The sequence below is a fragment of the Helianthus annuus genome, chromosome 17 (assembly GCF_002127325.2).
Source record: "Helianthus annuus cultivar XRQ/B chromosome 17, HanXRQr2.0-SUNRISE, whole genome shotgun sequence".
NCBI lineage: Eukaryota > Viridiplantae > Streptophyta > Magnoliopsida > Asterales > Asteraceae > Helianthus > Helianthus annuus.
In genome coordinates, this window is record NC_035449.2 from 82,066,420 (window position 1) to 82,210,598 (window position 144,179).

The 144,179-nt window shown below is 38.0% G+C and overlaps 6 protein-coding genes and 3 long non-coding RNA genes across 11 annotated transcripts in view; 1 reads left to right on the forward strand and 8 right to left on the reverse strand.

Annotated features, from left to right (window-relative positions):
* Positions 1 to 2,887, reverse strand: part of LOC110924368 — a 42,309-nt gene extending 39,422 nt beyond the window's left edge. Inside the window, exons 1-3 of the mRNA XM_035986262.1 lie at positions 1,939 to 2,887; positions 1,422 to 1,856; positions 484 to 1,333 (exon numbers count right to left, since the gene is read on the reverse strand). Coding sequence (XP_035842155.1) covers positions 484 to 1,333; positions 1,422 to 1,856; positions 1,939 to 2,887 — 2,234 coding nt within the window. The remainder of the gene's footprint in view (positions 1 to 483; positions 1,334 to 1,421; positions 1,857 to 1,938) is intronic.
* A 33,039-nt stretch (positions 2,888 to 35,926) lies between these two features.
* LOC110922614 (G-type lectin S-receptor-like serine/threonine-protein kinase At4g03230) lies at positions 35,927 to 71,944 on the reverse strand. Of its 2 annotated transcripts, none has more exons than XM_022166881.2 (8): positions 71,521 to 71,944; positions 38,152 to 39,093; positions 37,747 to 37,905; positions 37,390 to 37,583; positions 37,086 to 37,296; positions 36,751 to 36,988; positions 36,441 to 36,591; positions 35,927 to 36,364 (listed from the first exon to the last, which is right to left on the reverse strand). In XM_022166881.2, exons 1-8 carry the CDS (start codon positions 71,762 to 71,764, stop codon positions 36,062 to 36,064), a joined length of 2,442 nt encoding a protein of 813 aa, XP_022022573.1. In that variant the 5' UTR covers positions 71,765 to 71,944; the 3' UTR covers positions 35,927 to 36,061. The 2 variants fall into 2 exon arrangements, with proteins under 2 accessions (XP_022022573.1, XP_035842777.1); XM_035986884.1 differs by lacking the exon at positions 71,521 to 71,944 and adding an exon at positions 39,177 to 39,371.
* A 14,417-nt stretch (positions 71,945 to 86,361) lies between these two features.
* LOC110922661 lies at positions 86,362 to 87,017 on the reverse strand. The gene is made up of 2 exons (XR_002583349.2): positions 86,872 to 87,017; positions 86,362 to 86,574 (listed from the first exon to the last, which is right to left on the reverse strand). It is a non-coding gene; the product is annotated as an uncharacterized LOC110922661 (long non-coding RNA).
* A 16-nt stretch (positions 87,018 to 87,033) lies between these two features.
* LOC110924981 lies at positions 87,034 to 91,044 on the reverse strand. The gene is made up of 12 exons (XM_022168954.2): positions 90,826 to 91,044; positions 90,543 to 90,737; positions 90,170 to 90,418; positions 89,973 to 90,093; positions 89,700 to 89,848; positions 89,377 to 89,634; positions 89,164 to 89,301; positions 88,199 to 88,270; positions 87,730 to 88,031; positions 87,473 to 87,634; positions 87,251 to 87,401; positions 87,034 to 87,174 (listed from the first exon to the last, which is right to left on the reverse strand). Exons 1-12 carry the CDS (start codon positions 91,042 to 91,044, stop codon positions 87,034 to 87,036), a joined length of 2,157 nt encoding a protein of 718 aa, XP_022024646.1.
* Positions 91,045 to 98,617: 7,573 nt separating this feature from the next.
* LOC118488858 lies at positions 98,618 to 99,370 on the reverse strand. The gene is made up of 2 exons (XM_035986263.1): positions 98,877 to 99,370; positions 98,618 to 98,758 (listed from the first exon to the last, which is right to left on the reverse strand). The coding sequence occupies exons 1-2, from the start codon at positions 99,360 to 99,362 to the stop codon at positions 98,618 to 98,620; spliced, it is 627 nt and encodes a 208-aa protein (XP_035842156.1). The 5' UTR covers positions 99,363 to 99,370.
* A 16-nt stretch (positions 99,371 to 99,386) lies between these two features.
* LOC118488859 lies at positions 99,387 to 100,533 on the reverse strand. Its single transcript, XM_035986264.1, has 2 exons — positions 99,438 to 100,533; positions 99,387 to 99,400 (listed from the first exon to the last, which is right to left on the reverse strand). Exons 1-2 carry the CDS (start codon positions 100,531 to 100,533, stop codon positions 99,387 to 99,389), a joined length of 1,110 nt encoding a protein of 369 aa, XP_035842157.1.
* Positions 100,534 to 100,571: 38 nt separating this feature from the next.
* Positions 100,572 to 105,016, reverse strand: LOC110925707. Of its 2 annotated transcripts, XR_002584681.2 has the most exons (5): positions 104,678 to 105,016; positions 103,707 to 103,710; positions 101,366 to 101,466; positions 101,213 to 101,268; positions 100,572 to 100,764 (listed from the first exon to the last, which is right to left on the reverse strand). It is a non-coding gene; the product is annotated as an uncharacterized LOC110925707 (long non-coding RNA). The 2 variants fall into 2 exon arrangements; XR_002584679.2 differs by lacking the exon at positions 103,707 to 103,710 and having other exon boundaries at positions 104,678 to 105,013.
* An 8,150-nt stretch (positions 105,017 to 113,166) lies between these two features.
* Positions 113,167 to 114,554, forward strand: LOC110922334 (zinc finger protein CONSTANS-LIKE 2). The gene is made up of 2 exons (XM_022166654.2): positions 113,167 to 113,727; positions 114,228 to 114,554. Exons 1-2 carry the CDS (start codon positions 113,272 to 113,274, stop codon positions 114,417 to 114,419), a joined length of 648 nt encoding a protein of 215 aa, XP_022022346.1. The 5' UTR covers positions 113,167 to 113,271; the 3' UTR covers positions 114,420 to 114,554.
* Positions 114,555 to 126,291: 11,737 nt separating this feature from the next.
* Positions 126,292 to 128,017, reverse strand: LOC110923205. The gene is made up of 3 exons (XR_002583832.2): positions 127,884 to 128,017; positions 127,303 to 127,369; positions 126,292 to 126,497 (listed from the first exon to the last, which is right to left on the reverse strand). It is a non-coding gene; the product is annotated as an uncharacterized LOC110923205 (long non-coding RNA).
* Positions 128,018 to 144,179: the final 16,162 nt, after the last annotated feature.

Below are 144,179 nucleotides of genomic sequence, written 5' to 3' on the forward strand. Positions count from 1 at the left end.
ATTTTAGCTTCTCAAAGCTTCGGGTCTGCCAAAAGTTCACTCAGAGGTATAAATTAAACATGTTGACACTTTTGGCCCCTATAGTTTGCAATTCCTCACTTTTGTGCAATTTCCGCGTTGTATGATCCATGAAGCACCCGTTTAAGGTTATAAACATTATGTAGGGTTATCATAGAGTCTATTTATCCATTGTTGACACTTTGGACCCTTACGTTCCATGGTTTTCACTGTTTGTCACTTTTAGTCCCTCTAAAGTATGTTTTTACATAACGGAACCTTATGACACGTGTCAAGACATTATTGGACGTAAATTTTCGAGATGTTACAATGGGGTAGTCTCCTTCCAACTTAGCATGTATGAAGTGTCCCCCGTGAACATGTACAAGCGTTATCGCTTGAGGTCGTGGATCTAGTGGGGCATCCGTTAATGGGAAGATGGTAGAGCTCCATTCAATGCTTAGCACGTGGAGGACAATATTATACCTTTGCGCTACGAGAAGCCCTACCTGGGGCATTTCCATCCAGTGACTTTCATCGCACCCTTTCACTGAATGCCATTCGATGCTCTTACGTATTCGTTTAAAGTCTCCTTCGTTATATGTTTCGAATACATGCTTCCAACGCGGTTTGTTATGGTCAATCTCCAGTAGTAAATCTCTTCGAATATTGGGCCATGCGTGTTCCGTAAAACCTAACCCGACAGCCACAGACCTGTACCCACAATGACCGTATGGGGTCACATCTTGTATACGCGATATGTAAGAGCGAAACTCTGATGGAATTTGATTCTTAAACCTCTTAATGCATAACAAGTGCTCGTCCCCCTTTATTAATGGAAAAACCTTATCATCCCGCGTCTCCTTCTTTTTAGAACTTGTTGAACTGTTTGGTTGCATTTTAGGTTTTTCAGACTTCACAAACGAACCAGTTCCACGAGAGCCCTCTGACGGTACGTATGAGCTGTGTCGGGGTAAATCGTACCTATGTTTGGGGGAAGCGGTAATTATGTTGCTGTCCTCGCCATAGGAGCTGTATCTCGCAGCTTCGTCTAACCTCGCAGCTTCATCTAGCCTTTCTTGTACTTTCTTTGATGTAGGCCGACCGCGAGTATTTTGCTGGACGATCGGTGGTTTCTTGGTTGACGATTTCGGGGTGAAGACCGCTTTTATCTTTGAAAGCATACTCTTTTGCTGAACGGGGGACTGCGCCTCTAAATGTTGCCGCACATTATTGAGCTCTGCTACAATATCGACCTCCTCGTCTACCAGTTTACACGGGAGCAAGTCAAGCTTACGCCAGAATACATCTATCTCGTCGAGTTGTATTATACGCCCTGCACAGTTAAGTTAATACGGTGTGAGAAACAGCTAAATCGTACAAAATAACAAAAGGTTTGTGGTTTTAATATTTTTTACATGTACGTTGGTAGTTTTCCAGCCTACAAGCACACGACAATCCTTTGCTAAGCCACATATGGCAACCACATGATGCGTTAAGTTTCTGCAACACATCCATCTTCCTCAGTAGCTCTTTTTCCAGCAAATCAAGTGCTTCATGGGAAACCTTTCCACGTAGGTTGTCCAACATTCGGTGTCTGTGGTGGTTCATCGTTTTTTCGATGCTCTCAGTGAAACTTTTTTGTATTTCATCGTACTGAGTTTCAACTATATCAATGATGCATCTTGCTATTCGCTCCAATGAACTCCCACGCGTAATGTATCTTTTTAAATTTGCGTGCTGGCTCTCAACTCTGTTGGTGGTGCGCTGACCAAAGTTGCGACACTTATCGGTCCACGCATAAACGAACATTTCTTTATAGTCTTTGAGCCGGTTTTCGTAGACGTAACCATAGACACCTGTAAAAATAAAATAATGAAATGTAAAAGCGTGTGTGAAATATAATAGATTGGGTGAGTCGTTTGTTGAAGGAACACTTACTTTCTCGGTTGGCAACCACGAGTCGGTTATACATTTTCTCCAAGTTGTACTTGTACATGGACTCTGATGAAGATTCGCACAATGTCCGCCAGTACGACATAAATTTCCCCCAATCTTCTTTATCGAACCCTGACTTGCACTTTCTAGCTATATTTTGTTGGATGTGAAAGTGGCATAGAAGCCTTTTTGCGTTCGGGAATACTTTAGAACACGCGTTTATTAGGGCAAGCTCCCTATCCGTGACTATCACACGCGGCATCATACATTCATGCAATATTGACTTGATCCGCTCAAGCACCCACACGTAGTTACCCCTTCGTTCTTTACAAATAATGGCATGTGCGATACAAAAAGACTTCCCAGTCGACGTCATACCCACAACGTGGACAAATGGCATGTTGTAGAGGTTTGTTTTGTAGGTCGCGTCGATCAACATCACGTGCGGGAATGCACGCCACATAGTGATTGAATAAGGATGAACAAAGAAAATCTCTATTACGACATCTGTTTTGGGATCTTGTCGGGTGTCGTAAATGAATCGGCGGTCATGCAGCAGGTTTTCCAGTGCCTGAATAGGATTCTTTCCGTCCATTATTGTCGCTCTAATTTTTTGTACCGCATTTTGCACGTCTTTCTGAACGTGCAGGCTGTCGGGGAACTGCTTTCTTAGGGTTTGAAATATGATACGTGGCTCCATGTTTTGAGCAGTTAGCTGCTCCACTAGCTTGTATTCGGCTTTAGTAAATCTTCGCACAAAAGCGTGGCCCAACAGACTCGTCGTAGGTTCGTGGTTATGGTTCGCACAGTCCACTTTTAACTCCCACTTGTCATTCGTCACGTCCCGGATGGCGAGTAATGAAAATGGGCAGCCGATTTTTTTGCTACCAGCTTTCCTAACTGTTGCTTTACTACGGTGTTCACCACTACGGTCGCGCACAAGCCATACCATCCCAGTAGTACCGCCAATATTTTTTGATCGGCGGGTAACAATTACGTAACCATACTCCTTTCCCGTTTCTTGTACCCAATTCTTCAAATCAGTTAGAGACATGAAACGCTAAAAAAAGTTACGTTAATAATAATAATAATAATAATAATAATAATAATAATAATAATAACAATAATAATAATAATAATAATAATAATAACAATAATAAAAATAATAATAATAATATAATTGAAACTCATACTTCAGGTACTAATATGGTCATTATTGAAACTATTTTAACAGAATGGTTTAACAAGGTTAACTTTCATATAAAGATTTCTTCTTTAAACACTAACTCAGTTAGCATACTTAACTGAACAGTACAGGGACCATTTGTGGCAATTTTCGAAACTTCAGGGACTATTTTTGTCAATTTTCGAAACTTGAGGGACCATTTTTGTCATTCTTGGAAACTTTAGGGACCATTTTTGTCAATTTTCGAAACTTCAGGGACTATTTTTGTCAATTTTCGAAACTTTAGGGACCATTTTTGTCAATTTTCGAAACTTCAGGGACCATTTTTGTCAATTTTCGAAACTTCAGGGACCATTTTTGTCAATTTTCAAAACTTCAGGGACTATTTTTGTCAATTTTCGAAAATTCAGGGACTATTTTTGTTAATTTGCGAAACTTCAGGGACTATTTTTGTAAAATTTGAAACTGCAGGGACCAAAGTGTAATAATAATTATAGAAAGGATGCGAAATCGAGCATAAATAGTAATTGTTTCCATGAATAAACGGATGTGGCATTCCCGGCCGAGTGGTTAGTGCGTTGCTTTGTGTACGAGAGGTCGTGAGTTCGAATCCGGTTAGGGGCCGGTTCCTTAAAGAGGAACCCCCCTTTTTATTGTTTTTGGCACTTAACTGGACTAACTGAGTTTTCTAACTCAGTTAGTGGTCCCTTGTATTAAATGCTAACCTAGTTAGGATATAACTATGATTTAACTAACTAAGTTAGGTTTAAACTAACCATTTTAACTAAAAATCAATTTCATGATTCTTTTATTTATTTACAATACTAATTTATTTAAAATATTTTTTATTAATTTATTTATTTAGAAAAGAAAAATAAATAGTTTATTAACTTAACTTTCTTAACTTGTTTATTTACTAAATCTTATAATTATTTGTGTTAACTAGACTAACTAGATTATTATTATAGGGGATGGATCATGAGAAAACTAGTTTAAATGAGAAAACCAAAAAACTAACTAAAAAAACCTAAAAAAAACCAAAAAAAATACCAAAAATTTTTTTTTTTTTTACAATTTTTTAATAAAAAATCGCTACTTTATATGTATGGAAAAAAATTTAAAAAAAAAAAAAAAAAAAAAATTTTGTTGTACTGCACATGTGCACTAATACGGAAAGACTAAACCACTTAACCCACCACCCACCGACACCCCCCAAAAACCTAAACCCCCCCCACCCCCACCCCCCAAAACCTAAATTCACCCTCCCACCAAAAGCCTAACCCCCCCACCCCCCACCCCCCAAAAACCTAAACCCCCCCACCCCCCACCCCCCAAAAACCTAAAACTAAACCCTAAACATAAACCCGAAAAAAACCTAAACCCCCCACCCCCCCCCCCCCAAAAAAAAACCTAAACCCCCCTCCCCCACCCCCCACCCCCCAAAAACCTAAACCCCCCCACCCCCCACCCCCCAAAAACCTAAACCCCCCACCCCCAAAAACCTAAAACTAAACACTAAACATAAACCCGAAAAAAAACCTAAACCCCCCACCCCCCCCCACCCCCAAAAAAAAACCTAAACCCCCCTCCCCCCACACCCAAAAACCTAATCCTAATCCTAAACCTCCAAAAAAACTAACCCTAAAAGCTAAACTAGACTCAAAAAGCTAATTTTAAGCATGTAATGCAATTGTAGTACATGTTACATTGCACATGTGCACTACTATAATAATAGTGGAGAAAACAAGACGACACCATAAATCTTTTTTTATGTCATAAAAAATATGCTCGAATATACTTGAATGAAAGATAAGAAAATTTGTGATCTTATGGTGCCATTTTTGTTTTAAAATGATAACGTATGGAGAAATGGGAAATGTTTGAAAATTTATATATTTTTTGTTCCAATTTTACCCCTCCTTCATTAAAAGTCCCCCCTCCTTCATTAAAAGTCTCCCTCCCTCTCCCTTTTAGTGGATTTTAGTTAGTTTTCTAGTTTTCTCATTTATATCTAGTTTTCTCATGATCCTCTCCCTATTATTATAAAAAGAATAAAATTTTAAATAATAATAATAATAATAATAATAATAATAATAATTATAATTATAATATTTTTAACAACAATAATAATAATAATAATAATAATAATAATAATAATAATAACAATAATAACAATAATAATAATTATTATAATTATATTATTTTTAACAATAATAATAATAATAACAACTATAATTATAATAATAATAACAATAATTATTTTAATGTGATACCTCATTTACTTGAAATGGATTGCCCGGGGTAGATGGTTCATAAAGTGATGTGTTACGGGGCTCATAACCATATCCACCATGTCCTTCGTATCCACCGTATCCACCTTCATCCCCAGATCTATCGTATGCACTGTATCCAACGTAGCCTCCGTATCCACTGTAACCACCGTCACCCCCATATCTATCGTATCCACTGTATCCACCGTAGCCCCCATATCCACTGTAACCACTTTCACCCCCGTATCCACCTTCACCACCGTATCCACTGTAACTTCCGTATCCACCTTCATCCCCGTATACCCCATAACCCGGATACGATTGCTGCGTCGGGTAATATGGTTCATCAACAGGTGCATTCTCACCACCGTATCCACTTTGTTGCACGTACGGAGATTCATACCCGTATCCGTAATCTGGACACACTTGATGCGCCGGGTAATTTGGTTCATCAACAGGTGGAGTGGGAGTCTTGTTCAAGTCTGGCAACTGTATTTTTTGATCAACAGGGACTCCAGACACAACCTCCTCCTCCTCATTGGCCGCATTTGATCCCCATGTGTCGTTAGAATAGCGATTACCGAAATAATTATCCTTCCAAAATGATGACATTTTAACAAGATTGAACCAAAAACTAACAATTTTTTAGTGAAGAAGAAGATGAAAAGGAAAGCAGAGTATATTGAATTGTCGGGTGATGGGTAACAGATATGAATGGAGGGATATATGGACTTTCATCTGACATGTCAATACGCAGCGTATTGGTCTCTACTCACCGTATTACTTTATTCACGTGCCCTGGACAACATCGTATCAGGGTCAAATCAGTCTGTCAAATACGCTGCGTATTGATCAATACGCACCCTATGATAGGCTGATTTGACATGGTACTAGGTTTGACTGCCTGGTCGTGTACCTACCACTTATATACGCTACGTATTGGTCAATACGCAGCGTATTTAGGTAACCCTATACGCTGCGTATTGACCAATACACAGCGTATGTAAACCCTAATTGTGCAGATAGCCTGCCTTGGTGTGCAAATAGTGAGAGCCTTCTAAAATTGTAATTTTTAATTTTAAATCAGTTGTATAACATCACACTAAGATCATGAGAAAACTACAAATAAATAATAAAATTAGAAAACTAACTAAAAAATTCAAAAAAAATCTAAAAAACATACCAATCTTTTTTACAAATTTCTATAAAAAAATTGCTATATTTTATATATAAAAAAATTTCAAAAAAAAAAAAAAAACTTGTACTACACATGTGCTTAATATGTGTACTACATATGTGCATTACATGCTTAAAATTAGCTTTAAAAGTTTAGCTTTTAGGGTTAGGTTTTTTGGAGGTTTAGAATTAGGATTAGGTTTTTGGGTGTGGGGGGAGGGGGTTTAGGTTTTTGGAGGGTGAGGTTTAGGTTTTTTTCGGGTTTATGTTTAGGTTTTCGGGAGGAGGGGATGGGGGGTTTAGGTTTTTGGGGGGTGGAGGGTTAGGCTTTTGGTGGGAGGGTGAATTAAGATTTTTGGATGGTGGGGGTGGGGGGTTTAGGATTTTGGGAGGTGTCGGTGGGGGTTGGTTAAGTGGTTTAGGCTTTCCGTATTAGTGTACATGTGCAATTTTTTTTTAATTTTTTTTCATACATAAAAATAGCGATTTTTTATAAAAAAATTGTAAAAAAAAAAGAAAAATTGTAAGTTTTTAGGCTTTTTTAAATAGTTTTTTGGTTTTCTTATTTAAACTAGTTTTCTTATGATCCATCCCCTAAAATTATATAGCATCATTGTTATTACTTATCAGGTATAACATACTATTTATTCACACACTAGTTTAAGTACCAGTGTTTCATACAGATTACTAAAAGTAAATTATATTACTTAACACTGTTGACATAAACTTTATAATTAAATTAACTTTTCATTACTTATGTGAATATTAATTACAATAAACTGAAAAAAAAATAAATAAAAAAATAACAAGTCGTTAAAGACGAATAAACTAACAAACAAATAAGGAGAATATATCGGTCGTAAACATAATAATCTAAAGATTAAATTACTTTTTAAGTCTTTGTGTTTTAAGGGTGTTAACCACTTGAGTACAAAATCAAAATGTTTAACGCCCTGAGTCGCTAAACGCTGTTTTTATGACCCTTCGAGTCCAAATTTTTAACTTTGTGTATCAAGTCTATTAGCCATAAAGGTATTTTAGTCATTTACAAACAAAGTACAAATTTTTAATGCAAAGTATAAGGTATAACTTCTAATGCACAAGGTATTACAACCCACAAAAACAAAACCCTAATCCCCAACTTTTATACACACACATTCAAACATTCATCTTCCCTAATACCTGTCAAGACTCCATATCAATGGCTTCCATAAATGACACTATTCAAATATACACACACATTCAGTTTCCCTAATACCTATCAAGCCTCCACATGATGATCCATACCAGAATTCAGGGCTTCAACAAACCTTTAACATCTGATCTACCTTCAATTGAACCAAAACTATATACGGATGACAGACTTTGAACAGTAAACGTAGTAGGAAACTGAAACAATCTCAATCTCGCCGGTTTCGGTGATGCTCTGTTCAACCGATCGTAGTCGTTCATCATGTTGTTGGCGTAAGGGTTTCGGAGGCAGAGGTGAAGTGGTGATGGTGGTGGTGCGGCGTTGTTGGGGCCGAGTTAGGGCAGAGTTGGTGATGGCATTGTTGACAGCCAAAGTTGTTGGGGCAGAGTTTATAACAACCCTCCTAGAACCCTTAAACGTGACCTTAAACGTTCCTAATATACCCTGTATGAGAGAAACGAGCCCGAAATACCTTTATATTTATAAAAATCAAGAAAAACAAAATCTGCGAGCCGCTCGCGAGGCGCGACCCCCTTAGCCTTATGAGTCGCGGGCCGCGACTGACTTTGCTTGCTCGACACTGCACTGTGCCACGTGTCTAGTGACACGACAAACCTATACCTTGACTCGACCAAGCTATACTCGACACGTGTGTTCTCGCGGGCTGCGAGAGAGTTAAAGATGGGTTTCGCGGGCCGCGAGCCGCCTTCAAATCAGCCTATAAATAGGGTGGTCGAGCTCATTTGCTAACCGTTCAAAATTCATATTCTCTTTCAACTTTCTGTTAGCTATTATTATACTCGTGATATAATACCCCTATAAAGCGAAGCTCTGCCTCGTTATAAGTACTATAACCCTGCTTGTTACCCTACACGATCGATTTAGGGCTCCGTAACGCATGTCAAGGCTCTGCCTGACTTAGTCGGAGTTCTGTCTCGTGTTACACCCGATTGATTTAGGACTCCGTAATGCATGTCAAGGCTTTGCCTGACTCAGTCATTGGAGTTCTGTCTCGAGTTGTACGGTTAATGTGATTTGGGTTATTTTACTAACACATGTGCATTGTTTAATTTCAATAGATAACAACTAGGAGAATCACAAGGAAGCTATAGTAGTATCACCTAATTCAACAATGTGAGTACATTCTCTTTTATAAACACTTTTTGTGAGTCAACTTGTTTTACCAAACCCTCATGTGTTTTCCAATACAATTACAGTGATTAAGTCTTTGTAATTCTACAATTGCTGCCAGTATTATGGGGTTTGTATACAGTACTTGATAACCTTCACAATTGGGCACGGCTATCCAATGTGTGATATGACCATAGTCACAGATCCGTCGAGTGACACGTACTGAACGAGTATTGTGTAGATATAAACATTGTAATCGCCCTTAATACCGTAATGTGTAACAACTGATGCTTTACAAAATGGAATGTACTTGCCAGTATTTATTGCTGATAAAATGTTTTTAAAATGCGTTTCAGGTAACTTAATGTGAAGCCAATAGAAGCCAGCTGGAGAGCACTGAAGGCTTAAAGTTGTGGCTATAAAAGTTACCAAACAAGAAATGAAGTTTATATTTTCAATAATTAGGGTTTTTCCCTATAAATGTATTGTCAAATGAAACTCGGGTTTTATCCATATTATTATTATAAAAGTGTGGTGTTTAACTCTGATAAAAATATTTCCTAACTACGATCCTGATGTATTCCGCTGCCAAATTAATAAACACCGATACCATCGATCTGATCTCGCGGCACCCGCTCCCGGGCAGGGGTCGGGGGTTTCGGAAGGAGGTGGTATTAGAGCTACAGCCACTGGTTTAAGCCAAAGAAGTGTTCTGCTGACACTTATCTTTCTGTGTTAGGAAATAACTTATGTGATTACGTGTAAATATTGTTTTGTGTTATTTGACTATTTGTTAGTTTACAGTATGAGTGAGCAAGGTACATCGGACGCTTATCGTCATATAGCTAGTTCACCAAAAGATGAAGGAACAGCATCTATACCTAGTCCCTCAGGATACTCAGCTGATACTGAGGAAGGGATATTTATTTTTAAGGCACAGTCTGAGGAACCCTTCACTTCTAAAGAGAGAGGTTGGTTTAATAGAGGAGCACATGAGAGAAGAAAAAGAATGAAGAAATTACAATAACAGAGAGCGATAGTCAGAGCTAATATGGAAAGTAATGCACAGACTCAGGAAACAGTCGATAGGCCACCTTGGGCAGAGGAACTAGATAGACAGTTGGCAGATTTCCATATGCTAGCCACTACAGTAGTAGACGCTAACTTAAACCAAATAGCTGAACTGTCACTGTTACCTTTATTCCCAGACCAACAAATGCTAGAACCCGACCAGGAAGACCAGTTTCCAATTCCAGATGTAGATCCCTATGAGATTCCCAGAATTCCCCCACCAAACCCCATAGCTCAGTACACTAACCTTTACCCTTTAGACCTATTTTGGAATAGCGACTGTTGGAAGCAGAGTATGATACACAATCCATACCCATATGGACACCCTATTCCTCGACACCCTAATCCAATACCAGCACCCATGCCACCTATGAGCCAAGAAAATTTGGAAGAACTTCGCTCATATGGTGACGAATTAGTAGAAGAAGGGAATAGAATTCGTCAAATAGGAGAGAAGCTTATGTGGAAGCATGTCGAACGCGATATACATGATTGGATACATAATACTTAGAAAATGCCCTAAATATATTGTAATTTTGTATTTTGATAAAAAAAAACCTAAACTAGATAGACTAAAATAAATACGGATGCATAACTACTAGTATATTTTATTTCCACTTGTAGTATGTAACCGATACATATATATATAGAAAGAGTAAAAGTCACAATGTTCGACGTTTTTGATCAATTTGTTTGTGTGATTGTATATAAGTATTTGTACTAAATTTATTCTGTAATAATTAATACCTGATAAATGTTCACAATTCAGATGGACAACGAAGTAAATCAGGAAAACCAGAATAATGAGAATAACGGAAACCAAATAGATAACAATGCCATCCAACATATAGTAGCACAAGGAATTATAGATGCTATGCCTTATATTATCAAGACTGTTAAAGAAGTAGAAAATAATAAATCTGCAAATGTAAGTAAACGCCAACACACTGAGCCAAGTCACAATGTAAACGATAATAACGGACCTATAATCCAAGCTCCAATTCCTAAAAGAAGAAGAACCGCTTCGTACGGTTGTTCTTATAAAGAATTCTTGGCATGCAAACCAATAGAATTCTCAGGCAATGAAGGAGCCATTGCAACATTATGTTGGATAGAAAATACCAAAGCAGTCATAAAAATAAGTAAATGTGCAGACGTAGATAAAATTATGTTTGCTTCTAATCTTTTCAAAAATGCAGCCTTAGAATGGTGGAATACTGTTCTCCATTCTAGAGGAAGTGACAGAGTTTATAATATGGAATGGACTAACTTTAAGGAGATAGTCGAAACAAAATTATGTCCTCCTAATGAAAAGGAGCAAATCGCCAATAAGTTCCTAAATCTTAAAATGACTGGAATAGACTGCAAAGGTTACATTACCATATTCTTCGAATGTGTTAGGATAGTGCCAACCTTAGCCTCACCTGAACTAGTGTTAATCCCGTTATGTTTGGGGATTAATTAATGAGATTAGACCCGTAGTCAAGGCAGCTAGACCACAAACCATAGAAGAAGCAGTAGAACTAGCCAATACCCTGACTGATGAACTGGTACACACCCAAGAGGAAAACTAGAGAAAAAACTTAGCTCAAAAGTTTACACAGGAATTTCGTTTTGGTAATTCCTACCGTGGAAAAGGAACAGGTTCTTCTGCCCCCTACTGCAAGTTTTGCAGAAAGAAGCACTTAGGAAAGTGTGATGTGTCCTGTAACTTTTGCAATTACCCAGGACACAAGGAAGAAAACTGTAGGAAGAAACCTAGCAATAGGTGATGTGTGTAAAATGCAGCATATAAATTACATCAAATGAGGCATAAAACTAACCTTTTTTTAGTACTAATGTTGGAAAAAGTGTGTTTTTGTCTTCCTTTTGTATTTTCAAGATTAAATGAGCGTAAATGAACAAAAAAGCAAAAATGCAGCCAAATCTAACATAAATACAAGAAAAGGAATAAACGTCGCATGCCCGACCCCTCGACAGCATCTTCCCAAGTAAAAACAAGAGATCAGAAGGATCAACACGGCCACGTGTCCAGCGGAAAAAGTGTGTTTTTGTCTTCCTTTTGTAGAAGCTTCTATTTCCCAACACGGGGTTGTGCCCAGCTCAACACGACCGTGGTAAACACTAAGATTCGTAGAATCCAAGCAAATCTTGATAGTACAGATACGCCTCTGCACATGGGGCCTTGCCCAGCGGACACGGGGCCGTGTGGAGCTAATACAAACAAACTGCAATTATTGAAGAAAGAGAAAGTGGATGGACACGGGGCCGTGCCCAATGGACATGGGCCCGTGTCCGGGCTTCTGTGCAGGCTATAAATAAAGGTGCTTGGTTCACTTCAAAGGTATCCCTTGGCAAACCACCTCTCTCCCACTTCACCCACACTCCACCACCATCACAAACCACATCCACCACCATCATCTATCATCCATCTTAGAGTGTGTGTAGTAGTCTCGGGATCCAATATTGATTGTAAAAGTTCTTGACAATCAAAGGCCATGTTTGGCTAAGTCTCTTACATCACTTGGTGAAGACAAACATTTAGTGTAATACTTTTGATTTTTAATCTTTTCGCACTTTTTATTTGGTTTTGTATTAATGACTTTAATAACTAGTTTCTTATGTTGAAGGTGAAACTTCCTTATCATTTGTCAGTGGTGTCTTGGTGTTATTTTACTGTCTATATAAAATAAAAGATTTACACCATTCATATCTCTACGGTCTATATAGAGATATGTTGGCTACCTGGTCGGGGGGTTAAAGTAATGGTTTGGTAAGGTTCTTGCCTTGTTTAGTGTATAGATCCAGCAAGGACATGGGTCAAGCTTACTAGGACCTCCTTTAATACCCACTGGTATTGGATGGTGGCGGAGAGAATGGCTTGACCCCTCATATGTAAACTACTATTAATAAATTAACTCGGCTATTTGGGATTGTATTGACTCAAACCACTTAGTCGAGGGTAACGTCACATTCAAAAGAGGGGCCTACCACGTTTCGCATTAATAACTTAATTAATTATCTTTCAATATTCCGACCCTTTAGGATTGTATCCTTGCTGACTCAAACTACTGGGTTGAGGATAACGTCACCTTCAAAAGAGGGGCCTACTAATATAACTAAGATAATCTCTTAAAAAGTGCAAAAGTGCGGAAATCATCAAAGGTTACACTAAAGGCGAGTCGGATCCAAGTGATTCATCTTGTCTATCTGTTTTATTTTATTTTTATTTTCAGCATTTTTAGTTTTTTATTTTCATGTTAAAACCTTTTTCTAAAATTTTGATTTGATTAGACGTTGAGGATAAACCGGTATTAAAAGCTCTTGTGTCCTTGGACGACCTCGGTATCTTACCAACGCTATACTACGCTCACGATGGGTGCACTTGCCCATATGTGTGTTTAGTGTTAGTAGAATATCGTGTTTTATAAATTTAAAACTTGATTAAAGTGTTAAAAAAGGGCTAAAAATATAATTAAAATTATATAACACACCGCACACATCAAGTTTTTGGCGCCGCTGCCGGGGATACAAGAATTTTAAGAAAGTTAGGTATCAACGGCCTCATCGTTTTTCTTATTTTTCTGTTTTTTTAAGGATTTTTCTTAAATTTTCAACTTCTGCAGAGCTCAGCACGGGGTCGTGCCCGCTGAACACGCCCCGTGCCTAATCTTTGGTACTGGCAATCCTATTTTAAGTCAGACAGTAGCTGAACACGGGGCCATGCTCAACAAACACGCCCCGTGCCCAAGTTTCAGATACTTAAAACAGAACCGTAAGATCCCGACGGTTGGTAATTTCTGACGCAAACATGAGATATACTGATATTTTTTACTTTCGTTCCTCTTATGGTATGTGGTGTCATGTGGTGGAAATTATGAAGATTTAAAATGTTATTTTTTAAATTACACTCCCCACTATATAGACCCGTCGTTTTCCTATAACCTTAAGATAGGCGAAAGTTAAAATAATCCATATCTCTCACTCGAATGCTCTCAATCGTCCCTTCTAAATGAAATGCTTCTTGAAGAATTATATCAAATGGAAGAACGAATTCTCCGATGGATATAAGAACTTGAGATGGATATAACTAATTCATCTTAAGACGACGATCAAGAAGAATTAGTGATATCGCATTCGGATAAAAACAACCTCGTTGTTCCCGAAATCACCTCTAACTCTCGTGAAGACTTGAGCAATAGTCGTCCCTGTGTCGATTGGGCCGTGAAGGACTCCCCATCGACTTCCGTCGATGCATACATAGACCTGAGCGATTCGACATACACCTTCTTTAACGAGAGCCCGGAAAAGGGTTAGACTTGTCCACCTACATTTAGCATAGGAATCACCCTTTCCGATAACCTCTTGCGTTCTCGTCTAAAACTAGGGCAACTTAGGTATCTCAGGCACTTCTGTGTTGTTCCGTCCAGTAAGGAACCGCCCGATCCGGATAAATTCCTTAAAAATAGACAAAACTTCATAAACATCTTCTAGGCACGGGGCCGTGTCCAGGTCAGCACGCCCCCGTGTCCACCAAAAGATTCCCGTCTGACTTTCGGTCAGATTACGTACAAAAAGTGTCAGAATCTCGCCTGCACACGGGGCCGTGTCCAGCCGACACGGGGCCGTGTCCAGCGTGCTGTCGTTTTCTATAAATGCAGCAAGATTACTACATACTTGGACTCATTCCAAAGACAGAGATCTGGTGGGATCTTCACACATACTGTACTAGGTATATTCTAAAGAAGGTTCTCAACCACCATCTTGTTTTTTCTACTTTTGTCCATTACCTTCTTCTTCATCTTCTCCTCAAAACCTCCATTAAAGCTTAAAACTTCATTGTTTTCAAGCTTTAATGTCATGTTTTTTGGGTTTTTATTCAAGGAATCTTGTCAAAAATAAGTTTTACAACATTGTTTTAAGTTATTTATGCTCAGAAATGCTTCAAAAGTCAGAAAAAAATTTTAAAACTTCAAGAATCCTTGTTTCAAAAACCTGCAGAGAGGTGAACACGGGGTCGTGCTCAGCGAGCACGGGGCCGTGGTCGGGATACTGTTTCATTAATTTGAACTTTTCAACTTGTTTTTTTAGAATGTCAAGCCAGAATAGTGGGACCTCCTCAGCACATTCAAGAAACAGTCATAGGGAACGAAGGCCTTCCATTGAAGCAACTCTTGTACGCTATGTAATGGCACTACGAGAAGCTCTCGAAGAAATGACATCCGTAGAAGAAGTCCTAATCGACCGTATTAATTATCTCACGGTGGGGCTGGAAAATAGTTTTCAAGAAATCAACCTCTTGCACCAGAGGTTGAACATTCTTGTAACACCTCCCATGGAACCAATCCTTCCCCATGAGGATTGGAACTTAGCACTTGGAGTAATTAACCCCACCGGATGGGATGACGTCCCCGCGGAACCTCCTCTTGAAAACCTACAAGAGGATCCGGTGGAAGTCACACCCCCTCAAAACGATGATGCCAATGAGCCCGCCTTTCTTCTCCCTCGGGAGATAGAAGAATGGCTCAACGACGTGTGAGGGGCCATACCCGTAAAAGAAGTTCTTCAAGCCGCATTCAACCGAGAAAATTATCTTTTTCAGAAATTTTGCTCTTAAAATAAACTATAGGCTAGGACTTCTTTGTGGTGTCAAATTTCTTGTGTTTCTTGACCTACCTAAGTTTTTAGTTTTTGCTTTTATTTTCTAGGAGCTTTTGTAATTCTCTCTTAAATGAATGATGGTTTTTAATTATTTGGAGTTTGGATGATGTTGTAATGGATAAAACACACTCGGGATGGTGAAGGATACTAAGGGAAGCTTGAACCCACACCTCATGGACAAAAACAGAGCCACCCGACATTTTTTCTTCATTACAGCAAGTTCAGCACGGGGCCGTGCTTAGCCAACACGGCCCGTGCCCAAGGGTCTACAGAAAAATGCCCAGTTCAAGTACCTGGACACGGGGCGTGTTCCGTGCCCAGCCTTCTATTACATTTTGATACTGGCGATCTGAACATGGGGTCGTGCTCGGTCAACACGGGCCCGTGTCCAGACGCCCAGTAGCATAATTTTTTTGTTTTTAAATACCTTCTTACGCATTCAATCAACCTGAAAATTTATTTTTGGGACACATTGAGGACAATGTGTAATTTAAGTGTGGGGGGATGCTAAAACCCTGAATCTTGCAAGTTCTAATTACAAGCCTTACACAAAACTCTATTAGAACCGCTAATCACCCCAATTTTTTTTTTCAAAAATTTTTCATTTTTTTACTTGTCTTGGTTTAAATTGGGAATAACAAGTTCTAAAAAGGTTATATTTTTACAACTTTACAACCGATAGCGACATGATAAAAAGAACCAACATAAGAAAATTATGAAACGGCATGACAAATCTAGTTAAAATTTGATTATATATACTTGATCACATTAATAAACCCATTCCCACAAAAAGTGAGTTTTGAGCCTTTATTGAGCATACAAATACACATCTTTAAACTAAATGCCCATTTTTCGTTTCTTGTGTGAATAGCCGCTTGGTTTCTTACGACTCTAGAACTTGCCATGACGATACATTCCCGGTCCTTACCAACTTAAACCCAAGTAAGTAAGGACTAACCCTTTTTCTTTTCAACACCATTATTTTTCATTTTTTACCACCTACCGAAAATCCCCCTAGTTAACCCCTTTGATTCTAAAACTTTTCATTTCTAAACCCACAAAACAAACACCCCTTTACCCACCAAAACCCCTTTTTCATTTTAAACCCTTTATTTTAGTAAAAAGCTCGGTCTTCATGTGACATTCCTTATAAAAAAAAGTCTAGCAATAAACAAACAAGTTCCTCAAAGAAACTTTGTTTAAAAATGCTTCGTTTGCATAAAAAGTCACAAAAACAAAAAGTTTTACGATGACCGGCGCTTTTTATGCCTTTCGCGCTTTTCTACTAACCACTAACCCAAAACCACCTACCTTTAACCTAAGCCTAACCCTTCCCCAAGTCCTCTTGATATTTACAAAGGTTTAAAGTTAAAAAGTATGAGGATTGATTGTTTGGCAAGCATATGGTAGAAGTAAGTTCCATGCCGGTCTCGAGTGTTTCACAAAAATACATCTTCAGCCGAGTGTTGAGTGATCTCCCGTGAGGTATGTGAACTTGTATATAAATAGAATTTTTAAAGAGGCATGTTATGCACAAATAAGTAATTTCTCTTATGAAACGTTCTAAATAAATCATAATGAATAGGATTGTAAATAGCATAAAAAATAAAGCCTAATAAAGATCTTGGAATCCCGACACTCAAGTCAAGCCCAAAACTTCTCTTCTACCCATTCCATTTGGGTGTGTAAGTCACATTAAGAAGAGTTTTGCTTGAGGACAAGAAAAGATTCAAGTGTGAGGGTATTTGATTTGTGTAAAATGCAACATATAAATTACATCAAATGAGGCATAAAACTAACCCTTTTTTGGTACTAATGTTGGAAAAAGTGTGCTTTTGTCTTCCTTTTGTATTTTCAGGATTAAATAAGCGTAAATGAACAAAAGAAGCAAAAATGCAGCCAAATCTAACATAAATACAAGAAAAGGAATAAACGTGGCATGCCCGACCCCTCGACAACATCTTCCCAAGTAAAAACAAGAGATCAGAAGGATGAACACGACCCCGTGTCCAGCGGACACCGGGGCATGCTCAAGTGTCTGTAGAAAGTACAAAGTTGTACATGCTTCGATTTGCCAACACGGGGGCGTGCCCAGCTCAACATGGCCGTGGTCAACGCTAAGATTCGCAGAATCCAAGCAAATCTTGATAGTACAGATACGCTTCTGCACACGGGGCCGTGCCCAGCGGACACGGGGGCATGTGGAGCTAATACAGACAAACTGCAATTAATGAAGAAAGAGAAAGTGGATGGACACGGGGCCGTGCCCAATGGACACGGGGCAGTGTCCGAGCTTCTGTGCATGCTATAAATAGAGGTGCTTGGTTCACTTCAAAGGCATCCCTTGGCAAACCACCTCTCTCCCACTTCACCCAAACTCCACCACCATCACAACCCACATCCACCACCATCATCCATCATCCATCTTTGAGTGTGTGTAGTAGTCTCGGGATCCAAGATTGATAGTAAGAGTTCTTGTCAATCAAAGGCCATGTTTGCCTAAGTCTCTTACATCACTTGGTGAAGACAAGTGTAACACCTCGAAAATTTACGTCCAATAATGCATTGACACGTGTCATAGATTTCCGGTATGTGAAAACATACTTTAGAGGGACTAAAGTTGACAAACGGTGAAAACTATGGAACGTAAGGGTCCAAAGTGTCAACAATGGATAAATAGACTCTATAATAACCCTACATAATGTTTATAACCTTAAACGGATGGATCATGGATCATACGAAGCAGAAATTGCACGAAAGTGAGGAATTACAAACTGCAGGGGCCAAAAGTGTCAACATGTTGAATTTATACCTCTGAGTGATCTTTTGGCAGACCCGAAGCTTTCTAATGCTAAAATATACTCACTAGAATATGTGGTAAAAATTTCATGAAGTTTCGTTATCGTATGAGAAAGTTATGGCCAAAACCGTACTTGAGGGGTTAAAAGCGTCAACGTCGAAATTCATGACTTTTCGGGTGAGCGCAAAGTTATCCGAGGACATTACCATGTTGGTAAATGTCCCAAGCTTCTTAAAAACCAAGTTTGAGGGTTTACGAGTCAAAATAAATAGCCGAAATCTTGCGTGCTAAGACAGGGACCAAAACTGCAACATTTGAAAACTGTTTGGACCTGCAGAACCCCAGGCGGCCCGCCTGGGCTACCTTACGCGGGCCGCGTGCCCCTACCAGCTCCAGAAAATCGCGAAAATTGGTTTTTGGGTCTGTTTTGTGAGTGCTTAACAGCTATCATCACCTCCCATTTGCACCAATTGAAAGACATGCAACATTGGACACCTGGAAGCCTCTCCAAACACCTGAATTCCCATTTATATCAGATCAAAGCTTCACATTTTGAGGGTCTTGGGTAGTAAACAAGAACACAAGCAAACTTTCATAACTCACAAGGCTTTCCAGGAGCAATCTGATCGACAAGGCAACTTCCAAGTGTTATCTAGGCTGCATTAGGACCTTTGTAAGCATTCATATCATCCTCTAATTCGTTCTAGCTTTGATTATTAGCAAAATGTCAATCCGTTGTTCATATGGTTTGACTTTTCGATTAAACGAGTTTGGCTCTGTCATTTCTCAAATTGAAACCACTTATAAGTTGGTATTTATGTGGGAAACAAACCCTCAAAAAAGGTATTCTCTGATTCCCACTCTAAGCATGCTATTTGTCGAGTCAAAGTTGTTCTTAAAAAGTTAACAGGAATCGTTTTTGCGAAATATAGCATAAATGGTAATATAGATGACATGCAATCAGTTTGATCATCAAAATAACTTTAAAATAAATGTAAGAATATGTTTTATCATGATCAACTCGACAATCCTTAGTATAAACTCGGATCGGAACCGAAAGTCTTATAAAACGGCTTTTTCGTTGACTCTCGATTCGGATCCTTGCATGCATGTTTGAGATCTGCATTAGAGTTTATTTTTGACCATTTTTATTTAAGTTTAACTCTCTGGAATTTTTACAACTTGAGTCTATGCTTAACCGGTTCATATGCATGTTTCCGATTTATGCTTAAAGTTGACTATTTTGCCCTTTTTGATATAAAACGTGATGTTTGGAAAAGTGAAAGAGTTGAAATCTTTATTTCTGATTTATAAACGTGCACCGAAAATTTGAGATCAGTTGGTGGTCCAGATTTTGAGTTATGGCCGATATCGTAAAACTATAGTCTTATGTTAAATAAACGGCACATTTAGCGTATAACCTATTTAAGGCCACTTTTTGATATAAAACTTTTTACCCACTGATGTTATATAATATTTTGAGGTTTTTGAAGATTTTTATTTAAATTTTGGCTGATCGTATCATAGGTCGCTAAGTTGATTCGGTTAATGCCGGTTTTGACCGTTTAAGCCATAAAATGAGTTTTATAAATCCTTTTGACCCCAAACCTTTTTCTACTGATTTTATTTGTTAAATAAATTATTTTGAGCATTCTGGAAATATAAAAATCTCAGCTTTCCTTTAAAAACCCGGAAACGGCTCTAAATCGCATTTTTAAGCATTTTTAGCGCATAGTAAGCGTTATACTCATATTAAACATATAAGATTCATACCTACTGATGTATTTAGTATATTTTCATATAATAACAGTAAGTATAATATTTTGAACTCAGATTTCCAGTTTTGACATTTTTAGCCCTTGTGAAATTACTAAAATACCCCTACGGTGCATAGTTTGATTTTAAGCGATAAGTTTCATAAACGGGTCATACCCTACTGTTATAATATGTCAAATTAAGTATATATACTGTATAAATCAGACCTGTAACTCAGATTTCCAATTTAACTCTTTTATAATCTCTTAAATGACCAAAATGCCCTTATAAGGCATAAATTGAATTTAAATTCATCCGGGGCATAATAGAACATAACTTGCTGATATTATATCATATTTAAAGCATATTATCTCAGGGAACTTGCATATGACTCTTTTGGCTACCCGTAACGCTCTTTTAGCGTTCGGTTCGGTTTATGTAACTAGTTTGCATAAATTGACCGAAACGGGTCAAACGTTATCATTTTTGTCTCAAAATCCAGAATGTATTTAGTATACCCATATTATACAAGTATTCAAACTTGTCGGGTCTAAATCACATTCTATCCAGTCTTCGCTTAATCGTGCGCTTGAACCGTATCATCCTTAAAACTAACCGGTCTAAGTTTAGGCTTAATTAAAGACCCGTTAGTATTCTAATTGGTTATTTATACCATCGTTCCAGACTAGAGCCTTCCGGTAAATTGTACCTACGCTTACTTAAGTGAATACGGCTGAGTTATTATAATTCTTGCTATTTAAGACAGGAGCTAGCTCAGGTAAATACTCTTAACTTATTTTCCCTATTACGGGCTTGGGATACGGTAATATAAATACCGCATGGTCAGGTATGGGATTCGAAGACCAATGAGTCGGGAAATCCAAATAACCTGTTTTAATTCGTATTGGGATACGGTAATATAAATACCGTATCATCCTTAAAACTAACCGGTCTAAGTTTAGGCTTAATTAAAGACCCGTTAGTATTCTAATTGGTTATTTATACCATCGTTCCAGACTAGAGCCTTCCGGTAAATTGTACCTACGCTTACTTAAGTGAATACGGCTGAGTTATTATAATTCTTGCTATTTAAGACAGGAGCTAGCTCAGGTAAATACTCTTAACTTATTTTCCCTATTACGGGCTTGGGATACGGTAATATAAATACCGCATGGTCAGGTATGGGATTCGAAGACCAATGAGTCGGGAAATCCAAATAACCTGTTTTAATTCGTATTGCTTGACTGAAACATTGGGGGTTAATGCGACCGTGTCCTGGATATCCTTGACTCATTAATTGCAATGGCCACGACCTAAGCACGGGGTGTAGGCATACACCTGACAGATGCTATATGCTTATTAGTTGATTATACCCAATAAGGGATTCCCAATAAGGGAATAGTGGTGTGTCGGTTAATCTTGAACCGGCATAGAACCGGGCCCCGTATGTAGAGCAAGTTATGTAAAACTGATAACATGAGATATAGTTTGTCCCAAGTATAAAAGATTAATCTTGCCTTGTGCATCTTAATCAAGTGTCAAAATAGTTTTGTGCCTTGTGCGCCTAAACCAATTTTCATAAACTCTTTTCAAATGAGTCAGTTGAGTGTATTTACTAGTGAAAACTGACGTATTTTCCAAAGTCTAAGTGACAGGTACAAGTACGTAATAGGCTGGAAGCTGCTCAGGGCGTTAATAAGGAATCTTGCAAGTTCTAGGCGCCTAAAGTCTGTTGAACAACATTATCTTATTTTTAAGATCCGCCTGTGGATCCTCTACTTTCCGTTGTAATACTTGATATTACTTTATATTCGGATTGTAGTATATTTATCGCTTGCTTCCGCTGTGCATTTATAATTTGTGTTGTTTGACTATGATGTTATCAACTACGTCACGATACTCCCCACCGGGCCCACCGGTGACACGTGGAAATTCGGGGTGTGACAGGTTGGTATCAGAGCCAACATTGAGTGAATTAAACACTAGCCTTTTGTGTTTAATCTCAATGACACAATAGCACATTCCTTAAAAACTTCTGAGTCTAGACTTAACATAGGAATGCCCTCATCTCTATTCGGAGAATTTTTGTTTTCAATTCTATATATTCTTGATATGTCGTCAAGCAAAGAAGCTACAATGGAAATTCTCCCCATTAGAAGCCTAGGGAAGGCTGAGCTTCGTACTGAGACCAGGATTAACGTACGACCAAGGAGAGGACATTCAGAACAAGAAAATGAAGGAGAGACTCCTTTTACTGAAGATCGTTTCCTTAAAAGTCTTTATAACGATATTTATCTTTTGGTCCCTTTGAGGACAACATCATCTCTTTTAAGTCCCTTTTTGGGCAATTCAGTATTTTTAGAATCATTGGAATACTTTATCAAAATTTCATTTATTTAATATATAAGAATATAATATATGAAATAAATTAAAGTAACATTCCTTTTTGCAAAGATCTACCATTATATTAAGATGACAAAATCTAAAAAGGGACAAGACCTAGCTCAGGTGTCATTTAAGACAGAGCCAAGATGGTATCTCCATAATTAGATTCAGATCCATAATTAACGTCTCAACTTAGGATTGATCTGCGTTATGTTAAAAGAGAATCTTAGGGATGAAACCTAGCCACGTGTCGTCGCAGACATGGCCAAGATGGTAGAACCTGTCAAAAAGATTCCAAATTTATGTTAACATCTGAAAGTATGTTAACATGCTGGGCAAATTGTGATGCAGCATAAATCACACAGGCCAAATTTGAAAATTGGGATTTATTTAAAATTCCCTGTAAGTAAAATAGCCATCCATTAAGGATGAAGTGCCTACGGGTAATAAATTTGAAAATTGGGATTTATTTAAAATTCCCTGTAAGTAAAATAGCCATCCATTAAGGATGAAGTGCCTACGGGTAATAAATTTGAAAATTGGGATTTATTTAAAATTCCCTGTAAGTAAAATAGTCATCCCTTAAGGATGAAGTGCCACGGGCTATAATACACTGTCCAATTGCGACACCGACAGTTGTGATCTTTGAGATTCCCTGTCCTAAGGGGGTGAGCTATGCTCAAAACCCTCTAGTCGATAATCTGGTCGTCATGTCATTATTATGACCACCGAACGACAGTTGATTAAATTAATGGCACTGATCATGGCGTCATGTCATTACTGTGACCGCTGAACGTCTCATCAGTGCAATGACTATATGTCTTAACATCTTACGAGATGTTAATTGATAGGCCCACGGGCCAAAAATTTTAATAAAGACAGTCGTAACCTATGACTCCCTGTCAGAAAAAGGTAATGAACTAGGTTCAAACCTCAAGGCTTTGATTCTCTGAAATCCTAGCTTCTAATTGATAAATGTCCTTGTGACTAGGCCTTGGTGCCACCCCAATATCCGTAATGTTTTATAACTAGGATAAATTGTAATGCCTTGATTCTCAGAAATCATGACTTATAAATTAAACTTGTCTACTCGACTAGGCCATTTGTGCCATTACTATCTTATAAATTAGATTCATGATAAAAATCCTGAATAAAATAAATATTATTCCTTTTCCGTTCAGTGTATGTATTAAGGAGAATCTTAAAAGATTTGACCTAGCTTGAATGTCATTGAAGACCTTGCTAAGATGGTAAAACCTGTTTAGAAGAGATTCAGATCCTGATTAACACTTGAAAACGTGTTAACACTCCCGACAACAGTGATGCGGTAAAATCACGCTTGTCATCTCTATGTTAGGAACTTCCAAACCCCTTAATTAGCCTATATAATCGATAGGAATCGTGGCTAATAAACGTCGAACATGATGTACACATCTAAACATCCACTTGGGATGTATACCTACGGGCGAAGACGCATACATGAAAAAGATAGTTCTATTTCATAACTTCTTGTCAAAACAATGAGTTAGGAAATTTTCCTATCCAAAGGAATCATTGATTATGTTTTAAAAAAATTTCCCTAGTGACAAGGCGTCTGTGCCATCAAAAAGTCCTTTGGAACAAGCCCTTATGCTATATAAAGTGTCGGTACGACATTGACAGTCGTGACGTGTGTCCCCTGTCTATTAAATATGAAGGATTATATTCCGTTCAAACTCCAAAGATGGTTTAACTAAAAACCTAGGCTAAGCATAATCAAATAAATTTAATACTATCTAGTGGTCCATATGGTTGAGTTACACCATAACTATTTAAGCGCCGCGTTCGACAATTCGCTGTATAATTAATCAATTATTATTACATGGTTAGTTAGCCTTCAAAGCTTTACCACGGCTGACTCCTCTGGGGCTCACAATCATCTAGTTAGTCAGAATGATGTACATTGACTAGCCTTTGTCGCAAAATAAATTACCTTCCAAAAGATGACGGTTGTAGTCTTTGACTCTCTGTCCAAAGGTGAAGAACTATGTTCGAACCTTAAGATCTCTGATCCAATAAAATTGCAGCTTATATATTAATGCCTTAAGTGCCATATTTTGTATGTCCTTGTGACAAGGCCTTCGGGCCTATGATTATTAACGTCCTTCAAGGCAAGCCTTCTAACTATCTAAAGATTGACGTTATGACAAGGACAGTTGTGACATTGTGACCCCCAGTCGAAAGGTAATGGACTCGGTCCAAACCATAAACGAAACTGATGGTCATTTTTGACCTAGGCTAAATATAATTGACATACTTTCTAGTAGCATACTATAAGGGAGTTATAAACCTAGCAGCCATTATGGTTTAGTAATACCATGACTTTATAAATCATCCGTTACGATGATTCCATAATAACTTGCATCTAAGCATATGTTATTTTGGTGTTAGTACCAAAGCTCCAGAATGGAGGTTTCCGACGAAGCACACAGCAATACAGCGGCTAAAAACAAGGATGCAAATATAAATATAAATGTTAATGGCACTACTCTTCAGGCCTTGTTTAGCACAGCAATTAGTGAAGTTGTGGATAAGGTCCTTGAGAACAAAAAGGAACCGAGTGTCACTCACTCAAAGATCCATACGGAAACGCATACATCAGCTCGTAAGGAGAGCTCCGTTCACTCTTCAGATGAAAAGAGCGAACCTCAGGAGATAGTACTCTATGATAAGCCCCGTTCAACTGAGGGCGGGTGCACCTACAAATATTTCGTCTCATGCAAACCCAGAGATTTCAATGGCGAAAAAGGAGCAATTGATGCTATGGAATGGCTTGAGGAAATGGAAACGGTTGTGGACATCAGCGATTGTGCTGATAAGGACGTAGTAAAATTTGTTTCACAATCTTTTAAGGGAGAGGCTCTTGTATGGTGGAAGGCCATGATGCAATCCACGGGGAAAATTCCCCTATACCTTATGGGGTGGTCCAAGTTTGTGGACCTTATCAAAGAGAACTACTGTCCACAACACGAAGTGGAAAAGGTGGAGACAGATTTTCTGAATCTCACAATGAAAAACCTAAATTGTCAGCAATATGTTACCGACTTCAACTCCCTATCTAGACTAGTACCCTACTTAATTACCCCGGAACCAAAACGCATTGCGCGTTTCATCGGTGGTTTAGCACCAGAAATAAAAGGGGATGTTAAGGCTTCAAGGCCAATCAGCTACAGATCAGCTGTAGATCTATCCTTGTCTCTCACTCTAGATGTAGTGAGACAAAAGTCGTTCATGAATGAAACTAATGACAAAAGACAAAGGGAGGAGGATAACTCTCAGAGTCCTAAGAGGAGCAAATCCAATCTCTACAATAACCAACAGGATTCCAACAAAAAGCCTACATGCAAAACCTGCAAAAGAAGACATTGGGGGCAGTGTCGATTAAACCAAAAGATAAAGCAATGTGGCATCTGTAAAAGAGCTGGCCATCAGTCCCACGAATGTAGGGACATGAAGGATGCAAACTGTTTCAGTTGCGGTGAAAAGGGGCACATCAGTACTAATTGCCCTAAGGCTGCCAAGAAAGGAGCAGCTAGGCCTGGAAAGGATAAGAAAGGAACCGCCTGGACTACCGGTTGAGTACCTGAGACAGTGCACATCGATAATAGCATTAGGTACGTCCTATACCATTTAGCATTGATAATGACTGCCAAGTATTTTTGCATTGATGCAAGGGATAATAAACCTTTAGCAAACCATAAGCTTAGCAAACTCTGGATTACACTCATAAGGACTCCATATATTAAATATGAGGTATAATTTACCAATAGAATCTTTAATGACCTCTCTTCCATCCTCGGAGATAATCCTTTCATAAGAATCTGGAGTACTCTTCCCCAGAAAGAGTACGACAATATATATTATTTATTTTATTTTATTATTTTTTTCTCATTGTTTTCTATCGTCTGCGAATGCCAAACTATGTTTGATAAGAGTAGCATATGAGGATTTGCGTATCCTAGTGTGTCCCATAGATTGCTTCCATGCCTGATCAGTATGGAGGTTTAATGCATGGGATCCCCGAAGATATCCCAATGATCATATTGTACTAAAGTCGACTAGTAGTATTCAAAGAAGATATCCAATATAAAAATGTCCTTATAAGTATCTCTACTTAGGGCATCTTTGCAATGGTAAAGGGAATGTGTCATTTATCTGACACCGACAGCGATAGATGGGCCAAAGCCTGAGAATACGGAAATCTCTGACATCTCTATGTGTCATAATTAGCTTCTTTATAAGAATTACCATGTTTACCTTCTGAGAGGCAAGAGGATGTTAGGACAAACATCCCGCTTAGGGCTGCAGTTATTGTAAGAATCTTATATCTGTTATTACCAACGAAATAGGAAGAACTAAGAGCCAAATCAATAAGTTTAGATAAGGTTTCGTAAAGCCAAAATTCAAGGTTCTAAGAACTCCGATTTTTTTTTGTAAATAAGAAAGAAGGTTCATCTTGCTTGTGCATTGATTACCGCAACCCTATTTAGGCAATAACTAGGAATCCCCAATTTCTGCCAGGATCGTCAATTTATTCGACTAGCTGTGAGGAACAACTATTCTTTGAGATTAGTCAAGCAGCGGTTGGAATGACCAAATCGTCTTAAGATAAGCTTTTCGGTAATGGTTGTTATATAAGTATCAATGCTGCTCCGTTGGGAGACCTTGTATAGATAAGATGTTAAACATCTATTGCTAGGCAGAGAATTGGTAAGTCCAATTATCAGGATCTAAAAGTTGCCTTGGAAACAACGAATAAGATCGAGAAAATCCATAACCATCTATAAGTTGCCAGTATTCGGCAGAGAATCAAGGATTCATGGAAATAGCAAACCTCCTAAGTTCTTGTTAAGAAATAAGGTTCAACAAAAGATATCACCCTGGAAAGGTGTGCCAATCTGTTAATTGTCAGGCTAGTAAGCTCTGAATATATGAAATCATTCGAAGTAATCGAATATATCAAGATCAAATAACTTATGAGCTAAAACCTAATTAAGGAGCTTGGTGGAGCTCGCAATGTATTACACCCTAAGGATTAAAGGATATGTTTCGCCAATAAGTCAAGAAGCACTATCACATAACGGTTGGCAGACAGACGGACAGAGTGACCGTATCATCCAAACATTGGAAGACATGCTTCGAGCATGTGTGATTGATTTAGGTGGCAGTTGGGATAACCACCTACCCTTGATAGAGTTCTCCTATAAAAATAGCTACCATACTAGTATTAGGGCTGCGCCTTTTGAGGCCTTATACGGTAAGAAGTGTAGATCGCCTATATGTTGGGCAGAAGTTGGAGATGTCCAACTATCAGGAACAGAAATCGTTTTGGAGACGACGGACAAGATCGTTCAGATTCGCGATCATTTGAAAGCTGCCAGGGATAGGCAGAAAAGTTATGCGGATCCAAAGCGCAAAGATTTTCACTTCGATGTAGGTGATAAAGTGTTACTTAAGGTATCGCCCTGGGAGGGGGTGATGCGATTTGGTAAGAAAGGCAAGCTAAGCCCGAGGTACATAGGACCCTTCGAGACTGTTGAGCATATCGGGTCAGTTGCTTATAAGTTAAACTTGCCTGAAGAACTTGGCGCTATACATAATTTGTTCCGCATCTGTAATCTGAAGAAGTGTTTCGCTGACGAATCACTGGTTATACCGCATACAGATACACATAGATGAAAGTTTGAAGTCCGTGGAAAAACCATTGTCGATCGAGGATCGACAGGTAAAGAAGCTTCGAAGGAAGCATGTACCTATTGTCAAGGTCAAGTGGGATGCCCGTAGAGGTCCCGAATATACGTGGGAAGTGGAATCCACGATGAAAGAGAAATACCCTCATTTATTCCAGTAAATCTCGAGGTCGAGATTTCTTTTAAGGGGGTGAGGATGTAACACCTCGAAAATTTACGTCCAATAATGCATTGACACGTGTCATAGACTTCCGGTATGTGAAAACATACTTTAGAGGGACTAAAGTTGACAAACGGTGAAAACTATGGAACGTAAGGGTCCAAAGTGTCAGCAATGGATAAATAGACTCTATAATAACCCTACATAATGTTTATAACCTTAAACGGATGGATCATGGATCATACGAAGCGGAAATTGCACGAAAGTGAGGAATTACAAACTGCAGGGGCCAAAAGTGTCAACATGTTGAATTTATACCTCTGAGTGATCTTTTGGCAGACCCGAAGCTTTGTAATGCTAAAATATACTCACTAGAATATGTGGTAAAAATTTCATGAAGTTTCGTTATCGTATGAGAAAGTTATGGCCAAAACCGTACTTGAGGGGTTAAAAGCGTCAACGTCGAAATTCATGACTTTTCGGGTGAGCGCAAAGTTATCCGAGGACATTACCATGTTGGTAAATGTCCCAAGGTTCTTAAAAACCAAGTTTGAGGGTTTACGAGTCAAAATAAATAGCCGAAACCTCGCGTGCTAAGACAGGGACCAAAACTGCAACATTTGAAAACTGTTTGGACCTGCAGAACCCCAGGCGGCCCGCCTGGGCTACCTTAAGCGGGTCGCGTGCCCCTACCAGCTCCAGAAAATCGCGAAAATTGGTTTTTGGGTCTGTTTTGTGAGTGCTTAACAGCTATCATCACCTCCCATTTGCACCAATTGAAAGACATGCAACATTGGACACCTGGAAGCCTCTCCAAACACCTGAATTCCCATTTATATCAGATCAAAGCTTCACATTTTGAGGGTCTTGGGTAGTAAACAAGAACACAAGCAAACTTTCATAACTCACAAGGCTTTCCAGGAGCAATCTGATCGACAAGGCAACTTCCAAGTGTTATCTAGGCTGCATTAGGACCTTTGTAAGCATTCATATCATCCTCTAATTCCTTCTAGCTTTGATTATTAGCAAAAAGTCAATCCGTTGTTCATATGGTTTGACTTTTCGATTAAACGAGTTTGGCTCTGTCATTTCTCAAATTGAAACCACTTATAAGTTGGTATTTATGTGGGAAACAAACCCTCAAAAGGGTATTCTCTGATTCCCACTCTAAGCATGCTATTTGTCGAGTCAAAGTTGTTCTTAAAAAGTCAACAGGAATCGTTTTTGCGAAATATAGCATAAATGGTAATATAGATGACATGCAATCTGTTTGATCATCAAAATAACTTTAAAATAAATGTAAGAATATGTTTTATCATGATCAACTCGACAATCCTTAGTATAAACTCGGATCGGAACCGAAAGTCTTATAAAACGGCTTTTTCGTTGACTCTCGATTCGGATCCTTGCATGCATGTTTGAGATCTGCATTAGAGTTTATTTTTGACCATTTTTATTTAAGTTTAACTCTCTGGAATTTTTACAACTTGAGTCTATGCTTAACCGGTTCATATGCATGTTTCCGATTTATGCTTAAAGTTGACTATTTTGCCCTTTTTGATATAAAACGTGATGTTTGGAAAAGTGAAAGAGTTGAAATCTTTATTTCTGATTTATAAACGTGCACCGAAAATTTGAGATCAGTTGGTGGTCCAGATTTTGAGTTATGGCCGATATCGTAAAACTATAGTCTTATGTTAAATAAACGGCGCATTTAGCGTATAACCTATTTAAGGCCACTTTTTGATATAAAACTTTTTACCCACTGATGTTATATAATATTTTGAGGTTTTTGAAGATTTTTATTTAAATTTTGGGTGATCGTATCATAGGTCGCTAAGTTGATTCGGTTAATGCCGGTTTTGACCGTTTAAGCCATAAAACGAGTTTTATAAATCCTTTTGACCCCAAACCTTTTTCTACTGATTTTTTTTGTTAAATAAATTATTTTGAGCATTCTGGAAATATAAAAATCTCAGCTTTCCTTTAAAAACCCGGAAACGGCTCTAAATCGCATTTTTAAGCATTTTTAGCGCATAGTAAGCGTTATACTCATATTAAACATATAAGATTCATACCTACTGATGTATTTAGTATATTTTCATATAATAACAGTAAGTATAATATTTTGAACTCAGATTTCCAGTTTTGACATTTTTAGCCCTTGTGAAATTACTAAAATACCCCTACGGTGCATAGTTTGATTTTAAGCGATAAGTTTCATAAACGGGTCATACCCTACTGTTATAATATGTCAAATTAAGTATATATACTGTATAAATCAGACCTGTAACTCAGATTTCCAATTTAACTCTTTTATGATCTCTTAAATGACCAAAATGCCCTTATAAGGCATAAATTGAATTTAAATTCATCCGGGGCATAATAGAACATAACTTGCTGATATTATATCATATTTAAAGCATATTATCTCAGGGAACTTGCATATGACTCTTTTGGCTACCCGTAACGCTCTTTTAGCGTTCGGTTCGGTTTATGTAACTAGTTTGCATAAATTGACCGAAACGGGTCAAACGTTATCATTTTTGTCTCAAAATCCAGAATGTATTTAGTATACCCATATTATACAAGTATTCAAACTTGTCGGGTCTAAATCACATTCTATCCGGTCTTCGCTTAATCGTGCGCTTGAACCGTATCATCCTTAAAACTAACCGGTCTAAGTTTAGGCTTAATTAAAGACCCGTTAGTATTCTAATTGGTTATTTATACCATCGTTCCAGACTAGAGCCTTCCGGTAAATTGTACCTACGCTTACTTAAGTGAATATGGCTGAGTTATTATAATTCTTGCTATTTAAGACAGGAGCTAGCTCAGGTAAATACTCTTAACTTATTTTCCCTATTACGGGCTTGGGATACGGTAATATAAATACCGCATGGTCAGGTATGGGATTCGAAGACCAATGAGTCGGGAAATCCAAATAACCTGTTTTAATTCGTATTGCTTGACTGAAACATTGGGGGTTAATGCGACCGTGTCCTGGATATCCTTGACTCATTAATTGCAATGGCCACGACCTAAGCACGGGGTGTAGGCATACACCTGACAGATGCTATATGCTTATTAATTGATTATACCCAATAAGGGATTCCCAATAAGGGAATAGTGGTGTGTCGGTTAATCTTGAACCGGCATAGAACCGGGCCCCGTATGTAGAGCAAGTTATGTAAAACTGATAACATGAGATATAGTTTGTCCCAAGTATAAAAGATTAATCTTGCCTTGTGCATCTTAATCAAGTGTCAAAATAGTTTTGTGCCTTGTGCGCCTAAACCAATTTTCATAAACTCTTTTCAAATGAGTCAGTTGAGTGTATTTACCAGTGAAAACTAACGTATTTTCCAAAGTCTAAGTGACAGGTACAAGTACGTAATAGGCTGGAAGCTGCTCAGGGCGTTAATAAGGAATCTTGCAAGTTCTAGGCGCCTAAAGTCTGTTGAACAACATTATCTTATTTTTAAGATCCGCCTGTGGATCCTCTACTTTCCGTTGTAATACTTGATATTACTTTATATTCGGATTGTAGTATATTTATCGCTTGCTTCCGCTGTGCATTTATAATTTGTGTTGTTTGACTATGATGTTATCAACTACGTCACGATACTCCCCACCGGGCCCACCGGTGACACGTGGAAATTCGGGGTGTGACAACAAGCATTTAGTGTAATACTTTTGATTTTTAATCTTTTCGCACTTTTTATTTGGTTTTGTATTAATGACTTTAATAACTAGTTTCTTATGTTGAAGGTGAAACTTCCTTATCATTTGTCTGTGGTGTCTTGGCGTTATTTTACTTTCTATATAAAATAAAAGATTTACACCATTCATATCTCTACGGTCTATATAAAGATATGTTGGCTACCTGGTCGGGGGTTAAGGGAATGGTCTGGTAAGGTTCTTGCCTTGTTCAGTGTATAGATCCTGCAAGGACCTGGGTCAAGCTTACTAGGACCTCCTTCAATACCCACTAGTATTGGATGGCGGGGGTGCGAATGGCTTGATCCCCTCATATGTAAACTACTATTAATACATTAACCCGACTATTTGGGATTGTATACATGTTGACTCAAACCACTTAGCCGAGGATAACGTCACCTTCAAAAGAGGGGCCTACCACATTTCGCATTAATAACTTAATTAATTATCTTTCAATATCCCGACCCTTTAGGATTGTATCCTTGCTGACTCAAACTACTGGGTTGTGGGTAACGTCACCTTCAAAAGTGGTGTCTACTACTATAACTAAGATAATCTCTTAAAAAGTGCAAAAGTGCGGAAATCATCAAAGGTTACACTAAAGGCGAGTAGGATCCAAGTGATTCATCTTGTCTATCTGTTTTGTTTTATTTTTATTTTCAGCGTTTTTAGGTTTTTTATTTTCATGTTAAAACCATTTTTCTAAAATTTTGATTTGATTAGACGTTGAGGATAAACCGGTATTAAAAGCTCTTGTGTCCTTGGACGACCTCGGTATCTTACCAATGCTATACTACGCTCACGATGGGTGCACTTGCCCATATGCGTGTTTAGTGTTAGTAGAATATCGTGTTTTATAAATTTAAAACTTGACTAAAGTGTTAACAAAGGGCTAAAAATATAACTAAAAGTATATAACACACCGCACGCATCAATAGGATATGTTTCAATTGTGGAGAAACTGGTCACATCAGACCGAACTATCCGAAACTAGCTCTAGCAGCAACCAACAAGGCTAAGACAACTGAAGCACCTAAGAACAGTGAGAACTTTTTCTCGTGCGAGTTGGGCCAAAATTCTTTTGCACAAACGTAGATGAAAATATTATAAAGAGTAAACTGCCATTTTAGTCCCTGCGGTTTGGTCACATTTGCCATTCTAGTCCAAATTTAAAACCTTTTGCATCTGGGTCCCTGTGGTTTCAATTTTATTGCCATTTTGGTCCAAAAATAAATCAGGTCATATTTCTCAAAGAGTAAACTGCCATTTTGGTCCCTAAGGTTTGGTCACTTTTGTCATTTTAGTCCAAAACTCAAACCTTTTAAATCTAGGTCCTTGTGGTTTCACTTTTATTGACATGTTGGTCCAAAAATCAAATCACCTGTTATTAGGCTAATAAAATCTGGTTATTTTGTCTTTTTCTTCAGGGGCAAAATGGTCCATCTGATTTTATTATAACATATTATCAATTAAATTAATTATATTAAATAAGTTCATCTTCTTCATCTTCTCCCCACACCAAACCCTAATCCCAAATCCATCATTTCTCCCCCTTCACCCGTCTGATCGACAATGGTCATTGCCACCAATTACTCCACATTTCACATTCAATTCCACAAATCTCCACTCAATTCACAACACATTCTTCAATTTCACAATATATTCATCAATTTCACACTTTTCAGCCTTTTGAAGCTTTTCACAGGTTCATCAATGGTGCGATTAGCAAATATCAAACACGCATTCTCATTCGATTCATCATCGTCAAAACCGGTAAGAAACAATCGGAATATTATCGTTCGAAATAGCTAACGTGATGTCAAAAACGATTACTCTCCACAAATCGTTAACAAATTACGAGATCTACACGTTAAAACATGAAATCCTCAACTGGTACGGCGTAAAAACCCTAGTTTCATCAGACGAAACATATGTTCTACAGCTTGCGTGTACAGAAGCTAGAGGCGTTGAATTCGATATCCGACGTCGTTTCGAGGCTTGGAAGGAGGTGTACAATGCCGCAACTGCTAGAGTTTGAGCATGTGTATATGGATATTTGTTAACGGAGTGATTGATATTGGGTAATTAGGGTTTTTAGTCAAGGATATGGATGCAATGGTGAGGAAAACGGAGATCAGACTTTAAAGGGAGAGAAATGATGGATTAGGTAAATAAATACAAATGGATCATTTTGCCCCTGAAGAAAAAGATAAAATAACCGGATTTTATTAGCTAAAAACATGTGATTTGATTTTTGGACTAAAATAGTAATAAAAGGGAAACCACAGGGACCCATATTTAAAATGTTTGAGTTTTGGACTAAAATGGCAAAAGTGACCAAACCTCAGGGACCAAATTGGCAGTTTACTCTTTCTCAAATTAAATGCTGCTATTTTGTCCTTTTCCTTAGGGGCAAAATAGACAATTTAAGCATTAGGATATAAAAATAAAATAAAAATAAGCCCAAAAGTCTGCACTCTCTCTAAACACTTTCTCTCTCTCTATTTTCTCTCTCTAATATAGTTCAGATATTCATAATCATATTCATTTGTTAACCTGATCCATTCTCTTCGTCGGATGCACCGTCACCGGCGTAACAAAACAACTAAAACATTCGACTCCGGCACCGGAATAAACCGACTGAAATCACCGCCGTGGAATTTTGAACTCCGACGATACACACATTCATTCACTCTCTCTCACACACACACTATATCTCTCTCTCTCTCTTAGTACTCTTCCACCACCATCACCATCAGTCTACCACCATTAAAACCAACCTGCAACCACCACCTATCGCCCCTTCTTCAAATCGTCTGCAACCACTACCTGTCACCTTCCTTCATTCTCCCATAACCACTAAAATTCTCAAAACCTAGAGAGAGAAAAAATCTGCAACCCTAACTGCTACACAGACTCTGCATTCACCAATCAAGAAACAAAAACCCCAAATTGACAACTGAAATGATCAAATTGCAACTGAAATTGAAATGTGAAAATGCAAAACTGACCTTCGAGCCTTCTTTGTTCAGTCACTGGATCGGACTGTGACATCTCCATTAGAGAGAGAAAGAAGAGGGTTTCAGGTTTGGGTTTCAAGATCGGACTTTTAGAGAAAGAAGAGGGTTTCAGGTTTGGGTTTCTGGGTCTGTTTCTCACACAAATTTTCTCTCTCTAGATGTATAGGTATAGTGTGTGTACATATCTTTGATGAGAAGAGAAGTATGTGGTGTTGCTGGAGAACCTCGCCGGAGAAGACGAGAGTGAGAGGGAGGAGGAGGGTGGTCGTGGTGTGGTGGATCTCTGCTAATTTAAGAGGGTTTGGGTCTGCTAATTTAAGAGAGAGAAGAAAGAGACAGATGGGTCTTTAAATAAAATAAAAATAAAAAATAACCAATTTACCCCTGGACAAAAAAAGGATTTAATTTGAGGAATATAATTCACTTTTGGATCAAAATGGCACAAAACTGAAACCGCAGGGACCAAAATGAAAGTTTTGGACTAAAGTGGCAAATCTGCCCAAACCTCAGGGACCAAAATGACAGTTTAATCTATTATAAAAAAGTAAAAAAAAAAATTGTCGAGTCGGTAATTTTTACTGATCCAAGTTTTTTTATGCGCTGGTGTAAATTTTGTATGAAAATAAATATTTTTTATGACTGATGTAAATATGTATATGTGGCTTTTTTTAATTTTTTTCTTTTGTTAAAACAAGTGATTTTTTTATGACTTTTGAGAAAAAAAAAATTTGAAAAAACCTATCCTTGTATATATATACCTAGCCACTTTATAAGTACAATATATAACCCACTAATTGGTTTGTGAATGTTGCAACATAAAAAGTAGTAATACTTGCATGATTAGAAATTTGACAAGCATATCCAGCTTCTTTACCGTGCTTCCGGGAGAGTCATAGTTATTGTCTGATCTTGTTTATAGGAAGAAGAAGAAGAGGAGCAAGACATGGTTTTTCGTGCTACAAAAGCTGGTTGTTTTGGTTTTGGAAGGCTTGCGATATCATGACCTGCAAGCATCAAAACTACATTTGTCATGCTGGGACGATCTCCGGGATCTTCTTGCACACACAAAAGCCCAACAATTATGCACTTCAACACCTCGATGGAATTGCTAGACTCTAATAGCCTTTGATCCATGAATTCAAACGGTATATCTTCTTTCCACAAGTTCCAGGCCTGCCATTTCTTTTACATTAGGATTATAACCAAATATTCATTTGGATAATGGGTATGAGAAAAGAAAGTTACTTACATAACCTAAAAGGCTTAAGTTTTGTCGTAGTTTAGGAGCTCCTGTGTTCTTTTTTCCACTGATAATCTCTAGAACAACTACTCCAAAGCTAAAAACATCTGATTTAATGGAGAAAAAACCTTCTAATGCATATTCTGGAGCCATATAGCCACTGCATAAAGAAAGTTCTGAGAAACATCACCATACATCTGTCTTCACTAGATCAAGAAATTAAACAACATATAGAATGTTCTTGTTATTAATTTATTCGATTAACGAACTTTTGCACTTGGGTTTTTATTAATAACTAAGGCCGTGGTTGTGTACTTACTAGGTTCCAACGACTTTATTGGTGGTAGCTTCCATTTCCCTTCCTTGAACTATCTTTGCCAAGCCAAAGTCGGATATTTTTGGGTTTAGTTCCTCGTCCAATAAAATATTGCTTGTTTTCAGATCTCGGTGAATAATCCTCAATCGAGAATCTTGGTGGAGATAAAGAAGTCCTCGAGCAACTCCTATTATAATCTGAAACCGTTTTGCCCAATCCAGTAATATTTTTGGTTCTCCATCTTGCAATAGAGATGATTGAATAAGTTGTTAGTTTATGCTAAATGGTCATATGGTGGAATCAAGATGTACATGCATATTTGAAACTTAAAAGCTAACCAAATATGAATGCATCCAAGCTTTTGTTAGGCATATACTCATATACAAGTATCTTTTCGTTTCCCTTCATGCAATATCCTAGCAATCTAACAAGATTGCGGTGCTGAAGTTTAGCGATCAACATCACCTCATTTCTGAATTCTTCTAGGCCTTGCACGGAAACGCTAGACAATCTCTTTACAGCCACTTCTTGCCCTCCAGGAAGCTTACCCTATCACACTAAGAATCATTATATGTGTGCAAGAAACATAATTAATATATATATTGGTAGGTTAGTTCTTAGTTAAATGTAGGTGACTGTCACCTTATAGACAGGCCCAAAACCACCTCGTCCTAGCTTATTAGCTTCCGAGAAGTTATTTGTTGCAGCTAGTATGCTTTCCAACTGAAAGAAGGGTACCCCAATGCCTTCTGTATCTTCTTCCCTTGACTGATCTGGATCTAGTAATTCTATGGCCCATCTTTCACTATTATACATTTGACTCACGGAACTTGTTCCTAAATACAGTGAACAACCAAAATTACTTATCTAATATTCTTCATGTGAAAAATTTTTCACATAACTAATTATAATTTTTTTTTTATTTCCGACTTGGAAAAGATATGGAAGCCAATATGTTAAATTGTTCTCACTTCTAATCGACGGTCACTAGCTAGTTACCTTGATCCCGAGTGACTGATCTCTTGTAGTAGATATAACCAAGGCTTCCAATCAATAAGATCAGAAGAATTGTCATTATGATGATCAAAATGTGTGCCTCTTTTCGGAAAGATGATGAACTTTCGCCCCCGGAAGATCCTTTGGCGGGGTTGAAGTTGCCTATTAGACAAAATGTAAGTACTAGATATGATGGATACAGAAAAAAAAAAGGATTGGCTAAACCTATAAATGCTAGATTCCCTCCCCCCCCCCCCCCTCATGAGTAAAATAGAGAGACGATATGACCAAATTCGTAGGGTGGGCGTACATTTAGTAGAGTGGGCGTACATTTAGTAAAAATAACAGGGATAAGCATGACTACAATAAGAAAAGAAAGTATAAATGCGCTAAACTTCAATAAAGTACCATGTGAAACACGAATCGAAATATTATGTCTCCCATCAGTTTGAAGATTATATAAATCTGAGTCCCATATCCAGCAACTGTTGCTTACACTTTCAAGACGACCACTCTTAAATTGGTCTATGGCTTCAGGAGTGTAAGAATACGCTACACATTCACATCTTTGAAGACATAGTTTCTTGCAAGCTGTCTCATTATCATAATTGACAAATGGTAGAGTTGGATTTTGAATGTTTATCATGGACATATTCTGGAACTCATCACTATCATTACATGATAATTCAACGTTACGCTTGCAGCCAGCTGAAGCATCTTGTTGTGGTATACGTTCAAATCCTGTCAAACATTTACAGCTGGAAGTAGTATTACTTAAGCTGCAAACTGAAAACTTTCCACACAGCCCATAAATACTGCAATCATCCTTTGGCACTTGCCAATCCAGAACCCATTGTTCATTCATCTCTTCCCAGCTAAAATACTGTATATGTCCAGTATGATTCATCAACAACCTTGAGTAATTCTTGAACACAAAAGAATTAGCAGAATAATTGCAGTAGTTTAGTGTCTTGGGGTTTGACTCGCAGTAATTTGTTTTGTATAGTGGTTTAGTGGAATTAGATAGCAAGTAGTATGCGGCGGGGAACAATGGCTCTCGATTAAAAGTCTTAACTGACCCACTTCCGCTTTTCCAATGATACGTCGCTTTAGCTATATTCCTAATGGCGTATTGATTCGTCTCATCTTCTTCGAAAGAAAAGCTTCCTGAGCTTGGGTCGGTGGCATCTTTCCAGGATGTCAACTTCAAGTTCACGTCCATTTTCATACCAGGAAGAAAAGTATTGGTTGGATTACTAAAGCTTTCCCATTTTGTAATTCCTGAAACAATCTCTTTTAAAACGGCGTTTCCAGAATCAAGCAAGTGTAACACCTTCTGAGGATACCCGCCTAGCAAAACCAGGATGTTTTTAGCTTTCATTATCCAAAAAAATACACAATTGTAAGTACATGAGACCAATTGGTATACCCACCCTCCATCCCTAGTGGGGCGGATCAGAAAGCCCATCGGCGCTGGCGAAACAGCAAGCCTCCTTACAGGGGTGCATCTTACAACGGGCCCGGGGGTGCCCGGCCCCCGCCAATATTTCGGTTAATATATAGTGTTAATTTTCCGATTTTTCGCCCGAAATTTTTATAAGTACAGGGATTGCCCCCACCAATTATTTTGCCTAAAAATTCTCGGCCCCTACCAATTTTCTTGTCAAAAAAAATTACACGTATTGTCGTATTGAGTTTAGAAAAAAAAAGATGGAGAACAGGGCTATTAGTAAATTTTTATACTTGTTTTTAAATTTGAAGTGGGTTTTTTAATAAAGTTTGAAACTAGTTTTATACAAATGAAACTTGAGGGTTAATTTTTGTCATGAATGAAACTTAGTTAAACAAAAAAAAGAAGAAGAAAACGTGAGGGCTTATCTCCCCCATCTATGTTTGACGCAAACAGAAGAAAAAAAGTTATGTTCTGTTCTTGAAGGTAGCAGTAGTCACATCACATTCGGGAGTGTTTGGGATTTTCATCAGCTTATAACTTATTAATTTTTTGAAAAGTTAAAAAGGACTTATAATCTGTTGGGATTGCTTGTGTTGTAAGGGAAGAGGTGTGTAATCATTAATTAGATTTTTTGAGTTATTATTGTTTGACCCGACACAACTGAATCGCCGACCCAAACACATAATCCGAAATATAGCGATAGGAATTTAACACGAATGGTGGAGTTAATGATGACGATTTTTTGAAGGTAGTTAGTGATGCGAATGGAACTTCAATCGTCCTTTGTTCATTTCGCTATTTGGGGTATTTAAGAAATTCTCGGAATTGGGCTATAGTACCCAAAGCAATTTAAGAAACATGTGATCGAAATGGATCAAAACATCTAAGTCCAACCACTATACAACAAGTGCTTCAGAATATTCATGTTGGCACATTGATCTCCATGCTCCGGAAAATATTTTTGAAGTGGACATGAGGAAGACCAAAGACCTTAAACAAAAATCACGTATATGGTGGGTAATTAATGGCGATGAAAATTTTGCCTTTTTTCATGGTGTTGTCAACTTTAACCGGCCCAATAATCGCGTTATTGGGATATATGTGAATGGGGTCTGGTGTACTAGGCCTAATCAGATTAGGGATGAAGCCTTCGTGTTTTCTAAAGACAAATTTGTGGAGACAATCAAGTTTAGCCTATGTTGATGTTTGCAAAAGCGAATATTTTGACTGAAAATGAGTCTGCAAATCTTATTAGAAGCTTTTCTTGATAGGAAATCAAGCTAGCCATTTGGGACTGTAAGGAGGATCGGGCTCCGGGGCCGTCTCCTGTAGAGGAAGATTTTGTAGATTTGTTTGACTAGTTTTCCATAGATGGGGTCGTTCATAGGGGTTGTAGCTTGTCCTCCATTTCTCTCATTCCTAAGAAAAAAGTTCCAGGTTCATATGAAGAATTTCAACCGATTAGTCTGATTGATTGTATTAATAAAGTTTTATATAAAGTTTTGGCTAATCGCCTTTGAGTGGTGATTAAGGGTCTAATATCGGAGGAGCAATCTGCTTTACTTAGTGGTCAGAGCATCCTTGATGGTCTATTAATCTTAAGTGAGGTGTGTGTGACTTTGTAAAGTTAAAAGGAAGGCATGATATTTAAAGTTGAATTCAAAAATCATCTAACTCATTGAATTTGAGTTTTCTGAATAACGTCCTAAAGCTTATGAGATTTCCCGAAAGATGGAGGAGATGGAATATGGGTTGTTTGACTTTGGTCGGAGCCTTAGTTGGTTAATAGTTGTCCACTACAGAATTTTACTGTTATAGAGGTTTTTAGCAAGGTGAACCTATTTCCCCTTTTATGTTCATAATCGCGATGAATGCTTTATCAGCTATGATGAATCGGGCTACGAGAATGGTGGGCCTATTTTGTCTCACTATTGTACGCCGATGATGCGGTTTTTTTACTCGGGGATTCAGTGGTGTCCAATGCTAGGAATTTGGCTCGCATTATATGATGTTTTAACCTTCGGTAATGAAGGTTAATTTGTCTAGAAAGTTTATTTTGTTGGTCGGAGTAGATAAACCGGAAGTGGAGGAAATGGCCTCTTCCATTGCTTTGTGGGTGTGTTTTTGTTTTATGTAACTGGAAGTCGGCCCTTGAAGTTTTTTAAGCTAGATTTCTTCATGGAAAGCTAAAACCCTTTTTGTGGCTATTCTTATGACTTTGATTAAATCGGTCTTACATGACATACCAATCTATTACTTTTCTTTGTATGGAGCTCCTGAAAGGTTGTGAGTTTATTGAAATGCACTATTCATGTTGAACATGATGTTTGAGTTTATTGTTAATTACTATGACTATGAGTTCGACATGATTAGTGGCTAGATCCTGGTACGTCACACGCCTCGTGGTGAGATCCGCATGTGGTATTTTGGGGGTGTGACAGTTTGGTATCAGAGCGACTAGTTATAGCGAACTAGGTTTTAAAAAGTTTTTATAAAACCAGATTATAACCGAATCAGTTCCGAAAGCGACCATGACACTACGCTCCAGATTGCAAGGTTCGTCTTTATTTATCGCACACATTATACATCTAGCGTACACATATGCATTGCATTGCATTGCATATAGTTGCATACCCAGCATTACAGTACAATTACATGTGTTACTTGTTTACATTATGATGCATCGTTAGTATGACACAATCTCTAGACCTTTATGATCTTTACCGTTTTGGCAACAACCGTTTTAACACTCGAAACTGAGGATCTTTTGACGCAACTTAGGAGGAAATGAGATGAACATGCAAATCACATTATCATTACGGGTGTACACATAATAATAATTTGGGGTGCATGTGAATCCAGTGAGGCTTAGCAAGTGTAAAAGGATTCTGACCCATTATCCTACATACTTGAGGTTTAAACCATCTATGGGAGCCCTGTCGAAGATTGACTCCTACCCGATCATGATCTTTTTCTCTCTTTTCTGAACCTTTATTAACCTAGATGATACTGAGTGTTGCTTGAACAGTTATCTGAACGACTGGAGATTGACTGGGAATGTTTTGTGTTAGCGCAAAATGTTTTGAGCCAGTTATAGACGCATCGAATGTTTGGTCTATACTTTTTCTATTTCTCTTGTCTACGAGTACTCAATGGGTTAGCAGCTCAGATCGAGAGTATGGTTACCTCTGCGAGCCTAGAACATGTTGGGTCAAAATGCAGAATGATGTTATCAATTACGTCGGTGTTGTTTAGCGATTTTATTGTTTATATTTTGTGACGTTTGTTATTTGTAATAGTCGGATAATTTAGTGACTTTAGTAGGTTTTCCAAGCAAGAGGCGGCTTGCTTGGAAAACAAGGCTCAAGGGGCTATAAATAGTAGAGTAGACCTCATTTTTGAGGTGTGCATTTGGGAGCCACCACCCCGGGGAGCTCACCCAGGGTGGATGATTATCTTGTAATGTTCTATCACTATCAATGAAACATTTCTATTGTTCAATCCTTAAAGTTTCTATCTTTCTTTTTTGTTTATCTTTGTTCATGGCTCAAAATCACCCGTCTCATTATCATCTACCGAACTGAGACTGAAATCGGATCCTTTTGGACCTATAATTGGTATTAGAGCCTCGGTGGCTCGTTTCAGTTTTCGGTTTGGTCGGGTCTTTACCGGAAAACCGCCGGAGACGTAAACGTAGTACAGATTCATGTATTTGATGATGTTTCAGATCCTAGAGCTATACTTGTTCATCCAGCAAATGTTCTAGTTGGTTAATGGAGTTCAAAAATGGTGGCGGCTAGGGTTTTCACTATGGATCCAGATCTGAAAGTTTGGTGTAATTTTTTAACCATTTGACGTCAATGTTGAAGATGACCAGAGAAGCCGGGAGCTGGACTTTGTTCCACTCATGAGACATGGAGGTCGCACATAACATGGTAAATCAGGTTCGTTTTCCGACATGTACAGTTATCAGATAATATGTGATGCTGGATGGTTGTCATCGGAGGGTGGTTCTTCCATGAACCAGTTGCTGATGATGTTAGCATAAGAGGAGTTGTGGGTGATGTATGGTTATGGTGGTGCACGATAGTTGTTCAGTTGAATGGTTCTACGGTGGCTAACAGTTATTGTCGGATTCTATGGTGAATGGTGCTGGATGACTATGTTCTTGCTGAAACTCTCTCGGTGCCTATTGTTCTTGTATTATTCTACCCTTTTCTATGAATAATTTTCATTTGGGAACGGTTGGTTTGAGCTTTGTGGATGAAGAGTGAAGATCTACACATCTGATAATCAAACTTTGATGAAGGCTTTGTATACGGCTGATACCGGTTGCTTCAGATTTGTTTTTTTGATTCAGATGTGGTCGTCAGCGACGGAATGTTTGTTTTTTGATGGCTGAGTTGTAGGATGATGGCGCATGGTGGTTCACGGTGGTATGGGGTTGCGTACAGTGATGTCGGCGGGAATTGTTTGATGTTTGCGGCTAGGGTTTACATGTTTGCATGGGCTGTGAGGATACAATACAAATAGCCGCTGACTTCATCGATTTTCAGCATAGATAATTTTTTTTCATATTGGTCTACATATGGCATCATCAAACATCAGGTTTGTGTTAGTTTGATTATTCCTTTGGGGCCAACATTGTGTGATAAAATTAACAAAATATGGATTAAGGATGGTGTTGGGCGGTGGCACAGGGTGGTTGACGGTGAGGTTTTTAGGAAATAACAACACATGCTGGCCCACTTTGGATATCTCACGCATGAAAAATTTTTGGGGCTTCATATTTATTGGAATTTGAAGTTTGAATTTTATCTTGTTGGGATTTATTTGATTTAAAATTCAATGAATTGAATTTAAAATCAAGGTTTAGCAATGGAAATATGGGCCATCATGGTTTTTCTTATAATCAGTAGAGTAGAACGTTGGATCCACCCAAGAGATTGTGGGTGACAAAATTGGGTTTTGGTTTCAAGGTGCAGGTTCAGTGATTTTAATTAGATTGATAGTATTCAACAACTTTTTTTTTATTTTGGCAACATTCTGATTATTTTGGGCTTGGAGTACCAGATTATCTTTATGGGCTAGGATTTACTACACATTTGTTTTAGGCTGTGAACAAGACTGGGCCGGTGACTTTATGATATATATTTGGGCCGTCATTTTTATGGTATTTGGCGACTTTCGCGGTGGATCAGGAGCTCAATGCAATCTGACAGAAATGAAGATTCTCACAATGAAGCTAATTATTTAATTTTTATTATTGAAGTTTGAACCCTATCACATGCCTATTACAAAATTATCTTTAATAAGATACGGAGCCTTGATTGACAAGATATAGGAGGGTCTACATTTGCGGGGAAAACGACAATGAAGATTTTGGGTATTTAGCCGATTTTTGAAGATTTGAAGACGACGTTAGATTTATTTTTGAAGATCATTTGAAGAATTGATAGCATCATTCTCGGGGGAATATTGTTGGGTCAAAATGGAGAATGATGTTATCAATTACGCCGGTTTTGTTTAGCGGTTTTATTGTTTATATTTTATGACGTTTGTTATTTGCAATAGTCGGATAATTTAGTGACTTTAGTAGGTTTTCCAAGAAAGAGGCGGCTTGCTTGGAAAGCAAGGCTCAAGGGGCTAGAAATAGTAGAGTAGACCTCATTTTTTAGGTGTGCATTTGGGAGCCACCACCCCGGGGGAGCTCACCCGGGGTGGATGATTATCTTGTAATGTTCTATCACTATCAATGAAACATTTCTATTGTTCAATCCTTAAAGTTTCTGTCTTTCTTTTTTGTTTATCTTTGTTCATGGCTCAAAATCACCCGTCTCATTATCATTTACCGAACCGAGACTGAAATCGGATCCTTTTGGACCTATAGAACAACATATCGCGGATTACTAATTTGACTCACAAGATCACCGACCAAGAAGTTGGATGTGGTACATTACTAGAGCGCGACACTGTGATTGCTCCTATTTCCGACAACAAACGTAAGTGGAATGATTCGGACATAGCCTCTAACTCCAACCAGTAACAGAAGAGAGCCGACAACAACAACAACAACAATAACGATCGCAACTCCAACCACTCTCCTTCCACTAATCAGAATTAAGGCTTTAACCAATACCAGGGCTCGTGCATGGGCAAACAAACGAGGCGTAACATGTGTAACTACCATCACCATGGGCAGTGCCCTAGGACGTGTTAGAGATGTGAGTAGGTGGACCATTTGGCGAAAGGTCACAGAGTTCTGTTCCTGAAGCAACAACGTCAGAGGCAACAGCCACAGTAGCAGCCATATACTCGTAAGGGTTGCTTTCATTATGAAAGTGAGGGTCACTCCGATAAGGATTGCCCACGGTTAAACCAGAATGCCAACAACAATGAAAACAACAACAATAACAATGCTAATAATGGTGGAAATGGTGCTCGTGGGAGAGCATTCAATATTGGTGCGGGTGACGCTAGGAACGATGGCAATGTCGTGACCGGTACGTTTTATGTGAACAATCTTTTCACTTATGTTTTATTCGATTCCAGTGCCGATTGGAGTCTACGTGTCCTTGAAGTTCAGTAGGCTGTTAGGATCGACCCCAACACCTCTCGAAACCAAGCATATCGTAGAATTGGCTGATGGTAAGCCAATTGAAGCGTCTCATGTTCATGTTGGGCGCAAACTCGATCTTCTAGGTCAAATGTTTGACATTGACCTTCTTCTCGTCACTCTTAGTAGCTTCGACGTAGTCGTCGGTATGGACTGGTTGTCAAAACACCGAGCTGAAATTCTCAGTAAAGAGAAGATCGTTCGTATTCCCCTCCCTAGTGGAGATTCACTTTTTGTTCAAGGTCATCGGAGTGGTGCTACGGTTAGCATTATTTCAGCTATGAATGCACAGAAGTGCATACGGAAGGGTTATCCGGCTATTCTAGCTCTTGTTACTGATACTCAACCTGGGGAGAAGAAGATCGAAGACATTCCAGTCGTTCGTGACTTTTTCAATGTGTTTCCCAAGGAACCTCCAGGACTACCTCCACACCGACGGGTGGAATTTCAGATTGAATTTACGCCAATAGCAGCTTCGATTGCTCGTGCTTCTTAACGTCTTGCACTGGGGGAATTGCAAGAACTGTCGAATCGACTCCAAGAACTGTTAGATAGGTTTTATTCGACCTAGTTCTTTGCTATGGGGAGCCCCGGTTCTATTTGTGAAAAAGAAAGACGGGACTTTCCGCATGTGTAGCGATTACCGCGAACCCAACAAGATGACGGTCAAGAATCGTTATCATCTTCCTCGTATTAACGATCTGTTTGACCAGTTGCAAGGGCCAAGCTTCTATTCGAAAATTGATCTAAGATCGGGCTATCATCAAATCAGAGTGCAAAAGGAAGATGTTCCCAAAACAGCCTTCCAAACGCGGTATGGCCATTACGAGTTTTGGTCATGCCATTCTGGTTAACTAACGCACCTACGGTCTTCATGGATCTCATGAACCGTGTGTGCAAACCGTATCTTGATGACTTTGTCATTGTGTTTATTGATGACATTCTGATTTATTCTAAGATCTAAAAGGATCATGACCGACACTTGTGTCTGATCTTGGAACTCCTGAGGAAGGAGCAGCTTTACGCGAAATTCTCCAAGTGTGATTTCTGGATTCGATAAGTACACTTCCTTGGTCACGTGGTCAACGAGTCGGGAATACATGTTGACTCGGCAAAGATCGATTCTATCAGGAATTGGGCGACACCTAAGTCTCTCACGGAGGCACGGCAATTTCTTGGTCTCGCGGGATACAATCGCAGATTTATTGAGGGATTTTCAAAAATCGCTCAACCTCTCGCCGCTTTAACTCAGAATGGTGTCACTAATTCATGGGGAACGAATAAGTAGAATGCCTTTCAGCTTTTAAAACAAAAACTCTACAGTGCACCGATATTGTCTTTACCCGAGGGTACGGATGATTTCGTGGTGTACTTTGATGCTTCTATTGAAGGTCTCGGTTGTGTTTTGATGCAACGCGAGAAAGTGATAGCCTATGCTTCTCGACAGTTAAAGGTTCACGAGAAGAATTACACGTCTCACAGTTTGGAGTTGGTAGTCGTGGTCTTTGCACTTAAAATCTGGAGGCATTATTTATACGATAATAAATGCACCATTTACACCGATCACAAGAGCCTTCAACACATTTTCGATCAGAAGGAGTTGAACATGCGACAACGTCGTTGGGTTGAACTCTTGAACGATTATGATTGTACAATTAAGTATCATCCAGGCAAAGCTAACGTTGTAGCTGACGCCCTCAGCCGGAAGGAAACTAAGCCTAGACTTACAGCTGAACGTTAGCTTGAAGAAGTAGTTTCTAGGCACGAGGTGCCGACCTCTCTCACTTCTGATCTCTATCCGCATTTTGCATCCGATTTGTAGTAAGCGATGCATAAATAATTCGGCTCACGTCTAGACATGAGCACCGCTAATCACCCTCAAACGGATAGTCAAAGTGAACGAACCATCCAGACGCTTGAAGACATGTTGCGAGCATGTGTGATCGATTTTGGTAAAGGCTATGAAAGACATTTGCCTTTGGTAGAGTTTTCCTACAACAATAGTTACCACTCGAGCATTCAGGCAGCTCCATTCGGGGCGTTGTACAGATGTAAATGTCGATCTCCTCTTTATTGGGCTGAGGTGGTGACAGTCAAATCACGGGTCCAGAACTCGTACTCGAAACTCCTAAGAAAATTGTTCAAATCAGAAATCATATGGCGGCAACACTTGATCACCAGAAAAGCTATGCCAACAAGCGCAGGAAACCTTTGGAATTCACCGTGGGCGATCGTGTCTTATTCAAAGTCTCACCCTGGAAGGGTGTGGTTCGTTTTGGGAAATGCGACAAGCTCAATCCGTGATATGTTGGGTCATTCAAGATTTTGGAGAAAATCAGTAAGGTAGCTTACAGGCTTAAGCTTACTGACGAACTTGGTAATGTTCACAGCGTTTTTCACGTTTCTAATCTAAAGAAGTGTTTATCTGAGGAAACACACCTTTCCAAGAGCTGAAGATCGATGACAAGCTGCACTTATCAAGGAACCCGTCGAAATCATGGACTAGGAAGTCAAGGTCCATAAACACAGTCGAATACCAATCATGAGAGTTTATTGGAACTCAAGACGTGCACCGGAGTTCACGTGGGAATGCGAAGATCAGATGATGCTCAAGTATCCTCACTTATTCAAAACTGCTGAACCTAACCCTGATGCAACTTGTGAATTTCGGGATGAAGTTCCCTTTCAAGTTGAGGATGGTGTGGTACCCAAGGAAAACCCACAATCATCTTAACTTACCATTTCACTTCTCCGAGACTGCTAATCAAATTTCTGGGAAAAATTTCTTTCAACTTGGGGATGATGTGACAACCCGCAACTTCAGGTTAATACTTTAACCTAACCACAGTTAACTTAGTTATACATTCATAGCACTGTATTTTACTTGGGTTAGTGAAATGAGTCTACATTGGTAATTCGGGGAGTTACCAGAGTGTAATACAATGGTGATTCGGGGAATTACCGGAACACACGCATGATAACTTTTGAACGTTGGTGGCTTACACGAATAATTATAAACGGACGGTGTACATGAAATTTGTACGTTGTTTGTCAAATATGTGAATTATGTGTTTTGAATGTGAATTGTATGATATTATGTGCTCCTTGTATGAAAGTTCTATAGTTAGGGGGTATTTAGAGCATTTGTGAAACCTTTATAAACTACTCCTAACCCTAAAACCTCTCAAAATCACTGTACGACAATTTATTCTTATCAAATCGTTCTCTAATCATTTTGGGCTTTGCAACACAACTCCCCATCCTCAATCTTGATCTTTCTGATTCTCCTAGAACAACCTCTATATCAATCTAAGGTAAGTGTTCATGCTTTATGTTGTGAATCTTGTTCTTTTGACCCACGCAAAACCCTGGACATCCAAACAATCTTTGTTTTGTTCATGACTGATGAACGTGTGTTAATAGTTAGATTGATTGAGTTGTATGTTTGTTGCTAGTCATTTTAGATGCTATTTGATAGGATATGAATGCTAAACTATTGCCTTGATTCATCATATGATTGATTACTGCGATTGTGGGTTTTGTTCGAAGGATTGTTATTGAAAACTGGAAATTGCAAATTCACCATTTTAATTGGATTTATGAATTTCAAATGCAAGATATAACTTTTCATTTTGTTTCTTTTGTTTTATATACATATGCTTTCAAATAAATCAAATATTCGGTAACTAATCTAATTAAAATAATTACACATGTAATCAAGATGTTGATAGCATTTATGTCTTCTTAAAAACTGTTATTAGTTCTTCAATATCACTTTCTGAAGTTATAGTGACCTTTGAGTTCATAGTTTATGTTTAAACTGATGGTTGGTTGTTGTTGACTAGGGAAAATATGTTTATTGGTTTTGTAAGTATATATGTATATGTATATGTATCTAATTAAATAACTCTAATTATTATGTTTTGCTTAATTGTAATCTATAGCTATGTCGAAAAGAGGCAAACGTGGTGTTACTTCTTTTCAAAAGAATTATAAAGAGGAGGAATATAAGGTAGATTTTGACAAAAATAATCATCAGGTGGGTGCAATGAGTTCTCCATTTATGTCATGGTTTGGGTTGAAAGTTAGACAAACGTTTCCATATCATATTATCATATTGATACGAAGGATTTTGAAAGAAACCGGTGGGAAGAATTATGGTTGATACCAAGGTATGGTTTTCTGTTTTTTTACACATTATCATAAGTTGAAATATTTGTTTAGTATTATGTTTAACCTTTTGTTTTGTAAATTTTTAGATGTTATGGAATATTCAAACTGATGGGCCAAAAAAGTTTATGCTTAAAAAAGCAAAGAAGCTTTGTACAAAATTCAGAAGCAGACTTGTTATCAACTATTTTAATAAAGAAAAAAGGCCTTTTGAGAAATATGCATATCTCGATCCTGCGCATTGGGATGAATTCGTTCAGAAAAAGACAAGCAAAGAATTTTTGGTATGTATGAATTAATTGTTATTGTTATTATTGTTATTGTTGTTGTTGTTGTTGTTGTTGTTGTTGTTGTTGTTGTTGTTGTTGTTGTTATTATTATTATTATTATTATTATTATTATTATTATTATTGTGTTTGCAAGTATTAATTGTATTTTATTGATTTGTGTGAAGGATATAAGCGAGAAGGCCAAAGTAAGTGCAAAAGCGAACACAAACTTCTCCCGACTAGGACAAACTGGGTTCGCAGGATTGGATGCTAAAACCGATACCATATGGCCTTTACTTGAAGCAAAGTATCCATATCTTAAAACCATACAAGATAAACGTGCAAAAGCGTGGATAATGAGTAAAAAAAAACAAGAGACTAATTCGTATGAACTTGCACCAGATTCGCATGAAACAATCGAACGTTTGGTAGGTAAATGTGTTCGATTAATTTTTTGAAGTTGTATATATCAGAAATGGATGATTTAACAATATCTTTCTATAGTTTTGTACTGAGAGAGAGATGATAGAAGATGGAAGTTATTTTGCCGTAAAGGATGACCCAATTGTTAGAGTTATGGGACGTGAACACGGCGGAAGAACACGGGCAGTCTCCGAGCTTATAGGTAATGACACACGTACACATACACACACACATATATATATAATATAATATTTGAGTTTTTCCATCTATCGATGATGCTGATGTAGTTTTCGATTTTGCGTTTATATAGGTTCAACACAGGTTCAAGGAGGATTGTTCAACCATAGTAAAAAGCGAGCAAAAAGTGACAATAGTTTAGATGCAAACCAGGAGAGAGGCTCAGTATCATGGGTGGACAAGAATTCTGCTGGACCGATCATATCTTATCCACCTATTGAGGTAATACATTTTATAGGTTGTTAAAAAATGTTATATATTTTTTGAAATGTTTTATGGTTTCACAGAAATTGACACCCTGTGAGATGCTTTTTCCATTCCAACTTAGCGATGAATTGACGGTGGCTATAGGGCAGATATGGCCAACTTCTAATAGGATTCTACATGGCAAACTAATAAGCGAGGGTTTTGTAAAAGTTCAAAAGTAGATAATGTCATTGAAGGTTGCGAGAAAATGCATGTTCTTGAAATAACAAAAACTATGGACATTAAACGTGTTGGAGACATGCTTCACTGTTTTGTTCAATGGCCAAGGGATGCACTAAAGGTATACTTGTTTATACATTACAATATATTTTAGTATATTGATATTTACTATAATTTTTTTTTGTTAAATTGTAGATTGTGAACAAGGAAACATCTCGCAGCAGGTCTGTGAGTTACCTGAGAACGAACCCGAGTCTCGGTTCACTAAGCCACACAGGCGCCTCGCCTCAAACACAAGTCGTTGACATCGCAACGATTTCATGTTATCATCCAGAGGTAATTTAAATTAATTTAGTTTGATATGTTCATATTCTAACAGTTTTTATTGTTATTTTAGATTTAGGAAGACGATTTGTATGAACTAGAAATGCCTATTCAACAAAACACTTATCAGAGTTTTATGAATATGGTAAAACATCAACAACTTGTATTTTTAACAATCCACACACACATATCTCTTTCTCCTTTTATTCTCCCCCTCTCTCTCTCTATATATATATACACATATATATAGAAAGAGTACAAATCAGATTCTTGTTACTATAACAATACGTAAGTACTAATATTGTTTTTATAATCCTTATTAGTTAATGCAAGTACAAGAACTACCCCAAAATGTATATCAACAACATATGCAAGCTACTCATACTCCCAATCCTGGTCCAACACAAGAGATCCAAAGTACTCATGCTCCTAATCCCGATCCAACATCTATCGATCCTGAAGTAATTATTGCTTTGGAAACAACAAAGACGATGTCACACCCCGATTTCCACGTGTCTCACCGGTGGGCCCGGTGGGGGATTACCGTGACGATGTTGGCAACAATATAGTCAAACCACACAATTATATAATGCACAGCGGAAGCTTAAAGATAAATAAATATATTTCAACCTCTGATTGTAATATCAAATGTATTACAGAAGTCGAATGTATCCACAGCGGATCAAAATAAATAAATATTGTTCATTCAGATACGGCATCAAGTTTGCGAGACTATTCGTGATGCTTAGGCAGCTAATACCAGCCAATTTCGTCTAGCACCTGCACTTAATCTTTTTGGGGAAAATACGTCAGTTTACACTGGTAAATACATTCAACTGACACATTTGAAAATGTTTATTAAAATTGATTTGAATGCACAAGGCACAAACTCTTTTATAACTTGGGAAAATTATAATAAAATCTTGTGAACGTTTTACATGTTCTTTTATGCGTTCAGTAGCCCGGGTCGTGCCGGGTTAAAGATTTATAGACACACCACATTGCGTAAAACCGTAGTATAAAAACCAACGGTACGTCTTTTAAATTTAATGTCGACACTTTATACCGGGTGTACGCCTACACCGGGATGTCGATGGTCGTGGCCATTTCGTAAAATGATGCCAAGGATATCCGGGACAACGGTCATTAAACCCCCCAAAGGCTTTTAAGCAACAAAACTGTTTAAATGAGCCGATCATATTATTTAATTAACCACCTAAGCGATGGATGAATATAATGCTCAATCAAGCGGTATTAATATACCGTAACCCAAGCCCATATAGGGGAAATAAGTTAAAGTATTTACCTTTGCAAGTATATTTCCTTAATTTGGATTAAATCACCGATAGCTTTTACTGGGGCTCCTAATCTGGAACGAAGGTTTTAATTAACCTCTTAGAATCCTAACGAGTCGTTATAATGGCCGTAGCCTAGACCGGTTGGTTCCGATATATATAGATATGGTTTAATCGCGCGAAAAGGCGAAAACCGAGAATGGAGTGTGATTTTGTCCCAACAAGTTCAGAGACTTGTTTTATATGGGTTAATGGTTCACACTCTGGATTTTGGGGTTCAAATGATATTATTTGACCCGTATCGGCTAAATTATGAAAACTAGTTTCATAAGCCGAACCGTGCGCGCAATAGGCGAAACGGTTAACCATGAGAGTCGTACGCTTATTTCCTAAGTCGATATGCCTTAAATGGGTTGTGGTATCAGTAGGATACCTTCCGTGACGCCCGTAACGAGTTTAAGTTAATATTATGCCCCGTAGGGGCTTTTCGGTCATCTTAAAGACTTTAAAAGGGCTTTTCGAGTTCTACAGGAAATCTGAGTTTCCCGAACAGCTTATAAAGCTTAAAATACTTTATTTATTATTTAAAATCAGTAGCAACTGGAATCGGGTCAAAAGACCTTGTAGAACTCATGTTTTGGCCGAAAAGGGCATATTCGGTATTTACCGAACCGTAGCCATAACCGCAGGTTATGAGCGAGGTAAAAATTATTAAAAATCTTTAAAATTCCCAAAATATTATTTTAATACAGTGGGTAAAAGTTTTGGTGACGAAATCTTGGTTTAGATAGGTGTTATGCTAATTGCGCCGTTTATTACAAAAGTTTATTTAAATTGCGCTAATTAGCATAACTCTCATTCTAGACCTCGGATTGACGTGAAACTTTAAGGACATGCTTATAATTTAATAAGCAAGGTTTTGGTCCGTTCACGTGTCCGAAATACTCGTTTTAATTTCAAAAGGCCGTTACGGTCAACTTTTAGGCGAATGACGGAATTGCGCAAAAGACTCGGGTAACTCATGAACCGATCACTGAGGTTTATACCGACATGTGACCTGGTCCTAAAAGAGTCCTAAGGTATATTTATACCTCACTAAAACGGGTCAGAACTGAAGTCAAAGCAAAAGTCAAACTTTTGCGACATTCGGCTCCGAACCGGTTCAATATAGCAAATGATCGATTCAAACGAGCGCAAACAAGTTTATATACTTATTATCATGTTTTATGATTGTCAAAACAGGTTCCATAGTATGTACATTACAGATTATTCATAAATCGCTAAAATAGCTTCCTGTTGACTTTTTAACCGCACGTTTGACTCGATATTTGACATAGTTAGAGTGGTGATCAGGGGGAACCCTTTTAGGGGTTTATTACCCTCATTGATACCAACTTATAACCACTTTTGATTCGTCATAAGACTGAACCATCACTGAGTTATTGTAATGACAACCGTTAGTTACGACGGTTGTGTTTATAGGCTAAAACTATGGAAATGTATGACCAAAATGGTTATGAACGACTTACAGAAGTTGTATCTTGATTATGGAACAGAAGAGAATGCTAGGGAGCTCTTGGAATGATCAGATGGAAGTGTTTGAGTTGTGTGAATGTTGTAAACTCAACATTGCTATTTATAGTGCTCAAAGGACCTCAAGATCATCACAACTCAGCCTACATTTGATCATGGATCATGGGCAGGTGTCCCTAAGGTGTATGGGTCGAGTAGGGGGCGCCCATGCTTCATTAATTGAGGATTTGATCGTTCACATGCTCCAAAAGGCAAGTAGTTACAACTTTCTGCATCTGGGCGTCTAATGCGGCCCGCATGGGAGTTCCATGTGTTTCTAATGCGGGCCGCCTGGGATTTAAATACCAGACGAGTAAAAGAAGAGGCTCGCGGCCCGCCTCAACTTAACCACAAATGCAATGCGGGTCGCGTGGGGCCTGTTTTTCAGATTTTTAAAATCTTTTGAAATGATTACGAAATCTTGGTAATTAATAACGAAATCTTTCGTAATGATTTACCTGACCTTTCGGGTTTGAAGGGGTAACTTTGCGGTTTGGCCCTCGGTTATTTACCGATAGGGGCCTCGTGTTATTTACCCGCATTATTAAGTCCCCGGTTAGTTTATTAATTATTCAGAAAGCCTTAACTTTCATTATTGACGCTTTTAACCCTTCTCATACGAATTCGAGTATAACTCTCTCGTTTTAAGACGGAACTTCGCGGAATTTATACAGTATATTCTAGTGAGCGTATAATACTGTTACGAAGCCTTGGGAACGTTAAAGGGTCACTCAGAGGTAATATTAAACATGTCGACACAGTTAACCCCTGTAGCTCGTAATCTCTCACTTTCTTCCGTGTTTCGTTTCCGTACGATCTATGATTTATTCGTTTGAAGGTTCAAGCGTTATTTAGGGTTACTATACAGTATGTTTACCCTTGTTGACATTTATAACCCTCGAATTGATATACTTTCAAGGTTTGTCAAAATTGGTCCTTTATTTAATATCAATGCCACGTGTAAACAAATGACACGTGTTAACACATTATTGGACACAAAAATTCGAGGTGTTACAGACAGAGCCTCGTGCAATTCAGGATATGGTAGAGCTATTATCAAGGTGTGTTGGCGATAACCATAGGATTGAGATTTCTTCACCGGCGAGGATTTATCCTCATATGGTTCGAGATATTATTCCATATGTGGAGTTGTTGCAACTATTTACTAATGACTGGCTTGACATGACCGTCATACATTGGTTTACCATGTAAGTCTTAGTTATTGTTTTATATGGTAAAATAACATTTCTTAGATACAATTCTGTTTACCAATTTTATCATATCTATTTGTTCTTGATTTAAGCTATTTTTATGAGTCACACAATTCTCGGTGCACGTTCTTTAATCCGCACCACATCAAAGGTGAATTGTGCACTGGAAATTCTAAAGGTGTTCAATCACACATCATAAACATGTTTACGTTCCATACTGACAAAGCATAGTTACCTTCTTACGTCTATCATTGATGAAGCTTTTTGGTTTCCATTTCTTTGGGAAAAGGTTAAAATTATGTTTTCTATTTTATTATCAGTTTATTTAAATAGGGGTACTTTTCTTTCATTGTAGCTTCGACTTCCCACGTATATTCAGGACCTCTACGAGCATCCCATTTGACTTTTACAATCGGTACGTGCTTTCTGCGAAGCTTCTTCACCTGTCGATCTTCAATCGACAAAGGTTTTTCTATAAATTTTAAGCTCTCATCTTTATGCACATCTGTGTGTGGAATCACCAATGATTCATCGGCGAAGCACTTTTTGAGATTGCAGATGTGGAACACATTGTGAATTCCATTGAGCTCTTCAGGCAAGTTCAACTTATAGGCAACTGATCCGACCCGTTCAATGACCTCAAAAGGTCCTATGTATCTCGGACTCAGTTTGCCTTTCTTGCCGAAACGCATCACCCCCTTCCAGGGTGATACCTTAAGCAACACTTTTTCACCTACTTCGAAGTGAAGATCCTTACGTTTTGGATCAGCGTAGCTTTTCTACCTATCGCGGGCAGCCTTGAGACGTTCCCGGATCTGGACAATCTTGTCCGTTGTCTGGAAAACAATCTCTGGTCCTGATAATTGGACCTCTCCTACTTCCGCCCAACAAACAGGCGATCTACATTTCCTACCGTATAATGCCTCGAAAGGCGCAGCCTTTATGCTGGTGTGGTAGCTATTATTGTAGGAGAATTCGATCAGGGGTAGGTTCTTATCCCAGTTACCACCTAAATCGATCGCACATGCACGAAGCATGTCTTCTAGCGTTTGGATAGTACGTTCACTTTGACCGTCCGTCTGTGGATGGTAAGCCGTACTAAAGTTTAGACGCGTGCCCAAAGATTGCTGGAAACTCTTCCAGAAGTGAGATGTGTATCTAGTATCCCTGTCGGAGATAATAGACACAGGTATGCCATGTAAGGCTACAATCTTATCAACATAAAGTTGGGCTAACATATCGGAGCTATACGTCTCCTTGATGGGTAGAAAATGAGCTGATTTAGTCAGCCTATCGACTATGACCCATATTGTATCGTTTCCTTTCCTGGTTTTGGGTAACTTGGTTATGAAGTCCATAGTTACGCATTCCCACTTCCACTCGGGAAGTTCAGGCTGTTGTAGCAAGCCAGACGGCTTTTGGTGCTCGGCTTTGACTTGAGCACAAGTCAAGCACTTTGCTACATGGGCGGCTACAGACTTTTTCAAGCCTATCCACCAATAATTTGCCTTTAAGTCTTGGTACATCTTGTCAGCACCAGGATGGACTGAGTATTTGGAACTATGGGCTTCCTGGAGAACAACATCTCGTAGTCCTCCATAAATCGGAACCCATATACGTCCATTCAGCCTAAGAATTCCATCCTTGCTAAGAGTCAACTGCTCCTCAGTTACTCCCAGCTTTTCATTAGGGTAATTAGCTTCCAACACAGCCTCTCGCTGTGCAGCTAAAATCCATTCAATCAAATTGTTCTTGACTTCAATGCTCTTGGCATTGATTCGAATAGGTTTTACCCTTTCTTTCCTGCTCAAGGCATCAGCGACTACATTCGCCTTGTCGGGATGGTACCTGATCTCGCAATCATAGTCATTCAGGGTCTCCATCCAACGGCGTTGCCTCATGTTCAACTCCTTCTGGTTGAACAGGTGCTGGAGGCTTTTGTGATCAGAATAAATCACAAATTTAATACCATAAAGGTAGTGCCTCCACAACTTCAGTGCAAATACAACGGCACCCAACTCCAAATCATGGGTGGTGTAATTCTTTTCGTGCACCTTTAATTGCCTTGAAGCATAGGCAATCACCTTGCCCTTCTGCATAAGCACACACCCCATGCCCGTGTGTGATGCATCGCAGTAAACTACGAATTCATCTGTACCTTCTGGTAATGTCAACACAGGTGCGTTGCTTAGCTTTTGCTTCAGTATTTCGAAGGACTCTTGCTGCTTTGGGCCCCAAATGTACTTTTCTTTCTTCTTGGTCAAGGAAGTCAAGGGCGCAGCAATTCTCGAAAAATTTTCGATAAATCTCCGGTAGTATCCTGCTAACCCCAGGAAACTACGGATTTCGGTAGGCGTCTTTGGCTCTTGCCAGTACTTGACTGCCTCCACCTTAGCGGGATCCACTTGGATACCACGCTCGCTCACAACGTGACCTAAAAATTGAACCTCTCGTAGCCAGAATTCACATTTCGAGAATTTGGCGTAGAGTTTCTCACGCTGTAGTAATTCGAGAATGCAACGGAGGTGCTTCTCGTGGTCAGCTTGATTCTTGGAATAGATAAGGATATCGTCGATGAAGACTATGACGAATTTGTCCAAGTACGGCTTGCAAACGCGATTCATGAGATCCATGAACGCATCCGGTGCATTTGTGAGCCCAAAAGGCATCACTAGGAACTCGTAATGACCATAGCGAGTCCTAAATGCAGTCTTGTGTACATCTTCATCTCTGACCCTTAGTTGATGATAGCCCGACCTTAAGTCGATCTTGGAGAAGTAGCTTGCTCCTTGCAGCTGATCGAATAGATCATCGATCCTTGGTAAAGGATATCTATTCTTTATGGTAACTTTATTTAGTTCTCGATAGTCGATGCACAACCGCATCGATCCGTCCTTCTTCTTTACAAATAGGACAGGAGCTCCCCAGGGAGATGAACTAGGTCTGATAAAACCTTTCGTCAGTAGTTCATCCAACTGGGTCCTCAGTTCATTCATTTCCGTCGGAGCTAATCTGTAAGGTGCTCTTGCTATCGGAGCCGCTCCAGGAATGATGTCTATTCTGAACTCCACTTGTCTATCTGGTGGCAAACCAGGTAGTTCTTCGGGAAAAACCTCGGGGTATTCAGAAATGACAGGAAGATCCTCGATCTTCGGCTTCGGTTCTTCAATTATAACCTGAGCCATGTAAATTACACAGCCTCTGTTCAAACACCTTGAAGCTTTCAGCATAGATACGTCTTCGGGCAATCCGTAATGCGTATCCCCTCGAATGGTAAGAGATTCACCACTCGGAGTCTTTAAAACTATCTGCCTTTTGCCGCAAATGATTTGGGCCTGATTACGGGATAACCAGTCCATGCCTAGCACAATGTCAAAACCCGCTAATTTGAAGGGAAGTAGAGATAAAGGAAAAGAATGGTTCCTAACGGACATTTCACATCCTTCTAGAACAGTTGAGATGGTTTCTATCGTGCCGTCTGCTAACTCTACTTCGTATTTCGCATCAAGGGTTTTGATAGGCATATTTAGTAGTTGGCAAAATTTCTGGTCTACAAAGGATTTATCAGCGCCAGAATCGAATAGTACTCTTGCAAATATATTATTTACGAGAAAAGTACCTGTAAGCACGTTGTCGTTCTGGACCGCTTCCTTTGCATCCATGCGAAAAACTCTCGCATTTGACTTCTTTGTTTCTTCCGCCTTCTTGGCATACTTTGGGCAGTTACTCTTGATATGCCCCTTTTCATTACAACCATAGCAGGTTGCATCCTTGATCTTTTTGCACTCCACAGTCTTATGATCCTTGGACTTGCATAGTCCACAGGAAGGAGTCTTTGTTTGCGACTGTGAGTTTGATGCAAATCTGCATTTCCCAGAGTGGGGTTTCTTGCAGATCTTGCAGTTGAGCCTTTCACCAGTTTGCCCATCCTTCTTTGCCTCTGACCCTCTTTTGCCTTCACCGCTTCCACGGTGCTTCTTCCCTGATCTTCGTGAGGTATCATCCTCACGTTTTCTCTTCTCAGCCTCCTTGTTCCTTAGTGTCCTCAGACGGACATCGTCTAAGGTGAGAGACAAGGAAAGGTCAGTAACTGACCTGAAGGTCGTCGGCCGAGATGCCTTTACACTCGCCTTTATTGCGGGCTCCAAGCCCCCAATAAAACGGGCGATTCTTCGAGGTTCTGGTGTCACAAGGTATGGGACTAGACGAGACATTGTATTGAAACTCGTCAGATATGCCTGGCAGTCCAGGTTCGTCATCACCAGTGACACAAAGTCAGCCTCGATCTTCTCAACCTCATGCTGAGGGCAGTAGTTTTCCTTAATGAGAGCAATAAATTCCTCCCATGTCATTTTGTACAAAGCAGACTTACCAGATGCCTGCACCAACGCCCTCCACCACGCCAGGGCCTCGCCCTTAAATGACTGGGACACATATTTTACCACATCCCTCGCTGCACACCCGCTGATGTCCACAATAGTGTCCATCTCATCTAGCCAGGTGATACAATCAACAGCACCTTTCTCCCCTGTAAATTCCTGGGGCTTACAAGATACAAAGTATTTGTAGGTGCAACCCTTAGCATTTGATGCATCAGTATATTCTCTATCGCGATGAACGCTGTTCTCAGTGGACGAGTGTTTGTCGTCATCTTTCTTGGGTTCAGAGGGTGGTTTGGAGTGTGTCTTTGGTTTAGAGGGTGGTTTTGACACGGTTCTGCCTTGGGACTCAGTATATTGACGATCAAGAGCTGCCTGAACAGCATTGTCAATCAGAGCCTTCAGTTGTGCGCCTGTCAAATGTACTGGCGTATTGTCGTATTCATCATCATTAGTATGGCTATTCTCTCCGTTGGGATCCGCCATTGTAACTTGAATCTGTTACAGGAGATAACAAAATTTTATTCAGGAGATTATTATATAATTGTCTTTTATGACAATTTGTCAACCATGGTACAGAGACCATATTTGGTTAACTTATTATTTCATTACATATTAGGATTTGAATATATCCTATTTCAGCTATATAAATAGTATTGGCGGCATAAAGCCTAATCACGAGGATGTTTTATAATTTTAGCCGAGATTTCAGAGAATCAAAGGCATAGAGATTTGAACCGTGGTTCTTTTATCTCTTTCTGACAGAGAGTCATAGACTACCACTGTCTTTTGTCTTTATAAGACAATTATTATGGCCCATAGGCACTACACCTCTAATGGATGTTTTAATATGGTTGGCCCGTAGGCACTACATCACTAATGGATGTTTTTATAATACTGGCCCGTAGGCACTACATCACTAATGGATGTTTTAATAAAGTTGGCCCGTATGCACTACATCACTAATGGATGTTTTAATAAAGTTGGCCCGTAGGCACTACATCACTAATGGATGTTTTTATAATACTGGCCCGTAGGCATTACATCACTAATGGATGTTTTAATAAAGTTGATCACCTTCATTGGTGATTTAACCCACGATTTATAAATCATTTAGTTGGGTTTTGAAATCCTTAAAGGATTATTGTATAAGAATGGCGTGCGTGATTTTAACGAATCACATCTGCCATGATTGTTAACATGCGTACAGAGGTTAACAGGGAATCAGAATCTTTTTAATTAGGTCGTACCATCTTGACTGGATCTTAAAAGACACCAAGCTAGGTTTCACCTTTTAAGATTCTTTATCTAGGCAGATCAATATAAAAGGAATGGTTTTGATTTGTTTTATACATATTAAAACAAAACTCATAACATACATTCCAAAAATCTCAAATACAATTACATATTGCCCTAAACGGGTCTTTCAAATAGTACATACCTCCACAGAGGTTTTAAAATAAGTGACAAGTCCACGCAGGGACTAATACAAGATAGATGTCCATGCAAGGACTAAATATAAGTCCACGTAGGGACTGAAATACGATAAGTTGTCCACACAGGGACTTATTTTAAAGTAGAAATTACATTAGTACAACTATTAAGGGCTAGTGGTCACGTTTCTTCTTTTTGCCCTTTAGTAGGTTAGCCAAGCCCTTGAGAAATCCTCGGTGGCTCTTTTTCTCTTCTTCGAACTCTCTCTCCACACGATCTAGTCGATGGAGTATTTCTTCCTGTTCAGGAGGAGAAAAACGTGGTTGTGGTGCTTGATGTGGAACTGGAGGTCTGGGAGGTATTGGATACCCATGAGCTGAGTAGTTCGGTGGTCCCATGTTTCCATGTGCTCCGTCAGGGTAGCGCGCATTATATCTTGCCGACACCACATATGGGTCGCGTTCATAGCCGTAGTTGTATTGTGCTTGTGACGGTTCGAACGGGTTGTAAGCCGTTGGACCCGTGTAAGCAGGTATGGGTTGGTCATACCCAAATGGTGGCGAATTTTGTGCAGCTGGTGCGGAGTTCGCCTCCTGTATAGGACTTGAAGGTCCTTCTTCTTGTAGTGGCGGATAGTGGCTACTACTAGAATGTCGAGGAGTGCTGAAGTGGATACCCCCTCCTCCTCGTGTTGACATACGAGCATTTGTCCTCCTACGCCTTGGCGGATCAGGTATTACTGGTTGCGCCGGTGGCGGAGGTGGTGGCGTAACTTGTATTTTTAACAATCCACACACACATATCTCTTTCTCCTTTTATTCTCCCCCTCTCTCTCTCTCTATATATATATATATATATACATATATATAGAAAGAGTACAAATCAGATTCTTGTTACTATAACAATACGTAAGTACTAATATTGTTTTTATAATCCTTATTAGTTAATGCAAGTACAAGAACTACCCCAAAATGTATATCAACAACATATGCAAGCTACTCATACTCCCAATCCTGGTCCAACACAAGAGATCCAAAGTACTCATGCTCCTAATCCCGATCCAACATCTATCGATCCTGAAGTAATTACTGCTTTGGAAACAACAAAGACAGTGTCACACCCCGATTTTCACGTGTCTCACCGGTGGGCCCGGTGGGGGATTACCGTGACGATGTTGGCAACAATATAGTCAAACCACACAATATATAATGCACAGCGGAAGCTTAAAGATAAATAAATATATTTCAACCTCTGATTGTAATATCAAATGTATTACAGAAGTCGAATGTATCCACAGCGGATCAAAATAAATAAATATTGTTCATTCAGATACGACATCAAGTTTGCGAGACTATTCGTGATGCTTAGGCAGCTAATACCAGCCAATTTCGTCTAGCACCTGCACTTAATCTTTTTGGGGAAAATACGTCAGTTTACACTGGTAAATACATTCAACTGACACATTTGAAAATGTTTATTAAAATTGATTTGAATGCACAAGGCACAAACTTTTTTATAACTTGGGAAAATTATAATAAAATCTTGTGAACGTTTTACATGTTCTTTTATGCGTTCAGTAGCCCGGGTCGTGCCGGGTTAAAGATTTATAGACACACCACATTGCGTAAAACCGTAGTATAAAAACCAACGGTACGTCTTTTAAATTTAATGTCGACACTTTATACCGGGTGTACGCCTACACCGGGATGTCGATGGTCGTGGCCATTTCGTAAAATGATGCCAAGGATATCCGGGACAACGGTCATTAAACCCCCCAAAGGCTTTTAAGCAACAAAACTGTTTAAATGAGCCTATCATATTATTTAATTAACCACCTAAGCGATGGATGAATATAATGCTCAATCAAGCGGTATTAATATACCGTAACCCAAGCCCATATAGGGGAAATAAGTTAAAGTATTTACCTTTGCAAGTATATTTCCTTAATTTGGATTAAATCACCGATAGCTTTTACTGGGGCTCCTAATCTGGAACGAAGGTTTTAATTAACCTCTTAGAATCCTAACGAGTCGTTATAATGGTCGTAGCCTAGACCGGTTGGTTCCGATATATATAGATATGGTTTAATCGCGCGAAAAGGCGAAAACCGAGAATGGAGTGTGATTCTGTCCCAACAAGTTCAGAGACTTGTTTTATATGGGTTAATGGTTCACACTCTGGATTTTGGGGTTCAAATGATATTATTTGACCCGTATCGGCTAAATTATGAAAACTAGTTTCATAAGCCGAACCGTGCGCGCAATAGGCGAAACGGTTAACCATGAGAGTCGTACGCTTATTTCCTAAGTCGATATGCCTTAAATGGGTTGTGGTATCAGTAGGATACCTTCCGTGACGCCCGTAACGAGTTTAAGTTAATATTATGCCCCGTAGGGGCTTTTCGGTCATCTTAAAGACTTTAAAAGGGCTTTTCGAGTTCTACAGGAAATCTGAGTTTCCCGAACAGCTTATAAAGCTTAAAATACTTTATTTATTATTTAAAATCAGTAGCAACTGGAATCGGGTCAAAAGACCTTGTAGAACTCATGTTTTGGCCGAAAAGGGCATATTCGGTATTTACCGAACCGTAGCCATAACCGCAGGTTATGAGCGAGGTAAAAATTATTAAAAATCTTTAAAATTCCCAAAATATTATTTTAATACAGTGGGTAAAAGTTTTGGTGACGAAATCTTGGTTTAGATAGGTGTTATGCTAATTGCGCCGTTTATTACAAAAGTTTATTTAAATTGCGCTAATTAGCATAACTCTCATTCTAGACCTCGGATTGACGTGAAACTTTAAGGACATGCTTATAATTTAATAAGCAAGGTTTTGGTCCGTTCACGTGTCCGAAATACTCGTTTTAATTTCAAAAGGCCGTTACGGTCAACTTTTAGGCGAATGACGGAATTGCGCAAAAGACTCGGGTAACTCATGAACCGATCACTGAGGTTTATACCGACATGTGACCTGGTCCTAAAAGAGTCCTAAGGTATATTTATACCTCACTAAAACGGGTCAGAACTGAAGTCAAAGCAAAAGTCAAACTTTTGCGACATTCGGCTCCGAACCGGTTCAATATAGCAAATGATCGATTCAAACGAGCGCAAACAAGTTTATATACTTATTATCATGTTTTATGATTGTCAAAACAGGTTCCATAGTATGTACATTACAGATTATTCATAAATCGCTAAAATAGCTTCCTGTTGACTTTTTAACCGCACGTTTGACTCGATATTTGACATAGTTAGAGTGGTGATCAGGGGGAACCCTTTTAGGGGTTTATTACCCTCATTGATACCAACTTATAACCACTTTTGATTCGTCATAAGACTGAACCATCACTGAGTTATTGTAATGACAACCGTTAGTTACGACGGTTGTGTTTATAGGCTAAAACTATGGAAATGTATGACCAAAATGGTTATGAACGACTTACAGAAGTTGTATCTTGATTATGGAACAGAAGAGAATGCTAGGGAGCTCTTGGAATGATCAGATGGAAGTGTTTGAGTTGTGTGAATGTTGTAAACTCAACATTGCTATTTATAGTGCTCAAAGGACCTCAAGATCATCACAACTCAGCCTACATTTGATCATGGATCATGGGCAGGTGTCCCTAAGGTGTATGGGTCGAGTAGGGGGCGCCCATGCTTCATTAATTGAAGATTTGATCGTTCACATGCTCCAAAAGGCAAGTAGTTACAACTTTCTGCATCTGGGCGTCTAATGCGGCCCGCATGGGAGTTCCATGTGTTTCTAATGCGGGCCGCCTGGGATTTAAATACCAGACGAGTAAAAGAGGAGGCTCGCGGCCCGCCTCAACTTAACCACAAATGCAATGCGGGTCGCGTGGGGCCTGTTTTTCAGATTTTTAAAATCTTTTGAAATGATTATGAAATCTTGGTAATTAATAACGAAATCTTTCGTAATGATTTACCTGACCTTTCGGGTTTGAAGGGGTAACTTTGCGGTTTGGCCCTCGGTTATTTACCGATAGGGGCCTCGTGTTATTTACCCGCATTATTAAGTCCCCGGTTAGTTTATTAATTATTCAGAAAGCCTTAACTTTCATTATTGACGCTTTTAACCCTTCTCATACGAATTCGAGTATAACTCTCTCGTTTTAAGACGGAACTTCGCGGAATTTATACAGTATATTCTAGTGAGCGTATAATACTGTTACGAAGCCTTGGGAACGTTAAAGGGTCACTCAGAGGTAATAACATGTCGACACAGTTAACCCCTGTAGCTCGTAATCTCTCACTTTCTTCCGTGTTTCGTTTCCGTACGATCTATGATTTATTCGTTTGAAGGTTCAAGCGTTATTTAGGGTTACTATACAGTATGTTTACCCTTGTTGACATTTATAACCCTCGAATTGATATACTTTCAAGGTTTGTCAAAATTGGTCCTTTATTTAATATCAATGCCACGTGTAAACAAATGACACGTGTTAACACATTATTGGACACAAAAATTCGAGGTGTTACAGACAGAGCCTCGTGCAATTCAGGATATGGTAGAGCTATTATCAAGGTGTGTTGGCGATAACCATAGGATTGAGATTTCTTCACCGGCGAGGATTTATCCTCATATGGTTCGAGATATTATTCCATATGTGGAGTTGTTGCAACTATTTACTAATGACTGGCTTGACATGACCGTCATACATTGGTTTACCATGTAAGTCTTAGTTATTGTTTTATATGGTAAAATAACATTTCTTAGATACAATTCTGTTTACCAATTTTATCATATCTATTTGTTCTTGATTTAAGCTATTTTTATGAGTCACACAATTCTCGGTGCACGTTCTTTAATCCGCACCACATCAAAGGTGAATTGTGCACTGAAAATTCTAAAGGTGTTCAATCACACATCATAAACATGTTTACGTTCCATACTGACAAAGCATAGTTACCTTCTTACGTCTATCATTGATGAAGCTTTTTGGTTTCCATTTCTTTGGGAAAAGGTTAAAATTATGTTTTCTATTTTATTATCAGTTTATTTTCATGTATGCAAAATACTTAATTGTTAAATCAATGCAGTGTAAGCAACAGAAGAATGGCTGGGAATGTGGTTTCATGATAATCAAGCACATGCATGAATTTGTCAATTCTATTCAACATAATTTTCCTATTAAAGTAAGTGTTTTGTATTATAGACTTTTTGGATTGCCTAAATTATCTATTTTCAATTACATATTATCTATTTCTTTTATTAGCTTTGGAACGAAAAAGGCTTTCTTTCGCAAAAAGAAATCGACAAACTGATCTTGGGCTTAACACCGCAATTTATCAGCAGGGTGTTTCTAACGGGTCAGATGCATGTGTAACAGACAATAGGTATAATGTATTTCTACATGTCAAGTATAATAATAAACCTAATATAAATACTGAATCTTATTTTGTTTTTGGGATATCTTCTGAGTCTATATGTTGACTTGGGAAACATACTGAAAATGTTTAAATTGTTTTAATGCACTGGGTATTATTTTCATTCGGCTTAATTATAATCTATTAGTTTTGTTGTGTCTTAAACAAATTGTTTCTTGTTTTTTTTTAAACTATAATGTCCTGGGATAACTAAACAACTCCCAACGTGTTTGGAGGCGACAATATGTAAGAAATCTAATCTTTTCTTTCTTATTTTGTTATGAATCACCGTATCTCAATAGATCTGATCTTGATTAATTTTTACTTTTACTTTTGTCAGTCAGTGAGGGTAATGAAAACCAAGAAGAGAGCAATGCACAAAGTTGGAGTTCCCCTGTTGGAGTTGAGAAGTTTTTTCATTTCACGTTTAAACTTTTGGTTGCAATTTCGTTTCTATAGGAGTTTAAGTTTTTTTCATTTTGTGTTTGAACTTTTGGTGGCAAGTTCGATTCTGTAGGGAGTCTTTTCATTTTGTGTTAAGTGAGAATTCAACTATTGTCATTTGGTATCAAAGTATTATGTTTTCTTTGTTTATTTTGAATCCATTGACTATATTTTTTTATTATAGAAATATAAAAAGTTACCTATATTATTATTATTATTATTATTATTATTGAACGGCAAAATCACTCTATATATGAATATAAAGAGCCAGCAAGAAGCTGGGGAACAACACAAAATATTAATATTATTATTATTATTATTGTTATTATTATTATTAATGGCTTAGAAAGTTTTGTTAATTCTATTTATTAACGCGATCGTTTTTATTTAATGACGTGTTTTTTTAAACGCGCTAAAAGATAGCCTCATTTTTTAACTCTCTATTTAAAGTGGCTTTGGACGCATCTGTTTCTACCTAATCACGTTGTTGTTTCTATTTAACGACGCGGGTTCTTAACCGTGCTAAAAGATAGCCTTATTTTTGACTCCCTATTTGTTGGGACGGTCCATAAACCATGTCAAAAAACGATTTTAAACGCCCTAATAAACCATTTATGTACTAGTGTTAGGATATTTATGAAGTTTAATTTTATATAACGGTTACAGTTGCAGATTGTATTTATAATAGAATATAATATAATATTTTCTAACCAGCGTGACTTTTAAACGAAAAGGTTTTACTTAAGTTAGTAATTGTATGCATGTTATCGGGGTATGTATGTGTGGTTTTTTAAAAGTCGCAACTATTCCTTCTAGAAAGGCAACCAACTTGCTTTTTGTAGGGTTTTATATATATATATATATATATATATATATATATATATATATATATATATATATATATATATATATATATATATATATATATATATATATATATATATATATATATATATATATATATATATAGGGTAAGGATAGTGTAAAAAGGGCCTAAAGTGTGAGAAGTGTAAGAAGTGTATTATAACACTATATATAATACTATATAACACCATATAAACACCGTATAACAATATGTAACACCATATAATACCATATAACACTATGTAACACTATATATCATTATATAACAAATATAACACTATAGGTTGTCTTATAACATGTCTATGATATATGTATAGTGTTATATTTGTTATATAATGATATATAGTGTTACATAGTGTTATATAGTATTATATGTTGTTACATATTGTTATACGGTCTTTATATGGTGTTATATAGTATTATATATAGTGTTATAATACACTTCTTACACTTCTCACACTCTGAGCACTTTTTACAGGATCCTCTACCTATATATATATATATAGTGTGAGGTTCATTGGGGAACACTAAAAAAGTGGGGAACAGTGAGGAACCGACTCAAACGAACTCCGATTGGACTCATTCCAGCGGCGTTGGAACCGGCTCGTCGAACCCTAACTAGGATCTCTTAACCCTAAACCCTAAATCATAACCCCTAAACCCTAAATATATTAGGGTTTGGCTTTTAGGGTTTAGCTTTAGGGTTTAGCATTAGGGTTTAGTTTTAGGGTTTAGGGTTTAGCTTTAGGGTTTAGCTTTAGGATTTAGCTTTAGGTTTAGCCTTTAGGATTTAGCTTTTAGGGTTTATAGTTTAGATTTTACGGTTTAGCTTAGGTTTTAGCCTTATTTTTTAGCTTTAGGGTTTAGAGTTTAGGAGTTAGGATTTAGGGTTTAGGGTTAAGAGATCTTAGTTACGGTTTGACGAGCCGGTTCTAACGCCGCTGGAATGAGTCTAATCGGAGTTGGTTTGAGTCGGTTCCCCGCTGTTCCCCACTTTTTTAGTGTTCTCCAATGAACCTTCCTATATATATATATATATATATATATATATATATATATATATATATAATAATTAAGCATAGGAGTATTTATGTGTTGTTTTTTAAAACTTGCAACTTTTTATGAGCAACACAAGTTGTTTTTTAGAGTTATTTAATATATAATGACGTAAAATACTTAATTTTCAAGAAATAAAAAATTATTATTATTAAAAAATACAATCATTGTTACTTTTTTATGAATTATTAAATATTAAATAAATTAAAGGTAAGGCAGCACAAACGAGAATTGAATGACTATTGAAGTCATCGTTCAGTAAACGCCTCATAGACAAAGACAGCCACAAAATAATAGATCAAGTTAAATCAAATATAGGCTAGTCGTTGCCAAACGACTACTTTAAGTTAAAAAAATTATATATTAAACCAATATAAATACTCATCAATTTTTAACATTTTTACAACTTCTCTCCTTTTTCTACCATATCTCTTTATTTTTTCATAAAATCAACCGACAACATCCTACAATGCATCCTTTTAACCGAAGCTACGACCCAAACAACCCCTTTGGATACCAAGAAAACCCGAACCCTAGCACGCCACCAAACCCGACCCAGATACCAATTACACACAGCCATCCACAACAACCGCCACACAGTTTAGTATACTCACCGTGTCCCGATCTAGCCGGAATTGCATCGTATTTAGGAAACCGTGTATACACGAACTTTCCATACGACGATTCATCTATTCCAGTTAACCTTTCTCAACCCGATTACATGCCCGAAACTCAAACGCAAGACGTTGGGGGTTCGTCATCCAAACCGGCCAAAAAAAGAAGCCACGAGAAAAAAACGAATGAAGAGAAAGCAACAGCGGCCGCTCAACGAACACAATTAAAGTGGACGATTCAAGAAGAAACTACTTTGACAAGATGTTGGATCGACGAATCGCAAAATCCAATCATGGTATTTTTTTTATATAACATGTTTAATCTTTACAATATTATTGTTTTAAGTTTTATTATATTTTTTAATAACATCTAAAATATTTTTGGAATATGGAATTTACGACACAAAAAAAGATTTTTGGGATTTCATAAAAAATCATTTCATAAGCAAATGAAAAGGCCGGATGTGTATCGTGAAAATAATAGGCTCTCATCAAAGTCGGGTGATACAAATACACACGTCACCGCGTTCAACGCTTGTTTCCATAAGACAAAGAGCACGCCAAGGAGCGGTGAAATCGAGGTTGAATTTATCAAGAATGACTTGCTAGCATACAGAGAGAAGAAGAAGAACGAGTTCAAGTACATGCATTGTTGGGATGTATGTAGGTACGCTTCAAAATGGGCGAGAGTCTCTCCTGCTAACGAGTCAACCTCATCCAAAAGGGCAAGAACACACTCGTCCCAAGCTCAGTCTGATTCTCGTGATCAAGAGTTTGTTCTTAATTTGAATGATTTTGATAATTCTCCTTCCCGCCCACCCGGCAGAGACAACTTAAAAAAGCGGATTCAAAGAACGAGATCGGGTTTGGCATCGGGTTCGACCTCGGGTTCGGCTCCGAGTTCGCCCTCGGGTAAAGGGTTGTACACACCAATCGGAAGATCTTGGGACGCAAATTGATACATTTAATTTCCTCCAACAACAAAGGATCGAGACGAGGAAAAATACCCATGCGTCGTACAATAAAAAGATATATCTAAAAGAAAAACGCGATATGAAATTTCTCGCCACGCCCGTCGATCACCTTACCGGCCCACAATTGCCAATGACGTTGGAAATAAAAGAAGAAAACATGAAAAATATAACATGGATAAATCATGAAGTTTTTAGTTTTTTTTAATTTTATGTAGCTTTTTTTTTAATTTTATGTAGTTTTTTTAATTTTATTTGTAGTTTTTTAAAATATTATATGTAATCTTCTCTTCTATATTTATTAGTGTGTTATTTTAATTAAATGAAATTTAAATAGTCTAAACAAAAAAAACAAAATCCATATGGCTGGGCACGTCAGCCGAAGCCACGCCACGCCACACCACACTCCTTGTTTTTTAATATTATGTTGTGGATCCCACACTCGCCACATGTCGAACAATGCCCCCAACCCAAGCCCCTCCACATCCCATAGTTTAAATTACAACCCCATTTGATATACAAATTTTTAGGTATATACGTTTTCGACCCTGTTTTTATAAGTTGAGCCAGTTTGATCTAACTTAGTGCAAAAAACTTTACTTAAATTACGTTGAGCCAGTTTGATCTTGCCTACCTGTTGCTGTACCGAAGTAAGGCTTTTGGTCTTTGTCATCTAGCACCTTTAGCTCACCGTCTTCTCCGATTGTTAGAACTCCGGAGGAATCCGACAGCGGGTTGTCACGGTTAGCCACCCATACCACGGTCTTCGGATCCATGGCGTACCAAATCCCAACGTATCTTCGTTCAGACTCGTTTTCAAGTGAAAAGAACCCCATTTGAAACTTTTTTTCCTGGTGATTCCAAATGATAGGTTCCATTGATAGTTTCTCCTGTTGTTATGTTGTCTTTTGATGAGCAGCAATGAATAAAGAAGCAAAGAACGTATATACACAAGAAGCACTTGTAGGTAGTTGTATTGGTGGTTGATGATATCATGATAGTATGCTTAGGAGTATGATCAATTTTTGTGAGTTGTGTGGAATGAGGAAAATAGATAAACTATTGACTAGAAAGAATTTCCATCGGTGGAAAATATAGCTTTGATTATTCGAGTCAACGGCTACTTTTTGGGTCTACGTTTGCTATAGTGGCGGACCCATTGAAAGACATGCATGGCGAAAATTCAGTCAGTATCAGCTTAATTAGTTACGTTATCGGCACTCGCAATACAAATTGAAGAAAAGAAGCCCTAAAATATATAGTCGTGATATACCCAAAAGGCTAGCAACACGTGTTTTAGTTCGAGTGAAAACCAAAAAACAAATACAATTACCGATATAATTTTAATAATATCAATTCAAAGCCGATTTTGATTATATCAATATCGACACTGATGTTGTTCTGTTGGTATCAATTCAATTCGGTTCGTCACGACTAGTACGGTACCGGCACTCGTATAGCTTACGATACAATTTTTTTTATTTTGAATACGAGTTTATACTGAAATTTTAAGAAATAGGTTAAACGCAATTGCATGTTCAACTTTTACTAATAAGTTTTTTTAACTGCAAATTTCCTTACAAAAGTAGTAACTTTTATAAATAAATTAAAGAATGCAAATTATTAGAGAATCAACAAATTTAACAAAATTAAATAAGTTAAAAGTGTATTTAACGAATACTGGACTGATTCTGAGAATATGAATATTGGTATCGATGTTCGATCAAACTTGATCCGGTTCATCATGACACAGTATTCGCTGTAGTTTACAACCCCCAAAAACATTTTTTTCATACAACTATGTTTTTAACAAAATTTTATTGAAATGTCAAGAACAAAATTAAATGTAACATCTTAAATCAATTTATTTATTTTAGTTAAAAAAACACAATTTATTAAAAAAACAATCAAATTATTAAAAATAACAAGAAATAATTATGGATGTAGATGTGAGATAGTGATTAAAGAACAATCAAATTATTAAAAATAACAACAAATAATTATGGATGTGGATGTGAGATAGTGCAAATAATTTAATTTTTTAAACAAGTCCTTTAATTACATTTGGTGTGTGCTCAAACCTTTACTCAAATCTGTTAAGCCTCATATATACAACTTCACAACTATTTCTATTTACCTAAATTTCTAAAACTATTCAAATACATAAAGTTATACGATTCCTTTTAATTCAATTATATTTAATTAATTACATCAAACAATTAACCAAGTTAATGAAATTCATATTTCATTGAAGTTGGGCCTAAATTCGCAGTTAACATGGGCCTCAAAGATGGACTATAGGCAGCCTATGCGAGAGCAACCCAACATTTGTAAAATTAAGCCTTTGTATATTTATGGAACAGAAACATCACTGGTTCACCTGAGCAACAAAGGATTTGATGCCATGTTGAAATCTGAACAAATTCCAAACAAGAGGATGAGGGTTTAATTAAAATGTAACTTATTGTCGATAGCATCTCCGACGGACTTCTGTTGGAAAAGTTAATGACAAAATTAGGGGTCCCTTATGCCAAGTAAATTGTTTATCGAATTGAAGACTTTGTTGAGAATGTTCCAATTTCAGATGATTTTCTGGCTGACTCCCATTGGTAACCAGTTAGGGTGGAGGGTATGGTTCAATCACTTTAAGGTGTTTGAGTTATTCTTGTTGGTGCATGTTTGTGACAACAACTTGGATTTGGTCTTTGGATATCTTGTAATTAGTTTAACGATAAACAGTTAGCGGGTTTAGCTTTGTAATAGTGAGATTATAGAGTTTGGGCTAAACTAAACCCATTTGGGTCAAGGGGGAACGAATTGGGCTTTGCCCATGTAGGAAACCCTAGCCCACTTGTAAACCTTGTGGTATATAAACAAGGTTAGGCTTTAGGGTTTAGGTTAATCAGCCAAAAACAATATTTGAGAGAGTAATTTCGTGAGAGTGCTTAGGGCTTGGACGAAATTGTGTTGGTTAGGGTTTAGATTGATTGTAATACGAAAGTTTGATAATCAATAGAAACCCGGTTTGATTGGAATTGCTGTTTCTGTTTTCTACACGTTTTCTGCTTATTCTGATCAAGAGGATTCCGCACTCTTGATTGGAAAGACGATTCTGTGAAGATCCATAACATCAAGGGGACCTACAATTGGTATCAGAGCGTTAGGCGCTTGATTGCTCGGTTCAGAATTGTTGCTGCAGAAACAGGGAGTAAAATTTTCGATTTTTTGAAACCTGAAAATTAGGGTTTTTAAAATTTTCGAAATTTGTGTGTTTGGTTTGATAAAATTTTCGAATTTTTTGGCTGTTTGATCTTCTGGTTTGTTTGTTTGGTGGTTTGCAGGATTTCTAGAAAGATTCGGTTGATTCTGGAAAAGTTTTCGGCTGATAGACTTGAAGATTCGAAGACTGTTCTTCGTGTTTATTCAATCAGTTCTTCATAATTTTCGGTTTTAAGTTGCTGATTTGGTGTTTTGATTTTGCAGATTTGTGTTAGCAGAATCCAGAAAATCATCAAAAAATTCGAACAGATTGAGTTTCCATAGTTACTGGGTGAAATTAGCTGTACTGGGCGAATTTGACTGATCTGCGAGTTTAACCAGCAAACTTACCGGCGAAGTTAAATCCAAAGGCGACTTTGGTGACCGTGTAATTTTCCACAGCGAAATTACCACGGTTTTCGGCGAATTTACTGGTCGTCGTAATAGCGAAATTGACCAGCGAATTTGGCGAATTTGGAGCGAAGTTGACCAGCGATTTTGACCTGCGAACCTGTGAAATTGATCAGCGAATTTGAACTAGTTGCAAACCAGCGAACTTGACTTGTCAGCGAACTTATCCTGTGAACTTAAACCAGCGAATTTAACAAAGAACCTAGCGAAATTAGGAGAGAAGTTAAGGGGTGGAATTTCCATTGGCAAGCGTCGGAAAATTTTCAGTGTTTTGCAAATAGAATTTGATCCGTAGCTCGTTTGACAGAACCGTTTGCACCGTTGAACTCGTGTGATTTTTAGGACAAAAAAAAACTCTGGAAAATCCCGAATTCGGTTTTTGACATTATATATCATTGGATTCGTCTTTTCGAGACGATTCTAACGGTGTAATTTGGTAATCACAGTTTTTCGGAAAATTTTGTACGGTTTTCTCAGTCTGCAACGTTAAAATGTCGAACATGTCTACTTTGAACGAGTTGTTGAAGATGGAACATGAGGTTGGTACTACCAACAAACCACCTAAGATGATGAAGGTGGAAAACTATTTGACATGGAAGGATCGTTTTCAGTCCTTCATTGAATATCAGGATACGCGCATGTGGATATGCATCGAAGATGGGTACGTGAATCCTACACACGACTTTGAGGGCAGACCACGTAGAACAGAATATGTGAACATGCAAGATAATGATAAAAAGATGTATGAGGCTGAAAAGAGAGCCTTGGCTGCAATCAAAATGTCGTTACCTGATAGCATCAAACATACCTTCAAGAAGTACACTAACTCAAAGGATATGTGGGATGCTTTGGAGAAAAGATACGCTGGAAATGCTGATGTCAAGAAGAACAAGATTGATCTACTGAAGAAGCAGTTTGCTGTTTTCAAGTACATGAAGCATGAGTCACTTGAAGATGTCATTACTCGTTACTACCATCTGATGTCAGAAATGGACAATTATGAGATCGATTGCTATTCTGACGTAGAGAAGAATGACAAGCTGCTTGATGCTTTGCCTACTAAGTGGGATATCTACACTCTTATGATAAAGGGTGAAGCAGATTATGAAACAAAAGAGCTTGAAGAGGTGGTAGGAAAGTTGAGAGCTTATGAGCTCAGCATGAAGAAGAAAGATACTGGATATGATCAGGTTCAAGATCCGGCTGTTTACAATGGGCTTACATCTTCTTCATCTCACAACGCTTCTAGCGACTCTGCTACTGCGTTTTTATCATGTGAAAATGAGCAGGTTATGGTGAATCAGGATGGTGATGTGTGTTTTGTTGCTGCTTCAGGAGGATCGTCAGAAGTAAAGAAATCGTCAGCTTCTAAGCAGAGTAGTAGTGCTAAGTCAATGCCAATGAGTGTGAAGTCTGCTGAAGAGCATCTGGCTCTACTTGCTTCATTTGTGGCTTCTTATGAAAACTACATTCAGGGAAAGATATCTGATCCTGCTACTTTAGATGAAGATTACGATCAGATTGACCCTGATGATCTTGAGGAGATGGATTTGCAATGGCAAATGGCCATGATTTCTAGGCGTGTGAAAAGGTTCATGAACAGAACAGGAAGGAAGTTTGTGGGAAGAAGTGTTGGTTTCGACAAGACCAAAGTAAGGTGCTTTAATTGTCAAAGTTATGGGCATTTTGCTAGGGAATGTCAGAAACAAAAGCAAGAAAATTCGAGTCAGAGTTCAAACAACAGGAATGCATCAAACAACTCTGGCTCAAAGGCATTGATCTCTACTGCAAGAGAGGGTTCATATGATTGGAGCATTCATTTAGAAAATGATGGGAATGTCACTCAAGCATTCATGGCAGAGATTACTCCAATCGATGATGGTGAAGCTAAAGTAGATGATGCTGAAGTGAAAGTGGATGCTGAGGTGAAGGTAGAAAATAAAGCTGAAGAAAAGAAGGTTGATCAGACAACAGGTGCTGAAGATGAAAAACAAAAGTCTGAACATGAAAGAGTAGCTGAGGAAAAGGATGCTAAGTATAAACAATTGGAAGCTCAGCTTGCAGCTCTAATGGCCAACCTTGACAAACAAACAGGAGAGGTAAAATCTAATTCTGTGTGTTTAAAATGTCGTGAATTACAGGGTGAGGTTGACAGGTTTTCTGCACAAAACAAAAGTTTGGTAAGCGAGATGTCTAACATTAAAGAATCAAACTTTTTTGCTAAAAGAAATGAAACGTCATACTTGAAGAAAATAAAAGGTTATGAAAGTGAAATTGAAGCCGTAACCTGCAAATTAAATGAAAAACTTCAAGTCATAGACTTAGCTCATGACATGATGGCTGAGAAAACAAAAGAGATTTCTGACAAAAACAAAGAGTTGTCAGATGCTCAACTCAGAATTGTTGAACTTGAAAAGAAATTGGGTCAATTCAGGGATTCTACTTTTGTTATGAAACATATGATGGGTGGGTTAAGGAAGAGTAATGACAAGACTAGTGTGGGATTCCAAGGCTTTAATGAAGTCCCACCTCCTCTTAGTCATGATTATTCATTCCTACCTGATGAAGATAAGCTAACAAAGTTTATGTCAACAGCACCAAGTAGTTCCACAGCAAGTCGAGGTGATGAGTCGTGTGATGATGCTAAGAAGAATGATAACAGCAAACCAGCTTTGAAAAAGAAAACTTCACATCCTAAGAATAAGAATCCAATTGTTATTAAACAAATTAATTTTGTTCAAGGAAGTGACATGAAAAACGAAACAGCTGTTATTGAAAATGAATCTAATGTAGAATTTGCTAAAAACAAGAACAAAGAAAATTCTGAAACTAAGCAAACTGAACCAGATTCTTCTAAAGCATCATCATCAAAGCCTGAATCTAGTTCAAAGGCTTCAGATAAGAAGTCTTCGAAGAGGATGTCGTGCTTCAAATGTCACACCAAAGGACATGTAGCTAGCTGCTGTCCTAACAAAAAGAATGAAGCACAAGTGGATGAGAGGAAGAGAGAGAAGTCACCAGAGAAAAGTGGTGATAAGCAGGAGAGAGAGTCAAACTCTCCAAAGAAATCTGCTCCTAAGCAACCAGAGAAAGTTGCTGTTGGTGTGGATAAGGCTGAAAAAGGAACTCCACAAGTTCCTCGTTTTCAAAGAAATCAACCTAGATTTCAGCCTAGATCTCCACCAGGCAGCTTTGAGAGACCTAGAAGCAGTTCACCAAGAATGAACAACCAAAATACAAATAATTTCAGAAGTCAAGGTCAATATCAAAATCGATACCAAAATAATGGTGGTCGAAATTTTTATAACAATGGCTTTAGAAATTATAATAATAATGCTTCTTGGAATCAAAATCAAAATTTTCAAAGGTCAAATAGTCCAAACACACATAGGAACCCTCAGGACCAAAGACCTAGTGGAAATCAAAATCAAATTCCAACAGGTCTAAGATCCAAGACTCCAGGTAGGAGTAATGGATATTGGATGGATGTTCCGGTGGTTGGTGAATTTGGACGACCCAAGACCATTAAGGCTTGGGTCCCCCAATCTAACTAATTTCTTGGTTGGTGTGTGCAGGAGCTGCTAAGGAGGATTATCAACTTGTGGTATGTTGATAGTGGCTGCTCCAGGCACATGATGGGGGATGCGAGGTTGTTGACTGAACTTGAAGAATATGATGGAGGACAAGTAAATTTTGCGGGTGCGAAAGGTGGTAGAATTACTGGACGAGGAAAGGTGACCAATGGGAAGATCACACTGGACAAAGTGAACTATGTGGAGCAGCTTAAACACAATCTTATGAGCGTGTCACAAGTCTGCGACAAGGGTCACTCGGTCCATTTTACCAAGACTGAAGCATTAGTGTTGAAACCAGGTTTGGAGATACCGGACGATTGGATAGTGATGCGAGCGCCAAGGAGAAATGACACTTATGTCATGGACATGGGTGCTAAGGATCCAACTGCTGTGGTGGCGTGTTTACTATCAAAAGCATCTGAAGCTGAATCGATGTTGTGGCACAGACGCATGGCCCATATTCACTATCGAAAAATGAATTACCTTGTAAAATGAGCTAGTGAAAGGGGTTCCACTGCGGAGGTTTCAAGTGGAAGACAAATGTCTTACATGTCAAAAGGGAAAACAACACAAGAAATCTCACAAATCAAAAACAGTAAATTCCATAGATGCCCCTTACGAATTACTTCACATGGATTTATTCGGTCCAGTGAATTCCAAACAGTAAATTGTTTAGTTGTCACTGATGATTACTCACGTTATTCATGGGTTTTCTTTTTAGGTACAAAAGATGAGACAGCAGAGATGTTGATAGATCTTTTTACAAGATTGGAAAACGTCCATGATGCAAAGATCAAGAGGATAAGGAGTGATAATGGCACGGAGTTCAAGAATCGTATTCTGGATCTCTATTGTCTTCGCAAGGGAATTGAACATCAATATTCTGCTCCTTATACGCCTCAACAGAATGGAGTCGCTGAGAGGAAAAACAGGACGTTGATTGAAGCCGCTAGGACGATGCTTTCAGATTCTAAGCTACCAGTTCTCTTCTGGGGAGAAGCTGCGAATACAGCTTGCTATGTTCTAAACAAAGTTTTGACTGTTAAACGTTTTAACAAAACTTGTCATGAATTAATGTTTAACAAGAAACCAAACTTAGAAGGCTTTGAACCATTTGGATTACCCTGCACCATTGTGCGAAATAAAGATAAACAAAAATTCGGTGAGGTGGCTGACGAGGGCTACTTTCTAGGTTACGTACCTGGCGCACCGAATAAAAGGGGTTTTAATCTAAAAACTGGTAAAATTGAGGTTGTGTTTAATGTTGAAATTACTTCTTACAAACCTCAACAGTCAACGAGTGGACCAGCTATATTATATGATTATGAAAGTGTTTTTAAATCATTTAATATTCCTGAGTTTTCCAATGCAGATGAGTCTCAGCTGATTCAAACAGTGATAAATGGAGATGATGAAGGCGAGTTCATGCCTAGATCAAATGTTGATATGACAGATGCTCCGGAAACTTCCCAAGATGCTGCTGATACTGATTCAAGTGATGGTGAACCCGAACCCAATCAGGGGGAGGATTTCATTAATCCGTTTGCAAATCAGAATATTCAGGGGGAGGTTGGATCAAACCTGGGTGACAATCTAGTAGTCGATGCTGTTGCAACTACACGAGCAAATAGGGATCATCCAGTTGACATGATACTTGGAGATCCTACTGCAGGTGTTCAGACGAGAAGAAGCATAGCAGCGAATACTGGTTTGTTTGTGTCGATTGAGAAGACTGGGATTGTAAACGAGTGCTTGTATAGTTGCTTTATTTCCTAAGAGGAGCCGAAGAACATTCATATGGCTCTTAAAGACAATTCATGGGTTGAAGCTATGCAAGAGGAATTGGCCCAGTTTGCGAAGTTGAAGGTTTGGGAGTTGGTTGATCTTCCTAAAGGTGAAAGAGAGATTGGCACTAAATGGGTATTTAGGTGCAAGAAGGATGAAAGAGGTATAGTTACGCGAAACAAGGCTCGATTGGTGGTCAAAGGTTTCAATCAGCAAGAAGGGATAGATTACAATGAGGTGTTTGCACCAGTGGCAAGGTTGGAGGCAATTCGTTTGTTTCTGGCTTTCGCAACTTTCAAGGGCTTCAAAGTTTACCAACTAGACGTGAAGAGTGCGTTTCTTTACGGGAAAGTCCAAGAAGTGGTGTATGTCTCATAACCAGATGGGTTCGTTGATCCAGATTATCCAGATCGAGTGTACAAACTTGATAAGGCTTTGTATGGGTTACATCAAGCTCCCAGGGCGTGGTACGAGACACTGTCTACACATCTGATAAAGAATGGTTTTGAAAGAGGTCAGATTGACAGTACACTGTTCATCAAGAGGAAGAAGGAAGATTTTCTGCTGGTACAGGTGTACGTGGATGACATCATCTTTGGGTCATCTGATGAAAGCATGTGTAAAGAGTTCGAGCAGGTGATGAAGAGCAAGTTCGAAATGAGTGCTATGGGTGAGCTGTCTTACTTTCTGGGATTACAAGTTGAACAGAAGGAGGATGGGATGTTTATTCATCAAACAAAGTATGTGTATGACATTTTGAGTCGGTTCAAAATGAATGATTGCACTACTTCCAACACACCCATATGTGAAAATCACAATCTTGGCCCAGATCATGAAAGTACTGAAGACGTTGATCCTACTCAATACAGGGCAATGATTAGTTCTCTAATGTACTTGACTGCTTCAAGACTCGACATCATGTTTGCCGTATGCTTGTGTGCCAGATATCAGGCGAATCCTAAAGAGTCACACATGAAAGCAGTGAAGCAGATTCTTCGTTACTTGAAGGGAAACCTAAACTTGGGTTATGGTATCCAGCTGATAGTGATTTGACATTTGTTGCTTACACTGACTCAGACTTTGGAGGATGCAAATCGAACAGAAAATCTACAACAGGTGGTTGTCAGTTCTTAGGAGGCAGGATCGTGTCTTGGCAATGCAAGAAGCAATCCTGTGTGTCTACCTCTACGTGTGAAGCTGAATATATTGCTGCTGGAAGCTGCTGCTCTCAGGTTCTCTGGATACAACAGCAAATGCGCGATTACGGTTTGGATTTCACTCGTACTCCTATTATGATAGACAATAATGCCACTATTTCAATAACTAATAATCCCGTGAACCACAGTCACACAAAACATATTGACATACGTCATCATTTTATACGGGATTGTGCTGAAAAGAGACTAATTGAATTACATCGAGTCGACACAGAGGATAACCTGGCAGATCTTTATACTAAAGCATTTGACAGGGCTCGCTTTGAACATTTAGTCGAACTCAACGGGATGAGGAATCCTGAATAACTGGTTTTTCATAAGAATTTTTTGTAAATAGTTTACTGTTTTCTTAAAAAATCAAAAACACAAAAAAATTGAAAAATCAAAAACATAAAAAAAATTATAGAAAATCAAAAATGAGATTTCACTGTGTGAAAAAAGAAGAAATGATAGTACATCAGCAATTTAGACTGTCACACTGAAACTGAATCATAAATTGCTTAAGTGTGATAGCAGCTTCATCATATGATGTACCAGTAGGCAAAAGCATGAAATAATCAACTTACCAATGTGATATAAACTTAAATGAACTGAATATGAGTGGGGAACATATCAGTGATGTATGGTTGAATGACCTTAATTCTTGCGTTGATAGATTGCCAAAATCTGAAGTTTTGGGTCTTTATACTGTTATTTCATCTGGGATATCTTGGCTGTATGTCTGTTAGAACTAAAATTGTACATGACCCCAGGAAAGATAGTCACTTGGAATTAGCTCATTTCTATTTGAATGTCTGTATATTTCCCGATACACACCCAAGAAACCTATATCAAACTGAGAAAATCTCATTTGATCTGTATATTATACCATCTCTACTAAAGATCTATTCTGTTCTCTTCTCAACCTATTCCCAGTTAAGATTTCAGAACTCTGGATTGGACTTGTGAAATATGTGGTAGGGAAGATACTTGCATGATAGAGTGTGCTGTTTATATTTCCAGGATTTGATTAGTATTTATTTGGGTGTTCGTAGTCAGCAATTAAAACATGATAAAACAGTTTATATGCAGACCTAGACACAGTCAGGATATCTTAAAGAATGAATTCAGTATACTCACCTACTACGATGAATCTTTGTGCATACCTTGATCGCGGGGGTATATCTTGAAGTGGGACACACTAATATATCAGTAAATAAAATTACCTTAACATATCATACGGTAATGGTACTTGAAATGTTCATGCATTTTGTTTAGGTGGACAAACATACTAGAAATCGTCGTGAACTGCTTTCACTAAAAATTGAATAAAGAATTATCTAATTGTGTGAAACAGTCTGATTGTGCTGATATGATCTTCTTACCAGTGATTCTCACAAAAATAGAGTGTTTATTGTTTTTGTATTTACTTGCTTTTAGAAAAATATAAAAATCCAAAAATAGTGTCTTTTTCTGTTTAAAATTCTTAACGTACGGAAAACTGTTATTCTTGGAGGAATTGTTACTGATAGGGGGAGACGGTGTTAGAAAGTGAGTTCAAAATTTTCAATCAGGCAGGTTCTTGTGTGTTGAACAAAAAGTTTTGCGTGTTGGTGATGAAATTGAAAAGGCTTAATCTGTGATACAGTTTAACAAATCTCTTGAAAAATAATAATTTATTTAACTTCTGTTGAAAAATTCTTATGGTTTCTCGAGATGTTTGTTTTATAGTATATAGATTGAAGCGGTTTGTTGCTGAGAAGTTGCTGTGAAGTGTGAAGATGAGAGTTTGATTGGATGCATGGTAGAACCTCCTTTCTATATTGCAGACAAGATTGAAGAGTGTGAAGATTGCTGTGCAAATGCTAAACTGGAGTTTACTCAAGTGCTAACGTGTTGAAGATTTGGTGATTGGATGCACCAGCTTAGGGGGAGTCTGTTGCTGACAGAAGCTATTGAAGCTGAAGCTATCCAAAGACCAAAGACAGTGCAAGACTACTTGAAGATTGCAAGAAGACTGAAGACAAAGTTTTGACTCAAGACAAAGTTTTTATGAAGCTATTGTCAAGGGGGAGTTTGTTGGTGCATGTTTGTGACAACAGCTTGGATTTGGTCGTTGGATATCTTGTAATTAGCTTAACGATAAACAGTTAGCGGGTTTAGCTTTGTAATAGTGAGATTATAGAGTTTGGGCTAAACTAAACCCATTTGGGTCAAGGGGGAACGAATTGGGCTTTGCCCATGTAGGAAACCCTAGCCCACTTGTAAACCTTGTGGTATATAAACAAGGTTAGGCTTTAGGGTTTAGGTTAATAAGCCAAAAACAATATTTGAGAGAGTAATTTTGTGAGAGTGCTTAGGGCTTGGACGAAATTGTGTTGGTTAGGGTTTAGATTGATTGTAATACGAAAGTTTGATAATCAATAGAAACCCGGTTTGATTGGAATTGCTGTTTCTGTTTTCTACACGTTTTCTGCTTATTCTGATCAAGAGGATTCCGCACTCTTGATTGGAAAGACGATTCTGTGAAGATCCATAACATCAAGGGGACCTACAATTCTCTAGCCAATAATATCATGCCATGTCAAGTCCTCATTCCACTCCCCATTTTGCACTCAATGAGAGGGTATGGTTCAAACATATGGAGAGTGGTAGAGAATTTAAAATAAAAAATTGTGATTGGTTGAAAAAGGATGGGGCTCACTATTAACCTCCTCTCTCTCCTCCTTCCTTTCTCTTCCCGAGCGGTGAGTATACACCGAAATACACATTCCCCGCTCACCGAATAATTGCCGGAAATGGATCACCGATCGGTGAAGTGAAGACCCCAAAGGGTTCACCGAACCACACCAGGTACCCTTATTGTTCTTCACCGATGGATCACCATCAGATCACCGACATGTGTGTTAAATGTAAAGGGTTTCTTTTATGTGTTTTGACGATATCCGTCGGGGAACAACTAATGAAACTCCAATTTTATTGTAATGTTAGAAATCATCTAAGTAGCGGATTTATTGTTTCTCCTAAGTAGCTTGTTTTCCCGTTTTGGTATATATTGTTTTTGACTGGATAGTTTCTTGTTGGCGGTTTTTGTACTATGAGATCTCTTTTATGAAATTTATTCCTGGGTCATTTGAAAAAAAAGATAAACTTTCCAAATACGAAGTAACAAACAATCAAACATATAAACAAGAACAAATGCTTTGACGGGATTGATCACGTGTGAAAAAACAAGATAGAAGGGACTACGATATTTGTCCTCAATTTGTAACGGATTACTAACTTAGGTTCATAGTTTGTTCTCTTATTATATTACTAGGTTAAAAACTTATGTGTCACACAGGCTGAAAAAAGTAAACATTAAATAGTTATTAATGAACATTTAGTAATTATAAAACGTTTTTATGAGATAAGATATAATTATCTGGTTATTTACGTATAGATAATGAGTTAAATAAGAGAAACAAAAAAATAAATCTTGAGATCACATAAATGTGTTACGTGGTACAACGAGTTACATATTTATATATGTTGTTATGGGTGAATCTTCTGGCCAATATTCAGGGCAAAGACTGACTATGCGGGATAATTAACAAGTTTGATATCCTAAACCTATTCCTTATTGATAACTAATCTATTTTCATACATATTGTTAATGTGATACAGGGATGATCAAATGAGACTAGGTCAAGCAGAAGACTCGCTCTTTCTATTGAAGAATATGACCGTTGGAGTCGTTGACCAAGTTTACAACGTTCATATTGTAATATTATGAGAGTCCCCGGGATATCGGATAGTTAGTTAGTTCTTTATCATTATAAATAAGAGGTTGGACGACCGTTTTAGGTTTCGTTTTGCAGCTAATACACTCGCAATCATATACTCACTCGCACTAGAATCTCTTGTACACAAATTAGACTAGGGTTGAAATCAGTGATGACAAATAACTATCTAGGCTAGAATCCCAAATATTATCGTCTGTCTTTCTATCGGATACTAATCTGCTATGGAACCGAGATCTTTGAATGCTAAACCCTAAGAGTAACCGAACAGGACCCCCGACCCTTCTCGGGAAGATACCTATGGAACTCTAAAAGACTATTACGAACAACCGTTATCTAGACTCCCTCACGATTGTCTAACTATCTAAGAAAAGTGCCCTAAAGTGATTAACTACCTCATAGTGGAAAATCTAAGGCAACTATGGAACTCTAAATTATAAGTTGTGTCCTTTATGTTTACAACAAATTGCAGGCGGTGTCCTTTGTCTTTAAAATTGACGGGCTTTGTAAGTTAAGTCTCAAAATCTTACACGTTATGTCCTTTAGGCCAAACCTAGTTAAATTTTTCATTAATTATGGTCATGTGCTTCGCACATAAGTGCATTTTTGTCATTTCATCTCTTTAGGGACTATTGTGTTAATAAGTTATATGTAAGGACTATTGTGTAACAACTTTTCATATGGTGGTGGTAGTCAGGTAGAGAGAGAGAGAGAGAGAGAGAGAGAGAGAGAGAGGTTGTGGTGATTTGGGTGCGGTGGTGATGGTGGGTGCAGTGGGATTACGGTGGTCGATAGTTGGGGGTGGTGTGGTGGAATTGGTAGTGGTCAGTAAGTGGGGGGTGGTGGCGGTGAAGGCTGAGGTGGGGTGGGGTGGGGTGGGTGGTGTTGGTGAAGGTTGTGGGTGGTGGATGGTGCTTGAGGTGGTGGTTGATGGTGCAAGAGAGAGGGGGAGTAGTAGAGAGTTAGAGATAGTTGTAGATAGAGAGAACTAGTACATAAATGGTTTATTGGGGCGTTTAAAATCGTTTTTTGACATGGTTTATGGACCGCCCCAACAAATATGGAGTCAAAAAATAAGGCTATCTTTTAGCACGGTTAAGAAAACGCGTCTTTAAAAAGAAATAATAGCGTCAGTAAATAGAAACAACCGTGTCCAAAACCACTTCAAATAGGGAGTCAAAAATGAGGCTCTCTTTTAGCGCTGTTAAGAAACCACGTCAATAAATAAAAACAACCGGGTCATTAAATATAGATAACAAAAAAGTGCTAGTACATAAATAATAATAATAATAATAATAATAATAATAATAATAATAATAATAATAACAACAACAACAACAATAATAATAATAACAATACTGCTAATTTTCTATATTAGCATAACAAAAGAAAGGTTAAGAGTCGATAGATTCAAAACAAACATAAAACATAATACTTTGCTACCAAATGATAATAGTCGAACTCTCACTTCAACACAAAATAAAAAAACTTGGAACTCCTACAGAAACAGATCTCCTACCAAATGTTCAAACACAAAATGAAAAAACTTTAACTCCTAAAGAAACAAATTTGCCACCAAAAGTTCAAACATAAAACAAAAACTTCAACTCCAATCCAGTTGTAGAACTCCAACTTTTACCTTTTTTTTGCATTGCTCTCTTCTTAGTTTTCATCACCACACCTGACAAAATTGAAATCAAAATCAATCAAGATAAAAAAAAATATTAATAAACAATATATTCAAGACACAACCAAACTAAAAGATAATAACTAAGCATTTTCAGTATGTTTCCCAAGTTAAGTCAACACATGAGATATTTGCTCAGATATTTGCTCAGTAGATGTCCCAAAACTTTATATAATAGCATTAGTTTTCTAATTATATTCAGTGTACTAACAATAAGACTATATATGAGAATATTATTCATTTTCTAATTATATTAGCTTTGTTTACTATATTTGACATGTGAAAATTTACCTGTTGTCACGCATGCCTCTGACCCGTTGGAAACACCCTACTGATAAACTGTGGCGTTAATTCTAGGATCAGTTTGTCAATTTCTTTTTGCGGAAGACAACCTTTTTCGTTCCAAAGCTAAAACAAATAAATAGAAAACATGTAATTTGAAAAATATATAATTTAGTGCAAATATACAAAGTATATAAATATATAGAAAACACTTGCCTTAATGTGAAAGTCATGTTGAATAGTATTGACAAACTCGTACATGTTTTTGATAACCATAAAACCACATTCCCAACCATTCTTTTGCTGCTTACACTGTTTTGAATTAAGAATTAAGAATTAAGAATTTTAAATGCATGAAAATAAACTGATAATAAAATAGAAAACATACATTCACCATATCCCAAAGAAATGGAAACCCAAAAGCTTCATCAATGACAGACGTAAGAAGGTAACTATGCTGGTCCTTTTCTCTACTTATAGAATCAATGATATAGCCTCTCTCAGTTGATGGACAAATGATAATTAGGGTCCAATGGTTACTACAAAAAATAAAAATCATACAAAAATTAAGTATGTATGTGTGTATGTATGGTGGAAGAACATAACTTACTCGGCTAAATATGGCGCAAGAAAAAATGTTTTGTCGGTATGGAACATAAACATATCTATGATATGTTCTTGAACGCCTTCAGAATTTTTCGTGCATGAATCACCTTTGATGTGGTGCGGATTAAAAAATGCGCTTCGAGAATTATGTGACTCATAAAAATACCTTAAATCAAGAACAATAAAAAATGATAAAGTTGGTAAACTGAATTGTATCTATAAAATGTTACTGTACCATGTAAAACAATAATAAAAACTTACATTGCAAACCAATGTATCACAGTGATGTCAAGCCAATCATTAGAAAATAGTTGTAACAACTCCACATATGGAATACTATCCTGAACCGTTTGGGGATACATCCTGGCCGGTGAAGAAATCTGAATGCTATGGTTATCCCCAACACACCTTGATAATAGTTCAACCATATCTTGAATTGCACGAGGCCTAGTCTTTGTTCTTTCCAAAGCAGTAGTTACTTCAGGATCGATAAATTCTGGATCTAGATTAGGAGCATGACTGTTTGCCATTTGTTTTTCAGGTAGTTCTTGCACTTCCATTAACTAAAAAGCATTATAAAAACAACATTAGTACTTATGGATTATTATAGAAACAAAAATCTGATTAGTACTCTTTTATATATGTTTGCATATATATAGAGATAGAGAGGTGTGTGTACACGCGCATTTGTGTGTGGATTGTTATATAAAACAAGTTGCTGATGCTTTACCATATTCATAAAACTCATCTGATCAATGTTTTGTTGAATAGGCATTTGTAGTTCATACGGGTCTTCCTCAATCTAAAATAACAAAAAAAACTGTTAGAATCATAGTTATCAAAAGCGCTCGCCTGCTGCGCCTAGGCGCAATTTTCAGGCGAGGCGCAACCATACCGCCTTGTGCCGTCAAAGGCGCTCTTCTAGTAAGCTTCCAGCCAAAAAACAACTTTCCGGAGACTATTCCGGCCAGATTCCTGCCCAGTTTCCGGCGAACTTCTACAATACTTTCCGTATGGACATATTTGTGGTTGTGGATGGTTCAACGAAGACAAAAATTTGAATAGGAGAAAAAAAAAGATGAAAGAATGAAAGGCATTATGACTTGCAGAAAGGATACTCAGTTTTGACCTTTGAAAAGGAGTGGAGAAATTTTTCTTAAAAGCTTACGTTAACAGTGTTTTGCAGAAAAAGCTAGGCACTCTAGGCACTATGTAGAAAGAAGACTGTGTCAATAGTTAACAAAATTCTTTTTCCTTTCCAAATATTCAAAATTATTATAGCAAGTACTCAACTATATATGTTAGAATTTCTTATAAAAAATTATCTAAAAAAGTTTTATTTTTTTAAACTACTCTAACTATATATGTTAGAATTTTTACAAAAAGATTATCTTAAAAAGTTTTATTTTTTTAAACTAGTTAGATAATTTTAATATCTAACTATATAAGTTCTACAAATATATTTAGAGAGTACTATTAATTTTATACACCTACAAGATACATTAATTATCTTTTTCAACCCATAATACATTATATTATTTTTTTCAATTACGTGCGCTTTTTTTCTAGGGCCCTCGCTTTTTTTGCGCTTTGCGCCTAGGCCCTAGGCGAGGCCTATGCGCCTCGAGTGCGCCTAACGCATTTGATAACTATGGCTAGAATATGAACAAATCAAGCTAAATTAATATAAACTACCTCTGGATGATAACATGAAATCGCCGAGATGTCACCGGCTTGTGTTTGAGGCGAGGCGCCTGTGTGGCTTGATGAATCGAGCCTCGGGTTCGTTCTCAGGAAACTCACAGACCTGCTGGATGTTTCCTTGTTCACAATCTACAATTTAACAAAAAAAAAATTAGAGTAAACATCAATATACTAAAGTATAATGTAATATATAAACAAATATACCTTTACTGCATCCCTTGGCCATTGAACAAAACAGTGAAGCATGTCTCCAACACATTTAATGTCCACAGTTTTAGTTACTTCAAGAACAGGCATTTTCTCGCAACCTTCAATGACATTATCTACTTGAACTTTTACAAAACCCTCGCTTATTAGTTTGCCATGTAGAATCCTATCAGAAGTTGGCCATATCTGCCCTATAGCCACCGTCAACTCATCGCTAACTTGGAATGGAAAAAGCATCTCACATGGTGTCAATTTCTGCGAAACCATAAAGCATTTTTTAAAAAATATATAACATTTTTAACAACCTATAAATATATTACCTCGATAGGTGGATAGGATATGATCGGTCCACCGGAATTCTTGTCCACCCATGATACCGAGCCTTTCTCCTTGATCGCATCCAAACTATTGCACCTTCTTGCTCGCTTTTTACTATTGTTGAACAATCCTCCATGAACCTGTGTTGAACCTACATAAACTCAAAATCCAAAACTACATCAGCATCAATAGATGAAAAAAACTCAAATATATATATATATATATATATATATATATATATGTGTGTGTGTGTGTGTGTGTGTGTTTGACATTACCTATAAGCTCGGAGACTGCCCGTGTTTTTCCGCCGTGTTCACGTCCCATAACTCTAACAATCGGGTCATCCTTTCCGGCAAAATAACTACCATCTTCTATCATCTCTCTCTCGGTGCGGACCTATAGAAAGATATTGTTAAATCATCCGTTTCAGATATATACAACTTTAAAAAAATAATCAAACACATTTACTTACCAAACGTTCGATTGTTTCATGCGAATCTGGTGCAAGTTCATACGAGTTAGTTTCTGGGTTTTTTATTTTTTTACTCATTATCCACGCTTTGGCACGTTTATCTTGTATAGTTTTAAGATATGGATACTTTGCTTCAAGTAGAGGCCATATGATATCGGTTTTAGCATCCAATCCCGCAAACCCAGTTCGTCCTAGTCGGGAGAAGTTTGTGTTCGCGTTTGCACTTGCTTTGGCCTTCTCGCTTATATCCTTCACACAAATCAACAAAATACAATTAATACTTGCAAACGTAATAATAATAATAATAATAATAATAACAATAATAATAATAATAATAATAATAACAATAATATAATAATTAATTCATACATACCAAAAATTCTTTGCTTGTCTTTTTCTGAACGAATTCATCCCAATGCGCAGGATCGAGATATGCATATTTCTCAAAAGGCCTTTTTCCTTTATTAACATAGTTGATAACAAGCCTGCTTCTGAATTTTGTACAAAGCTTCTTTGCTTTTTTAAGCATAAACTTTTTTGCCCCATCAGTTTGAATATTCCATAACCTCTAAAAATTTACAAAACAAAAGGTTAAACATAATACTAAACAAATATTTCATCTTATGATAATGTGTAAAAAAAATAAAAAACCATACCTTGGTATCCAACCATAATTCTTCCCACCGGTTTCTTTCAAAATCCTTCGTATCAATATGATATGGAAACGTTTGTCTAACTTTCAGCCCAAACCATGACATAAATGGAGAACTCATTGCACCCACCGGGCGATTATTTTTGTCAAAATCTACCTTATAATCCTCCTCTTTATAATTCTTTTGAAAAGAAGCAACACCACGTTTGCCTCTTTTCGACATAGCTATAGATTACAATTAAGCAAAAGAAATAACTAAGTTATTTAATTAGATACATATACATACATATTTACAAAACCAATATACATATTTGCCCTAGTCAACAACCAAGCATCAGTTTAAACATAAACTATGAACTCAAAGGTCACCGTAACTTCAGAAAGTGATATTGCAAAACAAATAACGGTTTCTAAGAAGACATAAATGCTATCAACATCTTGATTACAGGTGTAATTATGTTAATTAGATTAGTTACCTAATATTTGATTTATTTGAAAGCATATGGATATAACACAAAAGAAACAAAATGAAAAGCTATATCTTGCATTTGAAATTCATAAATCCAATTAGAATGGTGAATTTGCAATTTCCAGTAAACTTTAGAGGCCACTTTCCTAAGATCACAAATTTAAAATCATCAAATCAAAAGTGTGTAATACAAAATCTAAGAATTGAGTCCACGCCTTAATTTCAGCAATCAAAATTGCAAAATCAACAAAAAGGTAACAAATATATATAACAACTAGTCAAATAAATCATGATTCACAAGGTAACAATAAGAAACATTAAACTTGTTGAAAATGCAAATCATCAATTTAAACAGGACTATAAAGCTTTTAACATGCAAAGATACTTACAAATCAAAATGAGGGAAATAGGGAAGAAGCTACCTTCGTTCACTGTTTTAATATGGCAAAACAACGTGGACGGTTTGGAGAAGAATATTAGGTTTAAAACTAACGTGGGACTGTGGTAAATGGGGCGGGAGCGGGTATTTTATGAGAAATTTATGATAATGTGGCGGGAGTGGGTTTTTTATGAGAAAATCTTGATTTTCTGAAACGGTTTTTCACCCATTTTTTTTCCAAAAAAAAAAGAAAACATTTAGGGCTTCTTTTTTAATTGCCGGAAAACCATCTCCGTCGGAGACGAGGCCGGAGACCCAAACTCAGTTATACCTTATGCATACTCTAATTCGCCGGATCTGTGCTGAAAAAGCCTAAATCGAAACGTAGGATATAAAAATCTCATGTGGAGGATGGATTATGAGGCCGCCATTGCTTCACATAATCAGCTGAAGCTCAGTCAAACCGGCTTGCGTCGCCACCAGAGTAGAGCCATTCTAGGAATCGGTATAGTGGAAACGGGGAGATGAATGAGATAATCATGATTAGTGGCGGAATAGAACGGTGCGGGAGGTGGAGCGGTAGTGGTGAGTGCCAACGAAATGGCGAATGCAAAGAGAGATGGAGAGATTGGCGTTAGGGTTTCCTCCATATTTGCTTTACCAATTTTAAAGTCACCTAATCTCTGTGTGCTTGTAGCCTTCATAATTTAAGAAAGTTAATAAATTTGTTTTCCCAATTCCCATATAACAGCTGTCTCCGGTTCCCCATATGGCTTTTCACTTCCTTTTTTATTCTTTTTAGTTTATTTAAAACATTAGATTTGTATTTTTTTTTTATTTTTAGAACCTATATAAAAAAAACCCTAAGTAATTAACAATTACAATCACGTACAGTATATACACATACTAGGTTGGAACCCCGTGTATTACACGAGTTGAATAAATGTAATTTTATATACTAAATAAAAAACAATATACTTTTAACTACCTCATTTATTACATGTGTTAAGTAAATATAAGTTTGTATATTAAATAATAAAAAGTTATATCTTTAAAAACCTCATTTATTGTGCGGTTTGAATAAATATAATTTTGTATACCAAACAATAAAAAAATTATATTAAAAAAAAAACCCTGTGTATTCACGGGTGGAAGAAATGTAATTTTATATACTGAATAACAAAAAAAGGTATACTTTAAAAGAACTTTGTGTATTGTATGGCTTGAATAAATCTAACTTTATATAGCAAATAATAAAAAAATTTATATCTTTAAAACCATGTGTATTATACAGGTTTATCTATTGTTAAAAAGAATCTTTCTAAATCAAAATGGATTTTTTTATTATTTTTTAAATTAGGTTAATATTATTTTAAACTTTTGGTTTGATTAATAAGTTGTTTAATATAATTTCTCATAGTGAACAATAATAAAATTAACAATAAATAATATGTATGTTTATCTACTGTTAAGTGAAACAATATTGATTAACGTTAAAAAAACTTTGAAACTAATATACTTTTCAAAATAAAGTTTATATTAATAAAACAATATAAAGTTTATATTAGTAAAAATTTATTTTGTTGGGTTAGAATCAAATACATTGTCTCCTAAAAATAAGAAGTCATGGGAAGAGTATCAAACGGACTCCGAGTGACCTCATTCGAGCGACATTGGAACCGTAATTCTACGATATGAGATTGTGAATTTTCGCTTTTTGGTTTTTTAACTTCTAGATATTAGATTTTTTGTTTAGATCTACGTGTCTTTTTATTTAACATGGTGTGTTTTCTATATTTATACCATTGTGTTATATTTTGTGATTCATTGTGTCTTTGTTCCCTTCTCATTTTTAGGATACTTTGTACGATAACATTAGCCTTATTTTTGTTATACTATAATTATTTGTATAAACTTAGGATTCTTAAATTAACCACACTTGAGCTTGTAAGATCATACGGAGTAGGCGTTGAAAGGTGGTGTGGAAGCCTCTCCACGCCAGGCACACCGGCCCGTGGGTGGTGTAAGGAGCGGCGGGGGGAGGAGGGCAGAAGATTTTCACCGGGGTGGAGGGATTGTGCAGTGTGAGGTGGCGGATTTTGATTGGTGAGTGTTGTTTGAGTTAGTTTTAATTAATTGATATTTTTTTTTAACGTCACTTTCACGCCAACACCACCTTGTGTTTTTTTTACCACGCTCCCTTACTATTTGGCAAACACATGACGCTTATTACCTCTCTTCATGCCCTCCCACTCCGTATGATCTAAAAGTAATATAGTCTAAAACTAATATACTATATAAACAATATGATAAATCTAATTAATTAATATAATCTATACTAAAGGATTTCAATTTGCTTTCACCTTCAAATTTCCGTTTACTTATACTATGTTTTATTTTTTTAATAATTAATAAGTGAACATCACTTAAATTTAGAATTTAAATTTATGTTTTGTCTGATTAAATTATATCCTTTAAGCGTGTAAACGAATATCTCATATTTAGTTTATTCATTGTTTTTCGTTAGTTTTTATTCATTAAATATTAAGTTTATGCCAATAATTTAGAGTTGATAAAATTTATATTAATTTAATTAATATTTAATAATTTAAATTAAATAATAATTATCTACAATTAAGGATGGTCTAGAATAATGACAAGTATCCCAAACATGGTTTCTTTTAGGGGAATTGGCCTGTAATAATCCCACCTAGACCTTATTGGCCATTAATAATCCCACCTCAGAATATTCCCCCCACCAATCCCACCTTTCACCTATTTTTCCTACAATGGTCCCCCGTTAAAAAAACTTAACGGAGTTAAGCTTTTTTCCAAATTACAAACAAAATTTTTAGGGCTTTTGATCAGAACGATGATACGAGTCTATTGATGTAAAACTTACTTCGAAATGGTGCTCCAAGTGACTTGATTTTGGTTAATTGGAAATTTAAACACCCAAATTGAAGCGTCGTTTTCATCGTTTGGAGCATCGTTTAGAGGCAAGTTTTACATCAATGGACTCGTATCGTCGTTCTAATCAAAAGCCCTAAAAAATCTATTTGTAATTTGGAAAAAAGCTTAACTCCGTTAAGTTTTTTTAACGGGGGACCATTGTAGGAAAAATAGGTGAAAGGTGGGACTGGTGGGGGGAATATTCTAAGGTGGGATTATTAATGGTCAATAAGGTCTAGGTGGAATTATTACAGGCCAATTTCCCTTTCTTTTATTATATAGTATAGATGTATTCAATTAATAATACGATTTTAATTTTTGTATTGGCTTTTATATATGATGTTGTCTATTTATGTTTAATGTTTGAGAAACAATTTTGGTATATTTTCTATATTTTTTGAAGATTAAATTATTTATGATATCATCCGATTCTTGAATCCGGTCCGACCGATCCAACCGGTTCGACCAGTGAACCGGTAAACCGACCGGTTCACTATCCGGTCCGGTCATGAAAACATTGATTATAACCATTTCAAACATTAGAACGCAGGGTGTGGGCGGCTTGGGTTGGGGCATTGCTTGACACGTGGTGTGTGGGGTCCATAAGGTAATTCTTCAAAAGAAGGGGTGTGAGGTGGCGTGGTTTCGGCTGGCGTGCCCAGCCATGTAGATTTTGATTTTTTTAACTATTTAAAATTCCATTAATTAAATTAACACACTAACTAAAATAGAAGATTGTATATTTTTTTTTCAAAAACTACAAATAAAATTAAAAAAAACTACATGAAATAAAAAAAGCTACTTAAAACAAAAAAAACGATTAAAAACTTCATGATTTATCCATGTCATATAGGGATGTAAACGAACAGAACGAACACGAACAAGGCCTTGTTCGTGTTTGTTCGTTAAGGAAATAAATGTGTTCATGAACGGTTCATGAACACTTACCAAACGACATTTATGTTCATGTTCGTTCATTAAGGAATTATGCATGTTAACGAACGGTTCACGAACACACAAGAACACAAATAAATTTGGCGAACGCGACAAATGCTAAAGGTGGATGGCCAGAGAACGAATGAACGAATGTTCACGAACACCTTACCGAACGTTCACGAACACAATAGAACGAATGAGACCTCTATTCATGTTCGTTCATTTAACTAATCGAACGAAATTTCTTGTTCATATTTGTTCGTTTATTAAACAGACGAACATAAATGAACTTCCCGCCGAATGGTTCACGAACTGTTCGCTGAACTTCAGTTCGTTTACAACCCTAATGTCATATTTTTTCAAGATTTCTTGTTTCATTTGCATGTCAATTCCAATTATAGGCCGGTACGGTGACTGATGGGCATGACAAGAAATTTCATATCTTCGCATTTTTCTTTTAGAGATATTTTTTTATAGTACGACACTTGGATATTTTTTTCCATCTCGATCCTTTGTTGTTGGATGAAATTGAATGTGTCGATTTTCGTCCCAATTTCTTCCAACAGGTCGGTGTAAAACCCTTTACCTGAGGCCGAACCCGATCTCCCTCTTTGAATCCGCTTTTTTGATGTGTCTCTACCTGGTGGGCGGGAAGGAGACTCATCAAAATCATCCAAATTACGATCAAGCTCTTGATTATGAGCAGTGGTAAAAATGGTAAAAAATATGGGTGAGGATTTATAATGTTAAAAAAGAAATATTTTTTTAAACAAAGTAGCCGTTTGGCAACGGCTAGCCTAAACGGTCATCTCTCACCAGCCACCTCACCTCCCCCCCCCCCGCTCCACGCCAGGCTTCAAACCCACGCCAGCGAGGCAACGCCATAGCCAACGCTGCTGGCCCGGTGTGGTTTAGCCAACGTTGCTTTGCAACCCTCGCCCCAACCAACGCCCCACACCCCATAGCCTTATACCTGAAATTGGGGTTTAATGATTGCAATTTACATGAGTGCCAACATTATTAAAAAAATACATTTAATTATTTGTTATCTAATTGATTTTTTTGCATTTCTATATTTTAACTCTATATACATTTATGCGGTTACTAAATCCGGTTAGACCACTTTGACCAGCGCACCAATAATGCCACCAGTTCAATGTCCGGTCAAGTTATAATAATATTGTTCGCGGATCATTGAAGTGTGTGTAAAGATGTTCGTGACGTTGTCAAATTGGTCAAATGTGGGTCATTGTTAATTAGAATAAGTTTGTTTTGAATAAATATTATAATTTTAATATAATAACTTTTAAAAAGTTGGTCAACAATGTTTGATCCATGCGCAAATTCCCAGCCAAAATTTATGGTGGCGAAATCTAGTTCCTTACGACGTAACGGTTTTTTTTTATTAAATTGTTGAGTTTTATTATAAACAAGTATAAATATTAAAAATAATTAGGATGTCTTTTTTATTTGTTATGCCAAGTGTGAGTACTATTAAGACTTTATTTTTATGTTTTAGTTTGCTATAGCAAGTGTCGTTACTATGACAAACTGAACGAATACCTATCAAATTCCGCCTAGGTTCGGCAGCAACGTGCAGGCTGAATCATCTAGTTGAGTAATATCATGTAGTACTTCCAGTCAAACAATAATCATTAATTAAGATGCGAAAGAAAAATTATTTGACTATACAACTATACCACAAGAAAAAACCAATAAAAAATCTAGTGATAATTAAAAAAATTAGACACAAAATAACAATCTTTTACTAAGTTTCCACTAGAAAAAGTTCAATAAAAATGAGATCATCTATCACATGGCTTATCTTCATCATTGTCTATCCTGTACAAAAAAAAAAATTGTATTAATAGACTACAATTAAAAAAAATAATACAAAATGTGTGTGTGTGTATATATAATCTCAAACCTTGATCATTTAGTTTGATGTGGTTTATCAGCAATACGTCCCTTCCGTGTGGTCAGATCGTAAGTATGTGGTGCCTTCAATCCTGTAATTACCTGGTTGAATACCGACTGAAAATGGTGGTAGATCATCAAACTGGTCATATTCTTCCTCATTAGCGACATTGTCGACACCAATAATACGTCGTTTACCTTGCAAGACGATGTGGTATCTTGGGTTGCTCGGGTCATTGACAAAAAACACTTGTCTGACATGTTTTGCGAGAACAAATGGTTCAGATGCATAGCCATCACTTTTAAGGTCTACAAGAGTAAAACCGTATTTATCAACTTTGACACCTGTACGATTATTCACCCATTTACATCTAAACACAGTTTGAGTGAAATCATAATAATCTAATTCCCAAATTTCTTGTATGACACCGTAATAAGAATCTTTAGCAATTCTTATCATTGTATCATGATTCATCCTATCAAATTCAGCCGTTGATGCTATTATTGTAACTCCATTGTTCTGCATTGTACTTTTTGCATCTTGATCTTTAGTATAAAACGTGTAACCATTAATGTCGTACCCTTGGTAAGATTTAACTTTAAAATCTGGACCTTGCCCTAACTTTTCCACAATTCTCTCAACCTTAGTTGTTGTTACCTTAGTTTTCATCCAACTAGAAAACTCCTTATTATGCTTTATTATATACCACATATTATCCTTACCCTGGTATGTCGCCCGTAAAATGTTCATGTGTTCTTCAACAAATGGAGCAAGACAAGTCATGTGTTTTAGGACTAATAAATGTGCAATTTGTAAAGTGTCACGACTTGGGATGATGTTTTTCATACCAACACCTCCAACCCCATCAAGTTTACCCGAGTGACGAGATTGAGGTACACCAATACTATCCACACCTTCCAAATAACCTGTACAAAATTCAAGCACTTCCTCGGAAGCATATCCCTCAACAATACTACCCTCAGGTCGGTTAGGATTTCTTACATAACCTTTTAAAAAACCCATATATCTTTCAAAGGGGTACATGTAACGTAGAAACACAGGGCCACAAGCCTTAATTTCCCCTACTATATGAGATACTAGGTGAACCATAACATCAAAAAAAGACGGTGGAAAGTACATCTCTAGTTCACAGAGTGTGATGATAACTTCTTTTTGCCATGTATCCAGTGACTCGGGATCAATAACTTTCGAGTGAATCGTGTTAAAAAACAAACAAAGTTTTGTGATTGTATGTCGGATGTTCTCTGGTAACACTCCACGAACTGCAATAGGAATCATATGTGTCATTAAAACATGACAATCATGAGACTTCATACCAAGAAGTTTACAGTCTTTCATTGACACTAAACTTTTAATGTTTGCAGAATAAGTTGATGGTACCTTAATATCATGTAAACATTTGCAAAACTTTGTTTTTTCTTCTCTTGACATAGTATAACATGCAGGTGGCAGAAAAATACGGTTGTCTCTCTCAACAGGGGCAAGCTCTTTACGTATTCCCATATTTACCATGTCTTTACGGACATTTATCCCATCTTTCGTTTTACCGGGAATATTTAACAATAAGCCCAACAAGCTATCACATACGTTTTTTTCGATATGCATAACATCTAGGCAATGTCTAACATCTAAATGTTTCCAGTAAGGTAATTCCCAAAAGATTGACTTCTTTTTCCAAATAACACCTTTCTCAACGCGAGTTCTTTTTCCCAACACAGTTTTTTTTCCCAACACAGTTTTTAAATTTTTAACTCTTGAAAATGCATCAAATCGTTTCCTTATCTTTCGGAGCTCGGTACTACCATCAAACTCTTCCTTTTTCTCTCGATAAATGTGACCATCTGGAAGGAATCTTCGATGTCCCATGTATACAGTTTTTTTGCAATTTTTTTAAATATACTGAACTTGTCTCATCTTCACAAACAGGACATGCTTTCTTACCTTTCGTCTTGTACCCTGACAAGTTACCGTACGCAGGAAAATCACTTATGGTGCAAAAAATCATGGCCCGCAATTTAAATTGTTCTTTCTTGTAAGCATCATACATATCTACACCTGAACTCCATAGAGTTTTTAAGTCTTCAATTAAAGGAGACAAATAAACATCAATATCATTACCAGGTTGTTTCGGACCCTGAATCAACAAAGACATCATAATGTATTTTCGTTTCATGGCTAACCACGGTGGAAGATTGTAGATACATAAAAGAACCGGCCAAGTACTACGGAGACTACTCATGCTGCCGAAAGGATTGATTCCGTCTGAACTAAGTCCAAACCGTATGTTTCTAATCTCTTCTCCAAATTCTGGATACATGTTATCAATGTTTCTCCACTGAGGTGAATCTGCCACGTGTCTTAATTTTCCATCATTTACACGCTCATCTGAATGCCAACGTAATAGTTTTGCCTCTTTTTCGTTTGAAAACAGACGTTTCAATCTCGGTATGATGGGAAAATACCACAACATTTTAGCCGGTGGCCCATTTTTTGTCACATCATCATCAACTTCATCGGTTTCTTTTTTACGTTTATACCTTGATGCATTACATCTAAAACATTTATGTTCATTCTCGAACTCATTTCTATATAACATACAATCATTTGGACATGCATGTATTCTTTCAATTTCTAATCCCATAGGACACATCAACTTTTTTGCTCGGTATGTCGAAAGCGGTAACTCATTACCTTCGGGAAGCATGTCGTGCAAAAGCACTAATAAATTTGTGAAACTTTTATCACTCCATCCGTTTTTTGACTTTAAATGAAACAACTTCAACACAGCATTAAGTTTCGAAAGTTTTTCACAACCGGGATACAACAGTTTTCCTTCTTCTTCAAAGAGTTGTTGTAATTTTTCTTGATCATCCGCACCAATATTAGTCTCTAAATCATGAAACATTTCATTTAAGTTGTCATTTGGGTCATTAAAATGGTCATTATCGTCATCAATATTTGAATCATTGTTCTCCCTATTATCATCATCTAGATTGATTGATTGACGTTGTGCTAGTGTTGGTAAGTGATTCCCCATGCATGACCAACATGTGTATCTAGGCATAAAACCACGTGTAATTAAATGAAACTGTATGTCTTTGATATCATTAAATCTTTGGAAATTTTTACAAATTGTACAAGGGCAACAAATCAATCCACTTCCACTATTCAACCGATGTGTTTCAGCAACCCTAAGAAAATTTCGAACGCCATCTGTATATGTCGAGCTTGTACGTGTGCTATGGTACATCCAGTAAGTACGATCCATCTGCAAATTAAAAATAAACAAATAAATCATATAATTGCATATATATACACACACATATATGGTGTAAACTAGTGTTCTAAGGCGGTGGATCCTAACCCACTTTTTGAATATTCTATCTCATATGTATATATTTTAACAAGTTGACTATTTAAGAAAAAATCGACAGCATTTCGCCTTAACTCCCCAAGTATGCGTATAACCCGCAAACTCGAAGGAGCTAAGGCGAAATGCTACCGATTTTTTCTTAAACAGCCAACCCGTTAAAACATATACAGATCCTAATGAGATAGAATATTCAAAAAGCAGTCCCAAAATGGGGACAATCCGAAATTTATCTCTATTAGATAAATTTCGGACGGGTATACTCTAAAGGTTATCTAGATCTAGATGTATATGCATATAATCAATATATATAACAACAAATGGAATATGAATAGAATTTCCGTACCTTTAAATTGGTGATAGAATGAAGAGTTGACGAAATTATAATTCTTCAATTTTTAACTACAATTAACAGCATATAATCAATTAATACATGAATGAAATTAACTAGAGGTAAAAATATATTAACAATTAATGAAACAAAATGAAATTTTCCTACCTTATATGGGTTGTTGAATGAATTTAAAGCTGAAGATTTGAGAAGATACAGCTAACTCAATCAAGTGGACTGTGGCTATGGTTTTGGGAGTAACAGTGTTTCTGAACTACAATAAAATGAAGAAGAGGTTAGAAAAATATTAAAAGGGAAAGCATATAATGAACGAGCTTAGTCACTTTTGTGGCATCATGACTTGCGTATATGGGTATCTCAATAAGTAATTACTTTTTAACTCATCATTAGAGGTTCAAACTGACCAAAATATACAATATTCTTTCTGGTGATTCTAATAAAAAGAAAAAAAATCAGGAAACGATATAACAAAAACTAAACACATAATTAAAACATGTCACCAAGTTTAAGACGCATACATTTATTAAAAATCATAATATTAATGGGATCTAAGCTCAAGTCTGATGACTTCAAATCAAAACTCAAATCGTATATCTCGGATGATTTGAGAAGGTCAAAATGAGGTATCCAAAACAGTACAGTACAACCCGACCCGAAACCCATTTCAACCCGGACCCGTTCCAACCCGAACCCGTTTTGACCCGAACCCATCCCGACCCGAACCAAAACAACCCTTTTTTATTTGACCCATTCTGACCCGGACCCGTTTTAACCCGAACCCATTTTGCAACCCAACCCAACCCTAAATCCAAACTCGATTTCCTTAGAAATAGATTAGAAAATGACCATTTTACCCTTTTTTTTAACTAAACCATAAAAAAAATTAAATTTCATACTTTTGTCCTAACATCATACCTTCAAAATCTTTATAGCATATTACATAAAAAGTCTTTAACTGCTAGCCTCTGCAGTCCACATTTGCAGAGCATTTTATAACAATTTACAAACTTACACATCTTTAATAGGTATAATCAAACAAAGAACTCAAGTTTTGCTATATTCTGGTATCAATATATGTATCTTGTGAAAACCCAAACAAAAATTGTTCATAAATCGCAACTAAATTCTCACAATTAAACCCAGCTACTTGCTAATAAAATTAATAATTAGTCAACGAGATTCAACCTAATACGAAACCATTCATTAATTGAAAGTACCTGGTTCTTCTAAACAAAAATCCACAGTAAATTCAACTATAAGCCTTAATCCATAAGTGATCTCAAATCTACTGGTTAAAGTTTCTGTTGCTTGGGCAAACGCTCAAGGAACGTGATCTCATATGTTGGACTCGGGTTCATGAAGTAGAAATACGGGTCCCAAAACTTAACACCGCGAACCGTTGTACCATGGAACATGTTCTGTTTAAGGTTCATAGCCACTGGGACAATCCTGTCACTTAACTCAGCAAACAAGGGACTGAACCGTAGTAAGAAAGGTTCACGACAAGTGGTGCCTTCTGGGCAGACCACTAGGTCCCCTTTCTGGAGTAACTCTTTGATACGGGCAGCATCCGCTTCACGTTCACGAGTGAGGGCAATTGCGAGAATTGGTGACATGAATCTCGAGAGTTTGCTAACACTGTAAGTAACACAAAACGGTTTGCGTCCAAGTGCAAGTCATAGCCATTGTAAAACTCTGGTTTGTTTTTTGTTTTAACCATTATTTTGCTATGCTCATGACAGTTGCCAACAAACAAAATGTTTCTTTTTAGTCTTAAAAAGTCAAACTTTTTTACTTTCTTTGCAAGTTTTACTTAGTTAACAGTATTTTCTATGGATATATCAAAATTTATGTGATTTTCTGAACCCGGAGGTAGATGAGTAGATGACATATATTCAATGATGTGGATTCAACATTTGACTTTTTTAGTCGTAGGTCAACTCACAAAAATACAGTAAGTTAGAATTAATTGTTTGTAAAATCAACTGATTTGTGTGTTGAGAAGAACTAAAGGAGATGAGGATAGTGATGTAGCATCACATGAGAGTTGAATTAGTGTTAAAACTAAAATGTTTAATTTCAATGCAGGAAACGAAATATTGAATAGCGAAACAATAGTTTCTGAACTTAACTTAGGAAAAAAATTTATACAAGTAAACATGTGACGAGTCATCAAATAGAAATATAAGATGGGCTTGATCAAAAGATAAAAAAGCATGGACTCAACTGAGCTGTAGCTACCAATATTATGCTTACGGAAAAAAAAGTTATAGAAGTAAACATGTGACAAGTCATCACACATATTCGAACATGTGACGAGTCATCACACATATTCAATACTTACAGTGTTACCAAACTCTCGAGATTCATGTCACCAACTCCCGCAATTGCCCTCACTCGTGACCGTGAAGTGGATGCTGCCCGTATCAAAGAGTTACTCCAGAAGGGGACCTAGTGTTCTGCCCGGAAGGCACCACTTGTCATGAACCTTTCTTACTACGGTTCAGTCCCTTGTTTGCTGAGTTAAGTGACAGGATTGTCCCAGTGGCTATGAACCTTAAACAGAACATGTTCCATGGTACAACGGTTCGCGGTGTTAAGTTCTGGGACCCGTATTTCTACATCAGGAACCCGAGTCCAACACATGAGATCACGTTCCTTGAGCGTTTGCCCGAGGAAATGACAGTTAACGGTGGCGGAAAATCATCTATCGAGGTAGCGAATCATGTGCAGAAAGTGTCGGGTGGTGTTCTTGGAAAAATATTTTAAAATATTTTATATGTATATTATATCAAAATACCATATAAAAAATATGGTATATCTGCAGATATAAAAACTAAATATTATACATGGCGATACACTTGAAAAAATATTTTAAAATATTTTATATGTATATTATATCAAAATACCATGGTATATATGGTATTTTACATGTATATTTAACAAAAACCTAAAATCCAGCTACTTTATAGCTATATTTAATTGCTATTTATATGAAAAAAAAGAATAAATAAATTGTCTAATAGCTATCTATTGCTACAACCCTAATAGTGAGCCTAGACCTATACGCTACGTAGCGCACTATAGCGATTGATACACTCGCTATTGACAAGAATGGATTCAAGCAACCCAGTAAGCAAACTTAATACTTCACTAGGGGTGCAAAAATGGATGGTCCCTAGGGGTGTTATCGGGTCAGGTAAGGTTTCAAACTCACAATCCTTAAATTTATGTTTTAAAGTATAATCCTTTTTAATATGATTGCTGGAGGTGAAATGGATGCCAGTGGGTCACTAAGCAAACCTAACATTTCACTAGGGGTTTAACTATGGATGGTCCCTGGTGGTGTTAACGGGTCGGGTAGGGTTTCAAACAAAAGATCCTTAAATGTATGTTCTTAAAGCATAATCTTCTTTAACAAATGCATGCGTTATACCAGAGCATCAAATAAAAACTCACCTTTACGCTGGACGACAGAAATTCGCCGAGGTGTGCCGGGAAGAATGGAAAATCACTGTTGTAATCCAAATGCGGCGCCTTTGGAAGATGCTTCGGAAGACAAAGGAGCTCTGATCTAGTCTAATTTGGGAAGGAGGAGGATCTCAGCGAAGATTATTGTCGTTCGTGGCAGAGAGATTGAGAAGATAAACCCTTCGTCTCAAAAGGTATAACCGTCCCAGAAGAATGCGGCCCACATCCCCAAATACTTTAACCGTCCCAAAATAATGCACCGCCCCAAATGATTTCTTTTAATAACCCGGTTTGTTTTAGACTGGCCCAAATAAACCTTATTGACCCACTTTTTTATACAATGAAATTTTGTAGAGGTTTTTTGACACTGTATTTTTCTAAACCGCCCAAAAATGTTATTTGAACCGTCCCATAAACCCAGTTTTGTACTAGATACATAATTATATATATATATAAATAATAGCAATAACAATAATAGTTTTTTTAATATTTTGTTTTATTTTTTAAATAATAATATTAAATATATAGGTAAAAAGACAAAAATACCATTTGGTGAGCACATTTGACCAAAAAATCTAACTGAGTTTGGTCTAAAGGACAGAACGTGTAGATTTTTGAAACATTAAGTACAAACCAATCAATTTTGAAGGTAAAGAACACCGTCTGCAATTTGATATAAAATAAAGGACAAAACTTGTAATTTACTCTTTAAAAAAAAGTAAATAAGAGTAAACGTATTTTAGTCATTTGCATAAGAAATGACTTACCAAAAGAAACATATACCATAAAACTATTTTCATGATTTTGAAATATTAGGATTATTTTCATAACTATGTAGAAACCATAATACCAATAATGGAATTAACTATGTTTATTTTATTTTTATATGTTTTCTTGAATTTACCATCTTTATTTTTATATATTTTTCTTGAAATTACCATCTGTATTACATAGTTTTTTACAAAGAGAAAAAAAATTATAAAGAATATAAGTAAAAGTTAAAAAAATTATATTTAATACTCCTTTTTGCTTTTGAGTTTACCTAATGATTTCAGAACAAGCATTCGAGATGGAGTATTTTTAGCAACCCTAAGGGAAGGGTGTGCGCAATACTCCCACATTCTCAATCTGCTCTATCCCACTTTTATCTTGTTTCACATTTTTCCCCGTTCAATATAAACTTATCGTCTATCCTGATCTTCCCTCTAGATATTTCTCTATGTGGATGTCCATCCCAATCTCCCGTCGGACCCGTCCTGCATCGGTTCCCTATGCCCTCACGAAATATGAGGTATTAGTTCGTGCCCATGACATGATATTTACATTCAATGGTATAACCTCAATCGACCATCCAACCCATTACTTTGAAGCAGGTGACAGCTGACAAGTCGACGTGGAGCTTCCACTTGACCTAAAAATATCTCCAATACAGCCCAAAATTTTTAGCCACATATGAAAAGTATGTCTAATAATTTGGAAGATCGTTATATTCCTTAACAACCATACACGTGTCACTAGCATCCACCACTTGTCAAAATCATAATATCCGGTGGTTGAGAATTTATTCGTGGTTCGGTTTTAACCAATGTTTTACTGAGATTGAATCTTCTTCTTTTTTTTTCTTTCTTATTATATAAAACTAAATTGTCTAAACTATATTGAATATATGTTTTTTTGGGGAAGGCAAAAGTTCATCGTGTAATCAAATTCATCGTTCACTACCCATTAGACCATGCGTGGTGGAAGACACTGTTGATGTTTTGCGTAATGTGTCAGTCCAGTTAGAAATGGTGCATTATGAAACGTTTTTCTAAAATGAGTGTAGTGGAGATGTGAGTATTATATTAAAAAGGGTGTAAAAAATTAAATAAAAAACTAACAAAAAAAGCTATTTGACAAAAAAAAAAAAAAACTAAATGTGATTGACCAACAAATTGAACAAGAAGTGTTCTTAAATCCGCCTGGGACATTTTTTCTAAGAAAAACGCCCAAGGGGTGGTTTTTGGGTGTGGAGGGGCGTTTTTGAAGACAAAAACGCGATAAACTGCTCCACTACAGGTAGTCTTATGTAATATCAATTTTTGTTATGGTAATATATTTTTTTATTATATTTTTATGTTTTTATATAGTTATAATCGATATTTATAATTTAAATTTAAATAATTATTCTTTGAATTTTGGAACAGAAACTGACTGACTGTAAAATGTGCGACTATCTTGCAATGGGATGTTCGTTGGTTACTAATTTTACAAGCATCGTTATTTCGGCCATTTATCCGTTGCTAATTTTACGACTGTTTTTTGTGTCAATTAAAGATGTCCTACTAACAAGACACAGACTAGGAAACTATTTCGGACATGGAAATCCGTAAATGATGTATGGGTTGACACGAATTCAACATGTTTACCTTATTGTTAACAACGTATTACGAGTGTATTGTTTTAATTTTTTAGTAAAAAACATAGATCTCTATTAAACAATGGGTAACTTGTAACATAAAATGCAACACGTTGATATTCTTCCCAGCCACAAAATACAAAATTCAAATAGTGTTGAGCTTCTTCCCACCACAAAGTACAAAGTCCTCACGGGGCTGTATTATTGCAGCTTTGGACAACATAATTCATTGCACCGTCATATTCTTAAAGAAGTTTTCTTTGATTTTTGTTGAAATAAGAGGGTTCACCCAATTCAAATGCTTGAAGAATTGTGTGGACAAATGGATTGCAAGTACGTATACGCAGATAATACTGATATTTAAAAACCGATGAAATTATACTGATCGATATAGAAGTGTACAAACAATACATAACTTTGTAGATTTTAGTTTCATCGAAATACAAACATGAAAAGTTCAGAAACACAGGGCCGTTCCTACGTTTTCGGAGGCCTAAACGAAATACAAAATGATGGCCCTTCTGCAAAATTATCCTTTTCAACATATTTAGTAACAAAACTCTCATTTTTACCCAGGCTTGGGACATGCAAATAAAAACTAAAATTTTTATAATTGGTGTAGTTAAAAAAATTTAAGTTACATTTTTTTTATAGATAAAACATATGTTTAAATAAAATTTATTTTTTTAGCTTTAATTGAGGCAAATTGTTTGATGAAATTATCGTAATCAAGTTCTTCTAAAAATCTTTTTCGATTGATATAATAGCTAATGATTGTAGGCTTTTCAATTTGCGTAATTGACTAACGGCTGTTTCAATTGGAGGCTTTTTTAATGAGTTTTTCAGTATATTATCTTATAATAATTGAGCCTATTATAAAGAAAGCATACCAAATTTTGGACGCCTTTTAATTTAGGTGGCCCTAGGCATGGGCCTAAGGTCTAAAGCCCTTTGGGCCGGCCTTGCAGCAACACAAGACTTTGTTGAAGATTTATACCATATCTATAAGAGCACCCACAATGCTATACAATTCTAAACCGCCATATCGGCTTCAATGTCAGATTTCAATCCACCCTTAAAATTTTTCATTTTTCCTCTAACCCCAAACCATTTCAAACCTTCGATTCACACTCTATTTTTTATATAAAAAAAGGTTTTTAAAGAAATTGTTTGTGAGTGTGGTCCGCTCCATCTTGATTTGAAAGAATCCGTGAAAAAGGACCAGTTTCTAAACCCCTCTAATTGGTAGACCATGGTTCGGAACTTCGAACCATAACATATGCACCATTAGACATGCTCTAATCAAGTTGAAGGTAAGGATTATCTTTCGAAGGCATTTGATATAAAAATCCGTCAGAACTTAAAAAACTAAAACTCAACCAATAAACACACCCAAAAACACCATATTGTTTCGCATTTTGCATTTATGTCTAAGTTACTTTATTTTGATTTAACTATATATCGCACGTTGGAGAAAAATTAATATAACTTTTAAATAAAATATCAAATTTTATATTTTGAAATAAATTTTAAAGTATGATGTTTGTAGATTAAATTTAAGTTGAGATTATATTCTTATGGTGAATTTACATCGAGATAGTTGGTAAACGGGTAACAAGTTGCGTCGCTACCTCTTTTTGAATAGCAAAACTAAGTTTTTTTAAAAACTACGTCCATAGATTTCAGGGTCATAACATTACTATGCATGACCCTTTGAACTCGACTAAGTAGGTCCATAACATCTGACACCAGAAAACCAAAAGTATCAAAAGCAAATGGGATAAACACGTGCCGGTTGTCAAGACACGCTTTCTCGTGTTTGGTCACTTTATCCGAAGCAGCCTGACTTACCATGAAAGCACTACCCCCTAAGCCCACAAGCGGGGAAACCCCTGTTAAATCCACACATGCATGTTTTTATCCTACACATCCAAAGACCAGAATGTCAGCTGGTCGAAAGGTAGATCTCTCTTCTAACGAACTATAAATTATTAAATATAAAACTTGTAGCTAATAAAGCTATAACTTTGTATTACTTAAATTTATAAATAAAATTCCTTTCTATAACAATATTATATATACACACAGATAATTCCATTTTTTATCACTTAACCCAACCCACTTGACCAACCCCAAGTCCCACATTCACATTTTATGGCATTCATATGCATGAACGTGACTACGTGAGGAACGTCAAAATCGACCGATGTAGATAAATGTATAAGGGCCAAGTGGGGATTGGTCTTGTATTCGCTCCTGGTTTGACCCATGGTTTTGTAATAATCCTCTTTAAGGAAATTTGTCCTAATCTTTTCTGATTGGAGAAGGAAAAGAAATGTTTGGTGCAACTTGCTAGACAGATTCAATAATGAAGACCATAACTATATGGGTAGATGAAACTGGTCTCGATCTCCTTCGAAGGTTGAGGAGCTAGTTGAATGGAATAATTGTATTTCTCTGCTGGATTCCCCAACCTTGTCGGATAAAAAAGACTCTTGGATGTAGATGGGTGACAATGAAGGTATTTTTTCTATGGGCTCGGTTTAAAGACTTATTGGCAGGAGCAAGGATTATAGTGACATCTTTGTTTTGAAGTGGTGCAAGTAGGTTCTCACGTTCATTGTATTTCCTTTGGAGAGTAGAGCTTAATTGTATTTCCACGATAGATGCCTTACGTCGTAGGAATATGTTTCTTGGAGATCAAGACTGTGTTTAATGTGATTCGGAAGAGGTGGCGGTTGAACATATTTTTACGTCATGTGTGGTTGCTACACGGGTTTGGCATCACATTAGCTCCTGGTGTCGTGCTTCCCCTATCTATGCCTTTTTGGTTGAGTTACACTAGAGCTATAATGGAAGTCAATATGCTAAGGAGGTGTTTAATGGGATTATTTTTGTCTCTTGTTGGTGTCTATGGAAAGCTAGGAAGGATAGAATATTCTCGGACAAGGTGGTCAAGATCGCCGATATTATCTATTCTATCAAATCTTTAGGCTTTCTTTGGTTCAATAGTAGGGCTAAACATAGTGCTTTTATAACTGGGAAAAAATGGTGTAACTTTGTTATCCTTAGTTTGACCTAGTTGATTATCCTCAGTTTGACCTAGTTGTTTATGTTAAAATTGAGGATAATCACAATTAAAATGTTTGAACATAAATTCTAGCTGTTTTGCAAGAATTGTGATTTTCTTTTATAATGGTGAGTTATCCTGGAATCGACCCTAAATTAGTTAACAAAAGATTCGGATGATATGAAAATACTTGCACAAGTATTTTCCATCCTTTAAATTGTGTGGAAGGTGACCAATCTATTTAACTTCAAAGAAGCACCCAACAACTAATGAACTTGTCTACCTCAAGTAAGCGAGGGATGTAAAAATGCCTCTTATATTTGTAATCTCTTTCAAGTACCTTCTCAACATCCATAACAGTGTCGGGGTTCATCGTAGAAAGAAAAAATGATTCAATGCGATAGTACTAGCAACTCTTTGGATCATTTGGAAGACCCGAAATGAGCTAAACTTTTAGCGTGTACACTTGGATCACATTGTTGGTGAAGAGTGGTCCACTTCTTTTTTGTGGGTTAAAAATCGGGCGAAACAACATAATTTGGTCTTTGTTTTAAAGTAAGTTTTGCTTGAAAACAAGTCGGGTCAGATATTTGACGGTACAAATTCGAGTTACTTTACGTTTTGACGTCGCCAAAACGTACAGTGGGTCAAAATTCTAGTTAATATACATTTAGGAGTAAAATAAAAAGGTGTGTGAGTTAGTAGATTAGGTTTTGATGTCGCCAAAACGTACAGTGGGTGAAAATTCTAGTTAATATACATTTAAGAGTAAAATAAAAAGGTGTGTGAGTTAGTAGAAAATAAACAAAATCTCAATATATAAAACTTGAACTTTTGAAATCTTTTATAATTTCATTCGAAGAGGATAGAGAATTATTCCGAAACTCATAGAGCCACATATTTTGTATCTTATATCCACGTCAGCAAATTAGGAGCAAATAAAATGGTGTGTGAGTTACCAGAAAATAAACAAAATCTCAAGATATAAAGTTTGAACTTTTGAAATCTTTTACAATTTCATTCGAAGAGGATAGAAAATTATTCGGAAACTCATAGAGCCACATGTTTTGTATCTTATATCCACGTCAGCAAATTAGGAGTAAAATAAAATGGTGTGTGAGTTACCAGAAAATAAACAAAATCTCGAGATATAAAGTTTGAACTTTTGAGATCTTTTACAATTTCATTCGAAGAGGATAGAAAATTATTCCGAAACTCATAGAGCCACATGTTTTGTATCTTATATCCACGTCAGCAGCTCCACGTGAAGAGGATTCTTATCCACGTCAGCGGTACAGCTGCCAAGATCTTTTAAGGCACAACCACGTGTCCACGTATCACATTACCTCAGCACTCCCACAAAAATATCTCAAAGTGGCTGAAACTCTCGGTCCAATTATAAGCCACAAGAAAAGCATTTTTCTGAGAATATAAAAAATCTTCTAGGATCTTTATCAGCCGTACACGTGGCACAACAACCACATAATTAATGACCACTAGTTCTGGTGGTTGACATCTTTGACATTTCTTGTCTCTCGAATCTTACTCTTATTTTTTTTTCTAAATAGTAATTTAACGACTTAAATCTTTAAATTACAAATTATATTAAACATTTAGATAAAAAAATTATATACATGGGGTGACTCAATCTTTTTAAGAGCCTAAATTCTGCGTGTGTAATGTTTTTAAAATACAAAGAGTATAAAAAATGGTTGTGAGTAAAAAAAGAGAGAATGTTACTTTTCATCTGTATATTTGAGGGACATTGTTCACCCCTATAATTTTTTAATATATTTTAAAAGTGGTTGTGAGTGGACTATAGAGAAAATGTAATGTTAAAGATATAAAAAATATTATTTAATTGAAAAAGAGAAAGAAAATATAGTGTTTTTTCAGTTTAATTTAGGGTGAAAATATGATGAGATAGATGTGAATGCTCTAAAGTAGACATTAAAATCAGACCATTTTCGTAAAATAATATTTTTCGTCTAGAATTTTTGATAGCCACAAAATTCAAGATGCTAAGAGTTGTGGGTACAATGATCATGGATACGAATTAACGAGGTCTAATTACAAGGAAAATTATGTACACCAAACTTCGACTTATATTATTGTACAGTTAACAAAAGATAATAAATACCATAAAACGAATTAAAATTAAAAAAAATGTAAAAAGGAATGACAGTTTAATCATTTTTTCTAGACCATGAACCAAAAGCAAAACCACATAACTGATGTAACTAGCAAAAGAATTCGTGAAATATTTGATTTTACAACATATTCCTTAAATTAGTTGACACCTTTTCCTTTTTAAATAGGAACTAGATTTAAGGTTCCGCGGAGAGGGCGTAAAACTATGCCAAATAGCACTAATGTCACGCTTCCGTCAGTGACTACCAACACTGAGTCGATTCAGGACTGCGCGTTGTGACGAACTTATCAAACGAAAAAAAATAAATGTAGAATATTGAACCATACATGCATGTTGCGTCGTGTTAACTCGCATAATTTTGAACGAAACAAAAAACATTAAATCACACACGCGCGTCGGCCCGTTTTAACTCGCAAAATTTAGAACGAAACGTAAGACGAAAATTTGCGAAAGATGAAGAGTATGGGGGGACCAAAGTTGAAGCTAAAAATATTGAGAGGTTAAATTGAAAATAATGAAAACTTTTGAGTTAAAAGTGAAAAAAAAAACAATTAATGTGGGTTAAAACTGTAGAATATAAAAAATTTTGGGTTAAAGTTAAAAAATCTAACATTTTTTTTTATGAAAACCCCCTAAATATGATGTATAATACCTTATACATCAAAATTGTTTCTAATTTATAGAATGTACATGTAAATTTACTTTAAAAACAAGTTTTCATTAAAACCATTAAAATCCTACTTTTCTTTAAAACCATTAAAACCCTACTTTTATTTTTGTCCTCGTTTTAAAATAATATACGGCAATGATTCCTACTACAGTGACCTTTTCGTTACTATATAAAACGACATCGTGGTCTCATCAAGTGAGAGCAAGTGTTCCATTTCGTGTAGCTCCCTAACATCTTCCAAACCCACTATTTAGAGAGAGAGAAAGAAACTCATCTTCTTCAATTCACAAACATGAAGAGATGCGAGCTTTGTAAATCAACGGCCAGGATCTACTGCGAGTCCGACAGGGCAAGCTTATGTTGGACCTGCGACTCAAAGGTTCATTCAGCCAACTTTCTTGTGACAAGACATTCAAGGAGCCTTCTTTGTCGGGTGTGTCAGTCTGTGACGCCGTGGACTGCGTCGGGTGAGAAGCTTTGTCGGTCGACCGCTTCGGTTTGCGGTCGATGTGATGTGGAAGATGTTTCTCATGGTATGGTAGAGGGTGTTGGAGGTAATAATGGTGAAATTGGTATTGGTAATGCTTGTGGTGATGAGATTGATGTGAAGGGCTCGGTCGACCGGGTTGTTGCCCGGTCGTCTGGGCCGCTTCCACCCGCCGCGAGTTCGTCCAGCAGCGATGAGGGTTTGGTTGGCTACCGCGGCGGTTTAAGGAAGCGGAAGAACGTTGTAGATGTAACTCATGAGGTACGCTTTTGCTTAAATTTGTTTATTGTTATTCTCGGAGTTTTCAGAATAATAGTGAATGGGTCGTCTTATTGTTTAACTGGCTTGATCGGTTAAAGGGGAAACGAATATAAAAAATATGAAAATTGAATCGGTTTATACATAATACAATACAAAGAAACTACTATGTTCTATTTTCTTGTTTAAAATTACAAGCCGGAGTGGGCAATAGGCTCTTCAATTTGAAAGTGCGGTAATCTAATAAAAAAATCTTTCTAAAAAAATAAAGTGTACTAAGGGGTTGTTAGAGGGACTTTTAATGGTTCTGATCTTCTAGTAGTTTAACACTTAATGGTTCACACTGTTTGCATATGTCGTCCAACCGATAAATTAGTTGTCCAAATAAGGACGGTTAAAAAGGCTAGCATTGTATTTGTAGAGGATTGATTTTTTGAACGGGAAATGTTACATTACTTCTACTTCTAAACTACGACGTTAACAATTTATTGCTTTTTATACAGGAGGATATCGATTCTTCATCGGTGAACATAAACCACCACCCGCAATCGTCAACGATGTCGAGCTCGGTAGGAACCATCGGAGATGAGAAGAAAATCCGAGACCGGAATATAAAATCCGGGGAGTACGTAGATGCACCAATCCTTCGGAGGGGTAAATCAAGGAGGATGCTTGAATTTGACTTAAACCTATAGGCTATAAATTTGTCTGGATTATCAATTATATTAAGATCGATTCTTTTCTTTTTGTACATTTAATTTTAATTTCAAGGGATTGGAGAATGTAGTATTATTCATCAGATAATAACATATGGTTTATGTTGCATTTAAGGAACTATGTACTTTAATTTATTGATTATACTCCAGTGGTTTGTTATTGATCCAAATTTGTCGTTAGAAAAAACTGTTGATTAAAGTTATAGTTTTTGAGATTCATTTATTAGTATCATCATTGTCATCGCAAGTGTTCCTAGCATACAATAAATGAAACTAGTAGATGAAACCAATGTGTTGCGACAGACATCTTAAAACTTGTAAGATTCGGTTTCTACAACGAAAATGAATGTTATCTTAAATGGCCTGGAGATTGGCGTTAAACCGTATTCCGACGTACGACGCGTTACTGTTTAGGGGCATTGCTAGTCAGCCGGGGGTTTGCCCGTTGTGTGGCGATGTTGGCGAGTCTGTTTCTCATCTCTTCATTTACTGCCGCATAGCGGATTTGGTTGGCATAAGGTGAGTAGATGGTGTCGAATCCCGACTATTTTTGCATTCTCGATTAAGGACCTATTTGAAGTTCACAAATTCAGCTCTGTGGGCCGCTCGGTTTCAAAGATTTTAGAAGGCATCATCATCATCATCTCTTGTTGGTGTATTTGGTCGGCGAGCAATAAAACGGTGTTCGAAGGCCATCGGGTAAAAGTGGAGGAGATCTTTGGTAACATCATGTCCTTGGGTTTTTTCTTGTTTAATCATAGGTCTCATTTTCAGTCGATAAGACTGCGGGGTATGGTGGGGCTTGGGTTGGCCGTGGGTTGGGGCGGGTAATGACACGTGGAATGGGAGCCCCCCCCCCCACTGCCTGGTACGTGTCCGCGGGGTATGGTGGGGCGTGGGTTGGGTGCACCGTGTGGCAGGGTGGTTTATAAAAAAAATATACAAAATTTAAAAAAATCACACAAACATTTATAAAAAAAAACATACAACTTCATTATTTATAAAATTACATAAACCTAAAAATTACAAAATAAGAAACCTAAAGCGTTAAATAAATTTCAAAAAGGTCCATCTTGTCGAACGCTTTTTTTTCCTTGCCGCGAAACTCTATGTTCGCCACCGCCACCCGGTCCTCGTGGCTTAACTCGCCCCCGGGAACGGCTTCGTAGTAAGCCTTGAAACGGTCGAGCTTGGGACGTAGCTCGCGCCATTTATGTTGGCACGCGTTCATGTTGTGGCGGTCGTTACCGACGTTTAGTCGGTAGGCCGCGAAAGCTTCCGGCCAATATTTGGTTTGGCCCGGTGGCCGCCCCTTCATAGCATCAACGACGCTTGTGACTAGGGCAAGTTCTTCGTGGTGGGTCCAGGATGCCATAGCGGGTTCGTGGGATGTTGGGTTTGTGGTGACCGGCTGGGGCAGCGGGTGGGTTTTGTCGAATTTTTGGGACCACGGTGGGGGTTGGGATGGACCACCCGGTTGGGGTTTGGGGGTATTTATAGAGGATGTTGGGGTTTGGGTGACCGGTTGGGGTGACCGCTTGGCCAAGCCAACGGTTTGAATTTAAAAATTCAAAACTTTTGGGATGGCCCCCTATGACGTGGCGGGTGAGCCAATGATATTCAGCCAACTAGGATGGCCAATCCTCCCCACGCCCGGCTTGAAACCCATGCCCCAACGGCCACGCCGAAACCCATGCCCACCCGGGGTGGTGGCTTGGGCGTTTTCCCGCTACCCACGCCCAAACTCCCGCCCCATACTCCGCAGTCTAAGTTGGAGTGATTGATGTAAATTTGTAATTGTGTAACTTTATTTTTGTGTTTGATGGCCAGCTCGGTTTTCGGGTCGGTTTGGTGTGAATGAAAGTTTAGTTTCAAAAAAAATGTTATCTTAAATGGTTTTATTACACATGACTCGGTTTCGACAACGAAAAAAATGTTATCTTAAATGGTTTATAAATGGTTTTATTTATCATACAAAGCTGTATGATCTAATCTTAAAAAAATCGTTGTGTTTTAAATTAATCGAAAACCATAAAAATAGACACAATATTGGTTCCAATAACACCAGAGCCGAGCCGGTACTGATGTAATTCGGTCGGTTATTTCAAAAAATAAAATATATATCGAAATGTCGTGAAAAAATAAAAATAAATGTAGCCGTGTATTTAGTGGGTGAACCCCATTGCATTGGGATGTTAAACTTTGTTAGGCTCGGTTTCGACAACGACAAAAATAAAGTTTATATACAATGTTTTTATTACATAAAAGTTGTATGATACAACCCAAAAAATAAACCTATGTTTTACCATCGATTACAAAACTATAAAAACGATAATATCAGTTCGAATAACATTTACACCGATGACGATGTTGTTCTGTCAGTACCGGCTCGTTATGTCATCCTACTGCTATTTTGAATACAACTATTTTTAAAACTCTTTTATTAATGATGTATATTATTTATTATATAAGAGGTAAAATTAAGACTTAAAAAAATAGGTGTATGTTCACCAAAATAGCAAATATATGTATATCAACATAAATTTTTAGTAAAAGCATACAGACTTTAGGGATTCTAGGAATTGAAAATTTAAATACTCTATTTATTTATTTATTTTGGGCTAAAATAATACGTGTGTGTATATATATATGATGAGGAAAGTGAATTTGGTGCTGTTAAGCACCTAACCTTACATGTGAAACCCTCAAAACTATGTAATTTCGATTATGTTTTAAAAAAAAATTTTTATTCTTTTGTTCTCGTGATTCCTCTCCATATATTTAGCCCACTTTGATTTCCATATCCCTACTCCTACTGCCGATCATCAAAACCACGTCCAAAGACTTGCCTTCAAGAAATTGTTATTCAATTTACAATCCTAGCAATCGATCAAAGAGGTAAAAAAAACTATCTTACATCGTTCATCAATTTCCCACCACACGGTAATTGTGGACCGCCATGATTCCAACTTCACTAAAATCTGGTGGTTGGTATTAGCGTGATCCGTAAATTCATGGCTTAAAGAAAGAACCCAATTCTCTCAAAAGGATATTCGTTGTCATATTCCCCCATTCTCATTCTTAAACTATTAGTATATTCCTTTGATTTGCATGTGATAGATGTAACTAACTAGAATTAACAATGCTTTTTTTCCTATCTTGATCATCATTTTTTTGGTTCCAAGATGTTCTTGCTTTAGTCGATGCAGGACATGCACAAGCTAATGGATTCAGAAGTTCAACTAGAGGAGGAGGCTTTAAAAACGAATCTGATTGACGATATTGATGCAAATGGGTACTTAGTCACACATAGCGGTTCAGATGCTGAAGTAGAGTTAAGAAAAGACTTAGACATGGATTTCAGGTTTGAGAAAGAACTAGCTAGTGATGTAGCTAGACAGGTTTTCGATACTCTTGATGAGGTATATGATTTTTATAGGCGCTATGCATTTGTACATCGTTTCCAGAATGCGATAATGTCTCAATTTTTTTTTTGCTATCGGCAGGATATACATAACACGATGGATTTGAGAAAGATGAAGATAATGATGTAATGGGAATGGATTTTGACAGTCCTGATGATGCATATGAGTTTTACAACCGCTATGCCTTTTTACATGGATTTGGAATACACATTTTTCAAACTTTTAGAGATAAGACGACAAATGATCCTTATTGAAAGAAATATGTATGCAACAAACAAGGTTTTAAAGATTTAAAGTGTAATAGTTCCACTGGGCATGTTAAGAAGCGTCGCAGGGATTTAAGGACAGGATGTGAAGCATATCTTCGGATTTCTAAAAGTAAAGATGGAAAATGGTTAGTATATATGTTTAATGATGTACACAATCATGAGCTAACTGTTACTCTGACCAAAGTAATGAAACACGTTCTCATGGGAAGTTTCACCGCTCAATGACATGCAAATCTCTAGCAACAGAACTTGGTCGATCTCGGTTGAAACCTTGTCAAATCAAGAAGGTCGTAAATACGGTGAAAAGTCCACTTCAAAATGATGTTACATCAAAGCAGTGTGTTGATATCTTAGCTGAGCAACAAAAACAGTACAAAGGTAAAGAGTTTTATGGGCTCATTAAACATTTCCAAGATAAACTTATTGAAGATCCTAAACTTTATTTTGTTGTGGATTTATTTGATGACGGGTCTCCAAGAAATATTTTTTGGGCTGATGGGAGATCACGAGACTCATATTTAAAATTTGGGGACGTTGTTGTTTTCGATGTCACGTACATTGTCACACCCCCAAAATCCACACGCGGAGTACCACCGCTTGGAGGCGTGACTGACCAGGATCAAGCCATCAATCATATCAAACATAGCATTTAATAATCAAAGTAAGTAACGTAATTCATCATGACATGATTGATGTTTCAAAACCAAACATTGTTTAAGTAGCGGAAGCATTGTTGTAAACCCAAGTTAAAATACTGAAATGTCATAAGTGCCTAACAAAGTAATACGATCCTTGTCCACAACGACCGGCCCCTCTTTGTGCAAGCTCCAAGTACCTAACGATCTGCAAGGCATGTAACAGAATGATCAACAAACTAGTTGAGCGAGTTCACAGTAAGTAAGTGCGTAACAGTAAGTAACGAGTGGCTCTACTGGGCCGATAGTAAGTTATACAGGTGGGGGCTTCCCATGTTATGTGACCACTAGACTATTCGTATCAACTACTCGTATCATCCCTGTTCTTCTTCCGAGAACAGTAGCGCGTATGGGGTGTACGTAGGTTTTACACACGTATCCTTCACAACCGAGGATAGGAGACGCGGGGGTGTACGTGGGTTTCACGTACGTATCCTTTGTACCGAGGATAGAAGTAAGTAATGCGTACACGTAGGTTTTACGTGCGTGCCTGACATCTGAGGCAGTGATTGGCATATAACCACGTAGGTGTTATTCTAACCTACGGAACCGTCCTGACATCCGAGGATCATGGTAGGTGATAGTCTAGGAAAAGCATATGTACGTTCTTAGTCAATTGTAACCTTTACCCCATTCCCACGACCCGGGAATCCCATGCCTTAGTAGGAGTGTGAACTCACCTGGGTTTGCTCGGCAGACAATAAAACGCTCAAGTATACAAGTAAGGGATCAACCACGTCCTATCATGGTTACTTATGCAAGTTAGGTTCGTACTCAACTATTGCACGTATAAGCTACACGTATGTATACACATATAATCATGGCAATGTTCACGTATCCCAATAGCAGTCCAAAACAACAGTAAACAAATATCCAAGTGCCCGGCCCAAACCAATTGGGCCTGTATGGTAAAAGTCCAATAGCATAGCCCGTCTCGAGTCGCAACGAGGAGATCCCGAGTCGCAACGGGACTCGTAACGGTGATGATCTTGAGTCGCAATCGGAGCTGGTCTCGAGTTGTTAAGGTCCGGTTACGAGTCGCAACGGGACTCGCAACCGTGGTTTCGGTTCGTCATGGTCCGGTTACGAGTCGCAACGGGACTCGCAACCATGGTCTCGGCTTGTGCTGCTGGGTGTGAGGTTTCGACTCGCAACTGGTGATACCGAGTCGCAACCGTGTGTGTAACTGGTTATAACAGTTTCCTTATTTCATTTAACAAAATCCCGTAATTCCAGCAAACAGATTTGGCAGTTTCAATAACCGATCAATCATGGCAATTATCAAATCAATTACCAACATTTATCAATTTCATAACATATTCATATGATCAACTCGTGTAATCAACATCAAGAACAGCCGATTTCTAATAATCAAACATGTAAACAACTAACTTATAGGCTAGCATGCAATCTAAAACATCACAGCCGGTTACAAGCACATGCAATTCAACCGATTTAACACTAAGAACATCGACTAATCAGCAACATATGATCCGGTTCTGTTCTAGCATATCAACATATATCCCCACAAGTAATTTTATATAGATTCTGTTTGGTTTACTAGCATGAACCCTAATCGGTTATGTAACACATTCCTAGATCATGCAATCCGATAGATAATCACATCATCGCAAAACCATACATATCAAGCATGAAATCAACAAATACCACACTAACCGAGATGATGAAAGTTGTGAATGACAAAAGCTTCGAGAGGGAAGAATGCCTTCAGTTCCGAGACAGAGGAAAAGAGTTTGGTGTGTGAGTTCTTGGTTGCCAAAAGTGAGAAAAAACTAAAACCCTAATTGTGTATATGCATATACGTGTGAGGTGAGGGTGGGCCGAAACCTCACTTGGGCCGGCTTGTGATCTCGAGTCCATTACATGGACCGAGTGGATTTGCAAACAATAGTAAAGCCCAATTGTTTTATGGATCGGGTGTAGTGTTGTGTGGTCCAATAACGCAACATTTAAACATTTAACCGTAACATTCATTCAATCAAATAAACACGTATCGTTACACAAAGCAAGTCTAAAGTTCGAGTTGTCACATTATCCCCAACTAATTGGAAATTTCGTCCCGAAATTTGGTATGCACTCACTGAGGAAGCTAGGTAAGTTATAGCGTTCACTGGTTTTCCTGGGGTGTCACATCCTTCCCCCGTTGATCTGGAATTTCGTCCCGAAATTCCGAAGTAGTAGCTTCAGCCTCAGTAGTGGTTGCATTGGTCTCGAATAACTGGGGGTACTTTTCTGTCATCCTGTCTTCGCGTTCCCAGGTGTACTCTGGGCCACGTTTGGAGTTCCAACGAACTCGAACAAGAGGGATTCTCTTGTTTTTGAGGACCTTCACATCCCGGTCCGTGATTTCTACTGGTTCCTCGACGAACTGCAACCGCTCGTCGATAGTGAGTTCCTTAAAAGGAATGATGAGGTTTTCATCTGATAAGCACTTCTTTAGGTTCGACACATGAAAGACATTGTGAACTGCTCCGAGTTCAGCTGGTAGGTTCAACTTGTAGGCTACTTTGCCAATCTTTTCTAAGATTTCGAATGGTCCGACGTACCGCGGATTCAGTTTGCCCCTTTTGCCAAAACGTACCACACCCTTCCAGGGTGAGACTTTCAATAATACCCGGTCCCCGACCTGAAATTCCAAGGGCTTTCTACGCTTGTCCGCGTAGGCTTTCTGACGGTCGCGTGCTGCCGCCATGCGTTGCCGTATCTGTGCTATCTTTTCTGTGGCGTCCACTACAATCTCTGGACCCGTAATCTGACTATCCCCCACCTCTGCCCAACAGAGAGGTGACCGGCATTTACGTCCGTACAATGCCTCGAATGGAGCGGCTTGAATGCTAGTGTGATAACTGTTATTGTATGAAAACTCCACCAATGGGAGGTGCTTTTCCCAGCCGTTGCCGAAATCGATAACGCATGCCCTAAGCATGTCTTCAAGTGTTTGAATCGTTCGCTCAGACTGCCCATCGGTCTGAGGATGATATGCTGTACTCATGTCTAACCGTGAGCCGAAAGATTTGTGCATTGCTTGCCAAAGCTCTGACGTGAATCGTGCATCGCGATCCGAAATAATAGAGGTGGGCACTCCGTGCCTCGAAACAACTTCTTTAAGATAGACGTCTGCGAGAGTGGAGAACTTGTCCGTTTCCTTAATCGGCAGGAAGTGTGCAGACTTGGTGAGTCGATCAACTATGACCCATATTGTATCGTTCCCACGCTGAGATCTAGGTAAGCCTATAACAAAATCCATGGAAATTTCTTCCCATTTCCATTGAGGTATCTTAGGTTGCTGAAGTTGTCACACCCCCAAAATCCACCTGCGGATAACACCCGCTTTGAGGGCGTGACTGACCAGGATCCAGCCACCAATTATACTGAGCATTGAATTAATAGTAGAAATATTTAATATCCAAAGTAGTTAGCAACATCATAGTTTAAGTTCGATAATTAGTTTAACAAAACAGCGGAAGCATAAACTAAGTAGTTTTAAAGATAGTCCTTAGTTCAAGATAGTTAAACCCAACACACGGGTTTTGACGAACACTACACATCCCCAAGCAGCAGCTCCTCAGTCACGGGTTACCTGCAAAGCATGCAGTAAGGGGTCAACAATAATGCTGAGTGAGTTCACTGGTTGTCCAGTTTTAGTTTACCAAAACTTAGGTTGTTTAGATAAAGCATTTATAATCACGTTGTGGGGAGCTACCCCATCTGTAAGCTCACTAAACTGTAGATACCGAAACTGTTGACGGAATAATATCGTGCCCCGAGTCAATGTCTATCGTCATTGACCATGTTGCAAGGTCTACTAGTTCACGCCCGATCTCCCCCGGTCACGGTGTGAGGTTGTCAAACCTAATAGCGCTATCAACTAATAACCCGTTCGCCCCCGGCGACTAATTGGTATTTTAAGCAGGGACTTAGAGTGATAGAGTTTCGTTTAGTATAGCTAGTTGTGATTTATAAATAATGTCCAAACGTATCTCCCCTGGAGATAGTAGTTACCCATTCTGTTTTCCCCCGGAGTAATGGGTCAAAAGTATTTTTCCCAAAGTTGGTAGTTTGTTCGGGTCCCTCCGCGGGACGCATGCTTTTAGTGGGTGAACTCACCTTGGGTTGCTCGGCAGATTAGGTTACTTGTCAAACACGTTGGTCACCACGTCCTAACATGGTTACCGGTATAGGTCAGGTTTGGTGTACAAGCAATCACGTAAAATCTACACATAACTAACACGTTGCATGCATGAAATCAAACAGTGGGTTATTGGGCCGGCCTTAACATTTACACAGTCAAACAGCAACACATAATCCAGTTAACAGGTAGCCCATATTACATATATCGGCCCAATAACCAAAATGGACAGCCCAGTCGCAACCAGGTGGTCTCGAGTCGCAACCAGGAGGTCTCGGCTTGTCACGCTGTGGTTGTGAGTCGCAACCGTCGTAGTCTCGAGTCGCAACCGTCGTGGTTTCGAGTTGTCATGCTATGGTTGCGAGTCGCAACGGTGTGGTCTCGAGTTGTCTTGCCATGGTTGCGAGTCGCAACGGTGCGGTTGCGAGTCGCAATGCTGTCTCTTTCATGTTCACGTGATGATTCAGATACATCAGTCCCATTAGTACAATGTAATCAGGCCCAAATCGAGTAATAGCCAATAAGGTTCAACTAACAACTTTTCCTAATCAGTCTATTAGTAAAATTGGATCAAACATTGCCTTTTTGAAATCTTCAAACCACATTCAACAAGTTCATCACAAGTTCATAGTTTTCTAGGGTTTTCACCTTAACATAATCATACATTTGGACCGAAAATCACATATTTCTAACAAGATTATTATGCAAGAACAAGTAAAACATACACTTTGTAGCCGAAATCTTGTGTTTAACAACCTCATATTGCAAGAAACAATGAAGCATAGATTGGTTGGCCATGAATACTCTTAAACTACCATTTTCTAGCCATTTTAAACATGTTATCACATATTTTCAAACTTTACAAATCAACCTAAGAATCATGCATAATACTACTAACCAAGCATTTCATAGTTCATTCAACACAACATAAATCCTATGCATATAATAATAATAATTAACACTAACCGGTTGTGAAGAAGAAGAAGGAGCCGAAACAAAGGAAAGGAACCGAGAAGATGGAGTGTCCGAGTGATGATCTTGACCGAGTTTCTTGTCCGAGATTCTTGAGCTTGAACCGAAAGTTGGAGGAGAATGGAATGTTGTTTGGGGTTTTCTAGTTGAGAGAGAAGAGAAGTGTATGTGTGGATATGTTTGTGTAACAAATGAGGGAAGTGAGGAGAAGGTTGGGATTATATACCAAGTGTCAAGTTGGTTAAGGGGGGGGGGGGTTTCGGCCCAAACCGGTTACGGCCCGAGAGGCCCACTCGAGACCGAGTGGCCCACTCGCAACCGAGTGGTTGCGAGTCATGGTCTCGACTCACTAGTTTATACGCATATACTTATATATATAATACATACACAACACATATCATGCAAAGAGATCACGTTTTCATTTAATAATATTTATATACACAAAAATATTACAAGGTGTTCGTTCGGAAAAACCTAGAGTGTCACATTATCCCCAAGTTTTAAGAACTTTCGTCCCGAAAGTTAAAGCAGCCACTGCCAAGCTAGCGTGTTTCAACGGGGTGTCACATCATCCCCCCGTTAGTTTGGAATTTCGTCCCAAAATTCGGTTATAGCTTCAGTGCTGGGGGTTTCATTAGGGAACAACTGGGGATACTTGGACTTCATCTGGTCTTCCCGCTCCCAGGTAAACTCTGGGCCACGTCGTGAGTTCCAACGAACTCGCACAAGAGGTATCTGGCTACGTTTGAGGGTTTTGATCTCTCGATCCGTGATCTCAATCGGTTCCTCAGTAAAGTGTAGCTGTTCATCAATAGTGAGTTCCTTGAAAGGAATTATGAGTGTTTCATCTGACAGACACTTCTTCAGATTAGACACGTGAAAAACATTGTGCACTGCACTCAGCTCTGCAGGCAGGTTCAATCTATAAGCAACCTTACCGACTTTCTCGGTAATTTTGAATGGTCCAACATATCGCGGATTCAGCTTGCCGCGTTTACCGAAACGAACCACACCCTTCCAGGGTGAAACTTTAAGTAGAACCCGGTCCCCGACCTGGAATTCTAGCGGTTTCCTACGCTTATCAGCGTAGCTTTTCTGACGGTCACGAGCTGCCGCCATGCGTTGCCTGACCTGGGCAACCTTTTCCGTTGTGTCTACCACCAGTTCTGGGCCTGTGAGTTGACTGTCACCGACTTCCGCCCAGCAAAGAGGTGATCGGCATTTACGACCGTACAATGCCTCAAAAGGTGCCGCCTGAATACTAGTGTGGTAGCTGTTGTTGTAGGAGAATTCTACTAGCGGTAGATGCTTTTCCCAGTTCTTGCCAAAATCGATCACACATGCTCTAAGCATGTCTTCCAGGGTTTGGATGGTGCGTTCAGACTGCCCATCCGTCTGTGGGTGGTAAGCGGTGCTCATGTCCAAACGTGAGCCAAAGGATTTGTGCATAGCTTGCCACAACTCGGAAGTAAAACGAGCGTCTCGGTCGGAGATAATAGAAGTTGGCACCCCGTGCCTGGAGACTACTTCCTTTAAATAGATTTCTGCCAAGGTAGAAAACTTGTCTGTTTCCTTAATGGCCAGAAAGTGTGCAGACTTAGTCAATCGATCTACTATCACCCAAATAGTATCATTCCCGCGTTGGGATCTAGGTAGCCCCGTAACAAAATCCATGGAAATTTGCTCCCATTTCCATTTCGGGATTTCAGGTTGCTGGAGTAGGCCTGCTGGTTTCTGATACTCAGTCTTGACTCTTGCGCAGGTCAAACATTTGCCAACGTAAGCGGCTATGTGGGCTTTCATGCCAGGCCACCAGTACGTGGTCCTTACGTCGTGGTACATCTTATCTGAACCAGGATGTACTGAATAACGGGACTTATGGGCTTCGTCCATCACCAGTTCTCGTAGATCTCCGTAGAGTGGGACCCAAATGCGCCCTGCCACATAGTAGGCGCCGTCTTCTTTTTGCTCTAATCGTTGTCTCGATCCTCGCAGGGACTCAGCCCTGATGTTCTCCGGTTTCAGAGCTTCAGTCTGAGCATTTCGAATCTGGGTAGGGAGATTAGACTGGATGGTAAGTTGTAATGCTCGCACGCGCTTGGGCGTAGTGTCTTTTCGGCTGAGGGCGTCTGCCACGACATTGGCCTTGCCCGGATGGTACTTGATGGCGCATTCATAATCATTCAGGAGTTCGACCCATCGACGTTGTCGCATGTTTAATTCCTTTTGCTTGAAGATATGCTCAAGACTCCTGTGATCGGTGTAGATAGTGCACTTGTGTAAGACCCAGCTTATTTTACCAAATTTAATAACCTAAAAACCTTGCATTTAATGCCAAAATGACGACTTTACAAAAACTTTCATAGTTTAACCCAAAATTAACACAACCTTCGTGTATTGTTGTTACAAACCACATACAAGACAGTAACTACCATTAATTTACATAGTTTCTAACACAAAGTTTGGATGCGGAAGCGTTCTTAAAATGTGTGTGTTCGGTTCGATTCACTTGCTTGATCTTCATCCTTTTTCTTGGTACCTGAGAACTAACATTTAAAACAAGCATTAGTACTAACACTCTTGGTAATTACGTATTCGAATCAGGTCCGAACACGGATTCGAGAAAATGATCAAAACAACTTTTGTCAAACAGGGCTCCACCGTAATTTACGGTGTCACCGTAAATTACGGTGGCTTCTGGTCATTTGGGATCTACCGTAACACAGTAGAGACTCACCGTAAATAATTTCAGGCCACCGTAAATTACGGTACTACCGTAATTTACGGTAGACTCTGCACATCTCTTCCTTGTTTAAAATGCAGTTTTCTTGCTGATTCGCTATGAGTCGAAACAACACAAATTCGCATAAATTGCTGCGCGGCTGGGCTAGTACTTCATACTTGTTTTGGTTTATAACATTACTCAACTATTCTTGAGCGGGCATGCTTACGAAATCAACTTACACCCTAGATTACAAGACATAATATTTGGTTGTTTATACTATTTTCATGCATCGGATATGCACCTTAGCTCCTATATTAAGAACGAGATTTCTTAATTTGGGTATGGTGTTCGTTACACGGCATACTTATCATGTAATTCACGCATTGTGTAATAAGGTCATGCTTCATGCTTATTACCATAACTTGTTTGACCCGTTTGGGTGTTAAACTTACACACCATTTCGGATATGTAAGATTTCATGCATTTTCACTTGTTTTGACCCATTTACTTGTTTAAGGCACTAATCATATTCGTGACGTATTGGTAAATCTTGGTCGTCGTGTTTCAAAATTGACTACATAAAACTAACAATAAGGTATAATGTAACGAAACGATAAATTTCGTACCTTTAGAGCGCGCCTTTTCCTCGTGATTTCCCCTCGGCTTGTCCGCTAGAGGAACCGGACTCTTTGCCTAGAAAATTCAGTTTTCACAACATGTTTAGAACTCTTTTCATGACCATAATCACATCATTATGGACCATTATCAAATCTGCGTTTTTATCCAAATTTTAACATTTAAGTCCTCACTTAGGCATTTCTACAAACACCTAGCGGGTCAGATTTTTCCACCTTCATAAACAAGTTCGTGACTTTAAGATTTGCCATCAAATTTCACTATAATAGCAATTTTGCATACAATTAGTATCAATATCACTGGAATTACTTCTTATAATGAAATTTATACTAGGATTACACTCAAAATCCTAATATTCATCATCAACATACAAAACCCATAACTTAACATTTATGGATTCATGGAATTTTCCTGAATTAGGGCATGATTTCACCTATAGTTGTCTAGGTTTTAACCCTAGACACTATTTCATCTTTAATCTAACTAATTACTATCATGCATCAAATAAATTTCAGATTTTGCTAGATTCATGAGAATTTCAAGTAGTGAATTCTCACAAAATTTTACATACCTCTAGACCCTCTCGCGATGAGGAACACGATTCTAAGCTCGGATTTTGTTTTGGTTAGGATTTGAGCCTTCAATTTGCAAGAAATGGTGATGTTAGGGTTTTGGATATGGGGGTCGCCCCTTTTCTCTGCTTCTGTCGACCAGACCACCAATTTTTGGTGTGTTTGGTTTTGATTTTGTTACTATTAGTAATAAGAGTTTCATTTTTGACAAGTTTAGTCCCTTGACTACCATTTTCTCTAGTTTCAAGTATTTTAACCATAATATGAGTTATTTCTAGACTAGAACTTAACTAGGTTAAGTTCTTAATTGGTAATTTCTTGTTTATTAATTCCTTGAACTTTATAATATACGGGTTTACGTTTTTGGGGTGTTACAACTTGGTACCGTACAGGTAATGTCTCCATATCTTAAGCGCAAAGATCACTGCTCCTAGTTCCAAGTCGTGCGTAGTGTAGTTCCTTTCGTGCGTCTTAAGTTGTCGAGAGGCGTAAGCAATAACTTTGTCGCGTTGCATTAACACACAACCGAGCCCATGGATGGATGCATCGCAGTAAACTACAAAGTCGTCAGTTCCTTCAGGTAACGAGAGAATAGGAGCACTACAGAGGTTATCCTTTAGTGTCTGAAATGCGGCTTCCTGAGCTTCACCCCATTTATAAACCATACTTTTCTGAGTAAGAGCCGTGAGAGGTTGAGCAATCTTTGAGAATCCCATGATAAATCTTCGATAGTACCCTGCTAGTCCCAAGAATTGGCGGACTTCGGTCGGAGTCTTAGGGGTAGGCTAATTCTTTATAGAGTCGATCTTTGCAGGGTCGACGTGAATTCCATCCTTGTTAACCACGTGCCCAAGAAAATGGACTTCTCGAAGCCAGAAGTCGCATTTCGAGAACTTGGCATACAGTTGCTCATTGCGAAGGAGTTCGAGGATAAGGCGTAGGTGCTGTTCATGCTCTTCTTGACTTTTCGAGTAGATCAAGATGTCGTCTATAAACACAATCACAAATTTGTCGAGGTAAGGTTTGCACACTCGGTTCATGAGATCCATGAATACCGCGGGCGCGTTGGTCATTCCAAAGGGCATAACGAGGAATTCATAATGACCATAACGAGTTCTGAATGCAGTTTTGGAGATGTCTTCATTGCGGACCCTTAACTGATGATAACCTGATCGCAGGTCAATCTTAGAATAGTAGCTCGATCCTTGCAACTGATCGAATAGGTCGTCGATTCGCGGGAGAGGGTAACGATTCTTGATGGTAACCTTGTTCAGCTCACGATAGTCAATGCACATTCGGAACGTGCCATCCTTCTTTTTAACAAAGAGTACCGGTGCTCCCCAGGGTGATGAACTAGGGTGGATAAACCCTTTATCCAATAGTTCCTGTAACTGAGTAGAGAGTTCTTTCAATTCTGCGGGGGCTAGTCGATAAGGCGCACGAGCTATAGGCGCTGCTCCGGGAGCTAGCTCGATTTGAAATTCAACCTGACGGTGGGGAGGGAGTCCAGGTAGTTCTTCAGGAAATACCTCGGGGTAGTCACGCACCACTGGAAAATCTTCAATCCTCTTTTCCTTTTCCTGCGTGTTGGTGACAAGTGCTAAGATAGCGGTGTGCCCTTTTCGTAAACACTTCTGGGGCTTCAAGAATGAGATAACGCCGGAGATTTCTCCGCCTTTGCCACCTTGTACAATGAGGGGTTTGCCAGAACGGCGGGGAATACGAACTGCTTTCTCTTGACAGAGGATCTCAGCGCGATGTTTGGATAACCAATCCATGCCGATAACGACGTCGAAGCTTCCAAGGGTAACAGGGAAAAGATCGATGCTAAACGTCTGACCAGACAATTCTAGTTTGCAGCCTTCGATAACATGTGAGGCCTCGATGTTTCTACCATTAGCTAACTCGACAATATGAGGAGAACTTAGTAACGAAAGCGGACGCTTAAGCTTCTTACTAATACGTAGGGACACATAACTAGCATTGGCTCCAGAATCAAATAATACAGAAACATAACGATCATCGAGTAGGAACTTACCCGCCACGACATTGGGGTCATTCCTTGCTTCTCCAGCTCCAATCACAAAAGCCTTTCCTCTAGCACCGTTCCCAGCGTTGTTGTTTTGATCGTTGTTTCCAGCTCCCTGATTGTTGTTGCGGTTCTGGTTCAGTTCAGGGCAATTCTTCTTGTAGTGCCCCTCAGCTCCACACTGGAAACAACCCTTGGCATTCCCGTGATGTTGTTGCTGCTGGTTCTACCCCACGGGACGTGGACTCCTACAGTCCTTGGCCTCATGCCCCATCTTGTTACATCGTTGACACTGACTTTTCCCACAAGGCCCACTGTGATGTCGATTGCACTTGTTGCACTTGGGGTGGTTACCGCGATAGCCACCCTGTTGTTGAGTGCCCTTGTTGTTTTCAGTTTTCATTTGCTGTGCTGGGGCCTGAGTGGGGTTAGCATCCTTGCTTTGATTTCCTTCCCACTTACGCTTGTTGTCACTAGAACTCCCGACAGTAGCACTGATCCTTTTGGGCAACCTGCCCTCTTCTACGGCCTGATCAGTAAGTTTGTGAGCAAGTCGAACGATCGGCTGAATGGCAGTGAGGTTGGCTGAAGTTACATGGCTGCGAATTTCTGGAGCCAAACCCTTGACGTACAACTCGATTCTTCGATACATAGGTCGAGACATGTTTGGGCAAAGAGCAACATAGTCATTGGACAGCTTGGTGTAGGTTTCAATTTCTGACCCAACCATCTTAAGCGCATAGTACTCGTTCTCAAGTTTGTGGATGTCATCCCGGTGACAGTATTCCTCCTTAATCATGTCCTTGAAATCCTCCCACGCAGTAGCATTAGCAGTTTCCAACCCAAACATCTGAATCTGCGCCTTCCACCAGGAAAGCGCGTTTCCTTCAAGCGTAGCAGTAGCAAACTTTACCCAATTCGTAGGGGGACCCTCAGTGCCGTTGAAAGGGAGAGGCTTGCAATCCATGAAAGTTTTGAAAGTACACACGGGTGGTTGCGCAGGTGCATGCTGACCTGTTCGTGAGAAGCGAAGCGTATAGATTTAGGGATAAAAGGCGATGTGGCGGTAGGATCTAAACATCCTAGGACATCGAGTTTACCTCCAGGGTGAGCTGCGAAAGCTGCAGCCACCGTGTTAAGCAGGTTAGTGAATTGAGCCTGAGTCATGTTGATGTTTCCTCTTCCGCGTCCACTCATTGTCTTCATAACCAGAAAACACAGTATGAGTGTGATGTCGTAATGTAACGAGAATGAGATAGAAGAGAGAGGCGTATCTATCTAATTAGGCACACTAGTACGTATAGTAAAACAAGAAACATAAGGTAAGCAAACAAGTAAACACTGGTCCGAGCTATGAGGTCTAATGTGTTGAGCCTTGCACTTGGAGTGTAGTGTCGTCGCGAGTCATAGGTTATAGTCTGGTTTTTCTCAAAAAGATTTTTCCCCCTTTTTAAAACCAAGTTCACTATAACCAATGGCTCTGATACCAATCTGTCACACCCCCAAAATCCACCTGCGGATAACACCCGCTTTGAGGGCGTGACTGACCAGGATCCAGCCACCAATTATACTGAGCATTGAATTAATAGTAGAAATATTTAATATCCAAAGTAGTTAGCAACATCATAGTTTAAGTTCGATAATTAGTTTAACAAAACAGCGGAAGCATAAACTAAGTAGTTTTAAAGATAGTCCTTAGTTCAAGATAGTTAAACCCAACACACGGGTTTTGACGAACACTACACATCCCCAAGCAGCAGCTCCTCAGTCACGGGTTACCTGCAAAGCATGCAGTAAGGGGTCAACAATAATGCTGAGTGAGTTCACTGGTTGTCCAGTTTTAGTTTACCAAAACTTAGGTTGTTTAGATAAAGCATTTATAATCACGTTGTGGGGAGCTACCCCATCTGTAAGCTCACTAAACTGTAGATACCGAAACTGTTGACGGAATAATATCGTGCCCGAAGTCAATGTCTATCGTCATTGACCATGTTGCAAGGTCTACTAGTTCACGCCCGATCTCCCCCGGTCACGGTGTGAGGTTGTCAAACCTAATAGCGCTATCAATTAATAACCCGTTCGCCCCCGGCGACTAATCGGTATTTTAAGCAGGGACTTAGAGTGATAGAGTTTCGTTTAGTATAGCTAGTTGTGATTTATAAATAATGTCCAAACGTATCTCCCCTGGAGATAGTAGTTACCCATTCTGTTTTCCCCCGGAGTAATGGGTCAAAAGTATTTTTCCCAAAGTTGGTAGTTTGTTCGGGTCCCTCCGCGGGACGCATGCTTTTAGTGGGTGAACTCACCTTGGGTTGCTCGGCAGATTAGGTTACTTGTCAAACACGTTGGTCACCACGTCCTAACATGGTTACCGGTATAGGTCAGGTTTGGTGTACAAGCAATCACGTAAAATCTACACATAACTAACACGTTGCATGCATGAAATCAAACAGTGGGTTATTGGGCCGGCCTTAACATTTACACAGTCAAACAGCAACACATAATCCAGTTAACAGGTAGCCCATATTACATATATCGGCCCAATAACCAAAATGGACAGCCCAGTCGCAACCAGGTGGTCTCGAGTCGCAACCAGGAGGTCTCGGCTTGTCACGCTGTGGTTGCGAGTCGCAACCGTCGTAGTCTCGAGTCGCAACCGTCGCGGTTTCGAGTTGTCATGCTATGGTTGCGAGTCGCAACGGTGTGGTCTCGAGTTGTCTTGCCATGGTTGCGAGTCGCAACGGTGCGGTTGCGAGTCGCAATGCTGTCTCTTTCATGTTCACGTGATGATTCAGATACATCAGTCCCATTAGTACAATGTAATCAGGCCCAAATCGAGTAATAGACAATAAGGTTCAACTAACAACTTTTCCTAATCAGTCTATTAGTAAAATTGGATCAAACATTGCCTTTTTGAAATCTTCAAACCACATTCAACAAGTTCATCACAAGTTCATAGTTTTCTAGGGTTTTCACCTTAACATAATCATACATTTGGACCGAAAATCACATATTTCTAACAAGATTATTATGCAAGAACAAGTAAAACATACACTTTGTAGCCGAAATCTTGTGTTTAACAACCTCATATTGCAAGAAACAATGAAGCATAGATTGGTTGGCCATGAATACTCTTAAACTACCATTTTCTAGCCATTTTAAACATGTTATCACATATTTTCAAACTTTACAAATCAACCTAAGAATCATGCATAATACTACTAACCAAGCATTTCATAGTTCATTCAACACAACATAAATCCTATGCATATAATAATAATTAACACTAACCGGTTGTGAAGAAGAAGAAGGAGCCGAAACAAAGGAAAGGAACCGAGAAGATGGAGTGTCCGAGTGATGATCTTGACCGAGTTTCTTGTCCGAGATTCTTGAGCTTGAACCGAAAGTTGGAGGAGAATGGAATGTTGTTTGGGGTTTTCTAGTTGAGAGAGAAGAGAAGTGTATGTGTGGATATGTTTGTGTAACAAATGAGGGAAGTGAGGAGAAGGTTGGGATTATATACCAAGTGTCAAGTTGGTTAAGGGGGGGGGGGGTTTCGGCCCAAACCGGTTACGGCCCGAGAGGCCCACTCGAGACCGAGTGGCCCACTCGCAACCGAGTGGTTGCGAGTCATGGTCTCGACTCACTAGTTTATACGCATATACTTATATATATAATACATACACAACACATATCATGCAAAGAGATCACGTTTTCATTTAATAATATTTATATACACAAAAATATTACAAGGTGTTCGTTCGGAAAAACCTAGAGTGTCACAGAAGTAGACCAGCTGGCTTCTGATATTCAACCTTGACTCTCACACAGGTCAAGCATTTTCCAACGTACGTGGCGATGTGGGCCTTCATGCTAGGCCACCAATAAGTAGTGCCGATGTCGTGGTACATTTTATCCGACCCTGGATGTACCGAGTAGCGAGACTTGTGAGCTTCATCCATTACAAGTTCGCGTAAACCGCCATAGAGAGGGACCCAAATCCGGCCCGTTACGTAGTAGGCGCCGTCTTCCTTTTGTTCCATTTGTTGTCGTGAGCCGCGTAAGGCTTCAGCCTTGACGTTTTCGGGCTTCAGTGCTTCTATCTGAGCAGTTCGTATCTGAGCAGGAAGACTAGACTGAATCGTAAGCTGTAGCGCTCGCACGCGCCGAGGTAAAGTGTCTTTTCGACTGAGGGCATCAGCCACAACATTGGCTTTGCCTGGATGGTACTTGATGGCGCATTCGTAATCGTTCAGTAACTCAACCCATCGCCGTTGACGCATGTTCAAATCCTTCTGCTTAAGGATATGTTCGAGACTCCTGTGATCGGTGTAAATCGTGCACCTGGTACCGTACAGGTAGTGTCGCCATATCTTAAGCGCGAAAACAACAGCTCCCAGCTCTAGATCGTGCGTCGTGTAGTTTTGTTCGTGAACCTTGAGTTGCCGAGAAGCGTAGGCTATCACTTTATCACGTTGCATCAACACACATCCAAGACCCTGGATGGATGCATCACAATATACTACGAAGTCTTCTGTGCCTTCTGGCAATGAGAGAATAGGTGCGCTGCAAAGCCTATCCTTTAGATACTGAAAAGCAGTTTCCTGCGTGTTGCCCCAACGGTAGGTGACACCCTTCTGTGTCAGTAGTGTAGCCGTCTTCCTTTTGTTCCATTTGTTGTCGTGAGCCGCGTAAGGCTTCAGCCTTGACGTTTTCGGGCTTCAGTGCTTCTATCTGAGCAGTTCGTATCTGAGCAGGAAGACTAGACTGAATCGTAAGCTGTAGCGCTCGCACGCGCCGAGGTAAAGTGTCTTTTCGACTGAGGGCATCAGCCACAACATTGGCTTTGCCTGGATGGTACTTGATGGCGCATTCGTAATCGTTCAGTAACTCAACCCATCGCCGTTGACGCATGTTCAAATCCTTCTGCTTAAGGATATGTTCGAGACTCCTGTGATCGGTGTAAATCGTGCACCTGGTACCGTACAGGTAGTGTCGCCATATCTTAAGCGCGAAAACAACAGCTCCCAGCTCTAGATCGTGCGTCGTGTAGTTTCGTTCGTGAACCTTGAGTTGCCGAGAAGCGTAGGCTATCACTTTATCACGTTGCATCAACACACATCCAAGACCCTGGATGGATGCATCACAATATACTACGAAGTCTTCTGTGCCTTCTGGCAATGAGAGAATAGGTGCGCTGCAAAGCCTATCCTTTAGATACTGAAAAGCAGTTTCCTGCGTGTTGCCCCGACGGTAGGTGACACCCTTCTGTGTCAGTAGTGTAAGTGGTTGCGCGATCTTTGAAAAGTCTTTGATAAACCGTCTGTAGTAGCCTGCCAAACCCAAGAATTGGCGTATTTCCGTTGGCGTTCGCGGTGCAGGCCAGTTTCTGATCGAATCTACCTTGGATGGATCGACGTGAATCCCATCCTTGTTTACCACGTGGCCTAAGAAGTGGACTTCACGAAGCCAGAAGTCGCATTTAGAAAGCTTGGCGTACAGCTGTTCCTTCCGAAGGAGTTCCAATATAAGGCGTAGGTGTCGCTCGTGTTCCTCCTGACTCTTAGAGTAAATCAGGATGTCATCGATGAATACAATGACGAACTTGTCGAGATAGGGTTTGCACACCCTGTTCATAAGATCCATGAATACTGCAGGTGCGTTCGTAAGTCCGAACGGCATAACCAAGAACTCATAGTGACCATAGCGAGTTCTGAATGCTGTCTTAGAGACGTCCTCCTCACGGACTCTCAGTTGATGATATCCTGACCGTAGGTTGATCTTGGAATAGTAACACGACCCTTGCAACTGGTCGAATAAGTCGTCTATGCGTGGAAGAGGATAACGGTTCTTCACCGTCACCTTGTTCAGTTCCCTGTAGTCTATACACATCCTGAACGTACCGTCTTTCTTTTTCACGAAAAGCACTGGAGCTCCCCAAGGCGAAGAGCTTGGACGAATGAAGCCCTTTTCCAAGAGCTCTTGTAGCTGCTTTGACAATTCTTCCAATTCTGATGGAGCTAGACGATATGGTGCGCGAGCTATGGGTGCTGCTCCTGGAGCGAGCTCGATCTGAAATTCAACCTGACGATGAGGCGGTAAGCCAGGTAAATCTTCAGGAAACACCTGAGGGAAGTCACGTACGACTGGTATATCCTCCAATTTCCTTTCCTTTACTGATGTGTCTGAAACAAGAGCCAAAATGGCTGTGTGACCTTTACGTAAGCACTTCTGAGCCTTCAAGAATGAGATGATGCCAACCACAGCACCACTCTTGTCGCCTTGGACTTCGAGAGGTTCTTGACCAGAACGTGGAATACGAATGATCTTCTCACTGCATAAGATTTCTGCCTGGTGTTGGGATAGCCAATCCATCCCAACCACAACGTCGAAACTACCCAAAACTATGAGAATGAGATCAATAGAGAAGGCTTGGCCAGCTAGGATAAGATTACAACCCTGTACTACGTGCGTGGCTTCTAGACTTTTACCGTTAGCTAACTCTACTACGTGCTTGGTGGGTAAAAGTGTTGGTGCACGTTTTAGCAGTTGACACATTTTCACAGACATATAGCTTGTATCCGCACCCGAATCAAATAAGACAGTAACATAAATATTGTCAAGGAGAAACTTACCCATAACAACGTTGGGATCGTTCACTGCGTCGCCTCGACCTAGCACAAAAGCGCGACCCCGAGCTTCATTGCCGTTGTTATTTCCCCCGTTGTTGTTGCCGTTGCCCTGGTTGTTGTTGTTGTTCTGGTTCCTGTTGAGCTGTGGGCAGTGTCTCTTGATGTGGCCTTCAGCACCACAATTGTAGCATCCTTTGTTGCCCTGTTGTTGGTTAGGCTGAGCGTGAGGCTGCTGCCGATTTTGGTTCGCAGGACGAAGGCTTCTACAGTCTTTGGCCTCGTGACCCATCTTGAGGCATCTTTGGCAACGACCCTTGGTACACTGACCGTTGTGGTGCCTGTTGCAGTTGTTGCACTTTGGAAGATTTCCGCGATATCCACCCTGCCTGTGGCTACCTGACGACTGCTGGTTAGGGCTTTGATAGTTGTCAGTCTTTCGCTACTGATTCTGGGACTGAACCGAAACTGATGCTTTGCTTGAATCCCCCTCCCATTTCCTCTTGTTGTCACTGAGGGTAACGGGAGTAGCTGAAGGAGTGACTGTATCAGTAGCGCTGACACGCTTAGGCAGTTTATTCTGATCCACTGCCTGATCGGTGATGCGATGAGCGAGACGCTGGATTTCCTGAATGTTGTCGAGGTTAGCCGAGGTAACGTGGCTCTGGATTTCTGGTGCCAACCCCTTGAGATACATCTCGATACGCTTGTATGGAGGGTCTACCATAGTTGGACACAGCACGGCCAGCTCGTTTGACCGCTTGGTATACGCTTCAATCTCCGACCCAACCATTTTCAGATTATACAGCTCATCTTCTAGCTTGTGAATATCTTCACGCGTACAATACTCTCTCTTGATGAGTTCCTTAAAATCGTTCCAGGGTGTGGCGTTAGCAGCTGCCAACCCCAGAATTTGCACCTGCGCGTTCCACCAGGTTAGCGCGATTCCTTCTAAAGTGCCGGTGGCGTATTTCACCCTGCGTGCCTCAGGGCATTCACACATTTTGAATACTTATTCTAGCTTCTCGAACCAGTGGAGGAGTCCAACCGCTCCTTCTGTGCCGCTGAACGTGCCGGGACGGCAGTCCATAAAGTTCTTGAATGTGCAGACAGGCTGCTGCGCGTGTTGACCTATTGTGTACGAATAGGACGAAGTTAAATTCGAGAGTTAATGTAGGATCTAGAGATCCTAGTGTGTGCCTATACTGCAGGATATACTACCTGCTTGAGCTGCTGCAACTGCCGCAGCAACTTGGGCTTGAACAAGAGCCTCTAACTGGGCTTGTGTCATGTTAATTCTTCCAGCCATTGATCTTCATGTCAAAGGCGAAATAGGTGAGAAAAGTTCGCGAATAGTGCGATGACAGAAAAGTGTAAGCATGTAAGGGTTCTTAAGCAATAGCAAATAGTGAGCATTGTAGTCTAAGCATACCACGAGCAAAGTTCTAAGTAATTCTAGCAAGTAGGCAATAAACATAAACCTTATTACCTAGAATGTCGAGTCTTGCACGTGGAGCGAAGCGTCGTTGTGGATCGTTGAGAGCACTGTTCTGGTTATAGTCTGGTTTTAATAAAAACTTTTTCCCGTATTAAAACCAAGTTCTCTATAACCAATGGCTCTGATACCAATCTGTCACACCCCCAAAATCCACACGCGGAGTACCACCGCTTGGAGGCGTGACTGACCAGGATCAAGCCATCAATCATATCAAACATAGCATTTAATAATCAAAGTAAGTAACGTAATTCATCATGACATGATTGATGTTTCAAAACCAAACATTGTTTAAGTAGCGGAAGCATTGTTGTAAACCCAAGTTAAAATACTGAAATGTCATAAGTGCCTAACAAAGTAATACGATCCTTGTCCACAACGACCGGCCCCTCTTTGTGCAAGCTCCAAGTACCTAACGATCTGCAAGGCATGTAACAGAATGATCAACAAACTAGTTGAGCGAGTTCACAGTAAGTGCGTAACAGTAAGTAACGAGTGGCTCTACTGGGCCGATAGTAAGTTATACAGGTGGGGGCTTCCCATGTTATGTGACCACTAGACTATTCGTATCAACTACTCGTATCATCCCTGTTCTTCTTCCGAGAACAGTAGCGCGTATGGGGTGTACGTAGGTTTTACGCACGTATCCTTCACAACCGAGGATAGGAGACGCGGGGGTGTACGTGGGTTTCACGTACGTATCCTTTGTACCGAGGATAGAAGTAAGTAATGCGTACACGTAGGTTTTACGTGCGTGCCTGACATCTGAGGCAGTGATTGGCATATAACCACGTAGGTGTTATTCTAACCTACGGAACCGTCCTGACATCCGAGGATCATGGTAGGTGATAGTCTAGGAAAAGCATATGTACGTTCTTAGTCAATTGTAACCTTTACCCCATTCCCACGACCCGGGAATCCCATGCCTTAGTAGGAGTGTGAACTCACCTGGGTTTGCTCGGCAGACAATAAAACGCTCAAGTATACAAGTAAGGGATCAACCACGTCCTATCATGGTTACTTATGCAAGTTAGGTTCGTACTCAACTATTGCACGTATAAGCTACACGTATGTATACACATATAATCATGGCAATGTTCACGTATCCCAATAGCAGTCCAAAACAACAGTAAACAAATATCCAAGTGCCCGGCCCAAACCAATTGGGCCTGTATGGTAAAAGTCCAATAGCATAGCCCGTCTCGAGTCGCAACGAGGAGATCCCGAGTCGCAACGGGACTCGTAACGGTGATGATCTTGAGTCGCAATCGGAGCTGGTCTCGAGTTGTTAAGGTCCGGTTACGAGTCGCAACGGGACTCGCAACCGTGGTTTCGGTTCGTCATGGTCCGGTTACGAGTCGCAACGGGACTCGCAACCATGGTCTCGGCTTGTGCTGCTGGGTGTGAGGTTTCGACTCGCAACTGGTGATACCGAGTCGCAACCGTGTGTGTAACTGGTTATAACAGTTTCCTTATTTCATTTAACAAAATCCCGTAATTCCAGCAAACAGATTTGGCAGTTTCAATAACCGATCAATCATGGCAATTATCAAATCAATTACCAACATTTATCAATTTCATAACATATTCATATGATCAACTCGTGTAATCAACATCAAGAACAGCCGATTTCTAATAATCAAACATGTAAACAACTAACTTATAGGCTAGCATGCAATCTAAAACATCACAGCCGGTTACAAGCACATGCAATTCAACCGATTTAACACTAAGAACATCGACTAATCAGCAACATATGATCCGGTTCTGTTCTAGCATATCAACATATATCCCCACAAGTAATTTTATATAGATTCTGTTTGGTTTACTAGCATGAACCCTAATCGGTTATGTAACACATTCCTAGATCATGCAATCCGATAGATAATCACATCATCGCAAAACCATACATATCAAGCATGAAATCAACAAATACCACACTAACCGAGATGATGAAAGTTGTGAATGACAAAAGCTTCGAGAGGGAAGAATGCCTTCAGTTCCGAGACAGAGGAAAAGAGTTTGGTGTGTGAGTTCTTGGTTGCCAAAAGTGAGAAAAAACTAAAACCCTAATTGTGTATATGCATATACGTGTGAGGTGAGGGTGGGCCGAAACCTCACTTGGGCCGGCTTGTGATCTCGAGTCCATTACATGGACCGAGTGGATTTGCAAACAATAGTAAAGCCCAATTGTTTTATGGATCGGGTGTAGTGTTGTGTGGTCCAATAACGCAACATTTAAACATTTAACCGTAACATTCATTCAATCAAATAAACACGTATCGTTACACAAAGCAAGTCTAAAGTTCGAGTTGTCACATACATGACAAACAAGTTTAAGATGCCATTTTCTCCATTTATCGGGATGAACCACCATGGTCAATCCATACTTTTTGGTGGTGGATTACTAGAGAATGAGAAACAAGAAACTTTTGAATGGTTATTTCAAATTTTTCTAAAGTGCATGTTTAATAAGTATCCACATGCAATAATTACTGATCAAGAAAAAGCTATCGGCAATGCAATCAGAGTTGTTTTCCCAAATACGTGACATCGTTATTGTTCATGGCATACTAAGAAACATGAGATCGAGCATCTTCGAGCTCTTACAGTTCGTTACAATGACATTGAAGGGTTATATAAACAATGGGTAAAAAGTAACACAACTGAAGAATTTGAAACTCGTTGGGAATTTTTATGTGGAAAATATAATTTTGAAAGTGGTAGTTGGATAATGGAGATGTATAAGCAACGTAAACTTTGGGCTAAAGCTTACTTAAAAGATTGTTTTTTTTGCTGGTATGACATGCAAGGTTAGGTGCTTAACAGCACCATATTCACTTTCCCCATATATGATTCGCTTCAATTAAGAACCATCACGAGTTGTGAGAACCATGAGAAGTCCTATTTCTCACGCGAGTTAGGCCACCATTTTTTGCACAAACGTAGATGAAAATGTTATAAACACATCTCTAAAAACAAAAACAAAATAAAAATTGCCGAGTCCTTAGGTACGCCTAATGTAAAATTTGTTTACAGCGATGTAAATATTTTTATATCACCAATAAATTTTTTAAACCCAATGTAAATTTTTGAACGCAACATTGTTTTTTATATTTTGTTTTTTTTTTGTTGGAAAAAGTTATTTTTTAAAGATTTTTGAGATTTTTTTTTTGATAAAACCTTTTGGAAGGCCTAATTCTCATGGTTCTTACCTAAAACCCATAGATAAAATAGTAGAGATTACTAAAACACCATATTCAAACCCTAACAGTTCATAAAAACTTCAAACACACCATCGTATAACAATGAATATAAAACACAACATACTAATCAACATAAAACACAATAATGTTTGTAATTTTATAATCAGAGCCTTATCATCCAAAACACAACACAAAACCTACATATATATGATGTTTTAGTAATCTTCATTATGTTATTTGTGGGTTTTTGATATATTTTATGGTTCACATTATGGTATTTTATGACTTTTTACAATTTTTAGGAAATTTTAAACTTTGTAGCAAACTTCTAGCATATATATATATATATATATATATATATATATATATATATATATATATATATATATATATATATATATATATATATATATGGGAAGGTTTATTAGGGAACACTAAAAAAATAGGTAACTAGGGAACCATGCATTTAACATGTTAAAAATACAACGTTAACATGTTAAAAAACATTTTTTACAATGTTTATCAAAGTTTTTAGATATAAATACATGTAAAAGCCATTTTAATATAAAATTTTCAAAAATTTTACAAAAATGATTTCTTATTGGAATACCTTCTACACATCTTTATATGCAAAAGCTCCAAAACTTTTTGAAAACAAAATTATTTTTAGCGTTTTAAAATGAATTTTTATGATTTATTTAACATGCTCAAATGCGCTGTTCCCCGGTTCCTCACGTTTTTGGTGTTCCTAATGAACGTCACACTATATATATAGGATTCAGTTCAATTAAGAACCACCACGAGTTGTGAGAACTATGAGATCTCCTACTTCCTGCATGAGTTGGGCCACCATTTTTTTGCACAAACGTAAATGAAAATGTTATAAACACATCTGTAAGAAAATAAAAAATGTTGTTGAGTCAATAGTTAAGCCATATATAAATTTTGCTTATGCCTGATGTAAATATTGGTTACGGCGATGTAAATTTTTGCATGCGACATTTTTTATTTTCTTTTTATTTTGCTGAAACAAGTGATTTTTTTAAGAATTTGAGATTTTTTTTGAAAAACCTTTTGGAATGCCTAGTTCTTATGGTTCTCACAACTTAAGGTGGTTCTCATTTACCGTTTCCCTATATATATAGGGGAAGGTTAACACACAATATTCCTTAATGTGTGATGCGTACGATATTGAATTACGCATGTTATAAAAATCAAACCCTAATCATGCATGAACAAAAACATATAATCACACATGAACAAAATAAGAAACCACGCATGAGCATAGTCATGCATGTATAAATTCAGAAACCAAGCATGGGGTAAACTAAAAAATGCGTAACTAGGGAACCATGCATTTAACATGTTAAAAATTCTACTTTAAGATGTTAACAAATCATTTATTACAATGTTTTATGCATGTTATAAAAATAATTAAGCACGTTATAATTTTCAATCGTACGCATCGTACGTTAAAGAATATTGTATTTTACACTTTCACTATATATATATATATATATATATATATATATATATATATATATATATATATATATATATATATATATAGGGAAACTCAAAGCTCCCGATGTTTTTTTTTCTTGAAAAAATTTACACATGTTATATACATGTTTTTAAGGGTTTTGGGCAAAAAAAATCAAAAAAGCGCCGAGTAGATATTTAAAAAAAAAAATAAACAAGTTTTGGTGTAACACATGTTACATTCATCTGACATATTTGTAACATGTGTTACACCAAAACTTGTTTATTTTATTTAAAATATCTACTCAGCGTTTTTTTGGTTTTTTTTTGCCCAAAACCCTTAAAAACATGTATATAACATGTGTAAATTTTTTCAAGAAAAAAAACATCGGGAGCTTTGAGTTTCCCGGGTTTTCTAAATTAAAGTGGGTTTTCTATAGATACTTACATTATATATATATATATATATATATATATATATATAGGGAGGGGCTCATGCGAGAACCACCCTTATTGTGAGAACCGCGAGAACCAATGTGAACACAACCTAAAATAGCAAAAAAACCTAACCTCCACCCCCCCCCCCAAAAAAAAAACCCTAAACCCCCCTCCCCCACCCCCCAAAAACCTACCCCCCAAGCTAAAATGCTAAAAACTAAATCCCCAAAAAACCTAAAAAAATCTAAAAAAATAAAAAAAATTTATTTTTTTTAAATATTTTTTATGCTCAAATCGCTACTTTTAGTGGCAAAAAAAAATTTAAATTTTTTTTGTTGGCTTCGAAAAGTAGCGATTTTTATATAAAAAATATTAAAAAAAAATTTGTGTGATTTTTAGCTTTTTTTAGGCATTTTTGGTGTGTTCACATTGGTTCTCGCGGTTCTCACAATAACAGGTGGTTCTCGCATGATCTTCTCCATATATATATATATATATATATATATATAGGACTAAGATCCGTTAGGAACCACCCTTTATTGCGAGAACCGCGAGAACCAGTGTGAACACAAACAGTAATACCTAAAAAAATCTAAAAAACACCCAAAAAATTTTTTTTTTTATTTTTTTACTATTTTTTATATAAAAATCGCTACTTTTAGTATCCAAAAAAAAAATTTTTTTTTTAAATTTTTTTTTAAAAAAAAAAGTTTTTTTTTTAGCTACTAAAAGTAGCGATTTGAACATAAAAAATAGTAAAAAAATAACAAAAAAATTTTAGATTTTTTTTTGATTTTTTTAGATTTTTTAGGTTTTTTGGGGGGTTTAGTTTTTAGCATTTTAGCTTGGGGGTGGGGGGGGGGGGTTTAGGTTTTTGGGGGGTGGGGGAGGGGGGTTTAGGTTTTTTTTGGGGGGGGGGGTTAGGTTTTTTTTAGGTTTTTTGAGGGTTTTAGTTTTTAGCATTTAGCTTTGGGGGGGGGGGGGGGTTAGGTTTTTTTTGGGGGGGGGGGGGTGGG

Bases quoted from the DNA above. Each gene is read 5' to 3' on its own strand.
- LOC118488858 (XM_035986263.1), bottom strand. From the start codon at position 99,362: ATGGGACATCGAAGATTCCTTCCAGATGGTCACATTTATCGAGAGAAA. The intron at 98,759-98,876 runs GTACCATCAACT...TTCCTATTGCAG, and splicing joins AATGTTTACATGATATTAAG to TTCGTGGAGTGTTACCAGAG.
- LOC110922334 (XM_022166654.2), top strand. From the start codon at position 113,272: ATGAAGAGATGCGAGCTTTGTAAATCAACGGCCAGGATCTACTGCGAG. The intron at 113,728-114,227 runs GTACGCTTTTGC...CTTTTTATACAG, and splicing joins TTGTAGATGTAACTCATGAG to GAGGATATCGATTCTTCATC.
- LOC110922614 (XM_022166881.2), bottom strand. From the start codon at position 71,764: ATGGAACCTATCATTTGGAATCACCAGGAAAAAAAGTTTCAAATGGGG. The intron at 36,592-36,750 runs GTAAGTACACAA...TTCTTTATGCAG, and splicing joins AATAAAGTCGTTGGAACCTA to TGGCTATATGGCTCCAGAAT. The intron at 36,365-36,440 runs GTAAGTAACTTT...AAGAAATGGCAG, and splicing joins ACTTAAGCCTTTTAGGTTAT to GCCTGGAACTTGTGGAAAGA.
- LOC110924981 (XM_022168954.2), bottom strand. From the start codon at position 91,044: ATGTCGAAAAGAGGCAAACGTGGTGTTGCTTCTTTTCAAAAGAATTAT. The intron at 89,302-89,376 runs GTATATTTGTTT...GTTAAATTGTAG, and splicing joins GGCCAAGGGATGCAGTAAAG to ATTGTGAACAAGGAAACATC. The intron at 88,271-89,163 runs GTAGTTTATATT...TTGTTATTTTAG, and splicing joins TTTCATGTTATCATCCAGAG to ATTGAGGAAGACCCGTATGA.
- LOC118488859 (XM_035986264.1), bottom strand. From the start codon at position 100,533: ATGGGGAATCACTTACCAACACTAGCACAACGTCAATCAATCAATCTA.